General features: G+C 43.2%; 1 protein-coding gene and 1 long non-coding RNA gene across 3 annotated transcripts; one reads left to right on the top strand and one right to left on the bottom strand.

Moving 5' to 3' along the window:
- Positions 1 to 30973: 30973 nt before the first annotated feature.
- Positions 30974 to 36226, top strand: LOC139669672 (uncharacterized). The gene is made up of 4 exons (XR_011697306.1): positions 30974 to 31485; positions 32694 to 32853; positions 35371 to 35506; positions 35985 to 36226. It is a non-coding gene; the product is annotated as an uncharacterized lncRNA (long non-coding RNA).
- CNTN3 (contactin 3) lies at positions 33810 to 141960 on the bottom strand. 2 transcript variants are annotated; one of them, XM_071550218.1, is made up of 21 exons: positions 141852 to 141960; positions 114224 to 114356; positions 86762 to 86860; positions 72713 to 72916; positions 71461 to 71563; positions 70321 to 70505; positions 62335 to 62471; positions 61123 to 61252; positions 59869 to 60019; positions 49789 to 49916; positions 48699 to 48874; positions 45985 to 46102; positions 44703 to 44861; positions 44462 to 44611; positions 43514 to 43584; positions 42411 to 42645; positions 42140 to 42255; positions 41362 to 41548; positions 38073 to 38185; positions 36027 to 36195; positions 33810 to 35488 (listed from the first exon to the last, which is right to left on the bottom strand). In XM_071550218.1, exons 2-21 carry the CDS (start codon positions 114327 to 114329, stop codon positions 35388 to 35390), a joined length of 2838 nt encoding a protein of 945 aa, XP_071406319.1. In that variant the 5' UTR covers positions 114330 to 114356; positions 141852 to 141960; the 3' UTR covers positions 33810 to 35387. The 2 variants fall into 2 exon arrangements, with proteins under 2 accessions (XP_071406319.1, XP_071406320.1); XM_071550219.1 differs by having other exon boundaries at positions 86762 to 86857.
- Positions 141961 to 144179: the final 2219 nt, after the last annotated feature.

Genomic DNA, 144179 nt, shown 5'->3' with positions numbered 1-144179 from the left:
GTGAGGCTTGTTAATCACAAATAAAAGTACTTAGGAGTGCAGGGAGAAGACAACTGTGTAAAATCAATCATTCAGTCAACCACACTACCATGTGCTTTAGTGGCATCCATTCAGAGTCACTTAATGCAACCGTAAAATTAACAGCTCAAATAATAAGTAAGTCAGCTCGAACAAGGGAGTTTTCAGCAGGAACGTGGGAAGCTGGAATAAGCTCAGCTCACGTCACAGCCAGCCCGAGAGCAGGGATGCCTCTAAGCCTTGAGCTGCTGGGAACTGGCAGCTGGACTGGTTCTACTGGTCTGCACAGAGCCATACAGATCAGGGATGGGAATTTTGTGGGCTTGGAAGGGGGAGCAGCTGTGGGAAGGGAGGGAGCTTTAAGGAAGGGCACAAGGGAAGGGCTGGAGGTCACTGAGAACACCAAGAGCAAAGCCAAGAGGTGCAGAGCCATGTCCTTGCAGTGCATTGCATGGTGTGGTCCCAGTCCTGTGTGGCAGTGGGATGCTGGGCAAGAGTGGGACAAACAATAGACACGTAGGATCTGCCCCTTCCTCAGGCTTGGCTGTGCTGTGTTTCATGAAGACAGTTTAAAACAGCTCAAAAAAGCCTCAGTTTCAAGTGAAGAACAGAAAGTATTTTGGCTACTCTTCTTGGCACGTGTTCCTGCAAGGGGAGATGAAAAGCTGAGAGGTTTGGCAGGAGGAGGAAGCAGTGATCTAAAGCAAGAGCTAAGAAAAAGAGGAGAGGGAAGAAGGGATGGCATTGGGCAGAAAGTCAGTGGACTTGATCAAAGTGTGGATATAGGTGGAAGCAAAGAGAAGAGAGGTGGGGCTCACCTTTGGTGACTTCCCTTTGGACAGGGGAGCCTGTGGAATGTGCCATAGGGTTGTGCTGCCAATTCCCATAATGTGAATTTGAGCCATGTGGTACCTTCCCTACTGCCCATCTTCCCTGTCCCCTGTGATGGGGTGAGGAACTGGCTATTATTTTTAAGCATGTTTCTAACTCTCCTCGTAGGCTAAAACCTGAACAAGGTAATCTAAAGCCAGGAGGCAAAAGTAAAGATGTTGAAAAGCTTTTAGCTAAACCCCTCATAATTTGGGGGTTTCATTCTTTTTTTGAAAATACTTCTCTCAGGTTCTGGTCTTTCTGCAGCCATCCTGTTATACCCATGCAGCATCCACTGGACTGTAATTAGTCATGTTCAGCTTTCATACTCCCCCTCAGCCATTCTTTTGGCAAGTGGAATTTTAAATATAAAGCAAGAGTTAATCAGCAGCCAGACTGAAGCGTAACAGAAAGACACTGAAACTGCTTGATATTCCTTAGAACTCTGGTGGCTGCTTTATGTGTGTTTTAAACCACGCTGTGCTTGATGACCTTGTAATGATGAAGTCTGAAGGGAAACAGAGACTGAATCATCACTTCTGAGACTGATGGTTTCGGCTCCGGCTGACGCTCTGTGCGCAGTCACGGAAAAATAGCTCTTGTTCAAAGGTCACCACGTGGATTTGGCACCAGGCCCAGATACCTAAAAGCATCTGCAAAGCTGCTGTGGTGGCTGCTGATGAGCAGGGTGCAGGAGGAGGTGGAGAGCCAGAGCCAGATGTGCTCATCATCAGCTGCTTTGCCCCCAGTGCCTGTGTTTGAGAGCCCTGCCATCCACCCCTGCTGCTCTCAGGATGTCCCAGGAGTGACATTACCACAGAAACAGTGGCAGTAGCTGATCAGAGTCGAGATGGCTGCAGAAATGAAATCGGAGATGGTGGAGGAGGGGGTGTTGCGTTAGTTGAGGGACTGAGTCCCACATCCTCTCAGAGATTCAGGCACTGGTTGTGCAGGTAGATCTCGGCTCCTCTTTGGGAGTGAAGCATCTCCCCTGGCTCCTCTGCCTGCCCTTTTCTCAAGAGCTCATGATATTCAGCACTGCTCCTGTGACAGGGCAGTGAGACTCTCAGGGACCACGTGGGGCTCAGCCTCCTAAACCAGCCCTTGGTTCTGGCTTTATGTTCCCGAGTGTCACATTCCCTTTGCCCAGGGACATGGCTCCTTTCTCCTGGGCTGCACTGGCAGCCTCCATCTTTCCTGGCATCTGACATGCTCCTGGCAGCTTCCAGCTCTCTCCCTTGAGCTGCCAAAATTGCCTGATGGCACGATGCTGTCTCCAGGCTCTCTGCCATGCAGATGAGTTGCCAGCCTCCCAGGTGTGTGCCTCAAGGCTCTGCTGTCCCTCCCAGTGCCAACTCATCCATCCCAACCCCCTGAAGGCTCCTAAAACCCTGGGCATGGATGGCTTTGGGAATGCTGAGCCCTCAGTGGCTGAGCCTGGACCCCACACAAGCAGTGGGCAGGGCAGTGAATTGCTGGTGTGGTGAGGCAGACCTGGCAGCATCCCAAGGAGAAAGTGAGGGCAGGGAATTGGGGGCAGAGTCCTCCCAGCTGCCAGCAACGTGCCTGCAGGGAGACCAGCTGCTCAAATGGGCAGCCAGTGCCTCCAGGGAAGGAGTCCAAGCCCCAACCAGCCACTGGGAAAGGCAAAGATGCATCACCTTGAAGGCTTGTCCTTGGAGATTCCAGCTTCTCTCCAGCCTTGAAATTAAACAGCCTCTTTTTTCTGGGTTTTCAAAAGAGAGCTGGAATATTTTGGATACTTGATTATATAATTAGCTTTTAGCTACTCTGAATACCGTGGCTTAATTATTCTGGATTCCACTGTTAAATAATTAGAGCTGTCTTGTTTACCAGCAAATTTTCTGTTTGTTGCTCCAGGGTGATTTGTTTTATATGAAATTAAGTACCCAGGGCAAGTAGCATTAAAGTGTCCCAAATGCCAGCAAAGACTTGAGTTTGTTTGTTTTGCCTCTGGGCAGATTTCAGATGTTCCTAGAATGGACAGTAACTATCTATCTCATGGTTTAAGATCCTTCTCTTTCCCAAAACAAAAGCTTTCTATTTCTTTTTTTTTTTTTTTAGATTTTTTTTAAAATGTTTTCTCTTTAATTCTGTGTTACCTGAATTGCACTTGGAGTTACTTCCAAGCTGAATATTGACATAAAAGCTTTGGCTTTGCTCCTGCACTACCTGGATAATGGGATGAGACTCTCTTCTCCCTTGGGACCTGTGCTTGTCAGCTCTTCTACCAGTTCATTGAATTGACAATTTATTTGTGTTTTGGGGTCACTGTTGCAGCCACAGCTGCTCTGAAACACTTCAATAAAATTTGTAGGGAAAAGAGGAAGATAAATGAAGGTTCAGGAGCCAAACTGTAAGAATCAAAATCATTTTTAAGAAGGTTGTGAGTGGAGAGGAGAATCTGTTGAGCCAGCTGTTGACCAGGTCTTTTTCCCTCAGCAGTTTCTCAGGCTCTTCCCCCAGCCTGTAGCACTGCGTGGGATTGTTTTGACCCAAGTGCAGCACCCAGTTCTGAATCCATCCATTTAGGAGGAGTGTTTTTGTGGAGCTCTGTGTGCTCCTCTTCAGGCTGGTGACACAAACCTCTCCCTTCCCTTCCTTGCTGTACTGAGACTCCTTTGGCCCTTTCCCATTCTCCTGCAGATCCCAGCAGTCTTTACAAGGAATATGTTTTGAAGAGCCCAGTTCCTTGTCACACAGCCAGCTCTAACTCTAGCATTCTGTTGACAAAACCTGTACAAATACATTTTATCAAGAATGTCTTTTATCTTAGATGAAGAGGAAAACAAAGCCAGAGAAGGAGTTGTCTGCAGAAAGGCCCTTGTCTCTCATTTATAAATGTCTGTGCAGAAAACAGGAGGAGAATAAACTGGCCACCCTTTGCTGCTGAGGTCAGGAGCTGGGCTTTTGTACCAGCTGCAATAAATGAATCCAAGGCATAATATTGACATAGTGGAATAGGAACAAAACCATTGCAGTGCCATGTAAGACCTCCTTTCCCTTGCAGTGGTCAGCAACAGCTGCTTGGAGGAGACCAGGAAAATCCATAGGGGATTTATTTCTTTCTCCTCCTACATGGAAATTTATGTGTCACCTATTCATTTGGTTTTTTTTAAATCCTCTGGAATATCTATTTGGAAGCCTGGAAAGGGGAAGAAGTGCGTGTCCTCCTCTGGTAAGACTTGGCAGGGAGTTTGGGGTTTTATAAGCAATGTGCTTACTCAGTTATTTTTAGCACATTATTACCAGGCTGCTTTGGATTATTTAACGTGTGGTATCGACTCCTTCCCCCCCAAGCTGTGCAGCCACTCTGGTCTCCCCCTGTGCAGGCTGGGCTTTGCTGGGAGGAGCTGCCTGCTCCAGGCTGCTGCCAAATGGCAAGAGCATCACCCATCTCTCCTCTGCCTTTTGCCAAGCCTGATATTAGGCACCAATGATGACTTTTGCTTTGTCTCCTGAAAGAAGTTTCCTCCTCTCTATTTGCTGGATCCCACTGATAGTTATTAGAGCTTCCAAGCAAAGTCCTGTAGAGTCTCTGTGGCTCTGCTGAGCTGCATTGAGTGATTGCCTGTGTCCTCTACCCATGACAAATACAGGCTCCCACCCCAGTTAAATACACTCATGCCAACACATTTTTCTTCATTTGCATTGGGCTAAAGCATTGGTACAGTCAGCTGAGTGAAATGAAGGTGCTTGTTAATGCAGGGAACTTAATCACAGGGCTGGGCACTGCCTGGGTAATTTTCCATGGCAGGTAGTTGTTGCATTTATGGTTTTCAGACAACTGATACTGTTTAGCTGGAAGATAAACCTTTCACAACCACACAATGATTTAGGAGCCATGCACAAAATGTATGGGAATTGGGTATCTAAACTCATTTAAAGGTCTTGCTGCATAGTCTTATTTCTAAAATGTGGCAGTGAGCCAGTTTTCATAGATATTTAAATACTGATAGAAGCACTCAGAATAAAAGCCCTACTAGGTGACCATCTACATCCTTCAACTTCTAAACTCTTTTATACATCTAGCATTTAAAAGCTTAATTTCAAGTCCCATTTGTTTGAAATAATTTAGTGAGTCCACATTACTTTTAACAACTGGAGATCTTACTTCATACAGGTATTTTTGCAAAAAGGTTAAGTACCATAATCATCAGGGAAAGACCTTAAATTGGAACTTACTCAAATGGATTTCTTGAAAACAGTTCATCTTTCTGTAGCAAGAAATTTTAAAGGTACAGCTGCATAAAATGTTAGATAAATAAGGAATGTTTTTACCACTTGTGTGGCAAAATGAACACACTGTTTGCTTTCTTCATAGGATTATAGCATGGTTTGGGGTTGGAAGGAACCTTAAAGATCTAAATCCAGTTCCAACTTCATGCCATGGGCAGGGAGACCTTTCACCAGGCCATGGTACTGAGGGTCCCATCCAAGCAAGAGGATGGAGGCCTTTACCTCTTTTCCTGGAGGTAAAGAGGTTGGGCAGGGAAGCACAGGCTTAGGTGCTCTCTTAGGACTCTCCGGTGCCAGTGGATCCATCACTGGGAAGTTGTCATGGACAGAATTGGGAAGAGGGTGTTGCACCCCATGGGATGTTCATGGTGGTGCCCTGGCACTGCCCAGAGTGACCGAAATTCCCAGGGCTGGACCTGCTCCTGCACAAATTTTTCTTTGTGTTTGCTGCTAATTGGGGTATTTGTCTCTGAAAAAAGCTGAAGTTGAAAAAACCAGCTGTTTTGGGCTGAGCAGTTTTACACACGTTTCCTGATCCGTGGGGCTGGTGAAGAGCTGGCTCTCTTTGACTGCAGGCTATAAACTGCTGCTCAGTCGTGCCTGTGAATTGCAATAGATTGTTACTAACACTAACAAGAGAAAAATGTGACTTTTTTATTGTTATTTATTTTTTAATCAACTCTGTGTAAGCCTGTGCATACATCTGTCATCAGAGACCCTCTTCCTTTTGCACTTAATGGCATTTCTGCTGCCAGCCTGAAAATTGACTGTACAGGGCTGGCATTTTTCCAGCATCTGTTTTTCTTCTTGTCAGCTTTTCTCTTCTTTCTTTCTTTTTATTTTCCCCTTCTTTCTTTGGTGACAGTATTTCTCTGTTCAGCTTCATTCCGTGCTAGACTCTTCCACAGCCCAAACCCCATGTTGGGACTTGGCTGCGTGTGCTGAGCAGAGATAGCAAAGCCTGAAAGTGGCTTTAAATACTCAGACACATGGGAGATGTCAGCCAGCAGAGGAAATATTTAACTGCACAGTAATCTGCAGTTCAGTGGACTTGTAGGAATGATTTTGACTGCAAGTTAGGCCTGGAAGGTATAAAAGTGTGCTGGAAGGAGAGGTTTGTCAGAGGAAATATGTGTGAAATGGCTATGCTGGAGAAGGAAGTTGCAGGGCATGGATTTTGGGCTTTGTTTTGTTATGCATTCATTCATCAGGGTCTGGAATTTTTATTTTTCCCCTCCTAACATCAATAGAAGTGTTTGTTATTGGCCTGTCAGCCCATGCACCAGCTCTGTGCTGCTCCTCATGCCTGTACCAGAAAGCTGACACAGTTGCACATTCTGTGGTTCTCCATCCTTCCTGCTGTGTCATTAATATGGCAAGACTGGGATTTGGACAAGATCTGGACAGAGGATTTGTCACCTCTGTAGCTCCTGGATTTGGGAGGCTTTAGAGTCCACAGGGCTGGAGTGTCCTGGCACAGGGCATGGGCTTTGCAGCTTCCCTACTATGGAGGAACAGAAATCCAACATTGTTGCCATGCAGAGACCACTGATGGTGGGGAAAGCTGCTGGAAATGGTAACAAGGCATCCAGGGGCATGGAAAACAGGAGCACCCTTCAGGTTTTAAAGATGAGAGGTCCGAATATCTCTTGTACCCAAGTTTTTTCCCTGCTCCAGGCAGGGCAGGGAGCAGGCTCTGACAGCCTGAGCTCAGAAGGCACCGTGAGTTTTCAGCATGTTAATTCACTCAGGCTTAAAACAGAAGTCTGGCTTGGACATTTGCCTCAGACCTTTCTGCCTTTGCTTTATTTCACAGGGCAGCCTGTCTGAGGCTGGTTTAGGCTCAGCATGAGCAGCTGCAACTCTGCTGCCTTGACAGAGTTTGTGTTTTCCTGTGCTCAGCCCTGACCCATCTCCCAGCCCCGTGCCGTGGCAAAGGAGGAGCCACACTGTTCCAATGATACTGAGCTGGTTTCTAGGAAAGGCACTGTGGAAAGTACTAGCAGCTTTAGTGCATGGAATTAAATGTATATCGTCCTAAATGATGATGGGTTGGAGAGCTTTCCTTTGGCACATTATGGAATTTATGGGGTGTAAAACACTTTAGGAATCGGCAGCGCAGAGATCAGAAAATGCTGTTGTACATTTGGAAATGCAAAGCAATGGATGAGTGTTATGCTGGGTGAGGTGTTGTGCTGTCAGTCCCTTCCCCAGCTGCAGGGAAAGCAGAGTTATTGTGGCAAATAGTGATAGTCTTGAAATCATGGAATGGGTTGGGTTGGCAGGGATTTTAAAGATTACCTTGTTCCACTCCCCTGCCATGGGCAGGGACACCTCCCACCAGCCCAGGTTGCTCCAAGCCCTGTCCAGCCTGGCCTTGGACACTTCCAGGGCTGGAGCAGCCACAGATTCTCTGTTCAACCTGAGCCAGTGCCTGCCCACCCTCACTGGGAATAATTTCTTCCTAATATCCCATCTAACCCTGCCCTCTTTCAGTGCTCTGCCAGCTCCCAAGTGGAGCAGCTTGGTCAGTGCCTGTGAATTATCCAGTGAATGATGCAGCTTTTAATTGGGTTCAAATGCTTAATAGCCTATATGTAAATACCATGTAAACAGACACAAACTCCAACAATCAGAGATAGCAGCAGCATCTCTGATTAGATCCCATTTACAGCAGAACAGCTCATTGCCTGAGCACTGGGCTGGCACGTTCTCACCCAGCTTGGGGGATTTGCACATCCCATCGGTTATGGTGTTGTTGAGGGTTATACTTTTGGTCAGGGTTAGGGTATTGATATGGGTTAGGATATTGATATGGGTTATTTGCAGCCATGATGGTTGATGGCAGCTGTGCCCACTCCCAGTTCTTCCTTCCCCATCAGGTCCTGTCTCTTACAAGACATTAGTGTCCCTCCATTGGGCACACATGAACTTATTCTGAATAAAAATGCTAGAAAAGGGAATTTTGTAGCCCTGGGAGAGACTGGTTGTCTCCTCTGTGCTGCTGCTGCTGCTTTGGAGGACAGGGAGGAAGGTGCCCTTACAGGTGAGTTGAGGGCTCCTGGATCTGGGAGTACTGGAGGGACTGAGGCTTGGACAGCAATGTGTGTCAGGGCCACCAGGTCCAGTTCTAACTCCCACTCACCTCTTTCCTTTTCAGATTCCTTCTTGGCCTTGTAATATAGGGGAGAAAATCAGTTAATCAGTTATAAAACTGATGGATGTGATTCGAGTTTGGCCTTTGGTGCTGAGGTCTCTGCTGTGGGTGCTGTGGACGGTGGGAATTTCTCCATCTTGTTTTGGTTCAGTGGATAAAGCTGTGATTCCCCCTAGTACTGCACTGGGTGCCTTTTTTTTAAACAACATGAGCTCTTCATTTCCAAAACTGGCAACAAAATATTTGAAGCCTGGCAATTTAAGGAAAAATAGGAGTGTTTAACCCAGGCAATGAGAACTGGCAGCAGTATATTGAAATATTGGACTGGTGTTTTCTTGCAGATAAGGCTGTAGATAAGAACAAACATAAGTTGATTTTCCATAGTGTCTGTGGCAGCAAAAGCTCTTTCCTCTAGAAGACTTTCTAGCACTCTCAGAAACTTGGAGAGAAAAGAAGGCTTGTGAAATAACTCAGCAGAGTCCTCGGTGCAGCCCAGACCCCAGCAGATGGAAATGGGTCCTGGTGGGGAGAGAAGGAAGGGTGAAACAGCAGGATGGAAATGTCTGATTTGGGACTGTCTGTGGGGTGATGAGGGGAACATTTCAGCATTAATAGAGAATTCAAAGACAGTTGCTGGTGGAAAGAAACTTAAAATAGCCCAAACAGGTAAAATTAGCAACAGTAGAGGAAGCAGCAGAGATTTTAAAAGGAGGCACTTGGGAAGAAGGGACAATAAAACTCAGTAAACAAAATGCAAAGCTGTTTGGAAGGTGGATAAGCTCTTGAGAGGTGTTTCCACTGTGGAAAGGCTCATTCTGCATCTGTTTATGCATTTAAAATGGCCCAGGGCAAGATTCAGAGGAGGATTTAAGCCTTGCAGCTTAGTTGAGTGCAGCAGAATTGAAGCCTTTGTAGAAAGCACATCCTCACCTTGAGCCTGCAGCTGCTGCAGTCAGGGTGTGAGTTCTCCTTAGATTTATTACAGATAATTGTAACTAAATGAGTGAACAGAGCTCATGTTTTCCTTGGCTCTGCTGTAGAACACCTTCAGTCTTCCACTCTCAGTGGAAGAGAGTCTGGAAATGTGGAAATACTCCATTTATTGTTGAGTTTTACCTCGCCTTCAACACAGCACCTGTTGGTGACAGTGGCCCTGCAGGAGCTGCTCCTGAGGGAAATTTCAGCTCAGGGTTTTCTTTTCTCACAATGCTCCATTACTGTGAGGATTTACCTGGGAGAAGAAGCTGAAGAAAAGCTTTTTTCAACTTTTGGCAGACAGTAGGTTCCCATATGCAGATTTTTCAATGAGAATAAATTATTCTAGTAAAAATTCTATAAGAAATTAAGTTCTTGTTAAATGTGGATGAATTATTATCTTTTTTTATCCCTGTTTAGGCTGTGTAGGCTACCACCCAAATGTGCAAATTAAAGTGATTTTTATATATATATATTTTCATGGTGTGTTTAGTTGCTGTTCCCTTTTCTAGGGTGAAAACTTTCACCTGTTCTCCACGCCCCTGTCTGTGTTTCTATTTGATTTCCCAGGCCCAGCTGCCCAAGCCATACCCCAGAGCTTGCAACTCTCAGTCATGCGGAACAGAGTCTGATTCCTGAGCTATCCCATCCATTCCACTGAGGCAGTTTATGGAGGAATTGTTGTAAGAAAACTCTATATTTCCCCTGTCCATCCAATTACATTTGTGAAAAAAACCCTGTTTTTTTGGTTTTTTTTAATCCATTGCTTGAAAGCAGCTTTGCCACTCTGGATGGGTCCAGTGAACTTCCCAGCAATTCTGCTGTTGTAAATGTTGTATTACCCACAGTGGGAAATCCATGGTTGGTGTACAATTTAATTACTTGTTATTATGATGTTAAGAATTAGTTAAGTTGCTTGAGAATAATGTACTTAAATTGTGTTACAGGCATGGTTTTGGCACTGATTCTGAGGTCTTTATTTATGTAGCTGAGCAGTTTTCTTGAGTGTAATCAATGGTTTGCCCGAGCAGAGACCTGAGTGCTGCAGAATCAACCCCCATATTTTTGTGGCAAGCTTTGAAGCTGGGACATTACTGCATGGCAGCTGTCAGTTTGATATTAATAGTATAATCTATTGAGAGCTTTGATATAAACACTGTAATTGATGTGTTTATGACAGAGAATTGTAGCACTCAGCGCCGGAGGGTTCAGCACTGTGTGTCTGAGCAGCAGCTCTCCAACATTCCCATTTATTTCTCCCACACTCGTGTTTACCTTGTTTACCCACATCCTGCAACCTGAGAGCTGTACCCTCACACTCAGGCCACTGTGCCTACAACATGAAATGCAGATAATATGACTAAAAGCAAATTCCTGGGTGGAGGGAGGGCTGTGCTGTTGCTATTGTTTCTCTTCTAAATCAAGTGGTTTCCACCCTGATTTTTCTGATGCTGTATCAAAGGATAGTTCAATATGCCTTTGAATAAGTACATTATTCTCAAGCAGCTTAACTAATTCTAACCATCATAATAGCAAGAGTAGGTGTCTGATCTCTTGACAGGGACCCTGGGGTGACTTAGTGGGGCAGAGCTGTGGGGCTGCAGTGTCTCAGTGAATTATTGCTGTTTTGGGGGAGTAAGGGGCAGGAAGGTCAGATCTGTGTGGGACACGAGATGGATCTCCTTTTAAGTGCTGTGGAGAGCAGATGCTTGGGAAAAGCAGGGCCAGGAGTGAGAATGTTGCATTTGCTGTGGTTGCAGCTCAGGTCTGACCTGGGTGTAGGTTCAGGCTCTCATGCCATGCTTGTTAAACACAGAATGGTCTGTAGGGCACCTCTCCAGAGCCTCCAGGGGTGAGGACAAGCCAGCCTGGTGGGCAGAGGGTGCAGAATGACCATGAGGGTATTTAGGGAGCTGCTTCTGACCACCCCTTAGAGCAGTTGCCATTCTGGGGTTGACACAGGGGTGCCATAGCCAGGAGCAGCAACCAGTGGCTTTCCTGGCAGAGCCCAGGAAGGTGGCCAAGCTGGAATGCTGCTTCACTTCAGCTGAATTCTTCAGACCACGTGGCAGTTCAAGAGTAATTAGCATCCCTGCCAGGGCTTGGCAAGGGCCAGCACCAGGGAGGTGACAGGTCTGCTCGCTGTCCATGTGCCTCTGAGTGGTCACTGGGCTTGTGAGGAGGGACCATGGCTTGCTGCCACCATGCCCAGCTCAGCACAGCCCAGGTATGGGCACCTCCTGCCACACTCAGTCCCAGCATCAGTGCATGGGCAGGCAGCAGGGATGTCCCTCTCCCTCACCAGGAGTGAGAGAGCGGCCAAGAGGAGCAGGGAACTGTGTGGAAGTTTGACAGGATGTGACTTCCCCAAAGCACTGGGCACTGTAGCTGCACTCAGAGCTCCTGCCTGTGTGTGCAGTGCCTGGCACTGCCCCCAGAGAAGTGTTTCCACACAGGCTCACCCTGGTACCATCTGGTGGAAAGGGTATTAACTCCTCTTGCATGTCCTCAAGCCAAATTTGCACATGAAAAATAGTGGTCCAGTTGCACTTAGGCTACTGCTGCAGGTGAGACTGTGCCTTTCTGAAAACAAAGCCACAAATGGCCCCAAATTTTGGCTGTGCTGTTCGTAGCCCCTCAGTGCTGGGCCTGGGGAGCACTCCTGGCTCTGGGAGTGCTGCTGCAGCAGTCCAGCCTTGCACAGCCCCACTGGCCCCAGATGGGAGGTTTGTGTTGAAAGCAGCATCAGTCAAATTGCTGCTTTCTGCAATATCGTGATCTATTTGGAAATAACTCACCAACAGGCAAGTATATGTTCCTACCCTAGAAGGGAGCAAAAGGAGGAACAAAAAATTGCCTTTGTGCTGGATTTAATATTTACATCTCAGACTTTGCCAGACAGGTTTGTTATTTATAGCAGGAATATTCATCAGTTGCCATGGACATACTAAGCTCACCTCGTACAACAGTGAACCACAACCTGCACTGGAGTAATTTTAAAATGCTTTCATGCTGAGTGAAATAGTTTGTATTAAATTCTAGAGTTGAATGCTGGGTTTCTCCAGTGCCATTTCTGGGATTTGAGATATAAAATTGGAAATACTTTATTGGAAATTTAATGGGAAGAGCAGTGCTGTATACAGGAACCCTAAAGGAGTTACTGTCACCAGGCAGTGCTCAGAAACTCCATTTATGGTGCTTAAAAAGCATAATATATAATGACAATATCTAGAATTCCATTAATAAGGATATTTTTTTTTAAAAACTAAATGTAAAATTATATTTTGTAATTTAACTCTTAATAGAAGTACATTTAAGGTCAGATACTGCCTTATTGCTGTTGCATCTTTATTTGGAGTGCTTGGTCAGTATGTCTGACCTGGGACAGGAACCCCACATGCAAAGTAAATCCTCCTGTTCTTCCTTTGGGGAAGCAATCCTCATTTTCTGAAATGCCAGACCTCCAAAATACAGCTGGAGATGGAAATTTTTCTTTGTTGAGCTAATCTAGGGGAAAAAAAAGGCCCAGCAATAATCCAAGACTGGATAGTCACAGCCTGTGAAAAGGGTTAAATCTGGACAGGGAGATCTCAGTAGATATTTACTGGTTTTCCACTGAACCTGCCCTTCCCCAGCCCAAAGAACAAATCCAGCAGTAAAAGAACAGCTGAAAATTGTCAGGCTTTAATACCCATAGATAAGGTCATTCCTTGGGGGAGACCTGCTCAAATGCATAATAATATAACCAGGAACTGTAAAAGACACTGTGATGTATTAAAAGATAAAATAAAGCAGACTGAAGTTCAAACAGGGAAAAATCTAAGCTTTATGTGGTGAAAGGTAAAATATTCTCACAGATAAGTGGAGGCTCTTGAGTGAGGAAGTGTTTGAAAGGCCTGGGAGGCTGGAGAAATCTTTGGGGATGAGCGTTTGAAGGTTTCCATGGCACAGATAATGGAAGGGGTGGGTTGGGAGAGGAGCCCATGGGGGGCTGAACTCACCGGCTGCAGGTCAGGGGCTCTGAGAGGGCAGGAGGGACTGAAGCATCACTTTGGCCAAGTGGAGAAGCAGCAAGTACCTGGGAAGGCCCCCAAGAATAACCCTAAAAACGTCCTACTGGATTCTCATCGTGCTGTGGCACAAACAAGGCTGTCTTTGAGACTCTTGGATTTTTTTTCCAATGTAGTTTGCAATTTTTTGTGATAAAATTGAGCAAGTGTGTACTGGGTTGTGGGTAAAAGTATGAGTTTTGAAGGGATTCCTCTAGTGAGCCTTGTTGGATTAATGTGGGTACTCTGTTGGTGCTTTTTGTCTTTAGCTTTTGGGGTTTTTTAATACAGCATCATACTGCAAATCCCCTCAGTGGGACTTGGTGTGAGCCCGTTCTGAAAGCTACAGCTGAGAGCAGCACATGTTTGATGAGGTGTCAATACATCCATCCCCACTGGGAAATGAGCCTGGAGCTCACTGGTTTGAGCTGGCAGGCCTGAGTTAAACCCCCGTGTGTGTCTGAGGGGAGCTCAGTGCTGGATTTTCATGCCATCTCAGGGGGTTCATCTTAGTGCTCACATGGGTTGGGCAAGGCTGTGCTCTTGGATGTGTTGAACAGCCTTTTTAATCTCCTTTCTGTGCAGGGGCCAAGCAGCCCCAAGCCACGCTGGGACAGGCTCAGCATCACTGACTGGGCTGGGAGTGATTGTTTTGGGGGGAGGTGGTTTGGGGATGCTGGAGGAGAGTGCCAGGAGCTTGGAGTCAGCAGTTTAGTGGGTAATCTGATTCCTGAGAGAACTGAGGGCTGCCAGGATCCCTCAGCACCTGGATTGGAGCAGGTTATGCTTTGCAGGTAGAATTCAAGGGTCAGTGTTGCCAGTGCAACACCTACACTTAGTGTAATCCTATGAAATTTTAATAGTTCTATGGTTCAAGACACAAAAGTGATTATGAGCTGGACTTGGTGAAAATAACCTTCTTGAAAATGATACTGCAAATGGAATTTCAGAGTCAGGAGTGTTACAGCCTCCTAATAAAACTTTTGGTCCTGGCTGAGTGGTGGCCTGGCCTTTGGGGGCTGCAGGTTGTTCACAATCCTCTCCAAGCTCTTCCCTCCTGCCAAAACAGCCCAGGACCCTCCTTCCCTGACAGGATTCTCTTCTCTTCCTCTTTACCTGAATGGAAGCCTGACAGTTCTCAAACAGACTTAGATATACTGCAGATATTTTTTAGTTTTAGCTTGTATTGTTGTGTTCAATTTGCAATTGTATTTACTTGCCAGCAATAAAGAAGGTGTAGGAATGAAAAACATACATTTTACTGCTGTATTCTCTTCCCTTCCAGACAGTGTGATGTGGGAGGGATTACTTTTCCTGAGATAAAACCGCAACACATGAAATCCCACACTGAGCTCTTCAGTGGGTTTTTCTTACAGGGAAAACAAATACAAAGAAAAATAGGAACAAAAATCATGTTGCTCTTGTTCTTTTTTGTTTTTGGTTTGTTTTTTTTTTTTTGCATACCAACTTTTGTCAAGCAAATGGGATGTACAAAGGGAAAGCAGAGGGAGAACTGTTAAAAAAACCTTACTTATATTCCCATAAAATTCAGTATGTCTTAGTCCTTCCAATACTATTCCTCCTCCCTGAAGTGCAGGGCAATGTGACTAAACTGACTATCTGGATTATTTACAAGGATCAAAGCTAAAGCACCAGTGAAACAAGGAGAAAACACAGTGCAAACAATCCCTCCTTGGCTGTGCTCGCTGCATCTCCTGCTGCCCTCCAGGGTCTCCTCACGTAGCAGAGAACTCCAGCAGGACCAGTTTCCCTCCCTGCATTCTGTCTGTAGCTGTTCTTCCCAAATTTGAGAACATTTTCTCTAGACAAGGCTCACTTTTGACTCCAGTTTTGGAGTTCCCCCTAATTTCAGCTCCCCTGCAATATTTAGCATTGCTTTCTGAAGTCAGAGAAACCACAGTTACTTTAGATTTAACAAAAATGGGTCCTGTATAAGCTCTGACACTAAAGAAATAGATTTATTGAAACCTCTTTGGAAGTAGGGAAGTCATCAATGAGGTTTGTGTGTATTCAGTGTGTCCATTTTGTATTCAGCCCCAGCTATTGCACAAAAGTTGGGGAATTACCATTTGCAGATAAATCTTGTGTTTGAATTGTATTTCTTGGTTGCTAATTTTACTAATTAAAATATCTATCACCCATGCACGGCCCCAGACAGATTTAGAATAGGAAGATGACTGTCTGTAATTAAATGAGAAGTTGTACATGAGCAGCAGATTCTTTCCTGGATGGCTGTGCTGAAATTCATCCCTGTGTTGGATGTTAAATGTGTGCTGAGTGGATTGGGACAATAATCTACATCCTTATGGAAGGGCTCACTAATGCTCTCACTGAGGGTGTTGTTCTGCATTGGAGGAAATTGTCAACAAGACATGGGGTAAAGGGTTAAAATTAAAAGAGTGTTGATCCAGACTCAGAGTAAGGAAGAATTTGTTTAAATGAGGATTGTGAGGCACTGGAACAGGTTTCCCAGAGAGGTGGTAAATGCACCATCCCTGGGAACACTGAACATCAGGCTGGACAGGACACTGAGCAGCTGATCTGGCTGAAGATGTCCCTGCTCATGGCAGGATACTTGGACTATATGACCTTTAAAGTTCCCTTCCCACCCAAACCACTCTAAGATTCCATGATTGTAATTCATACTTTGGAGCTGCAGACAGTGAGACCATAAAATGCACGAAGTGCTGCTTGTCTGCAGCACTGGGGTTTGAGTGCAAGGTTTCTTGTGGAACTTCTCCTCAGGTTCCTGCTGGCTGCTCTCCTTGGGGGGCAGGGAGAGGGGGAGCAGTGGGAATTCCCACACAGGACCCCCACCTTCACATCCCTGCTGGCATTGGGTGCCAGGGAATCTCCCGTGTTTTCTGCTCTGCCTCTGTGTTTCAGTGGGAAACAGCATTCCCTGGGCACTAATGTGTACCATCAGTCTTTCAAAGATGTTTGATTTCTGTTTGATTCTTAATTATTATAATAGTTAAGGCACTTAACATGCTTTAGTGATTTACCTCATTTAATTGGATGTAGTGATTAGAATATCTTTTATATTGCCCTCACTGTGGTTTTAATTTAAGATTATAATCTCATGGTTCTTTTCAGCTCCTCTGGCTTTTATTTAGATGCTGCTTTTCTTTTCTGATTTCATTTTGTGTATTCATTTTTCCTGCTGATTCAGTAAACATGCTGCTAGGATGATTTCTCAGGAAACCTGAGTGTGGTTATAAATTCTTTCATTTAGTGCAGACACTAATGAATTAAAAAAAATATATGAAGATGATGCATGAGACTGTACTCAGCCTCTGGAGCTGTCTGTTGCTTTTTGCATTAGTTTATTAGAATTAAAAGAAAAAAGGAAAATAAAAAGCAGTTATTCTCTTAATGGGATATATAAAATAAGGAGGTGGAAAGTGATATTGTCACATCCCCTTTTTGTGTGTCTTGGCCTGTTTTAGCAGATGGAAGATGTACAGATTAAGATTTTAGTATTATGACCCAGTGTGTGATATTTTGGTGTTGGTCCCCAGTGTAGGAATTGCTCTGGTGAAGGGAGTTTTAGTCTGAGGCTGCAGGTTCAGAGAACCTGAGAACACCAGCACAGGTACTGGGGAGGAGGATGGAAACGAGACAGTGCTGGGAACTGGGCTGAAAAACAGAATTCTGTGTGATTTGAGGAAAGAACAAGCACTTTGCTGTGGGGACGGTGGTAGATTCTCCAAATTAGTTTGAAAGGTAGTATAGCATGTTCTTTTTTCCTCTTAGTGGTGCACAGACTCACACAGATAATCCACCTGGTTTGTCACTGTAGAAATAGATAGTGCCTGTGTTTTTCTCTCTTCTCTAGTGGCAAATCCCAAGAGCCCATGACTATAGTGCTCCTTTCAAAGGGCATGCACATGAACTTGGAGGACCTCCAGATTCAGCAGGAGAGAAGTGTCTGCTTTGTAGGAAATTCCCATTTGCTATTAGGCTGGGAAAGCTGAGAGATCCATTTTCCAGGTGCTCAGTGCTTGGAGGTTTGGCCAGTTGAAATCCATGGAAGTAGGAAAGTGCTTTATCTGCTTTCTCTTCTCCTCGCCAGCACAGAGACAGTTCTTGAGGCAGGAGGAACAGGGTTTGCTTGGATTCTAAGGAAGAAGTAACCTTACAAAAACCCCAACCCTTATCATTAAAATGTACCAGGCATCCTGTTCAAACAGAATAAGGGATAAGGTGCCCTGTGCAGGGCTCTGAGAAGGGAAGGAGGTTCCTTGCCTGCCACATCCCTCTGGCACCAGCAGTGCCCAGGGCTGGAAACCAGCTCAAAACACAGGGTTTCTTTTTCTCCCCAAGCCAACTAATTAGGTGAAAGCCATTGATACATGCAGGGCTTCAGAGAGAGTCTTTGATGAATTAGTTATTTAGCCTGTCTCATCAGCCTTGTGTGCCACTGCATTGTATCACCTTCCCAGACTGTGGGAATGCACCTTCCGAGCCACATCCTGGCCTTTCATCCCTGAGAGCTGAACTTTATTCTGGGAAGGTTTCCAGGGAAATCAGGTAGGTTTTGTGCAGATCAAGGTGCTGCTGAACACGACTACAGGTGCCAGAGCCTGGCTCTGGGTGCCCTTGGCATCTGCTCCTACCTTTGCCAGAGCTTTCCCAGTGAGGAAAACAGGCTGTCTGCTCTGATGGGAAATGTTGAAACAGCTCCAGTGTTTGGAGCTGCCAAGCACCGGGTCTATAATATATGTCCTAAAGCAGTCAAAGTGTTGTTATGAGTGCAAAAATATTAACAAATCGTTGGTTATTTAAAAGGAATCATTTAGGGCTCATCTGGCTAATGAGGAAGAAAAAACTGAGCTGAGCACTTCTCAGTTGTAGGGAGATGTATGAGATCAGCTGTTGTAGGGAGCTATCAGTGAACACACCTCGTTAGCTCCCTTGTGTAAAACTCCTTATCTGCCTCTTATTAGTCTTTCATTAATTAAAGCTACAGAATTCAGTATTTTTTTGTTGGTTGTTCTCTCAGCATGAAACTCGGCTAATTCTTCCACTATTGGAAACAAAGCTGCAAGATTGAAGTTTATTCTTCTAGTGTTCTTTCAGTTATTTATTTCACATTGCTGCCATGCATGGATGAATTTATATGATGCTCTGATGACCTTTAGAAATTCCTCTGATTAAATGCTGTTCTACTTCATTATGACATTTCTGTGCTTGTACTACCCGATTTGATGTGTACAGCTTAATAACACCACCAGACATGAATGCTAATAACTTTACAATTCATTGCATTGCTATTTTTTAATGTAGATGAATTTTAAAACAAGTTTCTCTTGCTGCAGGCTTACATGAATCATATAAATTAGAAGGTAACAAAAGAACATATTAGCATTTGTTAGCCTGGATGCACAAATTTTGTAGTAACCATTTTAATATGTACTACAACTTTTCCAGCCTCAAGTTTAATATGTACTACAACTTTTCACCCTCGATTTTTCAACCAACATCATAATTGAATTGGTTTCCTTCTTGCCTAAGGATAATGATTTTACACTGATGGAATCATTATTAGATTCTAAGGATTATACTGATGATGCCTGTTTTACATAGAGCTAAAAAAATTAAAATTATTCAACTGTAAAATAGTTTTTTATACAAAGGCTATGTAAGTTGGAGATAAATGAACTAATTATTGTGTTTAGAGTTGCTGTTAATATCCAACATCCATAACTGGAGCAAACCTCTTGCTGGAGCTCCGTGCAGGGGGTGCAGGGAGCTTTTGAACCCCCCACCCTGCTGCGTGTCCTTGAAGTCTGGCAGGTGGGAAGTTGCTGTGGTGGAGCTGATGCTGTGCAGGCATGTGTTCCTGGAGGCAGGAGGTGGATTCCTGCAGGTCTTCACAGGAGCTGCTCAGAGAGCTCCTCATCCACAGACACAACAGCAGCAGTGGGACGAGAAGCAGAGGGAAGGTGGAAGATGGGAAAAGAGAAGGCATTGCCTAAGGAACAAGCATCTTTACTGGTAGGGATCTGGTTGTCAGTTCAGTCTGGGTTTGGAAGACTTGTCCATGTTCCAAAACACCTTCGTAGGGGGTAAAACTATGTTTGAACTGGTCCAGAGTGGGAGAGAACCAGCTCATCTGCATCCACCACTTCTGCCTGCACAGCCGAGCGCTGCTCCTTGGGTGGAGGGAGGGAAGAATAGCCCAGGTTAAGCATAAATGATGAATTTCTGCTATCCTGAAAGCCATCAACATTTCATGGGTAATTACACTTCAGGCTGCAGAAATAGCTGTTGAATTAATTGATTTTGCAGTTACATCCTGATGTGCTGAGTGGGTGTTGGTCTGTGTGGACATGTCAAAATAACATCTTCAAAAGTCTCAGGGGCAAAAGACATTTACCTCTGTCTGTTGAGTAATCAGCAATTAGAATACAATATAAATATCTGCAACCTTTTATCTGAAAACACAGGAAGAAAAACTTTGTTATTGCCTTTGGATATATTAGACTTTTTTGCAATTTTTACTTGTCAAGTATAGAAGTATCAGATTGCCAAGTACAGCCTCTCTTACTCTGACTTTTTAAAGCTGGAGGTTAACCTCAATTAAAATAAAAACCTGAAATCGTGTTTCTTTAAGCATCCATTTAAAATCATTTTAAATCAAAGGTGAGAGACCAGTCAGCATAACTGCAATGGACTGCTCTTGTGCATGATTTTAAAAAGCCTTTGTGTTTTGTTACTGTGGCTGGATGACACTCCTGAGGTCAGGGAACGTCATTGCTTCCCCACACTTAAGCTTCAGTCAGTTTTATTCACTACAGAAACAAGAGTAAGGAGCTGCACCAGCTGCAAACTTGCACTTACTCGACTAATTGTGTACAGAGTGATCAATACATGAAATCAAATTCCATGTCCGTGGTGCTTTAAGACGTTATCAAACTCCTGGGCTTCTCAGCTGCTTTAATATGGCTCGAGGTACAGCACAGAGCTCCTCTTGTATGTGGTTCAATAGATTCTTTAATCTGAGATGTAAACTTGTCTTTAAAAGTAAAGAACAAGCTGACCTGAAGGTAATAGAGCTGCATTGAATTCATCTCAAACACATGTTAAGCTTTCTTGACACCATTACCCTTTTCCTTAGGAAACTTCAGAGTGGTCTTGATTAATAATAAAAATAAGGAAAAACCACCTGTAAAAGCCAACCAAGAGAACTCAGTGGCTCATCTACTTTCAACCTTTTACTCTTTGTCCTGGGTATTCTCAGCAAAAGAAACAAAATCCCATCAAGCTCTTTTCAGCATTGCACAGGGATTTAGACTATTTCCTATTTTCTTTGTAAACAGCAAACCAAAATAATTAAGGTGGTTCTCACAATGTTAAATCAAGATGAGAGCAGGAGACAAGATCTCTGACTCCAACCCAGGCTCTGCTACTCATTTATTGAACAACCTGAGCTAAATTATTTAACCTATTTGCTGCTGCTTCCCTGTCTTTAAGGTGAAGGCACATTAACTTTTACCTACTCATGGCATTTGTTACTGTGATTGTTGCTTGTATTTGTGGGGTGCTCTTGGAACACAACACTCTAATGTGACAGTGAAGTGTCACTCTGGCATCCACTCTGGGGTTTTCTTTCTCCCCAGAGCTTGAATTCTTCTAAAACTTGGCCAAGTTTCTGTAGATCTCTAGAGGAGAAGTAGAATTTGTTGTTGCAGTAAAGCTTCATTATAGACTTGGTGTTTGATTTCATCAGGGATCAGTTTGGGAATCATCTGTCATTGCTGTGCTGGAGAAGGTGGAGAGTGGAGCTGCAGAGAAGCCTTAAGTTGAGTTTGGGGGATCAGAAATGAGGAGGGAGTTGCTGAAGACTTGCCATGTGCTGTAATTAAAAGGCTGCTGTTGGAGGCCAAGCAGGCATAAAATGTTCCTTCCTCTGGTAAGTTCATCTTAACTTTCAACATTTGATGGAGAATTGAATTGGGAGGTGGAAAAGGGAATGTCTTATCTCAGGGTTACTGTGGTGACTCCTAATGCTCTTTTGTGGGTGTCCAGCCTGTGCAGGTGTGGGGGGAAAGGAGCTGGGTCCTTGATCTGTTGTCCAAATACACCAGACTATTGTAAGGCCTCTCCAGGGAATGTCCTGCCAGCAGGACAGGGCAGACTGTGCCCCAGTTTTTTGACCTGAACAACCCAATGTGCTGCACCACCAAAGAAATCTTAGACCACAGGCTTGGAGACATCCTTGTCCTTGGCACAGGGAGATTTATCAGGTATGTCCAGTGGACAGAGCTGTTGCTGAAAACACATGTCAGCATGGTCAGACCAGGCTCCTGAGGTGTCTCTGTGTTGCTGGGAATGTAGTTTGGATGTGGATCAGCAGAGCAGGAGCTGGCTGGGATCCTGGGAGCAGCAGGGCACTTGCAGAGTCCATCTGAGAAGCTGAGAGCAATGGCAATGCTTTAGCAATTTCTCTATCCTGCAGCTGTGTGCTCGGGCAGAGAGAGGGCCAGCACCAGCCAAAACTAATTTAAAACTCTGTGGAGCTGACACCAATTGCTCTCCCAGGAGTGACTGCAAGATAGATGACTCCTGTAGCTCTCTCCCCACCAGCTCAGACCATGCCTTGAATAACCCGGGTGCATTCTGGTGCACTTGTGGTCTCTCTCTTTCCAAAGAACAGGAGTGGGGTTCAGCATTTACACAGAGACAGCCAGAAGAAAAGATTTATTCTCCTGTTGTTTTCTTTCTAAACATTCCCTTTGGTGCAAGTGTTAATATTGACAAGTGTGTTTTATAATCTGGGAGTGCACACTGGGCTGAGATGGTGCACTGGTATTTAATGCACAATGCACATGGTTTAGATGGCAAGCATTAATCATACTCCTATTGCCTTTGTTATGGTAATGGGAGAAACGAGCTCTTGGTTTGGGGATTTTTTTTAATTTAAAAAAAAAGGAAAATGGGTTAGATTTTTTTTAAGATGCATTATATTTCAGCAGCTAATGAAGAGGAAATAATGATGACTCTGCACTGTGATATGTATTAGAGCACTAATTAGACTATAGCAGAACTGCTTACAGATGTCTTTTAAACACCTGCTTGGTAATTTTCAGCCCCATTTTCCTCCCTTTCCCAGCGCAGGCATGATGGGAAGACAAAGTTAAGTCTGAAATACAAAAGAGAGAACACATCACCCTCTGATTTTGTGTTGTGTTCATCCACATGTTTAAGAAAAGGACAATGTGGATGGTCATTGCAGTGCCCTTTTTGTGGACTGGGATTTGTATTGGCCATGGCAGGTATGGGGAAAGGAGTCAGATATGTTGTTTTCCAACTTCCTTGGAACCATACAAAGGTTTTGGGACAGGAATTTCCAGTTCATGCTGTGGTCCTGCATGTAAATTACTCCAGAATGTTATGTACTGCCTCTCCAACATTTGCTTATCATTGACTTAGTTTGGAGTGTGTGTTTTTGAGACCATTAAAAGCTGTAAATCTAGAAATAATATTGGCCTTCATTTTTAAAGCTGTTTTGAAGTTGTGTTCTCTTACTGTCATAAGAAACCACAAGTATTTCTACTCTATATCTTATTTGCTCTTATATTTCTGCCAGCTATATAAATAATTGGATTCTAAACATCAATTACAAAAGTGCCCAAAATCACACATCAGGCAGACAGTAGAGTTCCTAACTCAGCCCTGTCTTTTAACTTCCACTGCAGCCAAACTGGTCATAGGTTGCACAAAATTGACATGTATTTTATAAAATGCAAATATTGGCTACATATTCTCTGGGCTCTGAACATGGTTGTGTTGCCCACACTACTGTCAGCTGCCAATGACTCCTCAGTATTCCCCAATACCAAGTCTCTGTGGTGATGGAACTTCTTTTTTCTCACAACTTTTTCCAGAGGAAACTTTTCCTGACTGCACTGTTCATGTGTCAGAGGATGTGGAGCTGTTTGTGCCTGAGAGCCCAAATGAGGATGCTAAAGGTGAGAAACTCTGATTCAAAGCTGGTTTAATTTTTCTTATTTTGATGATGAAAATGTTCAATGAATGCAGGACTAAATGTTTAAACGCAGTATGACCACATTTCTTATGAAATAACACATCTAAAAGTAATAGGCAATATTTAAATTTATAGGTATGTCAGAACTTTTTTTCTATTTTGAAATTTTTGGTCTTACCTGTAGTTTCATAAAACCCCCTTTCAGGAGTTCACTGAGAGCTACAACTGTTTTCATCCCATATGTAAGATCAGCTCTGCCTTACACACAGATGTGCTGCTGCTTTCTGTAACTTCTGCTCTGTACCCTAAATGTAGCAGTGAAGTCTGGAGGACTTACTGCAACCCTCAAAGAAAGGACAGAATTGAAAAGGAGAAGAGTTTTGGGGAGCCCCAGCTGGTAATGTTTGAGTCCCACAATTATCACCTGCCCAAGGACCAGGTAAGAGGTGAGTGCAAAGTAGCATCAGATGCCGTAAGCGGGTGTGGATTTGTTGAAGGGAGAGAGGGAAAGGGAGAATCTCCTCAGCATGGTCTGATCCAGCCTGTGGTCCTGTACCACATGGTAGATGTGTAACCTGGAGTGAGACACAAGGGATCTCTCAAGGTTCTTTGGGGCTGGAGGCAGAGCAAAACCCCGAGACTTCACAGTGTCCAGTGTTGTCCCAAACAGATGCCCAGGGACTGCAGTAGTGGGAGATGTTGCCTTTGAGCAGGAGGTTTGTAGGAAGACAGTAACAGAAAATTTACTCCAGCATAAGAAAGGGGTTTATCTAGATAAAGCAAGTGTTTAAAAACCCAAACCAAAGCCCTAAGCAATTTTGTCACGTTCGTCACCAGGAATAAGTGTGTTCTCAGCACTGTCAGTGCTTGGGAGGCAGCAGAGCAAAGCAGAAGTGCATTGGTGCAAGGGAGCTGGGAGGCCAGAACCCGAGCCTGCCAAAGCCCCAGGTGGATGTTCTGCCCTGCTCAGCAAGTCTGGTGGCTCGGTGACGCCAGCTGGATGTCCCCACTGCCCCTGTGTGACGCTGGTGACACCCTTGAGAGCTGCTGCTGTCAGAGCGCAGCTCACCCGGCGCTGAAGTGCTGAACAAGTACCTGGAGGATTTGTGAGTAAGGTATGCTCATCTTTCAGATATGCTTCTGAAGTATGGTGCTTTCCTTCAGTTCTGTGAGAAATCACTTCAGGAGCACAAGGGGAAGGTGAGGCAGGGGAAGGTGAGACATCCTGAAACAGGTCTGTTTAAATCCCACCATGTTCAGTTGTGCTGGGAAGTCTGGAGGTTTTTTTTCTCTGCTCTCAGTGTGTGTATCTCTGTTTTGGGGTATGTGAGACAAATCTGTCCCCTTCTCTTTCTCCCTTGTGGCTTCAGAAACTGTGCTGCACCTTCAGAAGGGGTGGGTCCATGTGCCACCTTGCCAGTGTGAGATAAATGACCAGTCCAGAAGGACTGAAATAACCCTCTGGAGGGTATCCTCTGCTTTCTGGGGTTATCAGACTCCCCAGAGGTCCTTCCTAGCAGCTCCCCTGTGCATTTGAGGTCAGTTCAAGGATCTTGGCTTCTGTTGCTGTTTAATTGCTCACCTCTATCAGCAGCATACTAAGACATGAGCCATATCCATCTAATCATAAAGCCAAACAAACCAGCAGTTGTTGGAGTCCTTTATCTCTTGGCAGGCAACAGCAAACCTTCACCTCTTATCCACTCTGCACACATACAATTTTTGTGCAGCCTTCATCAGCACCAGGAATTCAACAGCTGAGACCAACATTTATCTCAGTAAATCCAGCATGTAGGTCTGCCCCTCTCCTGAATATTCAGATATGCAGCCACATCAGTGCTGCTCATTTGACGGCAATGACAAGGGTCATCATTTTTATTCTTTATCTCCCACTTCACCTGCTCCTGAATGCTGAAAGAAGGAGGAACAGCATCCTGGGGAGCTCGCTGGTGTGGATGACAACCTTGCAATGCTCAACTGTTCATCAGGGTGTCATGGGAGGATGAGGAGGAGCAAGAGGCACCGCTGAGCATCTGTGCCCACAGCCCTGGGCAGTGCCAGGGAGGTGGTCCTGCGGTGCGGGTGTGAGGAGATGATGGGTGTTAGTCCTGTCAGGCCCTCCAGCCACATGGCACAAAGCCAAAGGGCAGAGAACTGCCTTGTCAGGTAGGAAACCTTCAGCCTGGTCACAAATAAGCTCGATTTTTGTAGATGAGAAAGGTTAAAATTGAGATTGAATATCTCAAACTTCCCTCAGGGCTGTGTTTTCTGAAAAGACAGTTTTGTTCAGCTGCTTTTCACTTACATGCCTAAAAAATTCAGCTGTCATAGCCCTGACAAGCACTAAAAAGCTCTTGTTAAGGTCATGGGTTATCAGAGAAGTGTGTCTCAACCAGCATCCCAGTGATCTGAGGCCACTGGCACTGGGAATGGGGGCTGATGTCAGGGCAGTGTTTGCTGCAGACAGGACTGTGACCCCATGTCCTGGCATGGTGGAACTGCTGCTTTTCCCACTGCTCCTCCCGAGGAGAGCCATGTAAGGCTGCTCCAGGCTGTGCAAAACCCCCCCTCTAAACATCCCTGACCTTTAAATTCAGGCTGCAGCCAACAGATCTGCTGCTAACCAAAAATCTGAGGTTGCTTTCATGTGTCTGAGCGTTCAGGGAATAGATGGAGCTTAACATGCAAATGCTGGGCTTCCTGCAGCACACGGCTGCTTTTCAAGCTCTCTCATTTCATGCTGTTACCTCCATCCCTGCTGTGTCTGTGAAAAGAGCCTCTCTGAGGAAAAGTTTCCCACAGACAGAAATCTGACTGATGTGGCAGAAAGAAAAAAAAAACCACAACCAACCACTTACAGTTTAATTTCTGAAATGTGTGGTGTCCATCTGCAACCTGGCAATCAGCATCTCCTCTGCTGCTGGAGAGGAGAAACTAACCCCTCACTGCCTTAGGTTTTTGGGGATATGCTTTCTATATTTGTCCTGTTCTGTTGAAGTGAGCAGGTCCTGCAGCTGGGAGTCAGGAGTTCAGAGGAGTATTTTCCCTCTGTGAGCAGTGATGCTGCAGTGCCCTTTGGTGTGTTTATCTGTGCATCCATTTTTCTCTGTGTTTGAGTTGCTGTGCTCACAAAACTTCAGTTCTGCACAGATAGAGAAATGGGTGTGTCCTGTCCCAGGTAACAGGTGATAGAACAAAGGGGCAAGGGCCTCAAGTTGTGCCAGGGAGGTTTAGGTTGGCTATTAGGAAAAATTTCTCCCCTGAAAGGGTTGTTGAGCCTTGTAACTGGCTGCCTAGGGCAGAGGTGGGGTCACCATCCCTGGGGGGCATTTAAAAGATGTGTAGATGTGGCACTTGGAAACATGGTTTGATGGTGGCCTTGGCAGTGCTGGGGGAGCAGTTGGACTCAATGATCTTGGAGATCTTTTCCAACTTAAATGATTCCATGACTCTCTGTCCAAACACTTCTTTTATGACTAATGAAAACTGCCTGTAAAGCCCATACACAGCAGCTCTTGGGCAGCGCCCTGCCCTGGAGGGTATAGGTGGGACCCTCCAACAAATACTGTTTATTTGGCATTTCAGTATCTTCCTTGAACCACCTGGGCATCAGCATCATCTTCAGCCTTTAAAGCAATTCAGGATGCATTATTGTTGGCTGAAATACAGTAAATGTGTGGCATTTTCCTAATACCTTACATTTTTATTCTCTTCTGATTTGAAGTATTTCCCATTCTATGTCACTACCATATAATTCAACATTTTAAGCATATTGTCCCTGACAGTGCCTGCTTATATTTTGTAGCTTGTCTGGTTATTTTGGCAACAAGAGACACCATGAATTATGTAAGCAGTCTCTCTCCTTAGGAGCTGGTCCCAGCCCTGTGCTGCCCCAATAGGAGCTGTGGGACAGGAGCTGCTTTGGCCTCAGCTGGGCTGTGACCAAAGAACAGGGCACGTGGCACGTTGGAAATGAATTGAAACTACAGAAAATTGGGTAAAAAAAATGAGATTCATGACTGGGTTTGAGCAGTTCAGCCTTGAAGCTCTGGCTGTGACCATGCCATGGGCTGTGTGTAATGGAGCCCACTTAGTGCATCATCTGGGTCTGGAAATCGTGGGACCTTCATCTTTACAATCTGGGCTTTCATCCCAAACATGCAGCTGGGTGTCCAGGCAGATGTAAGGGAGGATTCTAATCCATGAGGCTTCATGAAAATCAAGAGATATTAAAACCTGCTGGGGAGGGACATGACCCTGTCCCACACTTTCTAGCACAAACTCTGAGTAGGGAAGTGGCCACAAGCAGCAGCATCTCAGTTCTTTCTTGAACTCAAGAGCCCTGTGATTTCCTTGAAGGAAAGGGAGGCAGTGGGAGGCAAAGCCTCACTCCTCATCTCCTTACCTGGACTTTCACAGACTACATCATGATGTTCAAGTTCAGATTTCAGCATTCTGACCCCTCAGTCACCTTTTTCATATAGAAACAATCATTATGGACCAGGATCCTGAGGACTGGCAGCAGATAGTCAGGCCAGATGGCCTCTGCCTCTGATAGCTCCAAACCATCACATAACCCTCATGTTTTCAAGAAAGCCTTTACCAGATGGGTCTAATTTAAAGCATGGCCTTTCTTACTTTTTCCTCAAGGACAGCTAATGAAGTGCAGAATGGATTCCTCTGCTCCTCCCAGGGCAGGCACAAGTGGGTGTTTGATATGGAAACATTTATGGTTTGGTTCCAGCACATCAGTGAGGAGAGATGATGAACTCATTAGAATAAATGTTGACAAGTGTATTGATCCTGTTTTTCTGAGTTTACTGGAGCTGCCCCAAAAGAGGCCAATTCTTCAGCAGTATCTCATGACAAAATGTCTCTCATTTTTTATTGCTCTGCAGTGACCAACCCCAATTCAACTTGTATTATATCTCATCAGCCCTATCTTTAGTCTGCTGCCAAAATTTGTGGTTGCAGCTGAGGAGTTCAAAGAGGAGCTGAGAAGAGGAGATTGAAGCAAAGCTCTTGTCTTGCTTTCCAAGAGCTGCCTGCTCCAATCCAGTTGTTTCCAGCTATAGTTTCCCAGCCACTGGTCTGTGGTTGGGAACTTCATTCACTTTTCCTCTTGTGCATCAAAAAGGCTCTGAGAGATTCTTCTCCTCCAGGCAGGAAACCCTGAAAACTCTGGATCTGTTCCATTAGCTGCATTGCAAACTGATTTCCAGCCTTGTCTCTCCTCTCTTATATGAGCTGTACAATCCCTCCTCTCCTCCCCAGTTGACCTAAAAATGGCCTAATTTTTTTATATCTTTGTTCCAAGCCTGTTTACATGGTAGAAATGAGGAGTTCTGGCTTATCTTGTTATTATGTAAATATTTTTGTGCTTCTAGAACAAAGTTTTTCTTTCCCTTTGATCCAGCTTGCTTGTAGTCAGTTTAACCCCCAGAAAGAGTCAAGAGATTCATGGAGATTGCCAATTCCTGAGGAAAACTGGAGAGAGAAAAGAAAACTCAAAATTACAGCTCATTTAGTAATGGATGCAAACAAAAGGAAGAGCTTGTCCTTCAGTGTCTTTTTTAAGCAAATTTTTGCTTAAAATATCTGGGACTAATGTAAAAATAGCATTTGCAGAGTGTTAGAAGATGAAAGTGGTGCTTTTCCAGCAGCCTGGGAGGTTGCTGTGCCCCAAACTTGTGCTGTGGGCAGGATCTCCAAATTGCTGGAATTATTTTTATCCTTCCATACTTTTGTGGCTGAAGTTTTAGTTGATTGCTTTGGACTGTGCTGGCAGCAGGGGTGAAGAGTCTTCCAAAAGGAAAATTTTAGGGTAACTTCAAACTACTACAGGAGGAGGTTAATTCTGGTTTCACTGATTCTCTATAGAGTTATTTATTATTGGGGTTATTTCACTGAGTTCTTATGTAGAGTTCTATTTCCTAATTACAAAGTCAAGACCAAAGCACCAGTACTAATGGGAGGAAAAGCAGCAAGCAGTCTGTAGTTAAAAATGTTTAATCACACTTTAAAGTGATTGTACAGCAGATACAATAGTAGAGACTTTGGCAGTATTTTGGGTGGAAAGAATGACAGCAGGTCTGGCTGAACTCACAGTTCTGCACCACAGACCAGGACTATCAGCTTGGTTTCCTATCTGGAGAAAATATATGTATGTGGGATTTATACAGGCCTTGTGTTATGTGTTCACCTGGATGGTTACCAGGTCAGCTGTTGGTACCTCTTGAAAAAAGAGGGGATGTATTTCAAAAACTGACCAGCTGAGGATGTTTGCACAGTCATGGATGAGAAGGCAAGAGGAACCACTGCACTCAGAGTGGCTGCCTGGAGCCTTCTGGAACCACAGCCAGCAGTAAAACCTGGCAGAGCTTTGTTCTGCTCTGTCCTCTCCATGCTCAGAAGGGCTGATTGATCAGTCCAAGCCTGCTGAAATTGGGGTGAGGGTTTCCTTGGCCTTGGATCAGGCCCTCAGCACTGGATACACTGGTGCTTGAAAATAGGTAATTAATGGTGCTTTATTTTCCACGTTTCCAAGGCAACACAAACACCCAAGACACTGTTTTCTAGTCCATGAGAAGAAGCTTTAGGCTGCTGCAGAAGTTCCCCTCTGTCTCATCTCAAGCTGCTGTAAAGGTACCAGAGCCATATTTTCTGTCATTATACTCTATTTACATCCTATATCCAAAAAGTAATGATGATCAGATGCTGCAGCTGAAATGATCTGTTCTCACAGCAGAACTCATTCAATCAGTGGAGCTCTGCTGTTCAAATAGATAATTGGTGTTGTGACAAGTGTGACTGTAAATGCCTCAGTTTGGTGGCAATGTTAGGAAGTGTGACAAAAATTAAATGATTTGCCTGCCTTAAGCATGGCCCTCCTTGGATTGCTAATGAGGGAAATTCTTGTTAAACACATGTCCTTTTCTGATGGAATCCTTTACAGCCCTTAGCTGGGAAAATGATTAATTATTTGTATCATCAGGGGCACGAAAGACTGGACTTTCCCTTGTTTTCTCTGCCTCATTTCTTTCTGTCTTCAGCAGATGTAACAGGTCATTGGATTGGACCAAGGGTTGGACTTGATGTTCTTGGAGGTCTTTTCCAGCCCAATGGATTCTCTGATTGTGTCCCAGCGTAGAACAGACTGATCCATTAAGGTGGAATCCCCAGGGAGAACAATCCCAAGGGACACTTTTCCTGCCTTCTTTAGAAGGAATGGCCACAGGGAATGCATTTAGGTGCTCCAGTCTCAGGGGAACGTTTCAGCACCTTTCCTGGAGGTGACAGAAAGTTCAGCCTGTTCTTCTCCAAGGTCATTCCCTGTGTGCTGCTGGGAGATTCCAACCCTGCCCCCTCAGCTGCTGATGTAGAGGGAAAGCAACTCTGTGTCCCTCCTCATTCTCCATCCCAAGGAGTGTGGGATTCAGGAGGCTGAGGGCAGCAAGGAGCTGGACACTCCAAAGTTTCCCTTTCCTGATGGACAGTTTTGGATGTCTCCCTGTCCCAGGAGCTGCTCTGATTTTAAATTCTCATGGGCTGAATTAATGAGCATTTTGAAGTTGCACCTTTCACATGGCTTCTCATGGGATGCTTTTGCTCTGTCCTGTTTCAGCATTTGCCAGTGCCCTGATATTCTCCCACCCACAGGGAATTAATTGCTGAGCAGGAATGAAGAGCACAGCACAGAGAGCAGCCATGGCCCAGACCTCACAGCACTAATTATGCCGAAAATAATTTGGGTACACTGGGAGGAAAGTGTCTCAGTAATGCTGGATGGGGTTACTGGCACGTCTCCTGTATTTGTACATTTGAAAAGGGAAAAAGCAAAAACTTTCGAAGATACTTCTTGACCTCAAAAAAATCAGCAACGAGCTGAAGAAAAGAAATTTAATTCCAAGTGAGTCTATCAAGTTTTCTTGACCCTTAAGGATGGAAAAAGCAAAGGAAGGATGCACATGAGGGTCCTGAGAAATTCTAATACTAAAACACTCTCAAGCACAAACTGTGAAGTCTCAAAACAGAGCTCAAACCCAAAGCAAACAGAGAGCATGGTATGAATTACAACAAGGGCCAGTGCAGACACTGCAACGCGGCATTTCAGGTCATGAAGAGGATCCATGAAAGGAAAGGTGAGTGCCTGTTTACTGAAGTATCAAAAACTTTGGGGAGGGGAACTTTGTCATGCTCCTCATGAGAGACAGGACAGTCAGAAAATGCCAAGGAAGTGCCCACACCCTCAGCAGACTTTGGGAAACCCTTCCAAGCCACAGGTGAGACATTACCAGCCCCTCCGAGAGACAGAGCTTGCTGAGGCTGCTGGAGCAGCTGTTCAGCTGGAACAAGAGGAATTCTACCCTCTTTTCCAGGCTTTGCCTCCTGTTTGCCAGCGAGCCCCAAGCTGTGACCATGCTGGGGAGGCAGCTGTGAACTGTGGAGACTTCTCAGACAATCTCTTTCCCAAGAGGGCAAACTGATCTCCACCCAGGGCTGCAGCAGGAGGTGCACCCTGTCCCCCTGTTCCCCAGCATGTGGCAGCTCACACTGTGCAGGCACCACGTTTAAAGTGCCCCTTTTTATCCAGCAGCCTCGATAAAACCAGAGCAACGTGCACTCAGACAGAGCTCTGCTAAACATCTCTCTTTTTATTGCTTTTCAGGAGTTCAAAGCATTAGCATAAAACAATCCAGGCGGTTTGTTTTCCCTAAGAGAGCGAGGGCCTGTTTACAAACTCGTTTTATTTTCACAATATTCCATTGTTATTTATTTCAGACAGAGAGCTGTCAGATTAATGCACTCCCTCCTGCAGGACAACTTGCTTTATTGCCTGTTATTAAGACATAACATATATAACCTGACAGGCACTGCCCACGTCTGCCTTCCACCACTGAAAGGCAAATTAAGTTGAAAATGGAGATCTCCAATATTTCTTTGGGCTGAAGTGATATTAGTTTTTTAACTCATTTTGTATTCATAGAGGATCTTGCATATTTGTAACATATCTAACAGTAAACTGTCCAAAGAAAAAGGTTTTTTTAAACAAAAATTTCTTATTCCAGCTACCTCTGAGAAATTCAGGCTTTAGAATAGAGCTCTGGTTTTGGATAGGGAATTGAAAAGAATGCAATTTAGTGCTTTACTAAAAACTGTGACTGAAACCTACTGTTCTTTCTTACTAGATTTCAAATAATAGTTGTGACAAAGTGCTGGGTATTTTTGTGGAAGTCAAAGTTGAATGGCAGAACTGTCTTCCCCAGCATCCACAGTTCCTGTTGTATAAGCATTGCTATCACATTTTTCATTATTATTGATTAGTTTTCTTTCTCTTTTTTCACCTCAGGACTGAACTGCTAATTTTGGATAGTCACAGGAGCTGCTCTGGTAATGCCTGCAAGAGGAGGGCTTATCCCTTCCTGCCTCTTCACCTTGTCCTCCTGCACTTTCCCAGTGACAACTTATTTTTTTCCAGCTCACTGGAGAATCAAGTCAGTTTTATTAATGTAAGTAACCATTAACTGAATAACCTGATGTATGAAACAGATGAGTAAAGGAAGACTAATCTGGGTTTGGGGGAAGCAGAGCAAGGCAGGTGTGTTCACCTGCAACCATCTAAAAGGGAAAATCCATTTATCGATACCCTTCTAAGGTGTTGGCATCACTATTAACCCTTATGGCAGCAGCTGGATCAGCTCCATATTATGCAGGTGGAATCCAAGCTTTGAAAGCTTAAAATAAGTAGTTGTGCTGTGTCAGGGAGAAGGTTTTTAGTGTTGGAAAGTCTGGGCTTTACGGGAAGCTGCAGCTGTGTAAGGAATGGGAAACTGCAGTGGAAACCAGGATGTGCAACTTAATGCTAAATAGTGATACAGTGAATAAATAAATTACTATAAAGAACTGAGTCTTCTCCAGTGTAATTACACTGGGATTTTTTGCCATTTCAGAGGAGAGGAAACAGCCTAATTGGATAGATGGGAAATGCAACCAGGGAAGGGAAGGTGGCTCTTTTTCCATCGTGCTGCAAACTTGTGGGCAGAGGGTGGAGCTCAGCAGCTCAAGCACAACCATTTTTAGATGCATCAACACCCCACCTGTGCAAATATATAATAGGAACAAGCAAGAATACTTTGAAATATTCCATTATCCCTCAATGTAATAAATATTTTATTAGAGCAATAGAAAAAAATGCATACAGATAACCATAGGATACACACACAACTGGAAGTTTAAGGATAATTTTCGAACTTTTCAATATGAAACAAGGTACCTGGTACATATCTCATGGAGATATATAACTAGAAATTAAGTAATACAATGTAATTGCATGAAAATGGCAGTACAGGAACGTGGACTAGAATTGTGTGACACAATAGAAAGAGTCACCCTTTGTTGCATGAAACATAACTATATATTTACTAGAACACCTGTATTTCCATCTCCCACCCACCCGCCCCCTTTGCAAGTGTCTGAAAACAACACTGGTTTGCCACATGGAAAAGCAACTAGCCATTTATAGCTCTATATGTACAGTATATACAGCTCTTACTCAACAGTTAGCACATTGTCTTGTCTGGATCTAATCAGGTAATTTGCTAGCTGAATGCATATCAAGGTGGTTTTTTTTCCTACAGTGCTACCATAATTTCATTAATCCTGTTTCTCCCTTTGTAGTTGTTATAATAATCCCGTGAAATTAAAAAGAACAGTCTTTAGAAGGATAAGATTTATGTCATGTGAACATGTGCTGTTAAAGGTGTTTAGTCAGCTCTCTAAAAGGGGTATAAAATGTTGACTTGACTAAATTCACAGCTACAGAATTCAAATGGACCAGGTTTAATGTATCTTTAATATACTGCTATGAAAGAAAGCACAGATTTCTCTGTAATAGCAAGCCTGAAGTGTTGCTGTATAATTGTTTATTCCATCCTATGGTATTGCCATAAACTCACCAGAATCACATGACAGTGGTGGGGTGCACCTGAGTGCAGGTGAAAGAGTTTTGAATTGGTTAAAAACAGAAGGAAGGAGAGTTCTGACTGTACCACTGAATTAAGGACGTTTCCAGTGCAGTGTGGCAGGTACAATTTGGGGCTGCATATCTGGAAGCACCACATCTCAAGGTAGGGAGGTGGTGGTTGTCCTTCTTCATAAGGCCATGGTGCAACTGCATTTCACCAGTGCTTCCAGCTGGGCACTTCTGTTGGTGAAGCACTGGCAGGAGTTCAGGGAGGGCAGTGAAAAGGAGCCTGAGGGTGGGAGAAGTTGGTTATGAATGGAGAACGTGGCTGAGGAATAATAATAAGGTGGGGATATGAGGAAATGAACTTTGAATGTTGTTGGTGGAGAGGAAGGGCAGGTGTTTGGAAAGGTGCATAAATGTCTGATAAAGCAGAGAGGCCTCTCTGAAACACAGCTGGGGGCTCATTTCTGAGGAGCCTCTTGGACAGCCCAGCGTTGACTGTGCACAACTAATGCCCACACTGGGACTTTCTTTCCCTCCCAGCTGTGATTTCTTGCCAGATTTCCAATAATTGACACAAAGGGCAGGAGGAAAACTGCTCCAAACCTCCTGGGGGATGACACTGGCTTAAGAACAGCCACTTAGTTGAGGTGTTACCATCTGATAGACAATACCCATGTCTCATGAGTTCATCTTTTCTCTGTAGAATGGTATTGCAGTGATGCAGAGCATACCCAGAACAGCTCAGTGTTGCTGCAAAAATGGAGTTTCTCACTGAGCTAAGCTCTTTCTCTGAGCACAGTGCCATTGCTCTCCCTCTCTCTTACACTGTATCTAAAGTATGTAATATGTAAACTCCTTTGGTTCAAGTATTAAGGCATTTTAAATTCCTTTTTAAAGGATTTGCTAAACTTTACATGGTATTTTTACTTCAACTTAGAGTGAAATATAAAGAATTTAAAAACACGTCAGGATAGAAGAAAAACATGCATTAACCACTGCAGTATCTTTTAAAAAAAGCACTTCAGTAACCAATTCTTTCTTTTTTTTTTCCTCCCAGCAAATGCAAATGTATCATCACAACACTGAATTAAGGGTCAGGGAAAATACTGTTGCTAAGAAGCTGGATACACTGAAGATATTCAAGACTGATGGACCAGAACCTCTTGCATCCATACCTGTGACAAATGAAAAAGGTGAGGATTAAATGAAAGTATGTGCTGTGCCAAATTGTTCCCCTTCCTAGATGCTAAGCAAAAATTATTCTGATTTTTAAAAATTATTTCTTAAAAGCAGTAGAAAGATACAAAAATACTGTAAATATTTTAAAACCACAGAAATGCCCTGCAAAATGCTGAACTATACAAATGATTTCAGTGCTTTGGTTTAGTTGACAAAGTGCTGTTTGGTCAAGGGTTGGACTTGATCTTGGAGGTCTTTTCCAACCTCAGTGATTCTGTGTTTCTATGTCTTTACTTTCAAGGTAGTAATTAAAAAAAAGAGAGAAAGTAAAAACTTTAAACATTTTATATACTAATTTACATGGTAATTTACCAGTTCAATAGAATGGAGTTTGTCATGCATGGGGGCGTGAAGGCTGTTAATTGCTTTTCTTTTTATGACCTTATTACCACACAATAATAATCCTTTTTTCTTTTTTTCCCATTTCTGCAGAGACAAGTTGAGGCAAAGAAAAGGGATTCAGGTTCAACCTACTGGCCAGCCTGGGGATGAGGATCTGCTCGCTGCTGGTGCCGTCCCCGCCCTCGGTGGTCGCTCTCACCTCGATGACATAATCGTCGTCCAGCTGCAGCCACAGCTCGGCCCGAGGCTGCGCCGCGCTCAGCACCTGCACCGAGCCCTGGCTGCTGCTCCGGAACAGCACCTGCAACACACACAGCACAGCCCGTGAAACACAGAACATCTGCCCTGCACGCTGCTCTGGCTGCTGCTCCAGAACAGCACCTGCAACACACACAGCACAGCCCGTGAAACACAGAACATCTGCCCTGCACGCTGCCCTGGCTGCTGCTCCGGAACAGCACCTGCAACACACAGCACAGCCCGTGAAACACAGAACATCTGCCCTGCACGCTGCTCTGGCTGCTGCTCCGGAACAGCACCTGCAACACACACAGCACAGCCCCTGAAACACAGAACATCTGCCCTGCACGCTGCCCTGGCTGCTGCTCTGGAACAGCACCTGCAACACACACAGCACAGCCCCTGCAACACAGAACATCTGCCCTGCACGCTGCTCCGGAACAGCACCTGCAACACACACAGCACAGCCCCTGCAACACAGAACATCTGCCCTGCACGCTGCTCCGGAACAGCACCTGCAATACACACAGCACAGCCCCTGAAACACAGAACATCTGCCCTGCACGCTGCCCTGGCTGCTGCTCCGCAACAGCACCTGCAACACACACAGCACAGCCCCTGAAACACAGAACATCTGCCCTGCACGCTGCCCTGGAACAGCACCTGCAACACACACAGCACAGCCCCTGAAACACAGAACATCTGCCCTGCACGCTGCCCTGGAACAGCACCTGCAACACACACAGCACAGCCCCTGAAACACAGAACATCTGCCCTGCACGCTGCCCTGGAACAGCACCTGCAACACACACAGCACAGCCCGTGAAACACAGAACATCTGCCCTGCAACACAGAACATCTGCCCTGCACGCTGCCCTGGCTGCTGCTCTGGAATAGCATCTGCAACACAGAACACCACAGCTGCCTCTGGAACTGCCCAGCCACCTGGCTCTGAGTTCCTCACAAACAAGGTTTCAGTCCCTAAAAGGGATGGGGGGAGAGGATTTTTGGTTAAGGTGCTCGGGCAGAATGTTATTTAAAGGAAGAAGGTAACATCAATCAAGCCTTTTTATTACAGATTTAATTAAAAATGGCACAATGTAGAATGATAATGAATATGATATATTATTTTAGTTATAATTATTAATATAATGGAATACTACTATACTATAATTAGTATACTCTAGTAATATAATGTGATATAACATAATATAGTATAACATAATAACACGATGTGATATAGTAACATAGTAAATATTATATATGACATAATATGATATAATATGGGTGGTGGGACACTGGAACAAGCTGTAAACATGAATTTCTTGCCAGTGCAACTCAGCTCTTCAGCCTAAATCTTTTATGCAGGAATATTTCATGTGGGATCCAGCTCCACAGAGCTTATCAAGAGCACCCTCAGCTATTCTTTTACACACACATATGACATATTTAAATGCTTGTCCATTTGTGTGCTGACCAGATTTGGAGCAGATGTAACAGTGTAATTTCTATCAGGAAAGTGAGTGTGTCCCACAGCAGGTAAGAAGGAAAAGGTTCTAAAAATAGCAGTTTGATACATGTGGTACTAATGAATGTACCTGGCCAGGAGGGGAAAACCATGTCCACCAAGCTTGGTTTCTTTTGAAGTGCTCTATATTTAGGTGTTACACATTTATAGTAAGTGTTACAGATGTGATAAGTGTTCTGCATGTCCCAAGATCCAAGTGTTACACTTGTGGCAAGTGGGATCCCAGGAGAAGGCATTAGTGTACATTAGTGGTAATTAATAATGGTAAAAATGACTGTGGTTATGAGATATTGTTAGAATATGATTTAAAATCTCTAAGAAGGATGTGACATACATTGTCCATCCTCTGAACATGCAAATAGACAAGAGAAAGCCACCTCTGGACTGCTTTGAGCTCGGTTGTCACTGACCTTGTACCCAGTCACCTCGGACTCATTCTCCATGGCTGTCACCTCCTCCCAGCTGAGGATAACTCTGGAGTCAGTGACATTCCACACAACGTTCCCTGGAGGTTGACTGGGGGCTTCAAATACAGAATAAAAGCATGACTTTAATTTAATTGGCATTAGTGATTTATTCAACAGTAGGAAACAGTAGTTCAGGTAATTGACTGTCATTACATTTCAGATGCAAAAGGAACTCAAATGTAGGTTCCTTGTTTGTGCACGTTATGGTTCAGAGGCTAAATTGGAAAAACAGAAGGAAGGGAAAAATGGAATGGCACATAAATGCTATTTCTGAAGTTGAATTATCTGTTGATGGTCCTTCATTACACAGAGCCAGAGAGAAGCATGTGTCTTAGGACATGGGTGATCAATTAGAACAAACTAATGAAAACAGTGATGGTAACAGAAAATCTCCAGTTTTAGTACAGTGCCAAGAACAAGAAAATTCTTCACAAGAGACTGTCAGACAAATTTAGTCTTGGTGACTATTCAAATCTTCACACTACATTGATTAATGTCTGTAATGTAGAAATATTTCACAGGGTTTTTTTTTTTATTTTGTTCTTTTACCTCGAGATTGTGAGCTGCAGCCTGTGCCATTCCTGTGTCTGAGCTGAACCACAGTGGGCTTTGGCCAAGGGAATCTCCTGGGATTTTTCTGTTCATTAGCAACCTGAGACTGCTGTTTCCAAAGGAGCTGCATCCTTTGGGCTGTGCCCTTCTATGTATTCTGGAACTGCCAAGTCTCAGGGCAGGCAAAGGAGTACAAATCTCTTACAATACCTCAGGTTGGTTTCCCAGAAAATGGGCCATATGCAGTGACACAATCAATGATTAAAATCTTTGCTAAATGTGTTAAGGAAAACAATTTACTGTTGCTGTCACCTAGTGGAGGCAACCGCTGCTTAGGTGGACTGGGCTATGCTTTGATGCTGGAGGTTCAAGTATTGAGCACTGAGAGTGGTTTTGAACACTTGTATCCAGTGCTTATGGGGTTCTCCCCCTCCTTTTTTCTCCTCAGTTCAATTCCTTCACACAGGTACCTCCCTCCCTTCTTTCCATGAGCAGTCGGATCAACCCCCACCTGGTTACACTTCAAAAATAGACACAAAAATGTAAGAGTGAAATTTAAATTATTCTAAAGCGAAACGACCACTCACAGGGATTTTTTGCAGTATTTGCCTTGTTCTATGTACTGAGTAAGATTTAACCTGATGTACTAATAATAACCACTTTTTGGAAATGCAAGAGGAGATTGTTTCACTCCTGAGAACGAAGTGTTACAGCACATATGAGTAGTTGTCACACTGAGATATTAAAGCTGAATTTCAGAAGTAATGAGTCACTCTTGAAATCCACAACAAAACATTAAGATGACAAGTGAAAAAATGAAGAGTAATTATATATAAAAACTGTAAGCCTCTAGCTATCACTTGGCTTATGGAAGGGATTCACAAGGCTCCAATTTGCTTCAGACACCAAAATCTCCAGTAATCTTCAGTGCTCAGAACTGCAGAGCTTCATTTGTAGCAGGTCAGATGGTGTCATGTTAAGTACATGTCCAGGGCTAAGGATGCAAATAGCTGCGTGGATTGCTGAGACTGGGCACAGACAGGAGGATTTCCCTGAGTTTGAACTGATGGACAGAACATTTGCTTGTATTTTAAGACTTTCTAAATACGAAATAATTGTGACATCTTGTCTAATCAACTTAGGCAAGTCTTCCCCAGTCACTTGCCATTTTATATAGCATATTTTATAAAAAGCCTCCACGTGTTATTTTGGGCTTGCAAGCATGAATATTTCAAATATAAAAGTAAAAATACTTTATTTGTCAGAGACTCAATTTTCAATCTTGAAATATACTGTCAATTGAACTGAAGAACTTGTATTTCTTGATATGGTTGGAGTTACTGAGAGGTACTTGTAGGGCCTGTGGGGGAATGTAAATCCTTCATGGTGAAAAACACATCAATCACAAATATTCAAGTTAAAGTAGAAATTGGGATTGATTAAAAATCACACCTTTGAATGAAAAATCAGTTTCTACTGCAGCAGTGGAGAGAATTATTTGTCTTAGTCAATTCAACTAATAGTTAGCAAAATGCTTCAGACTGACATTATACTGGAGTGCAATGGTTTTGCTCTCTATTCACCAGCAAGATGGTCATAAAGCAATTAATTTTTCTTTTTAATTACTGCAAATAGCAGTGACTTGACCAAGGGCCTGATCCAGATCCTGCTGAAACCAGTGGGATCAGGTGGTTGTCCAGTTCTCACTCATCCCAAAGGCAGGTGGTCACCTAAAAAAGAACTCAAAATCCCTGAGCTGACTAAGGGCTCCAGCCACAAATATGATTAATTAGAGAAAAAAACCAACTTATCACATGTCCTGTCCAGGCTCCAGGCAACGAGTTACTTCAGATCAGCCAATTCATGGTAAATGTGCATATAATCTACTTAAACTCTGACAAATCTGAGTTGGTTTAGTCCTCAGTGACAGCCTGACACTCGTTTTTGCATATAACAATTTCTGATAAATTAGCTTATTTTATATTATTAATGATGCAACTGCTTTTGGTAGAAGAATGTTAATGACTATTCCAGAGAATGTGACCTTTCAGATACATTTAATTGTATGTTCTTGTGCCTCTGACAGAAATACTTCGAGAGTGATGACCCTGATTCCGAGTTGTATTACCATGGAGGAGCACACTAAAAATATTTCCACTTGTAGAAAAATTAGTGCAGCCTTTGCCAATCTGTTCTCCAGCTTAATTTCTCCTTTGTAATAGCAAAGTGGCCTCTTGTGCAATTTGTTCAAGGGGAAACAGTGGACATGAAGGATTGTTTTGCATGAACTGTATGAGGATCATTGCATTTCAAAAGCCATGCCCTAGAGAGCTTATAAATATGTTATAGAACACTGAAAAATTCAACAAGTCTCTTTTTTTCCCCTTCTGAATAACAGAGATTTTTCTTTTAAATTTCTTCCAGTCATTAGGAGCATAATAAAGGTTCTGTGCAGGAATTATGTCTCTTGCTTGGGCTCCACTGGCGTAGTTGGGTTTTACTCATCCCGCTGGAGTCACAGAGGGGGAAGCTCCGAGCCTGATTTAATTGTGTGACTCAGCCCTGCTCTGGACTAGGAAAATTCAGGTCACTCATACTATGATTCCCAGCAATGCCACTCTTTTCCTTTCCCCCCCCAAGTGCATTATGTCTCTCCCCACTAGAAACTGCAGCTACTCACGTGGCTTTTTGGTGGTGGCATTGACGGTGGCGCTGAAGGGCCCGGCCCCGGCGCTGTTGAACGCCCGGACAGCTGCGTAATAAGCCAAGCTGCTCCTCAAACCCGAGATTCTTAGTGATGTTTCATTCCCTGCAGCTTTTACTCTGCTTGAAGATTCTTCTTTTTGACCATTATGCCAGTACCTAACCTAGTAGATATAAAACCAAAACCATTTAAATCTTGCATGACTGTTCACCCACAGCAAGGCACTTGACTCTTTTAAGTGCCTTTTTTTTTTCTCCCCTCAGCTGAAAAAGGTAGAAATGCATTAAAGTTTCAGAAATGTGTTTACTGGGCAAAAATAAAATATTCTTATCCATCTGCTTCTCACGCTTGCTGCTCTTTTTAGTGTGACTGTAGGAAAAAGGAAATTGAAATATTAGATCTTGCTTGAATTAAAGAATGACAAGAGGAAAACCATTACTTCATTAAAAAGAAAATCAGTTAAACTCAGAAAAATGTACCTTGTAAAAAAGTTTCTTTGAAAGCAAATGTAATTCTGAAAAAAATATGTCAGTCAGACACAGGACTATCTATCACACAAAGAGAAAAACACAATTTCATGCTGTGAGCTTTTTTGCAATAATAGTTAGAAGAAATTACCCTTTTTATGGGGCAAGAAGGGTAAAGTCTGGCACAATCTTCTGTGAATGTGTGTGGTTGTCCTGCAGCCTGCACAACCCTTCTGGGCCATGGCCCTTTACAAAAGAATTAAATATTTTTGTTTAAATAGACTCACCTCATAGCCCAGTAACCTTCCATTGCTCATCTTCCAGGGAATGGGTGCCCAGGAGACCTCGATGGCCGAGGATGACAGGCTGGTGGCAGACACTCCAGAGGGGGCTGTGCTGGGCTCTGCATTGGGAAAAGCAAGGAAGGAGAGGTGACAAACAGCACTGGGGCCTGTGCAAACAACCATGTGAACAGGAGATCTCATGTCCATGAACTGCTGTTGTGTTCCCTGATGGAACAGCTCATGGGGAACACTTGGAGAAAACTCAGTCCCGTACCTTCCTCAGCTGAAAAAACCGTGGTGACTGAACTGAAGGGCCCTTCTCCTTTGTTGTTATAGACACCAACTTTGACCTCGTAGGGTGAAAAGGGCAGGATGCTCTCATTCCTGAACACGTATTTTGGGGTGTCAGCAGAGGTGACCACCGTCTGTATCCACGTTGTGGTGCCAGAGGGGCGGAAAGCAACGACGTAGCCAAAGCCTTCTCCGTTCTGCAGCTCCTCAGGGATGGGCTGTGAGAAAAGCAGCAGACAGGAGGCTGTGATGGCACACACAGCACTGGGTATGTTTTGCAGGAAGAAAGTGCCAACAGGCTTATGTGCATGATTGCAACCAGGTTCTGGCACTGCTTTTGGCATCATTCCACCAGCCAATTAACTCTGGTACAGCAGCACAAAATGTGTTCTCCTGAACCTATTTTAAGGTTTGCACTTCAAGAAGAGAACAACTTTCAGGTATAATCTCTGTTTTCCACTAAGTATTCTGCTTTAAGACACTCTTCAGTAAATAATTTTTTTTTCATCAATCCACAGTTCATAAAAAATGAATAATTGCTTAGTCAGCTACTACAGAATCCAATACTACCTTCATACAGTGGCTTAAGCTTTCCCCTGATGTGATTATGATTAGATAACCCCACAGAGTAGGCAATGTTAGTAACAGAATATTAACACTTTTTTAAGTCATTAAGAAGGGGACACACAATATAAAGCAGTATGTGAGTGTACTGGTTGGCACATGTACCCAGAGTTAGTGGCAAGGAAGAAAGAACTGCAAAATTCCACTGTAAAACCTAATTCTTTGGCTCAGCCTTGCCCCTTTCTCTTGCTCTGTCCTCCTACCCCCTTTTTAGTATTAACATTTGCTTGAGAACAGAAGCAATCCCAGCCAAACTAAGGGAATTTCCTGGGGGTTGTCACCCAGCACAGTGACAGGTGGCAGTGAGGCAGGGCAGGCAAATGGGCAGAGCTCACATCACACAGGGCACCAAGCACAGACACAGCCCAGAGAAGAGGGTGCTGCAGTCAGGGAAACTCGGCTCTGGAGGGTCTGAATGGAAACAATCACTCTCTGAAGAAAACTGCTTGCCAGAAAACTTACATCCCACGTTATGACCAGCTCAGACCTGCTGCCTCCTCCCCCACTGACCTCCGAGGGGGCAGTTTCAGGAACTGTGGAAAGGAAACACAGAGCTGTCTGCACACTGGAGACACAAGAGACCACATCACATTAACCTTATGCTCTGAGTTTAACCCAGTGGTATTCATATTCCTTATGCAATCAGGGTTAATGCTTTTGGGACAGGATGGCAGTCCTGGAAAGCTCCAGCCCAGACCCACATTCACCCTCCTGCTTCCCATCCCTGGGCCAGGCTGGAGTTTCTCTGAGCACTTGAAGAACCTCAGCAGTTCAAAGACCATACCACATCTCTTTGTTTGAGAACTTCTAGAAACTGGAGACATGCTCCATTTTTTAATAGGGTCAACTTATAGAATCACAGAATGGTTTGGGTTGGAAGGGACTTTAGAGATCATCTGCTTCCAAACCCCTGGACACCTTCCACCAGATCAGGTTGCTCACAGCTCCATCCAGCCTGGCCTTGAGCACTTCCAGGAATGTTATACAGATAAACTGAGCAATGGCCTTATTCCAAGTTAACTGGGGTTTTAATTGATGGGTTCTTCTGAGCTTTGTGCTTGCCACATGGAAGGTGTACACGGATCAAACACTAGGAATGAAAAATCCCTGTCAAAATTAAACTCTTTCCATCCATTAATACCTTCAGACTCTGCAGCATTGCCCGAACTGGCAGATTTTAGCACAGTAAATACAGTTTAAATGGATTTAGATTTTGGGCTTCTGTGATGTTCAGTAATGCAACACAAACTATCCCACATCTACATGAAAAAATATGGGCAAACCAGTTACAGGCTTCTATATCCAATGGCAATTCCAAGCTTGTTTGCAAAGAGCCAAAGACATAAACAGTCCTTTTTTTGTTAATACTCAAGATTCTTGAATTAAAAACAAATAGAAGAACCCACTAACCTGCCTCTTCAGTTCTTACTTTTTCTGAGGGTAAACTAGGCTCTCCACCTCCTATTTTGTTAGTGGCAACCACACGGAACTCATATTCAACCCAAGGATTTAAATCCACTACTGTGGCTGTGAGCGTTTTCCCATCGATCACATCTGGAACTATGAAAAAGAAAGGAAAAAAAGGAAACTAAGAACATGGTGTTCCTGGTCAAAACACCTCAGCAGAGCCTGTACCAAGCACTGTGCTTACCTGTTGTGACTCGCTGCCAGCCCACCGAGAAGGGAGTCCTTGCCTGGATGGTGTAGGTGGTCACGGGGCTGTGATTGTCTGTCCCTTCCTGCCAGGAGATCTGGGCTGTGGTGTCAGTGATTTCATCCACTCTCACGTGTTCAGGGGGCCCAGGTGAGCCTGCAATCAGAATGAAACCCAGGCATTTTGTGAAGCCAGAACCCTGGGAATCAGCACCAGCAGTATGGATTCCCCTTCCGTCAGCGCCGTGGGAGGAAGGGAACAAGTCAGCTTGGAATAGCAACACTTGTAATTATTGTTTTACATTCACTGAACTTAACTCTGGTAATTTTAACCTGAAATCCTCTCAGCTGCACAACAGATGACAAGGGGTTGTTTTTTCACCATGAACCTTTGTTCAGCACCATCCCTCTATCTTTCCAATGTCTTTTCCTTTAGTCCTAAATGTTCTCCTTTAATCTACTAATACATCTCTGTAGTCTGCCACTTTGTTACCTACAGCTGTTATACTGTCCAACACAATGGAGTAATTTTTCAGCACAACATCTGACCAGCACCCCAGGCAGTAATTCTATCAGACAGGCTTTCTGCTGCCTTCTGGAAAATCCTCAGTCTGGGCACCTGGGAAAAAGGCTGGGGTTTGTCTCATCTGCACCAGCAAAAGGGGTTGCAATGACTAACAGTACACTGACAAGGAGAGAATATCTGACATATTTTAAAATATATTCAGTAAGTGCTGATCACATAATGTGCTTTCCTAGATCAAAGCTTTCCCCTGTAATAAATGTAGCTGTAGCACCAGCAAAGAAAGCTACAGTTCTGGCTCAGCTGTGAGCATTCCAGCTCTGAATGAGAAGGAATAAGCCTCCATTATATGCTTTAAATTCCAGTGTGTCCCTCGGACAAAGCCTCCCCTGGGCTCTGGCAGCAGTTCCCATTTCCCAGGAAGGATTCTGGAGTCCCCAACACTTCAGTTTGCAGAGGCAGCAACTCAAAACTGGCTCCCAGCTGCTTCCCTCTTGTCAGTGGCTTGAAGGACTGTCCAGTGAGAAAAGATGTGAAGTCAATATTATAACCTCCAGCTCTTAGTTTCTCTGGGAAAAATTAGGCTTCATCCAAACACTGAGCTGTAATTCTCCCTAACTGCAAGGCAGAGTGACATAATTTAAGTCAGAGTCATTCATCACCCAATTCAAGTCCTGGGTTGGTTTTGTAATCTACAACATCAGTTGTTTGTGTAAACTACAATATGAAAAAAAGAAAGGGAACACAACAAATGTACCTCGGACGATGAGCTCGGCCGCCGATGCCACGCTGTCCACCTCTGTCTTCACCATGCACACGTACTTCCCACTGTGCTTCAGCTGGATGTTCCTGATCATCAAATCCCCTGAGGCACTCTGGGGAAAGGCAAAGTTCTTAGTAATGCAAATATGATAACCTTGTATTTGTAAAGGTAAAAGAAATCAACCCAAAATGTGAAGTTGCTCATAAAGTGCATTGCAGACGCTGTCCAAGACACGAAGGTGTTGCTCAGTGCTCGTTGTCTGTGAGCATTTTCCCACTAAACATGAGGTGGTGTCCCTCTTTTTGGGAGAATTAAGCTACAACTCAGTGAGAACACACCTCCTGGACCAGGAACCATCAACAACATCAGTGCCCTGTGACAAACTATTTGTTCAAAGCCTTAAGAAAGAGAAAAATGTGCTTTCTATGGCCACTATCCAATTTGACTTCTAGACAGAATGTATGGAATTTATAAGCCATGTTAGGACAGATTTTCAAGAGTTCAAGTGAGCTGAATTTGGTCCATTCTACAGGTCATTTAAAGGTTGCACATTTCAAGCTAAATTTCCCATTATACATCAAGTCTTAGGTCTGTTCTTTGTTCTTCACTGAATATTCAACCTTTAGTCTTTTTTCCCCCCCTTGCTCTCTCTCATGTTGTTGATCTCCTGAATCACAGAAAACACACATAAAACTTGAATGGTAACAGTAACTTCAAATCATCTCAGGGCCCCTTGTATAATATTTGTTTTCTACATCACTGAACAGAGAATTTGATACTAAACCACTGGCAGACAGTGTCTCTTAAAAAAAAATCCCCTTTTTGTGTCAGCTGAATTACTACTTTAACCTATTTCACATTGTATTTTCCAGTAGAAAAACCTCTTAGTCAGATTTTAATTTCTAAAAGTTTTGCAGTTTTTTAAAATTTTTTTGGAGAAGCAGCATTTTATTTGAGGACAGAACCCTATTCAGTGTGTATTTTCAGCTACTCTGGGCACATGACTGATTCTTGTGCACACAGGAGTTTGGGAAAAAGGGAAAGATACAATTTTGAAGCTTATTTTAGTCTTAGAAAAAAAAATAAATTAACCTTTCCAAACATTTGGTTATTTTTCTTTGTTTCAGCATTACAATGTCTCAATTCTTTATCCAACACAAGCTGAAAGCAATTGCCTGATTCCCTTCCATGTGTGTGCCTGGTCTTCTGTGAAAGCACAGATGGAAGTTGTTTGCAGGACAATTCAGTGCTGATTGCTCACAATAAATTAAAAGTTGAGTCAAAAGCAATCTAAAATCCATCTACTTGATTGGAAGTGGATATTCAGGGAATGCCCAACATCAGCAATGAACACAAGCAACCCACGCTCTGCTCAAACTTATTTTAGCAAACTCAGTTGAAGGCATTTCAACAAAGGGGGCTGTCACATTGAATACTCTGGCTTGAAGTAAAACCCACCAAAATATTAACACAGCATTTTAAATATTTATGGATATTTTGGGAAACAATCCCAAAGTACTGGGGAGGACACAGAAACCTGCAGGAGCAGAAAGGTCCCTCCACTTCCACTGGGGGATCTGCATTCCCCCCCAACCAGAATAAACCTTCTGCAGTGTGGCAAAGCCCAGGTGACATTGAGATCACCTTCCTTTCTCCATGCTACATGGAATATTACAAGTAAAGAGTATTCCAAGCAGTAGGAAGAGCTGCTGGAATTCCCTTTGCCTCTCGTGGCTGCAGAACAGCCATTGCTGGGCTCTGTAATCAGGTGACATCCAGTTTAGGGACAAGTCTGCTCAAAATTTGGGTATCTGCTTGGTCTGTCATGCTCTTTGCACAGATCACCTGTCTAACAAAAAACAAAAAAGAGCAGCCAGCCAGCCTCCCATCCATAGTTTTCTAACCATCTGGAAGAGCAGGTGGTGATCCTGTAACATCCCACTAACTACAACGTTGGAGACCTCAGGAATGTGTGACAGGGACCTCCCAGACATCATGACATGGAAATTTATGCAAGAAAAAGTTATTTTCCAACCAAGAAAGCTGAAGTGATTTTTTTTTTGCAATGATATTTTCCTTTAGCAAATACACACTGCAAATCTTGGAAGGCTTAGACATATTTGGACTTATTTATTTACCATGTAACTCCAGATGAAATTATTCCACTGACCTTAATGTGATATAAAGCCCATAAAATATTCTTGGGAATCTTCTGGTAATCTATGAAGTTTTCTACTAAAGAGCTTAAATCTCTCTTTAAACAAACAAAAACTTTACATCACCCCACCCCTAAAGGTCTCACAGAATCCCAGACTATTCTGATTTGGGAGAGACCCACAAGGATCATCGAGTCCAACTCAAGTCAATGGCCCACACAGGGGATTGAGCCCATGACCTTGGCATTATTAAAACCAAGTTTTAACCAACTGAGCTAAAAACCACTATGTCCTTTATGCCAAATTTCCAAGTATTATGTTCTAGGATTCAGAATTCTGATTTAGGCAATACTCTGGGTTTTTCTTTGGCACTGACAGAACAGGTTTTGTTAAAAACCCTTTTTTTAACGCATTATTTTCTCAGAGACATTAAAAAAAAGTTGATCAAGGCTTTGATTTGGAATTATGCCCTATTTTTATATGTTGACACACTAAGTCAGTGTGTGTGGGATACACCTGTAAGGCAAATGAAAAGAGGAGTTCTCAGCTCACCCCTCCAACCTTCTCAAAGTGAGAGGCATCTCTCTTGAAGTCGGTGAGGGTTCCGTTGAAGTACCAGGTGAAGGTGATGTCCAGGATGGGATCGTGCTGCACCTGGCAAGGCAGCACCACACTCTCTCCCACGGTCACATCCATGTTGGAAGGAGCCAGGGTGATCCTCGTGGGCTCTGTGGAGAGCAGCAAGGTGGGTTACTGGGTTCCTGCACTGCTGAGCTTGGCTTGCTCCCCACATTCCACCGTGTTCCTCCCATCTGGGAAGCCTTTGTACACAATTCTATACTTGTATGTAAAGGGACATGAATCATTTGGGAGCACAGACTGGAAATGTGAAGCTGTTAATTCATTGAACAAAACAATTCTGTTTGGACCTATGAGATATATAGGAGATGAATACAGAGGGATATGAGATAATTCCGAGTTTGGACAATCAGATATTCAAATCTTTGAAAAAGAATGTTATGAGAAAATACATTTTAAGATAAACTTCATAGACTACTGGTCCTTTTAATCCAATGTCTCAGCCAGCAATGGGCACTCTGAGGAAGGGGCAAGACCCCTTTGAACAACAATTCTGTGTACAATTTGCTTTTGACTTTCTATTTTACTGCCTTAGGAATCCCACAATGCTCTCCTGAAGTTGCAGTTTCTACCATGTCTTCTTCCATAAGCAAACAGCACATAGACTTCCTTTGGGCTAAAGAGATTTCTGACAGAAATATAAAATTACTGCAAATATTTTTGTATTAACATGTTTTTTTTCATACAAAATTAAAAAAGCCCACAAACTTCAAAGCATAATTGCACTATTTAGTATTTAGGTAAGTGAGAGATGGGAGGGAAGTTTTCTGAACTTCCTCACATCTGAGAAATATCTTTGTCAAAGTCAGAAAATCCCTCAGTCTCTTTCCACTAATAAAAGGGCTATAAAAATATCTTTTTATCTCTATATGTTGTTAAATATAAAGCTTCTCATACTTTTTACATTCCACCACACTTTTTCAATAAGCAAACTCAGACTCCTGCAGTGTTTGCAATTCCATGTCCATCCCCTCCCACAGACCCTCTGTCCCAGCTCACCTACCAGTAACTATTAAGTTTGTTGAGCCACTGGCTGTTCCAAACTGGTTTTTTGCCAGGCATGTGTAGCTTCCAGCATCCACTTTGGTCACATTGGCTACTCTTAGTCCTCCATCCTTTAATAACGTGATCCTAAAAAATGATGAAGAGACTGTAGGAGTTGCAGCATTGGTTTGTACACAAAACACTTTTAACACTCTACTGTTAGCTCAGATATATTAAATTGCAGCAGAAGATAATGAACTCTATTCCAGTTGAAACCAGGGCAATTACCAACCTGGTGCTTGAAAATGTTGTGGCCATTCACTGCCAATATACAACAAATTTGAACCCATCCATGCAGAATCAATGTTTTGGGGCTGTATGTAGGTGTATGTGGGTGTGTAAAAGAGAGAAATCCCACATTATCTCCATCTTTTTCAGCTGCACTAATTGAAACTGGAGTGATTTTCAGCTGTTTTGTTTTTTTACCTTATGCAGTCTTGCACAGCAACACTGAAATAACTGTCTGTCACTACTGTGGTGATGCAATAGGATTTTTCTTTGACTTCTTTTGTGGAAGGGCTTGCAGGAAAGAGAATTCCCTTCAGCCCACACCTCCTCCTTCAGGGAGAGCCGTGCCCAGGGCACAGACCAATGGCACAAGCAGAGAGGTGCTTGTAACAGATGTGGACAAAAGCAAACCCACAGGAACGTACAGACAGAAGAGCAGAGATGTCATCCCAGACAGCAGCACTGAAGGGATGCACAGCTAAGGATGATTTGCCTCCCTCTTTTCCTATTTCTAGTCCTTCCATGTGTCATATCCTCAGGTTCTACCAAACCTTCCCTAAGATAACCTGGAGCAGCTCTGTAACTAACTGTATATAAAATGTCCAGAATAATTAACACAAAGTTCCTGATACAGCCAAGTCAAGAGCTTTGGAGCTTCTCTCTCAGATCCCACAACCCACCAGAGGCACCAGACAAACCACAGTGAGACCATTCTGTTGGCTCCCTAAGCACCTCAGCAAGGTGTCTGGAAATGCCCCAAACACCCACATGGAGCCACAGAGGGTGAATAGAACAGCAAACAACACTCCAGGCAAACCTCTGACTGTATTAGCTGGAGTCCTGCACAGTTGTCAGAGCAAGTATGAGCTGAGGAGGCAGCAAATGTCAGAGCTCAGCTTTGCAACCTTCCCTCTCTCAGGAGAGTCGTGAGGGTTTTGCCTGCTCACTTGCACATGCTTCATTATTAACCTGCTTCTTCCTTCAGTACAAAATTAATTAATTACACACGCCTGCTGCTCTTTTTATTTTTAACACACTTGAGGTAAAACAGCATCAATGAATCTCCATCACCTCCCCCAGCTGAGTTCAGTTCTCTGTAGTTAAATACAGGAAGATGAGGAATTCTGTTTTGTGAAGTGGAAACTGGGATCACTGTCCTTCCTCCCAAAAGCTTGTCCCTAGCACAGGATGAGCTCTGCACAACCACCTGAAAGGAGGTTGTAGTGAGGTGGGTGTCAGTCTCTTCTTCAAGGCAACAAGTGACAGGACGAGAGGAAATGACCTCAAGTTGCACCTGGGCAGGTTTAGATTGGATAGTAGGGAAAATTCATTCATGGAAAGGGTTGTCCACCCTGGTACAGGCTGCCCAGGAAAGTGGTGAAATCATCCCTGCCATGTGGATGTGGCACTTGAGGACATGTTTTAGTGGTGACCAAGTTGGTGGTTTGAGAGTTGAACTTGATGATCTCAGAGGTCTTTTTCCACCGTAACAACCCTCTGGTCTATAAGCAGGATGCTCACTAGAACAAACCCCTTCCTGGCTCTGCTGGCATTCCCACCACCAGCTTGGGGGGAGCAGGTCTCCCTGTGCAGCTCCACAGGTGGGACAGCAGCTGAGGAGGGGCAAGGAAAGCTGCAAACCACAGCCCTGGCTCCAGGCAAGGCTGTGCAGGCTTTCAGCACTGAGGGCAGGCACAGCAGACACACCTGGGGAACAAACACACCCCCTCAGACTTCACTGTGCTGGCAAAATAGAAGGTGGCCCCCACAAGGTGTAGTTGCAGTCAGCTGCACTGTCACTCATTCTTTATAGTGATTTATATATAAGTTTTAATTATATAATTTATTTAATTTAAGTTGGATATCAGAAAAAAATTCTTTCCAGAGAGAGTGCTCAGGCATTGGAATGGGCTGCCCAGAGAAGGGGTGGATTCACCATCCCTGGAGATTTTTAAACGCAGATTGGCTGTGGCACTGAGTGCCATGATCTGTAAATGGACTGGAGTTGGACCAAGGGTTGGACTCGATGATCTTGGAGGTCTTTTCCAACCCAATTGATTCTGTGATTCTATTCTATGATTCTGTTCTATGATTCTATTCTATGATTCTATTCCATGATTCTAAGTAATACACAGCTACAATGGGATTTATTAAAAGAGTGATTCAGCTGACTCTGTCTGTCAGAGAATAATTCAGTGGGTAGATAAGGGCGGCAGAACACAACTCTGGGGTCTGATGGGTCCAGTGATCTTATCCTTCCTCCTCCCCTTGTCTGAGCCCCAAAACATTCCCCACTGGCAGAGCAGGGTGGTGAGAGCCCACCAGGGCCCTGTGGTGCCCCAATCCTCTACCAGCGAGTCCACCTAATCCTCAAAGCCACATGGAGACTGTTTTAAATGCCTGAAAGCAGGAATTGGATCCCTCCACACCTGCACTGCTCTAAGCCAATTTCAGAAATTCTAATGTAGAACTAAGCACAACTTTTAATCGTTTTTTTCTTAATTATTTCAACTTGCATTTTATATTTCCCTAAGAAAAGGTGCTGCAACACCCAGCACTGTAGCTGAGCTACTTCCTTTGGGCAAAGGTGGTGCAATAATGGAATTAGCTGATGCAAATTACAAGAGATATAACAAGTCCTCCTGTCAGAATGACAGACAAAAAGCATCTTATTGGGGTGAGAAAGGGAGTTCTAAATAGTTTAATCTGCTTACATTGGGAAGGAACCAACTTGGAATCCCCAAAGCATCCTGAGGTGCCTCAGCCAGTGTGGGGGTGGCATCTGAATCTCATTCCTGAGGAGGATGAGCTCCCTCCACTGACCTCCCCAGGGCTTATTAACTTGTTTTGGAAAATTCCTAAGTCATATTTGGCTGCACTTTATGTTAGATGGAACATTTAAAATTAATTACATCACACCATATGGTTTATAGGTGTTTAAAATGTGTTAAAGACATGAGTAATACATTTTATAGGTAATTAGAATGACATCAAAAAAGGTGTTAAAATATATCAATTATGGTTACAAGCAAGGTACTGAGTTGCTGCACTTTTCTAGCTAAGGCTTGTGTTGCTTCATCTACTTTGAAGCAGCTTCCAGCAGAAAAAAATACAATTAAAGAAAACCCAAGTGTTGACAAAGCCTGAGATCAAAGAAAGGAAAAAGTAGGATCAGGGAATAAACCTGAGAACGTCTATTGTTTAATTAAAACAAATCACTTCCAGAGTGCTCTGTGCTATTTGCAAGTCTGGCTTGCCTAATATAATTAAGAAATAGGCTTATTAAACCCCAGATATAATTAAGAATCAAGTTTTTTTTTCCCAGACAAAAAGAAGGGCAAACAATACACCAAAAAATCATTTTGAGAAAAATATTATAGTCCAAATAAAATCTTTACTAGTAAATTAGAAAAGAGGAACTTTTTCAATTCCACAGCAGGAAATGCAGAGCCTGTGGAAACCCCAGCCCCTAAAATAGCTGAAACATTACCGAGACCAAAGCTTTTAGTTTACTGGAAATTTTTAGATATTAACACACTAAAACAACTCTGCAATGGCCAGGAAGAGATGTGGATCTCTGACACAAGCCCAGAACACATCCTTTGGCAATTCCCTTTATCTGCAAGTGTTTTTCCAATACATTTTGCTGAAGGCCAGCAGTTTTCAAAGTGAATTCCATTTGCAACAACCTGTACACTTTTGATGCCCTGGCAAATGGCACAAACCTTCAGCCCTGGAGAACAGAGAGAACGGTGCAGGAAATGCTTTGGCACATTCCAGGTGCACACCTGCAGATGGATTTAGGACCTGTTTGGTTATCAGATGAAAATATCATTGACAAAATCATCAACTCTCGCTTACTCTTGAGCAAAGTTGTGAGAAATTGATCTTTGCAAAGGTTCTTTTTTTTCTTTTTTTCCAGCAGTCAAAGGAGGGCATAAAAACCCACCAACTAAACAAACAAACTCATACCCAGTCTATGACTGAGCTCAAGAGGACAAGAATTAAGCAACTGCAGGACTTTGGGGTTCCTAGTTGAGAGGCCCATGTTGGTTATATATATACATATATATATGGATGTATATATCATAGAATCATAAAATCATAGAATGGATTGGGTTAGAAAAGAGCTCCGAGATCATCGAGTCCAACCCTTGGTCCAACTCCAGTCCCTTTACCAGATCATGGCACTCAGTGCCACGGCCAAGCTCAGGTTAAAAATCTCTAGGGATGGGGAATCCACCCCCTCTCTGGGCAGCCCATTCCAATCCTTGAGCACTCTCTCTGTAAAGAATTTTTTTCTGCTCTCCAACTTCAATTTCCCCTGGCAGAGCTTGAGCCCATCGTGCCCCCTTGTCCTATTGCTGAGTGCCTGGGAGAAGAGACCAACCCCCACCTGGCCAGAACTTCCCTTCAGGGAGTTCCAGACAGTGCTGAGGTCACCTCTGAGCCTCCTCTTCTCCAGGCTAAACACCCCCAGCTTCCTCAGCCTCTCCCCACAGCACTTGTGCTCCAGTCCCTTCTCCAGCCTCGTTGCTCTTCTCTGGCCCCGCTCCAGCCCCTCAATGTCCTTTCTGAACTGAGGGGCCCAGAACTGAACACAACACTCAAGGTGTGGCCTCCCCAAGGCAGAGTCCAGGGGAAGGGTCACTGCCCTGGGCCTGCTGGCCATGCTAGTTTGGATCCAGGCCAGGATCCCATTGGCCTTCTTGGCCACCTGGGCACACTGGTGGCTCCTGTTGAGCTTCCTGTCCCTCAGTCCCCCCAGGTCCCTCTGCCTGGCTGCTCTCCAGCCACTCTGTGCCCAGCCTGGAGCGCTGCAGGGGTTGGGGTGGCCAAAGGGCAGGACCTGCACTTGGCCTTGTTGAACTCCATCCCATTGGAATCAGCCCATCTCTCCAGTCTCTCCAGATCCCTCTGCAGAGCCCTCCTGCCTTCCAGCAGGTCGACACTCCCTCCCATGTGTATATGTGTGTGTATATATATATTTCTTTTTTAATTTTTTATATTGTATATATATTTATATATACACACACACACACATATTTTTATATGTATATATGTATATATATACACACACACACATGTATATTATATATATATGTATATATATCTACATATATAGAGAGAGAGAGGCACCAAAATATGCCTCAGGATCCAAGACCACAAGGCTGCCACTGAAACTTGTCATTAGTTAAACTCTTAATGAATGCAAATTTGTTCATCTGCCCAAGACAATGTTTTATTACTAAAATAACAGACAAAATCAAAGTAAGGAATTGTTGCCTTTTTCATTTGCCAGATTATTTATAAAAAAGCCCCAACTATTTCAGGTCTTCACTGTTATGATAATAAACATGAATATATTCCTTCCCAGTTCATAACACTTCAGTACAAAGGAACAGTGGAAAAATGGGTCAAAACTGTCATTTTATATATCCATCAAATTCAAACTAAATTAAACCAGATTAATTAACAGGAAAGTCAGCAGAAAAAAATCCCTATGTAAGTACTAGTAAGTAAATGCATTACCTTCCACATCACAGCATTTAAAACTGTAACACGAAATAAAAATACTTAATTCAATTTGTAGGGAAGATAAAACCAGTAACTGGTATTTCTAAGAATCATGCAACTTTTTATCAGGAATTATTTCTTTCCTCCCTTAATTTGGCATCACTTTGTCACAATTAAAGATACTAAACTGGAGTTTTTTTCAGAGAATTGCACTGTCAAGCCTCTTAGCTGAGTTTTTGCAGCATCCTCTCATCTTCTTCTAGTCTTCGTAAGTTTAGAAACTTCTAGAAATAAAGGTGGATCTGTTTATAGGTGAAAACTCTGCTCTGCATGATCTGAAAATCCCTTCTATTAACCCACTCCAGTCAGGTATTTGAAAACAGGACCCACCATGGCCAACATGCAGCAACTGTCTGTACTATCTGGCAATTAAAACTCATACACATACATAAAACCTTAAGGAAATCTTTGAAGGGATTATGTCTGGGTCCTTCAGCACCCCTGATTTGTGCCTTTCCTTCTTCACGTTACCCTGTGCTTTCACTCCTCTCTGCATTCCACTGCTCTTTACTGTTTAACTCTCTTTATTCAAGATATTAAAAAAAAAATCACATACTTTGCAAAATGAACAGGCAACAAGATTGCATTCTTCAAAGCTGAGCGATTCCTCAGCCCAGAGCTCATGAATCCATTTTGAATTATATTTTCTTCCCTCCACAAGACATATCATATTCAGCTCATTTAATTAAAATTTACTGAGTCATTATCCAAATCTTCTACACACTGAAAACGCAGCACCATTTAAAAATAAATTAAGAATACAAGCAACAGTGCCATCAAAATGAAACTCTCTCAGGCTTTACTAAAGTAATGTGGTCAGAACCTCCAGCTAAACCAAAGCTCTCTGATGACAGAACACATTGAAGTAATTGTGCTTTATTATTATTATTCAAATAGGAGTTTTCTTAAACATATCAATTCTATCCACGCTGCTGCATCTCATGTGATGTGTTCACCTTTAGAGCTGACATTAAGGACTAGTTCCATGCCCATGCCAAGCCATGTTTGGCCTCCAAGCCTCCCAGAAAGCCTTCCCAGGTCAGGCACAGCCCAAACCAGCACAGTCTGACCATGGTATCCCATCACAGAGCTGGAGGGATGTGCTGGCACATCCTCTGAAGAGGACACAGCCCAACATTTGTGTGTTCACACAAGAAATAAAACATTTCACTGCCCCATTCTCTAACAGAGCAACTGAGCAACTTCATACACCCCCAGCAAACTTACCCAAAGCAACAAGAATATGACTTAACTACTCAAGGGCAAAGAAATTTGGGAAACAATTCATGTGGGATGTACTCCAAGAGCTGTATCCTCGCAGGAAGTGACTTAGGGAGATGAAATAACTTGCTGCACTCTCTGCAGACCCCACTTGCTCTTCACAAGCAAATGGTAACAGTTGACATTATAGCTGACAATATTGACCGACAGGGGATGGGAGTCAATCTCTGTCTCACACTTGACCTCTGACAGTGTCTCCTAAGGAAGACTCTGTGAGCTTGAACCCCACCACAGGGCTGAGCTCCAGGTGGAATTAAGCTCCTTCTGCCTCCCATCCCTCCCAGGGTTAGTTCCTCCTGGATCTCCATGACCTCCTAGGAACTAATTCCTCCTGTTTTCTGCAATTAAGTAAAAAGAAACCCTCCCCAGCAGACTTCTCCACTGGAAACACAGTTAATGCTTGAAAAATGTACTGCTAATTGGAAACTCTTTCTTGAATTGTAAGAATTGCAGAACTGCAAGGAATTCATGAATTGCAATTATTCACAGCAGACAGTAATGAACTCCAGTGCTTTCTGCAAACAATCCCACTCCTGGTTTTCTCTGAAGGCAAGTAAACTTCATTTAGATTAATTCAGGACTACTGGCTTGTGATTGTCAAAAATATAGCAGGAGACACTCTGGGTCCTATTTTGGAGTTAACTTGCACTTTGCAGAACTAAAAGCTGCAATTTATGTTCATAAATCTAAGCAGGCAACACTGTGTATGTTCAATTCATTCTTAGGAACTGAGCATTACTCTCTTTAGCCTGGTACTGTCACCCCAAAAGGAACTGGTGGGCACTGCTTTGGAAGGGCAATCCAAAGCAACCACCAAGACCAGACCTGATGCCCAGCCAGACACAAAGCTCAAAGCAAGACACAAAGTGACTGAAACTCTCTTCTCCTGGAGATGTGTGGAGTCCTGCAAGGTCCAGCAGTGTCTGGGAGCTTTGACTATCCTGATTTGAACCTGCACAGGCTGATGATGGGCAGTTCCAACAAAAGAGACAGGCAGGATTGGGAAGGATACCACCCCACCTGCCTGCCTTTTGATGGAAATGGTATGAGGACAAAAACCAGGAAATGGAGAAAATCAGGCGCATGCTTTTTGCATGTGCTTTACAAAAGCAATCATAAACCCCACTGAGAATCATCAAAAAGCAACAGGTTTCACACAAATTTTAGAGATCACTATGGCCATGTGTTACTGACTTCTTTAGTAATATGGTATTATTTAATTAAAGGCTGACGGGAGGTTTCACATAGAAAGAAAAACCAAGTAGGTTTTGCTCTCTCTCTTGCAGGCACACAGCCAGCCAGTGAGGCTCTGGTACCATGTCCAGCTCTGGAACAACAGATGCTCCATCTCCTGCCAAATGGCCACATTTGACAACACTTAACACCAGAACACAAGAAAACTGCTGTGGCCCCTGTGAACAGAGAGCCAGGGCTGCACAGATCAAGATGGCAATGCCCAAAGCTTCTGGGTACAAGGAGAGAGCTCCAGCCTTAGGATGGAGCAAAGAAAGGTCTCCACTGCAGCCTCTGTAAGTTCTGATCTATCTGGTAGCAACTTCTGTGTTTAGAAATTGCAAAACCAAACCACAATGTGGTGTTTCATAGTAATAGGACTAGAAGAATTTTGCCTGTTTCAGAAATAGCTTCCTGATGATGGGCTAAGCTTTGTACAGCCCAACACTCAGTCTTAGAGGAGCACCAATACCTTCCTTGAATGACAACACAGTCCCATGGCAATCCTCCTTCAAAAAATGAAGTGTTCTGTTTCCTCAGTCTCTGCCTGGACTTCAGGACACTCTCTGTCCATGAATTATCCTGCTACGCACAGGGTGACACCAGAGTGTTCCAAGAGGAACTCTCACAGTCATCTTGTCCCCGCTGCCCCCAGGCAAACACTGGGATTTTCCATGGCTGTTGCTGTGACTACAGTCTCTGTTTAACTCACACACTCCAGCAACCAACTGCAGAAAGGCTGACCTGGGGCAGACTGAACTCCCAAGGAGTTATTCTGCTCCTCTGAGTGTTCACAGCCTGTACCAAGGAATGAAGTGCTGCAGCTGAAATGTCTGAAGAACCAACCTGCCTTTTATGCTGTATCAGACACAGAACTACCTTAACCACACAGATCATCCAAGGAGCTTTTTTGCTGTCTCAGTTTACTTCCTGAAACTCTCAGTCTGTGTTAAATACTGAAAAGTAAAACAGAAAGCCTGAAAAGCCAGTAATGCCCAAAGTGGGAGAGATGCTGGAGAGGAACAGTTCAGTGTTGTCTTATTATACAGTTTAATCAGTAGACATGTGCAATTTCAGTCCATGACTAATTCCATAATGTTTTAATGGTTACTGCTGGGAAGAAACATTTACATGTTGTTGGAAAGCAATAGCTGGGGCTATGGGTGAATCACAAACTCTCCACTGGGAATTACTAACCCCAAAACACAAAGTCACCATCATGTAAACAATAGTGACAGATGTTATAACTGGTAAGATCATGTTATAACTTGGCTGCTTGGAAAAAACTCATTTTCCTTTTCCTGTTTTCATCCGCTATTCTAAACCTCCCAATCATTAACTTTTCTTTCTTTTCTCACCATGGCTGTAAGACACCTCTTTGCCAACATTTTCAGTGCATTTTGTTGAAGGCTTTCAGTACTGTTTGCTGGGTTTTGCCTTTCCAGTTTTCTATCAGCACCTTCTTCTCTCTGAAGCAGCCAAACTTTCCCTTAAACTGAAAGCAGTACCTGATCCTTCACCTTCAAGAAAGCAGCACATGTGCACTCTCAGTGCTCTGATACAATGACAATTAAAAACCAACTGAACAACCTCCCCCCAAGCCAGCCAAACTTCAGAGAGACTTTACAACTGTTTGCATCTACAGATGACACTACGGGATAAAAGGAGATCACAAAGCTTCTTGTAAGATTAAAACAAATAAACCAATATAACTTGATACCTTTCATTTTCCTGTAGCTGCTCACCTCCCTTCTTCCAGGAACATTTGGCCTTAGGGGAAGCTTTGGGTTTGCATTCAAAATCAACTGTGCTGCCTATTTGGACCTGGATCAGTTTCTTCATTGGATTCTTGGAAAAATCTGGAGCAGAAGCTAAAACAGAAGGGATAGTAATAGTGAAATAAAGCCTTTAATTATATTAACAACACTACTCCTTAGCACTTACACGACACTTCTCAGATTCCAAACGTAATTAAAAACATTAATCAGTTCAAAGAGATCTTCTGTTGGATAATTAGGCATTTCTCCTCCTAATCCAGGTACAGAAGGTCTCAGTGGTGCAGGCCCATCACCTAACGAGGCGTGCACAGCAGATCACAGGGACTGCACCTGAGCTGGAGCTCAGGGACCCCAACCAGCCTCAGCACGTGCCTGACTGCACACTCTGCTCACAGGGAGCACATTGCCAAGGTCAGGAGTCTCACTGAACCTCCAGGAACTGCTCTCCAACAGAGAATGTGTGTCAGACGACACAGAACGACAGCACAGCTCGTTCTGAGTGCGCAGTTTTAATTTATGAACAGTTAAGAAAACAGATGTGGCTTCTGCCTGCACTGACAGTGGGCTTGGAAGGAAATTCACCATTTTAGGAGACCAAGGATGAAGGAGCATCTGCTGATTGACTGGAACCTTAACGACAGAAAGGAAATACCTTTGTGTCCCCAAAACACACCACTCTAACACGTGTGGTTTTGAAACCAGCCTGTGTTCAGGGCAGAAATCACACAAGCACGTGAGTGTGCAAGTCACAAGTTCTGTGTCCCCCTCAAACAAAAATCAGTTTTAGACCCAAGCACACACTTGATTGACTGAATCCCAACTTCTTGTCCCCTGGATCAAGAAGGGCTGCACACAATGGCTTTAAAATGCCCAGGAGCCCCAGAGCAGGAGGTGACAACTGACATAAGGAGCCTTCAGGTCGTGTCCAAACCCCCAGCTCGGCTCTTCCCCCAGTGAATAATTTTGCACGTTCTGCTTTAAAGCAATGAAGGATTGGCCCCAAACTCCTCTTGGAAGCAGATGAGTCAACTCCTCAGCACTGCAGATAAAGACATCAGGCTGACAGAAATGTTTATTTCAGTGATAGCATCTGAGCGAGTTAAATTTGAGCTCCTGACGAGGCGGAATACGAGGCAGGTGGAGGGGGTGGAGAGGGAAAAGCAGGTTTGTGTCTCAGTGAAAAGGGAAAATCTTACCTACAACCCTGAGCTCTGCACTCGAGGAGATGACACCATGTTTATTTTCAGCTATGCACTGGTATCTGCCAGAATCTGTCAGATTTAGATTTGATATTGTAAGTGCACCATTTTCAATTTGGATCCTTCCCTGAATATTAAGAAAAATATCTTTATTGATGATACATTTCCTGTGAAAAATTTTAACTAAGTAAGAAACATAAATAGGACAGCGTAAATACAATACATGGGGTAAATGCAACAGCATAAACATGAGGACAGTTCTAAAAGAGGTGACACGACTGCATCATGGTCTGCAACAGTGATCAAGGGAGAGGGCTTGGCAATGCAGTGCATGAAACAATTCTTACTTGCCCAGTTTCACAGAGGCTGTGCAATCTCAAATACCCTTTCATTTCCCTGGAAATATGTACAAAACCCTACCAGGCTCCTCAGGACAGCCCAGAGCATCCAAACTATACAGATGGCCCTGGCATTTTAGACTCTTTAGGGATTTCACACTTGCCATTTGCTAATGAGCTCCCTGTAACACTACGCAGAAAAAATTCCAACAGTCACTAAACACAAGACAGGGATTTAAGTGCCTTAGACAGCAAAGCCACTGAAATATCTGGATCTTCTGTTTGTTTTAGGAAGTTGTATCAATTACAATAAGAAGTGACTAATTTGAGGAGGTAGTGGCAGAACTGGTGAGAAAAGGAACCAGTGATGGTGACAGAACCAAAGACCATAATCCTTGGGGAGAAAACAGACCAAAACCCAAACTATGTTTCCAGAAGTATTTTCTAATTTTTTTTGGTGTTTTTTTTGGTTGTTGTTGGTTTTGGGGGGGGGGGGGGGGGGGTTGTTTGTTTTTGGTGTTGGGTTTTGTTTTTTTTTTTTATCTGGACATGGCTTGGCAGGCCCAATGCAATAGTATCTCTATCCATCATTTATGGTTCTTTACATGTAACTTTATTAGGGTCCCTTCTCCAGCCATTCCTTAGACTTCCTTCTATGGTTTATTGTTGCTTTTAGCTGGGATATTTTTATGTAACATAATCTTTGTGCTTCTGGTATTGCAGATTTGAAGTTTCCACCTGGATACCCTCAACAAACAAATGAAAACCAGTATCCAATATCCCTCATGACTAATTGCACAGACTTTTGGAACTTCTCATATGAGTAACTTTAATTTTACATAAGAAACATGTTTCCAAAAGAGAATGTTACCTCTATTGACAGCTGCTCTCCATTCTTCAGCCACCTGTAGGATGGTTTGGGCTTCCCACCTGCTCTGCAATCCCAGAATAAGGTGTCCTCCACAGCAACTTCAGTATCCTGTATGGTCTGGATCCAGTGAGGCTTTGCTGCAGATGGAATACACATCAACAAACACCAAACAGGGTCTTGTTCCACAGCAGCATCTAAAGGTTAATTTGTGTGGAACTTCTCGATCTCCTGCACAGACTGGTCTCTGCCATCAAAGGTTCTCTCTGGTCCTGCTTCAAGCCCCCTCATGAAACAAGTAACTTGCTATTCCTTCTATGTATTTTTTATCAGTAAACCAAAAGAAAATTGAGTGTACAGATCACTAAAGCTTGACTAGTGAAACCAATATTAAAATCACTGATGATTAAACATCACAACTTTGAAAATGAGGTAATATAAGAGGAGGACATTAATGGTGAAACTGAAATTAAGTAAGTGATGTGGCTAAATCATCAAATTAGTGCTGAAGAGAATCCTTTAAGTCCTAAAAAAATAATGTTATGTCAGCCTTAGTGCTAAACACCATTTAAATTGTTTTCTAATGCAAGGCAGCACTTCACTGGATGAATACATGGATATATGAGACTGGTTTTGAAAGCATTAGTCTTGGCACAGAATTAGGGTGATGGAAAACACCAGAAGAAAGTCTCTAAAAATCACTATTTTTTAAACAAAACTTTGATGTATTAACACCCATCTTTCACAATTACCCAAAATACAGTTATAACTGTAGAGATGTTTAAAACATCTGTTACAGCTTTCATTGGGTAGAGGTGGGAGAAAACTCACTTGGCAAATAAACATCAATGCTTGGAAGACAACAGTAGTTTATTCCTTTAGTTCTATTTCTCACAACAGCACAACATTGTTTTAGAGGCAGATTGTGAATTTTCTCTGAATTTATTCAATTTACTAGAAAGTTCATAATCTCCGTATATGCTGTTTCTCCAAGAAAAGATAAATTCTGGACATTGCATATGGAGAAAGGAGATAAAAGAGAAGGATGAAACTTGGCTGCAAATATATAGCTATGGGCAAAGAAGTTTCCAGAGTCAATTTGATTATCTTAAGTTAGTCATTTAGGAAAATCTCATAACATTGTTGTATCAAAACAACTAGGAGGAAAAAAGTCCCTGGTGATGCAGGGAAATATTATTTAATACACAAGTTTTGGAAGCACAGAAGGTCAGATTAATTCCCATTGAACTTCCCACTACAATGGAGTTACACCAGCAATTAACTCAGGCCAGGGAAATTAATGACTTGCCTGCGGCCACAAGGGAAGGGCAGCACAGCTGAGAGCTGATCCTGTGCCACTGCCACAGGCACAACCAGCCCAGGTATGGGCAAGGTGGGATTCATTTCATTGAAAAAGATTCACTGTTTTTACCATGGAAACTTCCTCTCCATCACAGATTGTGCAGGGCAGGGATAACACCTCAATATGCCCATGGACAGCACCATACCTGTATGACAGCAAGGTTTAATTCTATTTATGATAATTTATCCATTCTTAGGATTAACTTCTTACAGAAGAACTTACTAAAATGTATTCATAATTAACTACTAATAAATATTGGAATTCAACCAATATCTGCTGACTGTGAAACCCTCAGTTACTACTTTTTTTTTTGCTCATCTCCACAAGGATTGACACCTTTCACTGATTTGGGACTGATATATTTTTTACATCTTCTTTATCAAGGTCAGCTCTAATTGGCAGGATAAGCTGATCTGGTGTCACACAAATGTCCTGTTTTACTGGTACTAACACTGCAGTTCATTGTTTTTTATCACACTGTAATCTGCAGTATTTGCCCCTCACAAGCCAAGGGAATGAAAGCTCAGGTCTTCTTGTCATGTGCTTCCTGCACTTTGCAGACCTCAATACTGATGCAACTTTCAGCAGTGGATCCACACATGTGGAATATTTCCCATCTGCTGCCTATCTCCACTTGCAAGTAGATTAAACAGTCTATTTTTGAGTCAAGATCTTGGATTCAATTCCATTAGTAAAAAAAACGTTGTCTACACCATAAATTGTACTGTGTCACTCTCCATAGGAATGTTTCCCAAGTTCCCACAGAATAAGTTAAAGCAGAAATGCCCAGAACAGGTTCCTAAGGCACAATGTGAGAAATTCACGGTGCTTGTTCATTCACCAGACAGAGACTTCAGTGATTTCCTTCAGAAATGCTCTTTTTCTCTTCAAATCACTGATGGAGGAATTGAGCAGAGAGAAAAATACCCTTTTTCAACTTGCCACATCTCCAAATCTTTGAAAAAGAACAACTCAACCAGCCAGCTCAAAATTGAAGAGGCAGCTGAACAGGGGCAATTCCAGCTGGGAATACTCTTGATTTGTGGCCAAGGTAAAGAGGGGTCATGTTGCAGCAGCTGAGACATGTGCAAGGTCATGTATCAGCAATAGGACAAGGGGGCACGATGGGCTCAAGCTCTGCCAGGGGAAATTGAAGTTGGATATCAAGAAAAAATTCTTTGCAGAGAGAGAGCTCAGGCATTGGAATGGGCTGCCCAGAGAGGGGGTGGATTCACCATCCCTGGAGGTTTTTAACCTGAGCTTGGCCGTGGCACTGAGTGCCATGATCTGGTAAAGGGAGTGGAGTTGGACCAAGGGTTGGACTTGATGATCTCAAAGGTCTTTTCCAACCCAATCCATTCTATGATTCTATGATCAGTAGCTACACACACCCTCCCAAAACAGGAGGACATGCCAAGCTCAGCACTGCCCTTTTAGCTGAGCTCTGCCTGATGGTACCTCAATGACTCCACAGCTTTATTCCTCTCCAGACCTGGTCACAGGCAAAAGTTACTGCTTAGAAGACCTGGATCCACCACTGCCACATCTGTGCTCCTGAAGGAAGACTAAAGACTTGGGAACAGCCTCATCCTCATGGCTTGGTATCTAGCTTGGACTTTACTGAGAGGAGAGGAAGGTATCACTTCTCCCTCCTTAACCAAGGCATGGACAAGGAGGCAACACATCTTCCCTGAGAGGAAAAAAACCATGATGAGCTGTAAACTGAGAGGTTGGAAGTTCATTTTAATGGAGTTTGTAATTCAGGGTTTGAGGCTGTGACAGGAATCCGTATTTTGTGCCAATATTAAGAATTCTTCAGAACTTGCTGTGCAATCTTCATGAAAGATTCATGTGAAGTTCCCTCAGGATGAAGTGCTTGTAAGTAAGTGATTTTCCGAAGCAGGTGAGCCGTCAGCTCCATGGCCAGTCACTTGGAAAAGCACCAGCCTTGTATTTTTGCTTCAGCTGTTTCAGCCTAAAATATTCTTTGCAATACTCGTGGTCCCAGGGGCAAGAAGTGAACAAGTGTGTAACTTCCTAAAATTGATCCCAGGGAGAAGATTCTGCCATGGGTTTTTTTGGAGGTTACGATGACCCTTTTCTTCCAGCTACTTAGGCCAGGCACATGTTCCTGAAGAACACAAGTGCTTCACTACACTCTAGAGCATCTCTGTGGGCCATAAGGAAAGGAAGAACCATCCTTTTTAGACATTTTAGAACCCCTTTGTTATGTTCTGAGGGTTGATGTGAATGAAGACCAACAGTGATGAAGCTCCTGGAAGAAATGGCTGAAGAAGTCAACACTTTCCAAAAGCTGTGCTGGAATTTGGGAATTATTTGAGGACTGCCATGCCATCTTGGATATATTTCATTCAGAGTAGGAGAATTCAATAAACCCCTTCTTTTAGCTCTGTAAGCCACAGGAATAGTCTGAAGGAAAGGCAGAACTTCAGGCCAAGATTCTGTCTGGGCTCTCCCAGGTCTGTCATTCCTCTGCTGGGAGACAAAGGATTATGGAAGCTCTTCCAGGGCAATCCCCATCTGGGACTCACACATGAGATGCCTCCTGCTTACACACATCTTGAGACTGACACTATGGAAGCTGGGCTGGAAATCCTTGGAAACACCTCTGGATTAGCTCAGAGCTGGGCAGCAAATGAGAGTCCAAAGTCCAAACTTTGCACAGTCCCAGAAAAAGCAGCTCTGGAGCACACCGGGAAAAAAACACACCCCCAAAGTGTGACCTTCGCTGTTCCAGGTGGGACACTCAGACTGATTCCTGCAGCACCCAGGAACCTTATTTTACCTCAAAACTCCAAGTGATTTGAAGCAAGAATAACTTGTTTTTCTGATACACAACAGGGCCTAGAGAAGCATCCAGCACATCCCTGAAAATGTCCTTTTTTTGACTCCCATTCAAAAAGAGAAATGCTCTGGAGCACCAGGTAATTCCTACAGCATTGGGAAGAGCTTTAGGATGTATAAAAAATGAACTATTTGTCTGTGTAGTGAGGCAATTATATTATTATACAGCATTAACAAACTGTAGGTTGATCAAACTCAACAATTCATGGATATTATTGAGTCATTTATGGCTTTGCTGTTAATATTTGCAGTCATGCCCGAGACAGAGAGAGAGACTATCAGAAAACAGTTTTAAACTGAAAAGGCTCTTCCACATACACAAATAACGTGGTTTCAGTAAAATTTTGGTGGGAGATTATTAAAAAATAATCAACAGAATATATCAGTACTTTTTGATATAGTAAAAAAAAAAAAAGATGTAGAGTCTTTGTGTTACTGAGGGGATTCACCTTTGTTATCACAGAGCAAAAGGGGAACAGCAGCAGAGTTTTTTCTCCCTGTTAAACACTTTACCTTGGTGCTGTCAAGCATGACTTCTGTTACATCAGCAAGTGCTAATTAAGAATATATTTTCTGCAATTATACTGCAAATTAATTGCTTTACATATCTTTACCATGCTTCATGTTTAATTGCACCTTAAAACACAGAAATGTAATTGTTTCATCTCCTCTCATTTTTCTGTGCCATGAAACATCTCCAAGGATTCTTTCCTCTTCCATTTTCTCTTTATGGAAAGGGCTAATAATGATGACAAACCAACACACTAATAAAGTGAAAGCAAATTATTTATATATTCAGGTTTTATATTCAATCACAGTCTGATAATCTTGTCCTATTTTTAGCACAATGTGAAATCCCCTGAGGGGAAAACTGGCATTAAATGTTGGAACTGTAAAAAGGGACAAAAAAAGTGAACATTTCATGCTGGGCTTTTCTTGATAAAATCCTTCATGAGAAAAAAGGAAGATTAATAGTCTGTGAGTGTAGTTATGAAACAGAATACCTGTTTTAGAGTATCTATTTTAATTATCAATATCAACTATGGGTTCAGAGTTATATTTAAAATACATAATACATTTAAAAAAAAAATAGACCCATTTAATTTTTTTCAGGCAGAGAGTTACAGATGTGCACAGAATTTCTAAAGCAAACTTATTTATAAGCCTTTTATGAGAAAATTACTATGGACATGATTAAAGCTGAGCCTCAGCTCAAGTGCTTTGTGGCTTCAAGACTGTAATTCATTATTGCACAAAGAGGCAGGACAGCACAGAAATCATAAATGTGGGGGGGTTTAATAAATTAAACACTTTATGCATTGGGAAACTCGATTTTCAGAGTTCAAATTTTCACACTTTCAGCTCATAGAACGAATCAGAATGGGGGTGTTCCACTTTGTAGCAGAGCTTTTGTTTTAAGCTTTTGCTTAGGACTAACTTTATGTTTCATTTACAAAGAATCTTTAAAATCTGCAAAGGAAGGGAAACCTGTTTTTCAGGCACAGAATTTCTGTCAATATTGTTTCTCCTTCAAGATTTATTTTTCACATAATTTCACTGCAACAACTTGGAAAACATTAACCCCAATTCTTCTTATGCTCTTTTTTTGGGTGAGTCAGAAACATGCTTTGTTCTGCTGAGAGGAAAACAAATGCTGTCAACGAAATCAAAAGACATTTGTCCACTTTTAATGCTTCTACTTTTCTGTATAAAATGAGCAGACACACCTTAAACTTCTCCCAATCAAGTTTTTAACAGCAGACACAAACCAGTAACAACACCAGATTTGTGTCATTTTTGGCAATATTGGTACTTTCTGGCACATGGATACTTTTTTACTTTATGTCCTCAGTTGTTTCCCCCCAAATCCTCATCTGCTTTTAGAACAACTTCCTTAAATACTACTGATCTTTTATTGGAAGACTGAGTGGGATGTTGATGCCAGACAGATTTTTGGGCTTTGGTCTCAGGCATAGTGGCAATCCCCCAGAAAATAGATATTATCTTTATTTACAGACCATCATTAATCTACAAAAATCCTTCAAATTATCAAAAAGAGTTAAAATGATCCTGAATCCAGACTTGTTGGCATTCTATCTGTGCAACGACAAAGCAAGCAACAAAATAAGAAAGATTACTTAAATCTATTTAATTCTGCACAATGGGTTTCATGAAGCAGAACAAATGAAATGAAACAGTTGGAGTGCCATTACTGCCATTACAGGTCTCATTATTCTTTTTAAGATAAACATCCATATTAGGGATGGCTCTAATGTGGGCAGACATTCATTCTGGAATATGAACTCCACTGGAGGGTTCACATCCCGTCTGAGATTGGCAATGAAAACCTCACACTGATTTACTTGTCACAAAACTGCAACTCAGTTGCTTTTATTGATCGGCAAGATCTTTTATCTCAGCTCTGTGGCCTTTTAATGAGCAAACCAGAAGTTGGGAAGCAGGACAGATACCTCAGGAATGCCCACTGTTGTAATTGCAAGGACTAATGACTAAATCTACTCTATTTTATGTGTAATTTGCATTGATGCATTGCAGGACTGCCCTGATTTCAAACACAGGAATGCTGACCCAAACTGATGTCCAAACACAGCCTGACAGGAACTTTCAAGCAGCAAATAAGGGCACTTTGTAAACTCAAATCCACAGTGCCCAGTTTGGAATGACAGATGACACTGATGGGTGAAGCAGCCCCACATAATTCACAGGATTTCTCTAAAAGTTAATTACAACTAAAACATGGAGAGTTCAGGTTGCTCCAAGTGCCCTGTCCAACCCAACCCTGGGCATTCCAGGGATGGGCATTCCTTTGGTGTAACTATTAATCTGGAAACTGGTGAGGGGAGAAATCTCTTTTCCTTCCTCCTTATAAAATCTGTTGTGCTTTAAACTAAAATCTTCATTGCCTACAACCCCCACTGCAGCACCCTGAATTCTGGGAACCAGCAGGACCAAACAAACACCACCAGCTCCAACTTGCAGAGCAGCTCCTGCCTTTTAGACAACTAAAAAACTCTCTCTTTGCTCAAATATTCCTACACGAGGAAAACATTCCAAAGCACAGTCAGGAACACTGTTTCAACTGCCATTTACCTCGAGAAAATTATATTTGCTGAGATCTGGTTTTAACAAAAATTGTCAATTACCACTTGGTTGCAAATCACTCTCCACACCACCACCAGTGTGCTCATACTCATTGCACTCTAGAGCCTTAAATGCAAAAGAGACTGTCTTTTTTCCAGCTATTAAATCTCATATTATTTCATTTCCTATACTGGATTATATTCTCTCATTTATTTACTCATTTTAAAATAAAATTGGCTGCTTTGAAAGCTCAGGATTGAGAAATAGCCACCAATAATCTTTTCATAAAGCAAGATAAAATTTGTATTTCTTATATATGTGAGGCCTAAATGACCCCCCAAATAAATCCAACTGACTGAAAATTGAAGGTTTCACCAATGGACCAGTATGAAGTGTTTAAAAAAACTCTTTCCATCATAGAAAAAGAAGCCCAAGTACTCTCTACACTACTCTGGGCAACCCTTCTGAGCCTTAAAACATTTTTTAAAAATCCTGTGCAAGAAACTGGTGCAGAAGTTCTCATTTTCTGTGAATACTTAAGATGCCATGGATTTTTAAGCACAAAAGCCTGATGGCACTGCAGAAGCTGCAAACCCCAGAGAAGTTTGTATTTCATGGTTAAAGAAGGGTGGGAGAGAGAGAGAACAAAAGTTTCCTACCATAGTAAGTGAGGCGTCCTCTTGCAATGTTTTTTCCTCTGGAGTTTTCAGTAATACATTCGTATAGTCCTGCATCCTCCTGCTGGAAATTAGGGATTTCAATCATGCCATTGGATTTCCTCAGCTTTATTTTACTTGGAAATGGCAGACCATCAGTTCTCCTCCAGTTGATCTGAGGCACAGGGCTAAAAAGAGAGTAATGGGATTTTAAACAGCTTTGCTTCAAGCCCTTGATTGTCATAACGAGCTCCTCAAACTAAACTAAAGTCAGAGTGACTAAAGGCTTGTGTTAAACAACAAACACTTTGTAGAGTACAGATGGGCAGCCCTGGTTTGCACACACTGTGCTGTTCCACACGTTGCATTTGTGGTACCAACATTTTCATTAATATCTGTGTGAATGGTCAATAACTGTAAAAAGTTCTTTCAATCAGTACTGGCTTCCCCTGAAGATGAGTGAGATTCACCAGTGACTTCCATGGAGGAGAATCAAGGCAAGTCTTTTGAAATTCCCATCCTCCACCAGCCATTTATTCTGTGATTTTGGAACTTTCCCTCCCCTCGCTGGGGAATCAAAGCAATAGTGTGTGATCCAGTTATCAATCTGATATGAGCACCTGACAAAGCTGTCTGCAAATAAACCACAAAGTGGTAAATAAATACATTTACAGAACTATAAATGCATTCTCAGATCATTTGTGAAAGAGAAAAGGTATCAGCTGTGTGTGTGAAGTATCATTCAGATGAGGAATGAATTTTCAACTTTATCTTGGCTATAAAGGAAGAACAGTATTATGAAAGCATCAAGGACATTTAACAGGAAAATTCAGACACCATTTGCTTCTACACAGGGAGAGCAGACCTAGGTGAGAGGTCACATGCCAAGCCACACTGATCCTACTCAAGTTAATTTTAAATGAAATGTGAATTCCTCTGCTGCCAACATAGACATTTTTATTCTCAACAACCCCCAAAATGACTCCAAGATTCTTTGCCCTCTAATTTCAAGACAGTAATTGTGATGATCCAAAAAAGATACTTGGAAAACACCCCCAAAACAACTGCCAGACCTCCACATCTCCAGTGCAGGTGAACCCCAACGTGTTTCAGCGTTCAGTCTGGGGGAGGCTGAAAACTTACTTTCCTAGTGCAAAGCATTCCAGCCTCACAGTTGAGCCTTTGGCTGCAGGAAGGGTCTCAGGAAACTGGACTTCTATTTTGGGTTCATATTCTCCCATCACACCTACATGAGACAATTGAGAAAAGTTATTTTTAATACCTTTTTTCTCTCTTTAGCATTACATCACATTAAATTCAAAATCAAGTTTACTTCTCTTGCATTCCATGTATAAGGGGACCTGCCAGGGAATCAGTGTCAGACTTAGGAAGAGGAGCAGGAACAGTGTGGCCAGCAGGACCTGAGAAGTGATTCTGCCCATGGACTGGGCACCAGTGAGACCACACCTTGAGTGCTGTGTCCAGTTCTGGGATCGTCTGTTTAGGAAGGATACTGAGATGCTGGAGCATCTCCAGGGAAGGGCAGTGAGGCTGGTGAAGGGTCTGGAGTCCTGAGATGAGTGGCTGAGGAAACTGGGGGATGGGGGGAGAGGGCTCAGCCTGCCGAGGAGGAGGCTCAGGGGGGACCTTCTCGCTCTCCACATCTCCCTGACAGGAGGGTATAGCCAGGTGGGGGTCAGTCTCAGTAGTACGATAAGAGGGCACAGTCTTGAGCTGCACCAGGGCAGGTTTAGGTTGGACATCAAGGGGACATTCTTTACAGTGGGAGTGACTGGCCATTGGAATGGGCTGCCCAGGGAGGTGGTGTTTGAGAAGAGACTGGACATGGCACTCTCTACAACTCCCTGAAAGGATGTTGTAGCCAGGTGGGGATTGGTCTCTTCTCTCAGGCAACCAACAGTAGGACAAGAGGGCACGGGCTTAAGCTTAAGGGAAAGTTTAGGCTGGATATCAGGAAGAAGTTCTTTACAGAGAGAGTGGTCAGGCATTGGAATGGGCTGTCCAGAGAGGTGGTGGATTCTCCAGCCCTGGAGGTTTTTAAGGTAAGACTGGATGTGGCACTGAGTACCATGATCTGGCAATCAAAGTGGGGTTGCATTAAGAGTTGGACTTGATGATCTCAGAGGTCTCTTCCAAGCCAACTGATTCTATGATTCTATGACTCAGTGCCATGGTCTGGGTGACAAGGTGGTCTTGGGTCAAAGGCTGGGCTGGATATCTCAGAGGTCCTTTCCAACCCAGTTCACCCAGTGATTCTGTGAGCACACAACACAAGATACTTCTGTATAGAGCCACCAATATCCTGACAGCAGATGCAAGAAAAATCCCCTGAGTACTGAGCAGCTGCTCAGTGCCCGTGTGAAGGGCACCCTACCATCGGTCCGGAGCACCAGGGGCGTGGGCGCGCCCAGGGCGCGGCTGCTGCTCCCGGAGCCGCTCACGACACACGTGTAGTTGCCGACGTCCGACGGCTCCACCTTGGCGATGTAGAGGTGCCCCGTCTCCTGCGACACGAAGCGCCGGCTGTCCTCGTGCACAAACGACGGGTACTCGTTGAAGATCCAGGCAAAGGACAGTTCTGGTGGGAAGGAATAAAAGCAGAGGTGTGAGAGTGTTTGTTCTCAGGATTCATACATATGTCAGGTCCTGCCCTTTGGCCACCCCAACCCCTGCAGCGCTCCAGGCTGGGCACAGAGTGGCTGGAGAGCAGCCAGGCAGAGGGACCTGGGGGGACTGAGGGACAGGAAGCTCAACAGGAGCCACCAGTGTGCCCAGGTGGCCAAGGGGATCCTGGCCTGGATCAAAAATAGCGTGGCCAGCAGGCCCAGGGCAGTGACCCTTCCCCTGGACTCTGCCTTGGGGAGGCCACACCTTGAGTGTTGTGTTCAGTTCTGGGCCCCTCAGGTCAGGAAAGAGATTGAGGGGCTGGAGTGGGGCCAGAGAAGATCAACAAGGCTGGAGAAGGGACTGGATGTGGCACTGATTGTCCTCTTAAACACCTCCAGGGACAGAGAATCCACCATGTCTTGATCCAACCCCACTGTGATCACCAGTGGGGTTGGATCAAGGGTTGATGATCTCAGAGGTCTCTTCCAACCCAACTGAGAAGAGAAGAGCAACGAGGCTGGAGAAGGGACTGGAGCACAAGTGCTGTAGGGAGAGGCTGAGGGAGCTGGGGGTGTTCAGCCTGGAGAAGAGGAGGCTCAGAGGTGACCTCAGCACTGTCTGGAACTCCCTGAAGGGAAGTTCTGGCCAGGTGGGGGTTGGTCTCTTCTCCCAGGCACTCAGCAATAGGACAAGGGGGCACGATGGGCTCAAGCTCTGCCAGGGGAAATTGAAGTTGGAGATCAGAAAAAAATTCTTTGCAGAGAGAGTGCTCAGGCATTGGAATGGGCTGCCCAGAGAGGGGGTGCATTCCCCATCCCTGGAAGTTTTTAAAGTGAGATTGGCCGTGGCACTGAGTGCCATGATCTGGTAAAGGGACTGGAGTTGGACCAAGGGTTGGACTTGATGATCTCAGAGGTCTTTTCCAACCCAAACCATTCTATGATTTTCAGACTAGCAAACCAAAGACAAATTTGCAGGTGGAAGCTGCTAAGATAATAGAATTTGTCCAGAGCCCTTGAGCTGGTGCAGAAGCAAGAAATGAAGCTGCAGAAACTGCACAGAGTAACGTTAATAGAGCTCTTCTATCGAGTGAAAATAAGTTGCATTAAGAATGTGTAGATCTAGCAATTCTTAGGAAATATGTATTACTTAATAATTAGCTATAGCTGTGTGATGTTGGATAGTTTGCATGGTATGTCTAAGTTTTAAAATTGTGTGTAACTGTGTGACAAAGTAGTTCTGAATATAGTCCCTCCTGAATCTTGAATATTCTTGTGCAAAGAAGAGTTTAAATATTGTTAATGTAAATACAGTTGCTCCCTTTCCCCTTTCCCCTTCTCTGCACAACTACTGTAACCTCTGATGAAGAGGACAGAGAAATAAAATACCAAAAAGAGTAAAACCTTATAAAATTAGATGCAGACAAGTGATTTATTTAATGACAGGGATAGAAGCACCTGAAAAGCCCCTAAAAGGCTCAATCAAGAACTGTGTCTGTGGAGATCAAGCATCATGGCAGTTTGTCACTTTTTTTCCCCTTAAAAAAATCAGTTTATTATTCTATTTTCTAATATTGTATTACATACAACTTCATTGTATAAAGAGCAGGACCAGAGAGCCAACAATAAAGAAAAATGAACTTTCAAAAATACCAGAAACTAAAAAGAAAACCTGTTTTTCTTTTCATCAAATCTCTGACCCCCAGCAGAATAAAAATGTGAAATTTCACACAAAGGTAGCTTGGCCTTTTTTTTAAATATTTTTTTTTAAGATCTAATATATGCAAGGAAATAGGAGCATGTAGTAAAAATGAGGGAAAACTTTGCTAAAATGGAAAGATTATTCATTCAGTAGCTACCTAACAACTCAGCTCAGTACTTAGCAGATAGAAACAGGACAGGAGTATCCACGTGACAGGAATGTCAGAAACAGCCTGAATTCCCAGTAGGGCTCATCACACAGCAAAACCATCTTTTCCTACAAAAATCCATAAACACTCCATTAAAAAAATCTCTGCATGAGATGCCAAAGTAGGTACCATTCATTACAGTCCCTTGAATGGAAAACAGAAACCCTGCACAGTTCAAAAAACAAACTAAGAGATCAGGCAAAAACTCCCCTCTATTTGTTTTTCTCCTCAACTCCACTCTGAGCTCTGTGTGCCCAACTTTAATTGGCAAAGGCCCCTTCCTGAGTGAGGCCACGTGTTTGTCTCGTTCCTCATCTCCAACACCAAAGGAAATGAATTTTTAATGCTGTTCTAGGCAAGGGATAATTTTTCACCCCCGTGCCACTCAGCTGCAAGTTTATCCAAAGATTACAGCCCCTGGAAGTGCTAATTAGCAACGATTAGAGCTGGACTGACCTGTCTTCAGTGTGAAGTATCTGCAGCGTTTGTGCTGCCCCTGCAGAATGAAGATCATCCCTTTCTGCACAGGTTTAATTGGAAGGTGCAGAGATTTGGATGCGCTGATGAAACGGAGAGGTGGCATTTTGTGAACCCTCCCAACGTGCACCCAGCATGCAAAAAAGCCAACAGGACAACTTAACACAAGGTATGGTTGTGCAGATGAAAAAACACTGGATAAATGAAATTATTAAAATATTTATGGACTGCCTAATGCAGAAAAAGGGCATCAAATGGAATGGCTGATCATAATTGCATTTCATTTTCTTCTATCAATATTTAAACTTCTTCCATTATGACAATTTTGCAGGAGTGGTGTGTACCAACAATTAACAGCCTCGGGACTTTTCTCAGGAGTTAAACTTGTCTCATATATAGAAATATTTATTGTTGAAAACAGACACAGAAGCACAGAATCGTTGAGGCTGGCAAACCTTTAAGATCATCATCCTCATGGAGTTGCAGCATCTCCTCAGGTGAAACGGTGGCTTTCACTAAAACCCCTTCCTACACAACTCCAGAGGTGTAAGGAATTTATGGAAAGGGAGGCCAACAAGGATTTACCAAGACACAATAGAAGAGTTTGTGCAGTGGGAAGCAAAACCTTAATGTAAGATCAAGCTGGACTTTGGAGATGTGCCACCAGGTCTTGTGCAAAAGCCAAAAATATTCATAAAGTCAAGAAGAAATATTCTGTATGACTGTTGTCCCTCCCCTCTGTACAACACAAACCCCAAGAAGTCAACGGTTTGCTAATGGATTGAGAGGGTTTTTTGAGTAAGCACTGGCAGGAGAGAGGTGGGAGAGGTGGGTCTTGTTCTGTTCCATCAGCCACTTCCAATAGAAAAAAAATGAAATTAAAACTGATTTTAAAAAAATGAAAAAAAGAGAGAGTACCCCTGAGGAGTTTGAAAAGGGTAACCTCTTATAGAGCAAGGGCTGTGTGGTCTTTCTAAATGGAAAAGACTAGAAAATAAAGTGTAACTCTGCTTATACAGAAGAATTGGATGGAGAGAATGATCACAAGGCTGAGGGAGAGGCTGTACAGCAAATTATGTACCAAAATAGGCACTGTAAGGAAAAAAAATACATTTTCAGCTCTGCATCAACCCCAGACATGCACAACACACAGCAGTGGGTGATGTCAGGCTTTATTGGTTCTGGTATTTATTGAGCTGCTTGTGTTTCCTTGCTCAAAATATTATTTCATGCTTTTTTTTAAAAAAAGAGAAAATAAAAAGAAAAAAGATGTTGTTCTAAACAGTCAAAGGGGATGGACAGCTCTGGATCTGCAGCAGGAAAATAAGCAGCTTCATTTCATTCCTATTAGATTGGGTTAAGTCAAGAGTAAACCCATTGAAATCAGTCATTATGATTATGAAAAGCCACACAAAGTGTATTCCAGTTTAATTGGATCCTTCACCAGCCTATGAGTAAACACTCCTGGAAACCTCATTTCCCATTCAACGTGTATTTCCATGGACTATCCTAAAAAGGGAGCAGGGTGTTCCTTTCCCTGTGTCCCACAGCCAATACCTCATTTTATATTTATTGTACTTTACAAAATTGTATCCTTGTTTTAAAAAAAAAATTAAAAAAAATCGTATTAACCAACTTGTTGTGTGATTTATTATGTTTACACCATTTGCCTGTTGCTGATCTGAGGGCACCTCAAGGGACACAAACTCACTCCCTTCTTGTCAATTCTAAGTTTTCAGTTGATTTTCTGTTATAAATGGAACTAATATGTCTCTCCTGGGCTTCCTCTGAGATCAGAGCCTTTGCTTTCCAATGCATTTTTTTCCTTATTTGGGGACCATGCATGGATAAGGTATTGGAAATTACAGTTATTACTCAAATTTTTATTTGTTTACTGCCTCTTTGGTTGGCGCCTTCCCTTTATTTTGCATTATTTGATTATTATTTACTCTGCAGTCTCCAAGCCAAAACACACTCAGCATGTTCACACTTTTGTGCACCCAAGTGCCCAATTAAAAAAATGCTTATAAAATTACCTGCCATTTTTAAACTTGAGTTTTTCCACAAAATTCAACAATTAAATCAGCAGGACCTTTGAGATCTACCACAGTCGTTTCTATGAGTCTTAAAAAGACCCAAATTACTGTTGCTAAAGGAAATAAGGGGGCAAACCCTACACATTTATTAGTTCTTAACCAGGTTCAATCAAAGTCAGGCCTGAAGTTCAAGCACATCCTTTTGAAAATATTGCTTTTCATTATAGTATTTTCATTATATATTCCCCTCTAAGAGAGGCTGCAACCATTTATGGAACCAGGGTGATTTTATTTCTTGTAAACAGAATTTAAGACACAACAGCAGTTGTGGAAATCTAAAACTATAACTGAAGTCAGAGAAGTTTTCTGGGCAAGCTAAAAAAAAAAAAAAAGGCAAATAGACCTGTGAGACAAAGGAGAAGGAAAATTCATAGTGTATTTTATTCACTAAATGCCCCAATCCTGAGTGTCTCTTGCTCCTTCTCTTCTAGACCATCACTCCTCTACACCTGCTTAATATGCATCCACCAGCCCCATAATTCATGGCCAAATGAGATTTCTAAAATAGCCAAAAATAAATGATGTGAACAATATTCTTCTGAAACAGATTTAAAAGGTTTAAAACTGACTGGAGTTCAATTAGTCACGTGGATGTTTCCAGAAATAAACCTGCTAAGAAATGGAAATCCTTGATTTTTGAGTGCATCACAAGATGATTGAACAATACTTAGAGGATTTAAAAAAAAAACAACAAAAAACCAAAATAAAACAACAACCAAACAAAAAAACCCAAAACAAAACAAAAAACCCAACCAAACAAAAAAAAAACACCCAAAAAAACCCCAAACCAAACCAACAACAACAACAAAAAGAACACCAAAAGAGATGATGTTTCATGTCAATCATTGATACCCAAATCTCCATCATTTCATGCAGTTCTCCAGTTCTGATTTGACAATATTCTCTACCAGAGGTACAAGGGGAAGCTGAAATCTCCTGGGATTTTCTGTCCCCACCTGGTGCTCTGCCCAACCCCCAGGATGGGCTGTGGCTGCTGGAAAACTGTTTGGAAGAAAGTAATGAGCCAGAATTTAGCAATGACAGAAACTGCAATTAAAGACACGGAAGCAGCTATTTTGAATTATCTACCTCACAGTTAAAAGTAATGGAAAAGTAACACTGATTTGGAGAGGATAATGACAGATTCCCTAATTAAGAAAAAAACCAATTAGTTCATGATTTGGCCCAGCTTCAGCTCAGAGTGTGATGAAGTGAGAAAATGGAGAAAAGCCTCTTGTTTTGTGGAGGAGCTTCACTCGGGAGGGAGGAAGTTCTCAGGGCACAGACTGAGAATTTGGGTGGGTTTGGGGCCACTCACACACAGAAGTGTCAACTTGTCACCACTGCTGTGTCTCTGTGTCTGCACAGGAACCTCTAGGAAAGTGAGAACAAATTATTTAGAAGTAGGAAAATAATCTGCATGAGGTAAAAGTGCATTAAACTCCCTTCAAACTCCTTAACTCCTTTTCCTCTCTTTCTTGGGCCAACTGTAGCTCCTTTACTCCACTTAGTTCACCATCCTGGGTAGTTCATCCTCCCCTGGGCAAGCACTGCAAGGCTGCCCTTGGTAATAGTTCATCTTTGCCTTAAAATAAATTTAAATCTCTTCTTTTTTTGGCAAACTTTAAAGGTTACTTTCAAAAAAAAAAAAAAATCTTGTGCACTGTAGGCGTAAGATGAGATGTTTATGTGCTCCAATATGGGATCCCCCAACATGGGTAAACTGGATTTAAAATGCCTTTTGGTGCCACTGTCAGAAGTGATACTGTTTTGGCAATGAAGAAACACTTTAGAGTTTTATTTGAAATAAATTGAACATCTTTTTCAGGGTTTTGGGGTATGTTCTTGAGCACATTAATGCTCAGAAACTAAAACCTGTCCCAAGTGTGTTCAGCTGGGAAAAACAAACCCTCAGAGTGTGGATTTCCAAGGACAGCCCTGGACTGTTTGCATTCAGATAATTCTATCACTAATAATAAAAAAGTCTTTAACTGCAGCCACACTCTGGAGTACAAACTATCTATAAACTGGAGGTTGGTATTTTCCTTTTTATTCCTGCTTTCTTTGTGAAAATAATGAGTTACAAAACCTCTACAACACTACTTGAATTGTGGCCACCAAGAGTAAGTTGAGACAATGAGCACTTGCTTAAAAATAGTTGCAACATATTCCCAACTTCTACATTTCCCCCCAAGCCCTTTGGAATAACTCTTTTTTTTTTGGCTGAAGAATTTTTTGTTTGTATATGAAATAAATTGCACAATGGGAATCTCAGTCTGGCTCCAAGACTTGAAGAACCTATCCTGAGAAATTAATTTCGTTCCAGACTATAATGGAAACACTCTGATTTGAAACTAATGTACAACATTAATTGTTTTGGCACAAAAGGTGAATTATTTTATAGCTAAAATATAAAAGATCAATTTTCAGCCTGCTGTGCAGGTAATCAGGCATGTACCTCCTGTGTGGGAACAGCCCCACACAACGAGAGCAGCGTGACACTCATGCAGCATCTTGCAATTCCAATCTACACGTTTAATGAGAATATTGAAATGTTTCAGCTGAAGGTGTGAGGTTCCTACTTCAGGCTAAAACCTCATTTTCATTTTTAAATGGAGGGTGGTGAGAGTCCACTTGGAAATGAGCTGGGGCGATGTAAAAACAGATGCAGTTCTTTAAACCCAGGAAATTGTGGGTTTCTCTCCTGTCCCCCAACCTACAGCTCGAGCACAGGAGTGGCCAAGCAATAACTGCACACTCTGATCTGTCCCCTTTGACACAGGGATGGAAACCACCCCATTGAAGGCAACTCATTCTCTATATTTTCTAATTTCATAACAGCTTTTCTAAGTCTCTCTCAGCAGCGTCAGAGGCAAAGCTCATCACTGTAATTAAAACATACACAGTTCTGAGCTCATCTTTGGGAAACAGATGTTTGAGACTGGCAGTGTTATTTCTTTATTAATACCACCCCCCTCCCCCCGATAAGTACAATTCCACAGAGCCCATCCCTGGCACAGCTCCTGGCAGCACAGCCCTGCCTGTTCTCTGCCACAAGCGACCTGACCATCAGCCAGGGCTGGGGCTCCAACCCAACATGACCTTTTAATAAAAACCAGCTCCTTTCACTGACAGGTTAAACCATCCTTGGTGCTCTCAGGGAAGTCCAGATGCTAATGAGAAAGTCTAAGAAAAGGTTTTGCTGCATTTGGGTTCCAGTGCTGAATAAATCCCCCGTTCCCTTCCCCTGGGCTGTGCTGGAAGGGAAGGATTAGCTCCTCTTTACCACATTTCTGCACTAATTGTTTCAGACTCGCTGTGTCATTCACAGGGTCCTGGCTCTGATCAGACTGTTCCCACTCTGCAAGTACATGGAAAAGTAAGAAACTGCTTTAGGAAGCAATATTTAAATACATACCCATCAGCCATATCCATTTCAAGTGACAAATTGTTCTTTTAATCACCTCCCTAGAACTTTACATTTAATTGCTGAGAGCATTTCCAACCACTCTGTTGTGCTTTTTCAATAGTTGAAAGTATTTTAAATTGTTTCCTGCCTATAGTAATTTTGAGGATAAAAAGAAGATACTTTATTGCTCAACTAAAATAAATCTGATTTCTTCTAAATGTTAAATATTAGGGACATAAACTAAGAGTAACTAATGGAAATACCCAAGAGTAAATTTTCAAAGGAATGTACTACTGTTTATAGGTGGAAGCAGTAATTAGTGACAAATTTAATTTGGAACTCTTGCACTTTTTTAGAAGGTACTTGGTAAACCCTTGTGAAAAACAAATATTCCTTTCAGGTCTGTTGTTGAGAGAGCAGAAATGAGCTGGGACTGTGCTGGCACTGCAGCCTTCTCTCTCCTGCCTCCTTCTCATCAACTGCTTCAAAGAGAAACTCAGGTAATATTAGTAAAGATAATAAAGAGCTGGAGGAGAAATACCCAACAGTCACAAATTAGGAACAAAAGCAAACTTGGTAGAGAGCCAAACCCATTTATTTTCTCCAGATTTCTTTCTTTTCCCCAAGGCATAACTGAGACACCTGGGACCAGGTAAGGGAAAAGGTTCAACCTGAACTTTTCCTTGCTATTTAGTTCTTCCTAGTTTACCTCTCCCCTTTTGCTTTCCATTCCCCTGTTCTTCCAACAAATACCCCACCAACAACAGGCAGTTCCCCATTAAAAAATGGGATTCCATCTTTCTGCCTCATTCAGTTTATTCAGGTTCAGGCAGCAGGGCCAATGAGAGGAGTATCACCATTAAAGTGTCTTTCAAGGTCTCACTCCATAGTTTTCCAAGGTCTTCTGGAGTGCCCACACACATTTTACTGGTGAAACTTATGCAGAATTATTCCCACAAGAGCCTGCTCTACTTCTGGCTCCCTCTCATCATACCACTATATACACACTCATCTCTTTTCCAGGATTTATGTTCCACTGACCCCTTGGCTCTGAATCTTTCATGATCGAGATACATCTCTTAAACTAAGATAAAACAGAGAGAATACCAAATACCTAAGAAATAAAACATAAACACAAATATATTCATGACCTCAGTGTCATTAATCTGCATAATGGAACAAGGAGTTAAAGAGTTCTGTAAGAATTTGGAGTAAGAAATTGGGATCTTTTGCTGAAAGCTTCTTAGGCCAGTTATACACCTCCACATCAGCTTAAAAATGTACTCTAAAGTAACTGAAGATGTTGTCCAAGTATATAAATAGGATATACTTTAGTCTGGATTACTTCAGCCTGGAACACAGGTTTATCAAAAGGAAAAGTGCTTCAGGAAGACTGCATTTGACAAAGTGCATAACAGAGTGTCTCTGTAGCACTGGTCTGCTACTGGTGGTGAAAATGATGCTCTGACAGAGAGAAATCATTGTAAAATCCAGCTGTGAACATGTATTATTTCCTCTTCTATGGACAAATATAAGTGTCTCTCAGGTACCATTTGATTTCAAACTGTCAGGTGAAATTTGTGCAGATGATGATGATGACACCAGCAGGACGATTGCAAAATATATTTTTAAATAAAAATGCCATTTCTCCTTGGCAGATTGAAAACAGCACAAGAACACTATGGAACCATTTCTAAGGCCATTGCTTTTATAATTTTCAGTGTACCAGTCTCCTTAGAATGCAGTTTGGTGCAAAACCTTTGCCAAGTGGGATTTATTGCTCATGCCCAGGTGAGTGTCAGCCACCACCTACAACAAAGGCAAGAAGGTGAAAACCCAGGATGATTTTCACCTCCTGGAAGGGGCTTTACTTTAGATATTGGGGAGGAATTCTTGGCTGGGAAGGTGGGCAGGCCCTGGCACAGGTGCCCAGAGAAGCTGTGGCTGCCCCAACCCTGGGAGTGTCCAAGGCCAGGTTGGACAGGGCTTGGAGCACCCTGGGCTGGTGGGAGGTGTCCCTGTCCATGGCAGGGGGTGGCACTGGATCATCTTTAAAGTCCCTTCCAACCCAAACCATTCCCTGATATGGTGCTGTGAAAACACACTGATGAGCACTAGGAAAAAAAACCATATTCTGGAGTTCCAACCATTTAGCATTGCTTTGATTTAAAGGGTATGAAATATTTCCGAAGCCAAATAAGTAAAACTAATTCAATTTATAGTTCTCTGAAAAATAGCACGTTGCTATTCAAGAGTTGCAGAAAAGAAGTAATCAAAGCATCAAAATATTTCTGGCACCTGAGATGCTTTCCATGCCCTGTTATTCATGAAGCACAGTCTTGATGGAGCTTGCAGGTCTCCAAATGGCAATACAAGAGACATGAGCAAAAATCTGCAAGTCTAAATAGTCATTTGCAACAGACATGACATTATTCATTGAATGATTTGTCACAGCAAACACTGAGCAAAAAATTGGGATCTATTTTGCCATGATCTAATATTATTTCATAGCAGCATGTCACAACTTCAGAATAATATGCTGGAAGCTGAATTGATCCCTGTCCTTCAAACAGTCTCGTTTATTAATGAAGTCTACATTTATCAGGGGATGATATAAACAGGGAGGACATTCTTGCTGCCTCACATCTTTAGAATTATCCCTGCCATATTGCATGAAATAGGAACACACATCAGGAATTTAAGACAAATAGAACTGCCTTGCAATTTCCAAGCAATACCTGCACAGCTCCACAACATTCCTGTCACTTCCTTAAGTTTTCCTGGGTTATGGTCCCATTCCACAGGGGAACAAGGTAACAGGGAGTGTGGTATATCCACCAACACAAAACTGATGGCTGGTTTGTCCAGATCTCATTGCTTCCTACTGTCTCTCACAAATCCAAACTCACTGTCAGGTGAGTAAACCTGACTGTACTAAACAAATATAAATAACAATACCTAGCAAACAGAAATAACAGCTGAAGACAAGCCACACAATAATCCCAATAAAAGTGCAGTAGTAGCAGTGGGTAAAACCCTAAAGAAACCTGCAGATTTGCTTTACTGAGGGCTTTGCCACTCGTTACAAACCGATTTTGGAACAAAATCAATAGCAGAGAAAAATAATTTTTAGATCTCCATATGTCTAGCCTTTTCCATTCTTGGCAGAATGGGGAAAAATTAGCATTGCATGAATGTTTTTTAAGCAGCTGCACATTAACTGTGTCCAATGCTGAGTTTGGGATGTGGTGAAGTTTTGTTGTACTGACAGTCCTTTAAAACCATTAAAACCATAAGAGCAGCACAGTAAAAATCGAAATAGCTGTAGAGAGTTAAGTACAATTTAAAGGTTATAACAACTGAAAAGTAGCAGGAGATCTGCATAAATCAATTTTAGATGTCACTCTCTCTTTTGAGTATGTGGGAGAGATGATTTACTGGTTTGTGGCAAAATCCAGGGGGTTTTAGCAGCTTCTCTGCAACAGGACTAAACTATCCAGAGGAATAGCCATGCAGAATGATGACAGATGACCATCTTAATTATCCAAAAACTACTGTTCAATTATGATACAGTTTACCCTAACATAAAACCAGGCTGAATTAGTAAAATAATTTAGGGGGACACTTCACAGACAACGCCAATCATCTACTGAATCTCCCATTGAGTAAATCCCAAACCAGACTGCTAAGAAGAGGAATGCCAGAAAGGGAAAATTCTCAAAGGAAAATACTGCAGTGGTTTGTGACAGAACTTTCTGACAGAAATATAAAACTGATCTGTGCACCCTCAGCTGGAAATACTGAGCATCATCTTCCTCCCTGGAAAACAACAGCCCTCAAAGAAACCCAGTGAAAATATAAGCTCAGCACAGGAGTTGCTGTGGAGGGAGTGAAATAGTTTCCTTTGTGATTTCAATGGTGGATGTCCATGCCCTGCTGGAACTGCACACTTCATAAGGACAAAATTATTGTTACTGCAAGAATAATTTGCTCCCCATTGAAAGGTGACATTCGTATGACTTATGTAAATATCTGGGCCTAAGATAAGCAAAGGGAAAAATATGCCAAATTGTAGAAGGGAAGCAATTTTCTTTTTCCATACTATGAACTGGCATTTCTTTGGGAAGGAACATTGGCTTCTATTGTAACTGGAATGCTGTGTGTGAAGGAATAATCACTCTTTAATCAAGTCTCTTCTTGAAGACTTGTTACAGAGAATGCAGAAAATAAGTGCAATTAAGCTGGTGAGATGTGAGAAACTGCATGACAAGACAAAAGAACAGTATTTGGGGGGGCTAAAGGGGCAGAGAAAACAAGCTGTTTGAGAAGGGGTTTAGAATTAGTATTGTCTGAAATTATTTTATAGCTCAGTGCAACACATACAGTATCAAAGATAAAAAAAAAGTCAGATCACTGACCTGGAAAGGGTTGAAGGGCCCTCAGGCCAGGTCAGCTGCTCCTGAACCATCCCTGCTACTCCCAACAAACCACTGCTGCTTCATGGGTGGGTATTTTATCTAAGACTTGCTGACCTGTATCCCCCGTGTCAGATCTGGGGGCACTGCATGTTTGATGTCACTGTGCTACAGGTTTATGTTAGTGAAGAAGGAGAACGATTTTTCCCACCTCTCTTTAATCATTAATCCTCCAACACTTGCACAAATCCAAGGATTTTAAGTCATTCTGGTACCAATTCCCAACTCCATTTGGTAATTCTGGGAGTGCTCAGCTCACTCTTTGCTGTAGGAACAACACAATTAGTGTGGGGGGTGTCAATCACATCCCATCTGCTGCCTGCAGAAGGAATTCTCACCTCTTCCACATGTTCATCCAAACCACTGTTCTCAGCAACAGGAGCATGTTTTGTATCACCTCCTGCTCAACACCTCAAACTTAAACGTTGCCAGAGAGAGGCAGAGCTGCTGTCAGCTTGGGCACCACCTCTGGGAATATACCCACACACAGGACACCAGTGTGGGAACAGCTGGGATCATTCAGGCTTTGGACTGCATCTAGAAGCACAAATTCAATCATTCTAATTCTTACAGATAGCTGGGACAATGACCCATTTTCTCAGCTGCTGAAAAGACAAAGCTGTTGCAAGGCTATAAAGATGATTTAAGGGTATGTATCAGTTTAGGGAGAAAAAAAATTCTGCAAGCTCAGACAGTTGTAAAATTGCCACTTTATGGCTGTGTCTGCTTGGACTCTGCCAAATTTATGAGGCCACAATACCTATATTATTGAATACAACATCTAGCTTATATTACCTTGTCTTTGCAATCAAATCTGATGTTTAACATCCCAGCCTTTCAATAATGACACTCCGTATCAATTAAAAATAATAAAACCAGTTCCTTTCAAATATTACTTGAGGCTCAATAGCAATTAGTCAAAGACTGAAGATGCAGAACGAGCAAGAAAATGTACTTGCAACTTTTGGTCCACCAAGAATCCATCTCTGCAGTTTTCTCAGCCCCTCAATCCAGCAGTGGCTTCAATTACAGCAGCATCTTTGTATCACACTCCAATCCAAGAAAACAGGCAGTCACCAGCATAATTAAAGACAACAATCTACTCCTTGCCATTGTCCAGTCACAGGGAAAAGTAGAGGCATTGAGGCTTGGCAATTGTGAAATTGGGCAGAATTTAACTCCAGAAAACACTCAATTCATTACTGGGAATACCATAAAAATCAGACACATTAAGTGCACAGAAATTACTGGGAACTAGAAAAGACTTCAAGATAGAAGTAAATCCTCTTAAGTACTTCCCTCGTGCTCTTTTGTTTTTGGTTTCTTTCTCTCTGTGTTGGCTTTAGAAACCAGATTTTGTTCTTGTTCTCTCTGAGGGGTCCCTCTCATGTGAATTCCCAGGATACTGCCCTTGCCCATCATCAGCAGGTGCAGCCTGGAGGGTCCTTACCTGCTGCCCGGGGCGCGTGTCCGCAGAGCAGCACAACCCCCTGTCCCTCGCGCACCGACACCGCGCTGCGCATCTTCGGCCGCCAGCCCTCCGGCTCTGCTGCGAAAGAGGGGAGGTGATGTTAGGAAAGACCAAACAGACAGGAGATTCAAGTCCTCAGATCCTCCCCTTGCACCTCTTATCATGGAACTAAACCCCGCACGTTCAGTGGATCGATCGGCTGCAGAAGTGGGTAAGGGAGGGAGACAGAATTAGGAGTGAACTAATTGGCAATAACATAATTTAAGAGCTCCCAAGGCTGATTTTGTCAGGGTTATGCCACCCTGATTTTGATAACCAAAAGGGAGCCATAAGCATAACTTAAAAATAAGTCCTTAAGACACTGTTCCTTCTGCTCTGATGAAAACAGCATCAAGATCCTACTGAGCTTCTCTAACCAGCCATAAAATAGCAGTAATGCAGCTGTTCACAAAACAGGCAGGCATCTTTCCAAAGGAAAAAGGACAATCTCCCTACAAGAGAATCCCTTGGAATACTGCAAAGCTCTGGAGACAGCAAGAGCCTTGCACCTCAGTGTGTTGACCCAGTGGCCTCAGGTCTTTGTGATCATTTTAAGCTGTGTAAGCATCAGAGAATACTCTGAGCTGGAAGGGACCCATGAGGGTCATGGAGGCCAACTCCTGTCCCTGCCCAGGGCAGCTCCAGGAATCCCACCACATGCCTGACAGCATTGTCCAAATGCTTCTGGAGTGAGGAAAATGCTACAGAGTTTATATAAATGCAAATATTGTATAATACATTTATATTTGCTTTCCCTCTAACTGGTGATTCAAGATCCAACAAAGTATGGCCTCATTATACCCTTGAAATAAGCCATATATAACATGCAATACAAACCAAGATTGAGTTTCTACATTAACAAAGGCTTTTCCATGAATAAACCACAGATTTCTCCATAATAAAAGCAAATAGAAGACAATTTAAACCCCCATGTTTGTTTATAACCTTGTACAGGACACTAACACAGTCTTTAAATAAGGCTGTCTTTATAACCAAGCATAACAGGAGTAGTGAGTTGACAAACAGTAGCCATTTCCCCAAAATACAGTATTTTTGAATACTGAAAAGCAACAGCTGTTACAGTCAGAACACTGAACAAGAGCAATTAGAATTTCAGTGTTTCATTTAAACAAATACATTTAACGCCACAGTAAGATATTGTTGTGTTATCCTTTGTTACTGCACACAAAGTTCACAGGAATGTGTGTTAAAAGGGCTCTTTTCAGCTTTCCAAGTGGATTTCCACAGAGGTGCACCTTGGCATAGAGTTGGATCCTTCTGCTGGACAGAATGTGGAAGTCACACAGAGCTACAGCCAAAGTAAATGAATTTCAGGCCTTTTAAGCATCTTTCTCTTCCCCCCAAAACATTATTGATCCATCAGCTGCCCCAACATAATTGCCCTGAGTCATGGAAAGAAGAACCAAGAGGTGACAGCACCCCTGAGGACACACACTGTTCTAGGAGAGGATGAAAACATCTGTGCTATTTGGATTTTAAATTGCACCAAAGTAATTATTATTTATGAAATTAATTCAGACCACATTCTGCTCTCTTACATCACAACCACAAGTCATAAATCTTATGTAATACATAAGATTTCCATCATTAAAGTGAAATGATTGTGCAGTGCTTTCTCAGCACTTGTGTTTTATGGCAAATACAGACCTGCAGAACCTCAACAGAGGATGGATTGGGCTGGGAGCACCTTGGGAAGGGACGTGCCAAGGGACTGGGAAGGCACATCCTCATTATCCCAACAGGTTCCCACCTCTTTGATCTGTTCCAATGTTCTCCAGCAGAAGTTACTAATCACTGACTGTAAGTGCAAACTGCTATTGTGGGAGGAATAGTTTTTGGGGAGACAAGAAGCAATACAAAATTCACCTGAAAATGAAGAATATGAGGCATAGTACAATAAAAGAATAACTTTCCACAAATTAGCAGGGAGCTTTCCATCCTACCACCCAGTGGCACCAGACTAATCACAGAGCTGCAAAAATATCATCAATTAATTTATATACTTCTATATTCTCTTTACACGTTGTCTGGCACTGCTTTGAACAGAATAAAAAATCAACATGCAAATAGTAGCAGAATTCTTTATTAGCATTACACAATGAAAGCCCAAATCTCTGCCCTTGGAAAGTCCTGAGTGCTTTTAAAGGAGATGTTAGTCTGATTTTCAGGTGTTTCTGTAGCATATTCAGAGTATTGAAGGTCAAAGCCAGGCATGTTTGAAGAGTATCAAGAGTGATTGTTTATCCTTGGGCTTTTTTGTTAGGCTTTTGTTAGTGTTTTAATAAAGGCAGGGTCCCAAGCACCAGGGAGCAGAGCTGCATCTTCTAACAAAACTGGCCATTCCATGAACTCATGGAAAGGGACTTTCGGTTCTCAGAAAACTGGCAGAGTAAATAAAGTACCTTACAAGGTGGGCTAATAATGGCAAAGCTTGTTTATTTTCACAGACTGACTTGTATCTCTGAAAGCAGAGGCTCTGCTCCTGCTGAAAGGTCTCAACAGGTAACTGGAAACAAAGAACCAAGACAGGGACAGGACCAAAGATGGTTTTGAGAAGTGATAAGTCAAACAGGTCTGACTTTTCAGTACCCCATGACATGACAATATCCCATTGTTTAGTTTCAGACAAAAAGGCAGTAAAATATGAAGTATTTCTGTTTTATCTGCTGAACTATGGATGGTCTTATTCATCATCAGAATTTTAAACCTTACCTACTTTCTCTAACTGGTCACCAAAAGAAAGTGTTTACTCATTAGTTTCTCTTGCCTAAATCTTTTCCCTTCTTACTTGTACTTTTTATGCCTCACTTGTAATCTCTTTTCATCTGAAATGTAGCCATTCATGGACAAAATGAACTTTATTTCTTAGCTCTACCAGGCATAAGCTCTAATCATAGCACTGGAAGTATTTTGGTAAAAATGTTACAAAAAACCTGACTACAGGGAAAAAAAAATCCAACTTCACATCCAATCTAGAACTGGGTAATTTACAAATTAAATGCTTTTATTGCCTGTTTATAGTTTGCCATATAGAACAAAGTTTAAAATTAGCAGCTGAGATTTTCTGACTCCTGAAACAGCATTTTCCTCTCCCTTCCCCTGCTAATACATATGTTTGCCTCATTCCTTTAGTACCAAGTACATAAAGTTATATCAACTGAAATACAGATGCCATTGCAATAAAATGGAGCAAGAAAATGTAATTCAGCTTTATTGAAAAGCCTTTGATTCTGCCCCAGAATGAGAGCAAGGAACATACAAACAGCAAGGATCTGAGGATTGCATATTCCACTGGGTTCTCTCCTTCAGTTTAATAAGCCAAGTTTGAAGTCTCCAGCTCTGAGACTTAAAGTTGCTGAGAAAGACTCCAAAATATGGAGCTTCAAATGTGAGGATCAAACCTGAAGCAACTCCTTGATGCACTTGGAAGAGCAGCATCTAAAAGCTCATGGGATGCCCATGGCAATTAAAAGACATGGACTCGTGAATTCATGAGGGGAAGAGAAAACAAGACCTGAAGTATGTGTGGAAGGTAAAACAGACTAAACCCAGACTGACATATTTATAACAGAATAAAAATGAAGTTCATCAGCAGAGCAGTCGCCTGTTGACCACATTCACTGCAAGCACCTCCTGAGATGCTTCTGCTTTCTGTAATCTTGTGTAACCAAGGCAGGCAAGATCAGATCAAATATTACAACTATGCTTTGAAAAGACGCAGAACATCATGCTATGAAAAATTCAGAGAATTTTTGATGTCAGAGCTGCTCCAGACACACAACTCCTGGCAATGCTGAGCTGTGTCACATTTTGCCAAGAAACCTGTGTGATGTTTCACCCCCAGACATGGATCTGCACACAGAACTTCTGAACATCAGCAGGCACTGCTAGAAATTATACCAGCTTCTATTTATTTTTTTAAGGGATCACAGGATACATTCACTGTGAGAGGAGCAGGATTCAGTATTCAAAATACTTTTATTTTTTCAGGTTTCCAATTCCAAGTCCAGCAACACCCGAGCATTGTATTACACTTGTACCAATGGATGTTTGCTGTCAACACAAGTTTATTAGCAATTCTACCATGTTTTGATAACTGCAGAACAAGGATTCAAGCTCTACAAACATAATTGTCCCTTAAGAGCCACAAAAATATTTATTCTATTGCTTCATTAGACTCATTGTTATTCAAAGCAGAACTTGTTAAATATACTCTATGTATAATTCTGTATTGGTAGGATGCTCAAGTGCCTAAATGAGTCAGACAACCAATTCTAAACTGTTTTCTTGAGTAGGTAATTCTGAAGTGGGGACTCTGTTTGATGTCAGCCCATAATGAAGTACTAATTCATAGCCCTGGTGAAACTCACATTATTAAAAAGAACAGAAATTCCACTCTCTCAGCTCTTAAGGACAAATAACAGCCCCAGTGTGTTGTAATAGCTGTGCTGCTAATGACAACTTCTGGAGAACACAGAGGAGCACAAATTTCTTTTAAAAACCCCACAATCGACAACAAAAAACTCCAACAAACTTCACCACCAAACTCATCTACATCTGAACGAGCAAACCTTTTCCCCCACCACTCCATACCCCAAAATTAGCAACTCTGTGACCATGAGTTTTATACTTCTTGAGACACATACCAGAAACTCAATGCACACCGGGGCATGATTAAGTTTCTTAAAAACACTTGTATGAGCCCAGCAGGATTATCTGGAATTACCTGTGCCTGTTAACCCCAACCCTGCAGCAATTCAGTACTTGAGAACAGCACAATGAGCTGCACGTGGAGCCAGTGAGACCTTCTGCTGCCTTTCCAGGATCCACAGCAAGCCTGGGAGAATCATATTATGGTTGGAGGAAGGGATGAGACCAAAAATTATCTCTGCCATCATTTATTGTTGGATGCAGAGAGAGAATAAAAATATTCACAGTGCAGAAGTGAACATCACTCAAGGCACGCAACGAGTGGGGGTGATTTGTCACTCAAGAAGAGATTCAGAGATACCAGGGAACCATCTCCAGGGCTTCATTTTGTCAGGCTGATGTTACAGGGAAATCATATAATTCCACAACAACCTGTGCAAACCCCCTCACTGCTGTGACACGGTGCTGAACTCTCCTTTTATGGTACCACATTTTTCTGTGAGAAGGCAACAGAGCAGCAGGTTAGACACACACTGCAGGGTGGTTTTAAACCCCCATTCCTACAGAGGAGCAGCTGTGGCCCTGTGAGAGCCCTTCTGCAGCCCAGCAGCTGTGGCATCACCTCTCCACGCTGAGATCCTGCCCTGCTGCCCCACAATCCCTGGAGACTCCAGGATAGGACAAGCAGAACAACCTCCCACCCTCAAGGCACTTCTTATTCACAACCCAAAGTGCTACTTAGGCAACTTTTGAGTTTTCACTCTGAAATATTTCTCCTGTCTCTGTTCACATTACATCAGTCTCATCAGCAGAGCCCATCTGAGTGTTCTTGCATCCATAAAAGCATAAAATAAAATGCAGCAAATCTCTGTGTAGACACAAAACAACCCTTGAGGGTGTTTCCATCACATGAAAAGTTGACCATCCAACAGCTGAGTCATGCTGGGATTAACAGCCTGCTGGAGACACGTGCAGGAACAGCTCTCACCACCCTTACAAATCTCTTAAACCCTTCACCTCCCCTTGAATCACTTGGAGTGCAGCAAAAAATTATACATGGAAAAAATTAAATGCTCTCACATCAATTAAAGGAAAATAATTTAAAACCTGTGCAACGAAGTCTGTGTTGTATAAAACAGAAATAGAAAAGAAGCTAAAAATAAACTGGCACAGATGTATCAGGCTGTGGTGAACAGGAGATGCCAGCATGGAAAGAGGCAGAAGAGTCTGCAGTAATGAGGGGAAAGATGGATGGGGAGAGGAGAGATGAAGCACTTTGTGGGCTTTGTGGAACTGAAGGAGGAGACCAGAGGCAGCAGAGAAAGAAAAAAATAATAGTAGTGAAGGAACATTAATAGCATAACTGTTGAGTCAACATCTGATGAGCAGGGAGTATTTCTTTTTAAAACACATTCTGCTCTGGCAAAAATGCACAGAGAGAACTGGGAAAAACACCCCAGTGTTACTGGGGAAATGTATGTTTTGAAAGAAAAATGTTCTCCAATAGGTATTTCCAAAAATATGCCTTTCATAAATTCCTATTATCTGGGAATTACCACCGAACTCAAGGCAAACACAGCACTGAACAAAGCAATTCGAGCAATTTGAGAAATATCTCAGGAGGGAAGGATGTTTGCTCAAGGAAATTATCCTACAGTCGAGTTCTCAGATGCAACGTGGATTTTTTTTTCCCCAAACAAACCCTAAGAGTACCCTGACAGTCTACTAAACACCAACCCTCCTGACCACAAAGCAGGTTTAGTGTTGAAGAACACCAGGCTATTCACATTTTAATAGTCAGACAGATGGCTAAAGCCCTGCCAGATCTAGGTCTAATTATCTGGAGGTTTGTTTATTTATTAAATATGCAGCAGTGTTTCCAAAAAGCCTTTCCTGATAAATAAATCAATGAAAACCATCCTAGAACAGCTCATTTTTAAAGCACTGGGAACATGCTGATGACAACGGGGTTTTTTTTTCCTGCCACTTGATCTTTCCAAGGACAGCCACCTTACTTAAAGAAACAGAGGGATTTCCCACAAATAGTACAAAATACAGCTGGTTTGTCACCAGAAAGTGTTGTCAGGATTCAGGTAACCCAAAATCTGTCATTGTGCTCATCTGCCCAGGTATGAGCAGCTGGCAGGAAGCCTCCCTGCTCTGACTGGGGCCACGTGGACAAGCAGATGTAAGGCTAACAAATACCAGACAGGGCAGATGAGTGAGTGTCCTGGTGACAGATGTCCTGTCCCAGCTGCTGCCTCTCACCCAACACACACCCATTGTTAGTCTGCATAAAGAGCCAACATTCACAGCCTTCACAGAATCACAGAATGGATTGGGTTGGAAAAGACCTCCGAGATCATCAAGTCCAACCCTTGATCCAACTCCAGTCCCTTTACCAGATCATGGCACTCAGTGCCACGGCCAAGCTCAGTTTAAAACCCTCCAGGGATGGGGAATCCACCCCCTCTCTGGGCAGCCCATTCCAAGGCCTGAGCACTCTCTCTGCAAAGAATTTCTTTCTGCTCTCCAACTTCAATTTCCCCTGGCAGAGCTTGAGCCCATCGTGCCCCCTTGTCCTATTGCTGAGTGCCTGGGAGAAGAGACCAACCCCCACCTGGCCAGAACTTCCCTTCAGGCAGTTCCAGACAGTGCTGAGGTCACCTCTGAGCCTCCTCTTCTCCAGGCTGAACACCCCCAGCTCCACAGGGATGGAGCAAAGTGATTTTGTTGCATGTGCAATGAAACAAGTCATCAGCCCATCCATGAGCTCCACAGAGGAGAGAAATTTGGCAAGAGTAAGACATCCAACCCCAACCCTTGACTTACCATCCCCTGCCAAAATCACCTGTGCCATTTTCCTTCCCAGCATCAGGTGGGTTTTATCTCCAGCTCCTGTTCAGTACTTTTAACCAGACACATTAAAACATTAACGGCTTTTAATTTTTGTATTTATTTTAATATTTCTCCTGCTTATTATTTCTCAACCCAAGTAAGATGAGTTTGCCAGGTATGTTAAACCTTAACTTTTTCATAAGAGAAACGTGAGGAAGCCTAAAGAAGGTGAATATTTCTACATAAGAGAATTCAATAACCCACTTGAAACACTCTGTAGAGGGGAGAGAGTGCAAGGACAGATTAATACTGTAACAAAAATAGTACTTGGAGAGGAATTCAGAGCAAATTAAAACTTTTAATTCTATTATTGAAGTGAAGATGAAAAACACAGAGACAGAAATCAAAGCAATCCATTTTCATGTTAGCACATTTGCTTGGTTTGTGGAGAGGAAGAACAGTTATTTCACTGCATTAACCACTCACATGACCATTTCAAGGAAGAGGAAAGAGAATTTGCACATGTGACAAATAAAATATCTCAGGCTTAGCACCCTGAATACAGCATTTGGTTCTGACATTAATTGCTTCTGTGATGTTCAAATCTACCACTTCTGAACTGGGGATATAATTCACTCTCCTCTTCCTTGGGTGCTTCACTCCAACCACAGCAATATCTGAGCACAAAGATGTCCCCACAGCATAAAACAGATTCTGGAAAATTGCTGCAAACATTTATGACTATAAATCTCTAAGGTTACTAGCTGGGATTAGACTACATTAACAGGCTCAGAAGGACAGGAGAGATAAGAGAAATGATCTATTTCTATCCAGGCACCATACAGCAACACTCAAGTTGTAGTTTAATGGATGTTCAGGAGCACATCAAAGCAAACCAGAACAGATTCTGTTCATTTTCCTCACAGTATCAAGCAGTGGCTAAAGCAGATGGTCTGTAGTTACTTTCCTCACAGACTTCAGGGAACAGGAATGCAGTGAAATGCATTTCTTAGCCTGATGTCATTTGCAGCTGACAAGCAAAAAGGGTATTTCTGTTGCAGATAAGGCAGAAGAAATGAAAGCAAACCCAAAGCACTGGATGCTGGCAGGGGAGATGTTTAAAACAATAAGGATTTGCCAGGTTCACATAAAATGGGAAAATGAAAAATAGAACTTTATCTCTAGGAGACATGGGACAGTTCAGGTGGCAGAATCATTCCTTGAATGCTGAAGATGAAAGCCAAATGATGAAGGTCCCCCATGAAGCCACATCTCTGACCTGTGCACAAGCAGTTGTTGTTAATTATTTAATAAAAAGCTAAAACCCACTGCATAACCTAATTCAGTATTTCTGTGCAAACATATTGCTCTGTAGTCCCTCATAGAATTAAGAGAACATCCTGAAGTTGCAAACTCAATTACTTGGAGTTAGAAAATGCCAGAATAAAGGTTGGCAAAGATCACAAATATTGGCTGAGAATAAAACAAAAACTCAACCAGGAAGATTTCACCAATGATGACAATTTGCACCAGAGTTTCCTGCTATTAAAGCAGCCAATTTTTTATCTTCTCTGCAAATCTCTTAAGTGCTGCTGGTGTCACTTCTCAGGCAGGACAAACCCAAAGGCTGGAACTGTAACCGAGTCACATTTCTTTAAAAAGAAGAGTTTATGCAGCAGTAGGGGAAGATGTTGGAACATTCTTTAGCACCGTGGTGTTTGATCATTAATGCCCATTTTTGTACTATGCAGAGTTCAATACAAATGCCAGAGATTAATGTAGTTCTGTGTTAACTCCCCACATCTGTGACTAACAGTCTTGTGCCAGTCAGTGCTTCCCCTTTTAGCCATCCTAGTGATTAACATGTGCTAGCAGATCTCTTAGTTTTGAGAACAAAGACTGTGTGTTGGACCAAAGATGGTAAGAGAAGCACATCCTGATCTGACCACATACTTGAGATATTAATTAGAAGACCTGGTACCATAAAAGGAAAATTTGGAGAATATGAAGCTCCCCAGACAAGCAACCAGAGACCCTCAAAAGACCCTACTCATATGTAAATAAGGCCACAGAAATATTCTGCATGCATGCATATACTCAGGAAGTGCAATGAGTATGTGCTGAATATGCAGTGGTTTCATGACTGTGCCTGGTTTGTTGGATGTTGGGCAGGAGGAGCAATCCCCATGTACCCACTGCTGCCATGAAGTCATGTCAGCTTTCTAACCTGTAAACTGCCTGAAGAGTTTATTTCCTGGTTTTCTGTGACAGAATGAGACAATAAGAATTCCAGGTAAGTACTGAAACCTGGGTAAGGACTAACACAGGAGTTACCCAGTGAAACTGTGTTGTGATACCCAGGAGACCAAAGTAGATGATCCTACAGTTCCTTCTGGTCTTCCACCTTGGAAAGACATGAATAACTGCGGCACAGCTTGTTTGCTCCAGTCTGAAGTTCCTTAAGCACTGCTACCCTACAGAAGAACTGCTCTGCTCCTGCCAGCAGCACAAACACTGGATTTGAGCTGAGTCAGCACAGGGCTGGACTGGTATCAAGAAAAGGTCCTTCCCCCAGAGGGTGGTGGGCACTGACCAGACTCCCCAGGGCAGTGGGCACAGCCCTAAGGTTGCCAGAGCTCCAGGAGTGTTTGGAGAACACTCAGGGACAGGGTGGGATTGTTGGGCTCTCTTGGCAGGACCAGGAGCTGGACTCGATGATGCTGATGGGTCCCTTCCAACTCAGCAAATTTTGATTTTAATCAGCCTGACCACTATAACAGACAAAGTCTACCCGTTGCAATCAAGGCAAAACTCCATTTGCTCTGTCACACATCTCCTTCTGCCCCTCATGTTCCCTACAAAAGCAGAACAACCTTTCCAGAACACGTGGTAGAGCTTCAGTCAGGTCACAGAACCTCTCCTTCAATATTAATTATTGCTCTGCCCCAGATGTAAGAGAGGGACATTTAAAAACCAATCAGTATAATCCCCATGCAGATAACAAGCCCCATGGTTTGGTTTATAAAGACAGGACCAATAATCATTACCCAATTAAACAAGGGGGTAAATAGGAGACAAAATTGCATTTGGTCTGGCTCGGGCTGGCCTGGAATCTGATACTGCAGTGTCTGAAGGAGGAACAGGAGAGCCTTGCAAGCATGACTTGGAATAAATTAAATTCATTAGACAAAGCAATGATTTGTGATAAGAACTCAGTAACTTGATCTACTCGATCACCTTACCCAGTGACAAATCGATGCCAGGGGGGTGCATGGCAGGGAGGACCACGCTGGGCCCGAGCTCTGCCCTGCTCTGGGATCAGTGGCCATGCAGAGCTGCCCCTTTCCAGCCTCTACACAGACATTGGGCTGTGAGAAATCCATTCTACCCTTGCCATGGAGTCAGTAAATAGTGGAGACTGAAGGGATGCTCAGGTCCCACAATTTTAGGCAAAACTCAGAATCTCCAGATGATTTGTTTCAGTAAAGAAGGATTTACTATGAGGTAAAAAGATTTCTTGAAGAAGCAAGAGAGTAACTCCACTGAATCTCCATCAGGAAAAAGAAAAACACAGGATGGGTGAGATGGAACTGGCTTAAGGAGAGGCTGTAGTTACTTTTAAGCAAACAAAAATTATGCACAAAGATGAAAGGGTCAATAAGAGTAGCAAGTATTAAGAGCTGAGGTTGTGAAATACCAAGGAGAAAAATGCTACATTTTGTTAGCCAAAAAAGCAGAAAAATTCTTCTGAAAAGAAATCTGAATGAAAACCAGAGAGATGTATCAAGAAATCAGAGGTTCAAAGCCAGCTGAATGCAAAGGAGTGTGAACACTCGATAAGGACATGCAAACCACTACTGTTAATATCAGATTTTTAATAATCAAAAGCATCATATCATACACTTATACTTGATACTCAGGGAACACTCCTGGCAGATCACACAAGAGTTCAGTGAGCTGAGGAGAAGCTGTGGCAGTGCAGAAACAGTCTCTACTCCAAGAAACCCAATAAATCACTGACTCATTTGATTGTTTAACTTAATTACCAGGTCAAATAGAGGTACATACAGTAGGAACAGCCAATGCAATTCCAAATCATTAGATGTTACAGTGACAGTGAGTTCAGAGAAAAGCTGCACTCAGTGACATGACAGAGCTGCCCCACGCTGGGGTTGCACTCAATGTCCCCACAGTTTCAGACCATCATGTCCAAGCTCTCATTCTCAGCATCACCTCTGTGAGACCACAAGGCTGTAACTGCACTGTCTGCAAAGTACTAACACTGCAAACATGAAAAGGAAGTTGGGGAGGTGTGTGTGTGTGTTTTTTGAAATGGTACCACTCAGAAATGACAAATGTCTATAGACAAAACACTGGCTAAACTTCAGCCTTCAGTTATTCCCATACACCATTAATATTGAAACCTGGCTTAGCTCAGTTTGGGTAAAGAGGTTTTGACTTGCTTATTCCACGTTCAGTCATTTTAGAAAAAGCTTGTATAACCTTTTTGTAAAAGACTACATAAATCAAAGTGCTAAGGAAACAAATTAAGATATTTGAAACTCAGCTGGTGAGTTCATATTTCCAGTTTGCTCCATCCCCCATATTTAGTCCAAACAAGACTATGCAGGAGCTCTTCTTGCAGCAAGAAAAGAAAATGCAGGGATCATTTGAGCACATTAACCTTCCTGGAAGAGAAGGGAACAAGACAAGATCTTTAGAGAATTGCATTCTGTCTGCCTCTGCAGTAATGGCATTACACTTGAATGAAAGCAAAATTATGTGTAAGACTGTTAGTTTACTGGAGGGTCAAAGAGATGACAGCTGTGGCAGGCAGTGGCAAACCTTTAATATGCCATGATGTACCAATGTGCACATCCTTCAGTGGGTGAATAAATGTGGCTGAACAAGGGATTACACCTGAGCAAGCAACTGCAGAGATTAATAAATTCAGCATCAGACCATTCAACAACAGAAGCTGCAGGAGTGGAAAAAAACAGCCCCTGAGACACACCTATCTGCTCCTCCACTTATAAAACACAAATACAATCCCAGTGCTGCTGAAGGGAGTTTAATAGATTGAGACATGTACATAAGGAGAAAACCCCCAGAACACAGTGGGACCTCAAATCTTTTTGTTGGTATCTAAGAAGGATCATTACGTGACAGATGCACCATGTGCAGATTGATCTCCAGCCTAAGCCAAATGGCTCCTTGCAGGGTGATGTAATCCTCCAATTTATATGTTAACTGTAATTTAATAAAAAGTCCTGGGCTCAAAAAATACAGTTTCATAAAAAAAAAGAGCAAAGATGTCTCACTGCACAGGGCCAAGAGAGGCAATAACAGGCAAATAAAATCAGGTACTGCATCTCTTCTCATCAGCAGTGAGAATTTCCTTGGTTATTAAATGAGACTCCCCCCAACCCAGAGCCTGTGCTCCCTGTAACTACTCACTGCCAGACTGTATGAGAAACACAACTTAAATGCATAATCAATACAAAAACAACGAGAGAAGCAACACAGTGTAAGAGGAGCAGTTCTGCAAGTTCCATTGCTCGGGTGCTAAGGCACCCACTTTGCTTCCCAATAAACATCAGGAAGCAAAATACGCAGGTTGGCAGCAAATCCAAGCCTGGAAAAAGTACATTTAAAGTAAGATGATACACAGTGAGGACATTTAAACTGCTCTTCTAAATCCCCCCTAAATCTGACAATTTTTTGTGTTGCAGCCATGGTTTACTGCCATCAAAATTTACTGTGTGTTTATACATTCACTTAATGTTAGTAGAACTCTGTACATCACAAAGATGCCTTAAGGTTCTGCAGATTTGTAGCATGTAGATTTTTAACACAGCTGTATAGTTACTAACACTTCAAAACAGCAGTTTACAGTTACTGAAACCCCTTTCTCACGCTCTGTGTCGAGTTCTTGAAATTTTGTTTAATGTTCTTTTCAAGGAAAAGCTCCAAAGAAGGCATGGGATGCTGAGGGTGATGATGGTGAAGAAGGAGGGATCTTGAGACCTCTGACTGAATTCTGGGGGGCTGTGCCAAGGGGCAGAGCTGAGGGAGGTTCTGGGGGCAGGCAATTTTCAGGCTGGGTGTATCCATGAGGAATGATCATTAATTAGTGTTATAGACTTGTAGGAGCCCTACGCTGTGTCGTGTGCTCAAGTATCTAGTGCCCCTTAAAGTGCTTTAAACAAGGATCTGCTTATTTTATCTATGCTAATATTGTCTAGAAAGTTCTTCCATTTTAGGAATCAACAAGACAACTGTGCTTGTTAGAGAAGGACAGGAATGATTTGGATTAGGAAAGACCTTCGAGGTCGAGTCCAACCATTCCCCCTGCCCTGCCAAGTCCCACTAAACCACATCCCTAAATGTCACATCTTTCAAGTGACCTCCAAAGGACAGGACACCTGCTGTGCATTATTTGAAGAACAACATTTTCAGAATCAGAATCACAGACTATTCTGAGCTGGAAGGGACCCACAAGGATCATCGAGTCCAACTCTTAAGTCAATGGCCCATACAGGGGATTGAACCCATGACCTTGGCATTATTTAACCAACTGAGCCAATCTCAAGGTCTATAATAAAAGTGCTGCCTAAGACCATGCCAGGGCACCACCCCACAACTCAATACAGACTGTTAGAAAAACACAGTTTTATTATCAAGGCAGATGCCCTAAACATGCCAGGCCACCTATCCAAGCTTTATTTATTTAAAGTCCTATTATAAGCCTTATAGCAACACCGATTTTTCTCCATCAGAACTTGGTGCTGTAAAACACATTCCAAACTGATATTTTAAGTATTTATGTCAGTTTGAGGAGGCTCCAAATCCAATAGTTTTATTAGCCATGAAGGTCAGAGTACAACACGGATAACACAGACGTGTTTGTGTCGACTGGAACGTTTTTCATGTTTGATTTTTGTAAGCAGCAGAGCTATAGTTGAAAGATCAAAGCATTAAAATCCGACTGAACATTCCAATCAACATCAATGGCCTTTAGATCAGGCCCTTAATGGGGTATTAATGTAATGTAAATGTTTTTAAGTATTATCCATATATTATCAGCAGCATGCTAAATGGGCTAACAAGACCCCATTAGGGTAACCCTGACAAACAAAATAAGGGCTGAAATACTTCCCTTAGCAATGACTTGCTTTGATTTTTCAGTGAATATAAGCTCTTTTCCCAAGTAATTCATATTCCAGAGGTTTAAGAACAGTCCTGAAGCACAAAAATCCTAAAGACTGTCACCACTCTTTCTTAAAAAAAAAAAAAAAGAAAGAAAAATGAAACCAAAAGCACACACTTAAAAATAAAATCTGAAAGAATTAAACCAAAAATATTCTTTGTTTCAAGCAGGAGTGTGGGATTTGGGGCTGCACAGGAAATGCTGAAGTTTTTAGTTTCCCAAGTCACATAAGCCATAATGATACACGACATTAAGTCTGTACTTTTGGCTGGGGTATAGGTTGGCCTACAACTTTTTAAAGTAGTTATGCTCACACAAAACTTACTAAAACAGCATTACAGTTTTAGTCTCCCTGAAAAAACTACACAGAAAAGTGATGTAATAAATAGCTTTGGGGGGGAAAAAATATTTCTGTCTCTCTCTCGCTCCAAAATATTCATTCCCTTATTTCCTATGCCAGAAAGTCTCTGCTCTCTCCTTGCCACACTCCCCTCCTTCATGAGCTATTCATGCACAAACTTTGAAAAGACAGTAAGAGACAAGCAGATTTACATCAAAAAAAATAAGGAGAGATAAGGTTGCTATGGGAATAAGAAGACAAAAACTGTTACTTAATCCAACATAAAAAGGATGAGAACTGGAGAGAACTCAAATGGAATTGAAACTGTCACCCCAACCGATGGGGTTATGATCTGAAACAACTGCTTTTTTCTCCCTCATTTCCTCTATGCTTTTATGTAATTTCATTTTCTCATCAGAATCTCTTCATAGAATACAATATTTCATGTGAGGATTCAAAAAACTTTAAAAAATGAATTAGAGGCAATACTTTCCAATACGTTGCTCTCTGCTGTCACTCACTTGTGAACTCCTGGAATAGCTGAAATATGTCCCCTCTGCAGCAATGCTGTGGATGCAGAGCTGAAATTTTAGAGGAACCTTTAGATTTTATATAGAACATATACATAAAAATAGATTCAACCATGTAATTTCCTTTCTTTAAACTGCAGTCTACGGCCTACAATAAAGTTTTACATAGGCCAGTAAGCAAATTCAGGTGTAGGTGTTTTCTACAGCTGCAATCAAAGGTAATTCTTATAAATTCTGAAGGCAGAAAGAGCTGTCACACACCCCCTCTCCCCAAAAAGTCAAGGCCCCATTAATGGCAGTAGTTTATCTCCAAAAACATTGTCTCTTATCAGTGCTTGCTGGAATCACTTCCCAGCCAGCACAAAACATCACACAGAGGAATGACTCTGTCCCCTTTGAAAGCTGTTGCTACAGGATAAATGTTTCTTCTCAGTTTGAGAAGTGTAGGGAGAATGTCTTTCCTTCCATTACACACCCCCAGAGCTGCCCTGACTCATTAAATAACAGCCCATACCACCTCCCTACACAGGCAGCCTTAAAATGAGAGATGTGATGAAACCTTCAAACACCCAACTCATCAACTCTCTGCCCATGGATGAGTTCTGGCAACACAAAGACCAGAAAGGAATCTGGAATGAAGGGACTAAAAACATTTCTTGAACAGCACAGCTTTAGAAGACCAGCTCTTATTTGTACCTGAGCTCTTCCAAACTACACGAAGACCTCCTAAAAATGACCCAGGAGCAGATTTAAAGCTCAATGAAGATGCCACTGGCAAGATTTACATCGAGGTATATTCACATCAGTGTGAATCAAGTCCTGTGCCTGTACTTGGGCTGTTCATGTCACAATTTGCCTGTTATCTTCAACAGCAAAATTTCCCATTCAGGTGTTTACTGACAGCAATACTTTTATCTCCTACCTCTCATGTACAGGAAAATCCTCAACTGAATCTAACATTGAACTATTTGGGGATTTTCCATATTGCTTTCAGAGCTATAAATAGCTATATGAGGAATCAGGATAAAATATACACTAATTACCCTTGACTATGCAAATTAAGCTATTTTTAATTCAGGTTTAAACCATTTTGAAGTTCTCATTGCACAACAACCACCAAAGGCAAATGATTGCTACGTTTTCCTTTGCAATCCTTTGCTTCTTGCTGCACAAACAGCACCCCAAGTTGCACCAAACTATTTTGCAGAGTAGATGCCTGGTGAGCAAGGTGTGACTCAGCTCCCTGGGGACAAGGTGGCATTTCAAGCCTCTCCAATCCATAAAGGTGGGGTGGAAGCACAGGAGCAAAATTTTCTGCCTATTTAAACTAGGATTCCTAAATAAAAATGATGCTAATCCATCAATTCCTCACAGGTGGTACTTCTTAACAAAATGACACTTTGGAGATGGGAGGTGGTGGATTCCCCATCCCTGGAGGTTTTAAAATGAGATTGGCCGTGGCACTGAGTGCCATGATCTGGTAAAGGGACTGGAGTTGGCCCAAGGGTTGGACTTGATGATCTCAGAGGTCTTTCCCAACCCAATCAATTCTGTGATTCTATGGAACCCCACAGTGTGTCTGGGACAATGTGGTAGGTCTCATTTTTATGACTCTTTTCATACAGATCCCTGGGACCCCACAAACCCCTGCAATTGTCATTACACCTTTTCCTGGCAATTTGGATGGAAAGTTCCTCACCTGCACAAGGTCTCAGCCATCACTATTTGAACTCAGGTCTCCTCAACCCCCTGTGCCCTTTGCACCAGGATATTCCACATTTCATGTCCCTGCCCATGGCAGGGGGTGGAACAAGATGATCTTCAAGGTCTCTTCCAACCCCAACCATTGTGTGATTCTCCTTTTAGACCACAGGGAAACCATCCAGTTGGTTTCTTCCTTAATTCCCAATGCATAAAACCACTCCACACCTCCCCTTCTTCACTAAAGCTTTTTATTCCCTTCTGTTGGAATAAAATGCTACAAATACCTGTAGTGTCTGGTTCAAATAAAGTGGTTTCTACATTCCAATGTGTCTCCCCTCAGTTCTCAGCTCCTGAACATCTGACCCCCAACTCTGGAATAGCAAAGGATAGCCAAGCACAGACACATTTACCTACATGTCATCTTCTTTCTATTCCAAGACAGCAAACAACACTTGTCTAGAAAAAGCTCTGCTTTCCTGCCCAAAGGCACAGGTTTGAAATGCCTTTGACTCTGCTGAAAGACTCCTAAAAAAGTCAACACGAAAGTTGTAACTGCTTGTTCCAGCCAAGAAGGAAGAAAACATCATGCTACATTAGACAGCTCTATTTTAATATTCTGTTTATAGTTATGGAAATCTGGTTCGTTTTAGCATCAATAAGTTCTGATTGTGCTAATCAGACAAGAATATAAATGAGCTTTTATTCACTTAGGTTTTCAAACACGTTTAGTAAATATGGTTGAGGTTAAGCTTGTACTTTATAATGTTGTGTTATTTTTTACTGAAAAAACAGTGTGTAAGCTGTGTTCTAATCCCTGAGAAATACTGATCCCTGAAATCTCCTCACTGATATGTACATCCTGTATTGCAAAAGCTAAAAGATGCTATTATCCTACTTGTTATTACACTAGAAGCTGAAAGGTCAATTCTGGCACAAAGGAAGCTTTTGTCCAAGGGACCAATAGCCACATATTGAAAATCCTCGAAAATTAAAAACCTGAAGCATTCATTTTGAGTTATGATCATTAAGAACAACAAAAATCAGAACAGTTTCTACTGAAAAGCTTTTTAAAATACAAACACAAGTATTTATTTTCAGTTCTGCTGTTTTCCTGAACATCTGCCAAATTACTCAGCTTTAGATTTCAACCCAGTGTACCATCCCTGATTCTCAACTGCCATTCACAACCCTTTAATCTGATTTTTTCTTCCCTCTGCAGTGTCCTGAGCTTCACAAGGAAGGGGCCAATGCACACTATGGTCTGCACAGCAAACTTCTCCCCAGGTCCTTTTCTCTTGTGTCCCCTGCCCAGTGGGTTTCCCTTCCCCCTTGGACAGGGGAGGGTTCCCTCTTGCCTGCCTTGGTATAAGGAGGATGATTCAGGTGTGAGACAGTGATGGCCCAAAGCAGTGACAGCCTCTGGGTCTCTTTTGTAGATAAGAAATAGAAATTTAAAGGCAGCACCCAAAATCCCAGGAACTGTCTCACTGGGTGAGACTCCTCATCCATCTTGGCCATCAGTGAGAGCCTTCCCAAGGCAGTTCAATCACTGAAGGAGGCTGGACAAAGCAAAGGGTAATTCTGTTTTGTTTGCAAAGAAACAATGGGATTTCTGTTCAGGTAGTAAATGAAAAATTCATCTTCATTTCACCACACACACCAGCAGAGGACAGGAAAATAGCCCAGCTCCAAGCTCTGACCTCTCCAGCAGGGAGAGCCTGGGAAGTGCAGGGAATAACTTTGAGAGCTGCTGTTGGGGGACAGGGAAGAAGAGAAAAACTGGTGCTTTAAAAAAGAAAGAAAAGAATCCCAGCCTGCAGAGCCTCTCTTGTCACAAGGAAGATGTTCCACATGCTAAAGGAAATGAGGGAGAGCTGGGAATCTCCAATGGTTACCTCCTCCAAGGTGCCTGGGACAAGAGGCTGAAGTCACACAGCAAATAAGTAGCCATGAACAAAGTACCAGGCAATGATCCATCTACTGAGACAATCAGCAAACACAAGTTCTAAGGCACTGGAGTTACCACAATTATTATTGAATAAATGTTCAGCTTGTGGATCTGAGCAAATATTCTGGTGGAGGTTACTATTCAATGTGCCCAAACTCCATAACCTTTTACATGAAATATACTGGAATTACTTGCTCCACTGTATTGCACTTTAAACTGCAGTAGGCAGAAGAACCATGAGAGTACAAATGTACAGCCTTCATGCTCAGAGAAATTTCCAGTAACAAAATTTTATTGCAGGATAAAGCACTTGAAAAATCCTTCTTGGTAATTTATGTAAAAATCAGAATTGCCACTAGCCAAAATTTCTCCATTCAAATGTCATAAAGTCTGCAGTAAGTTTAATTAATGAAGAAAAAGATGGCATTTGTCTTGATGAAATGAAGCATTAATTGTCTGAAGGTGAGGATTCAGCTTTAAGGTTAGACAGTATCTGCAGCAAGAAGTAGCTGCTTTCCAAAAAAAGGCTTTCTTCAGCTTGGTAGATAAAGCAGAAACTGAGGAGACTCTTCACAGGTATTTAAGGTCTCTCTTGAAAAACAATTTTAATATCACAGCATTTCCAGTACTTGTGGAGTTCATTATTGTAGCTGATAAAAGCACATCCACCATGGCAATACAGACTGGAAAGCCACTGAGGAAAGGCCATGACATCAATGAGAAGCTTTCTCCTGGCTTTGGACAGGCCCAGGTTTACACACAGCTCAAAAGAAAACACAGAAAGTCTCCTGAAGGAAACTGTTTTCCCCTTCACCCAATTCCAAGTGCACAGATTAACACTGCTCTCCACTGCTGCTCAAAGAATCACAGAATCAGCTGGGTTGGAAGAGACCTCTGAGATCATCAAGCCCAACCCTTGGTCCAACCCCACTGTGATCACCAGATCGTGGCACTGAGTGTCCAGTCTCACCTTAAAAACCTCCAGGGATGGAGAATCCACCACCCCTCTGGGCAGCCCATTCCAATGCCAGATTACTCTCTCTGCAAAGAAGTTCTTTCTGATATCCAAACTAAATCTCCCCTGGCAGAGCTTGAGGCTGTGCCCTCTTGTCCTACTGATTGCCTGGGAGAAGAGACAAATCCCCACCTGATTGCACCTGAGATCAGCTCAGTTGGTTAAAACTTGGTTGTAATGATGCCAAGGTCATGTCTTCAATCCCCTGTGCAGGCCATTGACTTAAGAGTTGGACTCGTTGATCCTTGGGGGTCCCCCCTTCCAACTCAGAATAGTCTGTGATTGCCAAGCAAAGAGAACAAGTCCCCAAAAGCCTTTCTCTAACTGGTGTGCCCCCCGACAGGTTGAACCCAGAACAGCTGCCAGGGCTAAGGCACAAGTGAACAAGACAACACCAGGAGTGCTAAAAACTGCAGAGGAAGGCAGAGCACAGACTGACAGTGGTGTGGGACAAGAGGGGACACTCACTCACAACCCAGAGGGACCTGCTGCAGCACAAAGTCCCTGCTCCCAGGGCTTGGAGCCCACCCTGTGTGTCCTGTGCTCCCCACAGAGCAGTCAGGCTTGACAGTATGTCAGGCTTAAGTGCAAACAGAATTCTACAACAGGTGCCTTTTCAGATTTACTGCACCGATTTTCTTTTCTACAGATCTTGAAGCACCAAACAACCCACAAAAAAGCAGAACTCTGATATTGGTTCCTCATTTAGGAACTCGCTCCAGAAGCAAACCAGATTTTCTATCACTGTAACGGGTCTTGGTAGCAACACACAAGCAATCTCAGCTAAACAATTCTGACAGTCACTATTGGCAAAGATGCATTGGAACATTATGACTGTACATGTCTAATGCACAAAAAGGATATTATTAAAATGCAAAACCATTATGCATTAAGATACAGACTGGCTCTGTCTGAAGCCTGTAACTCTTAATGAAAACTGAATTCTAACAAGAGTAGCAAGGGATGATAGTTCCTGGGTTTTTTTCCTTCTACAAATGGATTCTCATCCACAAAAAAAACTCCTCACCAAAGACTTAATGAAAATTATTGCAGGTTTGCAAGAGCTTTATCTGTTTTACACACAGGAAGGTATTGTTGGCATTCTGTCAATGCCCAAGAATCTCCACTGGGAATTACACACTGATGGCAGCAAATACACTCCTACAATTCATTAAGAATTGCAGTGACAGGACAAGGGGAAACGGCTTCACATGGACAGAGGGGAGGTTTAAATGGGATATTAGAAAGGAATCCTTCCCTGTGAGGGTGGGCAGACCCTGGCACAGGTGCCCAGAGAAGCTGTGGCTGCCCCAGCCCTGGAAGTGTCCAAGGCCAGGCTGGACAGGGCTTGGAGCACCCTGGGCTGGTGGGAGGTGTCCCTGCCCTTGGCAAGGGGTGGAACGGGATAATCTTTAATGTCCTTTCCAACCCAAACCATCCTGTGAGTCTGTGACAGAGCCAAGCCCACCTCCAGTTTCACTGGACACCAGAATGAACAGGAATATGGTTCTTACCAGCCCCTGGTATCTGAGATGCAGGGAAAGTGCAATGAGAGTAAAAAGCAGATCCAGATCACACTGTGATTTCCTTTTTACTCCAAATCCACATGGTACACAAGACAAAAGGCCAAAGCAAGGACCTGACCATGACCCTTTGCATGGTCCCTTCATCCCTCCCAAAGTGGTACTGCAAGACCAGAGATCCAAGACTTCCCCCTGGAGAGAGTATTTCTGCTTTCCTTGTGGCATGATTTAATCACAACAGCAGATCAGTAGGAACACAGGAGGTTTGTTTTCATGCTCTTTTGGAAAATAAAGAAAGAATCATGCTTTCCAATTTCATAAGTCTCCTAAACTTAATACAAATAAAGAGGAGAAGTGTGAATCTTACACATGACATTGCTGAGCCTGAGGGTTTAACAGTTTATTTCTGTATCAGAGTGAGGAAACAAAATGAAAATGAAAACAATAAAAACACCTGAAATGACATAAAGAAATACATTTAATACAATCCAATTTTAAACTCAAATGGACTGCTGAATAAGGAATTAACAAGAAAAACTCCTTGTTTACAAATTTTAGGGTAAAGTGACAGACTAAGAACCAGACTTCAATGTCCAAATAGTTTCTACGTGTTATAAAATGTTTTGGCTGGGTTTTTGTTTAGGTTTTTTTTTTTTTTGTTTATTTGTGGTTTGTTGTTTTGAGGTTTTTTTTGCCAAGGCTTGCAATGTCTGGAGGAAAAAGTTTAATGATAATTGGGTTTGGTTTCCTCTATTTAAATAAGTGCAGTAAAGATGCTCCCTTTGTGGTGACACTGAATTAGAAGCTTAGAAGAGGAAAGTTAATCCAAGTGGCGTCGACAGGTCTCGCCCTGGACACCCTGTTTGAAATGTGCCCTTTCATCTCCTGAAGGAGAAGAATTTTATGCATTTACACACACAGCTCTCCTTGTTTCATTTCTTTGAACTTTCTCTTTCTTCACAGTTTTCTTTCCCCTTCAACCATCCTTCAAAAGTTGTTTTTTTTTCCTCTAAATTCTCAGGAGAAACTTTAAAAACATATTTTTCCAGGGAGAACAGAGCAGTCACTTTTAGGACTAGGAAATTATGAGAAAGCAGAATAAAGCTCTGCCTGTGGCCCACCAGTGGGCAAGGCTGGGTGGAGGCAATTCCCCAAGAATTTTCTCCTTGTCTCCAGTTGAGCAGGAAAGTAAAGCCAAAATTAGCAATAGCAACAAAAGGAATCAGAAGAAGTTGCAAGAAGTCACACCTGGAATTAATTCATTACTTCACCCCAGCTCACAGCTTAATTTTGCACTTTTAACTGCCCATGTTGTTTTGCATGTTTTATTTGTTTTTATCTTTGAAGTTGCTCTTCAGAGTAATTTAAACACAATTCTGCTAAAGGAAGTGTTTTTAAATTCTTTTCCTAACAGGGCAGACATTTTCAAACTCCACATATATATTTATATTTAATGCTAAGCAATCACCTTTTTGCTCCCCAAGGTAAATGGCCAGGAAGACCACAGGATCATTAGTCCTACAGATATAATCACACATCAATAAACAAAAGCCCCAGGGCCATTGTTTTTCTTCATCAGGTGCTCTCACATCCCCCCCCTCCTTTGATGAGCTATGAAGATGCACATCAGATAAACGAAAAGCAATTCAATAGAGGACACTGCAATAAGGGAACTGGTTTGAAATACATTATCTGCAGAGACAGAGAGTGTCAAGGTTTATAAGGCAAGATCAGCATCATCTTCATTTCTGCAGCTATGATGTTATTTTATAACACTGAACTGCAGACAGGTCTTAAAAGAACTGTCTCTTTGCTTATAAGCAGAGAGTAAGAGAAATTGTTTTCTATAGGGAATCACAATACCTGCTGATCTATCTTAATAACAGGTTAAAATAATATTCTCCAAACTGTTTAACAACTTGATTTTACATCTACAGGCTGCTCTTAACTAAAAATCTGCCTTGCAATCAATTCAAGCACAGGATTCCCAAGTGGATTTCGGAAACCTGCTGTTCCAAAGGTGCACCAGAAATATTCATGTGCAAGAAACAAACAGGTAATGTCAACACTGAACATGTGCCCAGTCCCAGAATATCAGGAGATTTCTCTGTCAGGACTGAGACCTTCCACAGAGCTTGGAGTGAGATGGGAGAGGCAGCTGGAAATGCTCAGTCCCCAAACTGCCTCTGGCTCCAGCTCATCTCTGCAAGTGCTGACTGCAACTCCAAGCAACATTCTCCATTCAACAATGTTCTATCAGGGCTCCCAAACCACTGTGGGTGCTCAGGGCCTCCAAACAGTCCTGCTCCAACAAGCCATCTGGCTTTTGGAAATAGGAAAAATAGCTTTTTCCTTGACTTCTTGCTGGTCCCACCAATCTATCAACTCCCCATGGCTACTAAAGTGACACTTGGCAGGTACCCAACTGCAGAGAGATGACCTGAAATAGATGCAAAGAAGGGCTGGGAGGATGAACACAGGGAGAGGAGTCTTACAGAAGACCAGAATCATTTCCACTTCGTAATATTAGCAATGTTTTCCTTGTTACTTCATTGGAAATGAAGTATTCTACTAGTAATTAGCTGAATAACAAGCATTTCTCTATTAGCAAACTCAGTGACAGTCAATGCCAGCTTTGCTCCTGAAAATACTGAGCTCAGACATGTGAGCTGGTCAACTTGCAGCTAAATCATCCCTTTCATGCTGCCTCTTTTTTTTACAGTTATATTTGCATGGAACTGCACATTTCTGACTGGGTGTTTTTTCAGGAAAACATTTGGTACACTTGGAGTTCATGCAGTTTAACATAAGAAAACTTCCCATCATCCTGGATCCTTAAGGCTTCTTTACAGGCAGCAAAAACAAAACTTGCTTTCATCTAAGCTGCTTTTAAATATAACCCACAAGAACTCAGATGACAGGAAATAAAAATATAGGCAAGATGAAAGGATTAAAAAAAAAAGAAGTCCATCAAGAGATGAGCAAAAAATATTTCCTCCTTGAAGAAGGAGTTGATGTCCCCACGAACCACTGCCAAGGTCTCAGTGATGGGAGCAAAACTTTGTGGGTGTCACCCCAACAGTTCTGCAGATGTTGCTGCTCTCACTCCAAATGCTGGTTTGCAACTCTCCAAAGGGTGATGTTCACAGGTTTGTCCCCATTTCTGCTCACAGCACATCAACAGTGCCTGGGAGACAAGGAGAACTCCCTGGTCTGGATGTTACCTCATGTACTACTTCAAAAAATATTCCATTTAAATGAAGAGCAGATTTAAATTCAATTCATCCAGCCAGACAATTTCCATGCTTTGCAGTTTAAAAAGACACAACTTGAATAAGGGTAAAGAAAGTAACATTTGAGTGTATGTTCCCTATGAATGAAATACTGGAGTTTTAGCCTTCCCCTCTCTACTACCTGTAGTTTAGATTTTTGTTGTGATTCAAAGGGTAACAAATTGTACAAATCGAAGTAAAACTCACAGCAAGATAAAATTATCAGTTTTTATCTTCCTTACCTTGTAGCAACTGAAAAACCCACAGAAAGGCATTACTTTTAACAGATTAAAACCCAAGCCTTTTTCAGCATCAATACTCATCTAACACTCACATGACCATGGATATAATGAAACCATTCCTTCTCCTGCAAATAATGTGCAGAATGCCAGTCACCAATAGAAGTGATTTATTGCATTAAAACTATTCATATCTCCCAGTTAAGCACTGCAATGTACATATAACAAAAATACTCAGCAAACCAAACCAAGACTTTAAAAAAAAATTAAGTACACAATTATTTTTTATGTTTGGATTTTATCTAAAGTTTTATAGATGAGATTCACAAGTGCAGACACACATTCAGCAACAATAAATTGTTTTATAACACCAAATTCTGCCAGTTCAGACATGGCAGAGGTTGGCTGGGCTTGTAAGCAATTCCCCAATTCCTTCTGTGCAAATCTTGCATGATCATTTCAGTGGCAGAAATGCCCATGAATTCATTCAGAAAGCAATCCATAAACTAGTCCTGAAGGAGAAAAAAAACTTTGGACTTGGGATTTTTCCCTTTCCTGCAGAGAAAGGTTTGATTTGATACAGACATTAGCACCTTTCACTTTACAGATTGGTTTAAAAATGTCATTTCCAACCCTGGAGGTTGGATGTGGCACTCAGTGCCACAATCTGGTGATCAAAGTGGGGTTGGATTAAGGGTTGGACTTGATGATCTTGGAGGTCTCTTCCAACCCAACTGATTCTATGATTCCCTTGGCTAAGCCAAAAGCAAATCCCAGTTTCTGGGTCTCCATGGGAAGCTAAATCCATATTCCTTGCTCCCAACTCTGTCTCTGTGCTCCTCAGGCAGGAATGCCACCTCCTGAGGGCATCCAGGAGGGGGTACAGGAGCAGAAGGGGTGAAGGATGGGGCTGGCACAGGACACACAGCAGGTCCCAGCAGAGACTCCCAGCCCAGCCACTGAATTCCTGCCTGGCCATCCCAGCAGAGACTCCCAGCCCAGCCACTGAATTCCTGCCTGGTCATCCCAGCAGAGACTCCCAGCCCAGCCACTGAATTCCTGCCTGGCCATCCCAGCAGAGACTCCCAGCCCAGCCACTGAATTCCTGCCTGGCCATCCCAGCAGAGACTCCCAGCCCAGCCACTGAATTCCTGCCTGGCCATCCCAGCAGAGACTCCCAGCCCAGCCACTGAATTCCTGCCTGGCCAGCCCTGCCTGAGGAGCTCTTGCAAAGAAAACACAGCAATTCACAGGAGACTGTGGGAATAAATCACCTGATTGATATACTTCAATAAAATATATGCAGCCCTCCTGCCCAAAGCAGTGCTGGCCATCCTGAAGGGATGGATGAAAGGAGGGGATTTGGGCACTGTCCTGTCCTTTGGCAGGGCTGGCAGTGCCAACAGGCACACAGATCACCAAGACTCAAGCCCTGAGGACAGAATAGGGGCCTCTCCCTCCCTCACACACACCTTGGCATTACTGGGGATGCTGATGCAGAACACACTGAGCAAAGAGATCATCAGGAACAGCCTGAGACTTCTGCTCCTTTGACCTTGAGGAGCATAAAAAAATGCCTCTGGAGAGCTCATGTGGCATGAGAAAGGAGACCTGAACAGCAGCACAAGTCCCAAACACTGAGAACTGCCTGGCACAGTAAGAAAAGCAAAGCCCTGAATTGCTGAATTGGTGCAGCAGTCACACAGTGCTGCTCCTCAGGAAGAAACCCCATCCTAAAGCAAAGAAAGTTTTGACAAAAGCTGCAGGAATCATCCCAGCTACAGCAAGGATCTGAAGTTTCCAGTTAAAGACTAACACATACTGCAGCTCTTAAATCAGCACTACCAACAACATCCTTAATGCATCTGAGTATCTTCTGCTTGCTTTGAAAGCACATCCCTATGCAGTAACTTCAGAGCAAAAAGGTTACTTTAGTTCACTTACTTTTAATATTTTGTATTATTTAAGATATCTATTGCATGCTTGGTTTCTAAACTCTACATAACATTTGCATTTCAAAGCCTCTGTGGTTCTACTCCTCGAGTGCAGCTCAAATCTGGGATCTGGAAACTTATTCCCAGTTCTACAACAGAAGTTAAAGATCGTTGTTACCTCCAAGGCAGCCAACAAATGATACCAGGAGCAGCTGTTTCCACAGCAGCAGCATCTTCAGCCTCCTCAATTCAGTCACTCTGGTTCTCTCAGGGGAACTGAACATTTAGTCTTCAGGTGGGCAAGGTTTAACCTGTTAAAAGAACAAACACAGAACTGAATCCCTGGATGATCTTCAAGAACTGGCTGCCTTGTTAATACTTTTAAATACACACAACAAAGTTGACAGATCCTTTAATGTTCCTCTTTTTGGTCCTATGGCTTAATCCCCAGCAGAAGGGTGCACAGATACATCACATCCAGGTAGGTCTACAAGGTGTTAGAATTACACAGTCCAGCAGGAGCAGAGCTGACAGGGAAGTTCATTTTGCAGTTCCTGCTTCCCACCAAGCTCCAGCACTCATTTATTTGGAAGATACAGTGGGTTTAAAGCACAGAGAGTACACGAGGTGCAATCAGAGCCACAGTTCAGCAGCTTAACACATGGTTACAGGAGCAGCTTGTGCTGCACTTGCCTTGTACACACTGTGCTGGCAACAATAGGACGTGTGCAGGATCTGATTTAATTAAATCCACATCTAACCAATCCTTTTTTTCTGATGCACTTGGGTGTGATGTGCTCACTGATGGGTTTTTTTAATTCCTTTTCAACCTTTAAGATCGAGTCCAATGCCAGGCAATGAACTCATCTGCTGCCACTTCTACCTTTGTCACTGGGCAGATGACTAACCCTGTGCCTGGCTATGACATTGTTATTTTACTTGTTGGGGTTTTTTTGCCTAAAACAGCTTTAAAGTCATTCTTCTTTAGTTGTAATGCCAACTGTGGCCTTTATATTCTTTGCATGTCACTTCCCCAGCACCCTCTCCCTCCAGAGGAAGGTGAGATGGGGAGTACATAGAGCAGACCAAATGATTCCTTCTGGAATTAGTCTACACAACAGTGCACAGAAATACTGAGGTCAACAGAACAACTATTAACTTTGAACAACCAAGTCTCAGATGTCTGAACTTGATGTTTTCATGTGAATCGTATCTTACATTAGACTTAAGTTTTCAATATTGCTGTAAATGAAGTGTTTGAATTTCAAGCCAAGCAGCCCAGAAGGAGAGTTCATACAGAGGGTCTGCTGATACATCCCCAATCTGGGATTTCCTGGGAGACTTGAAGGTCCCCCAAAACATATCACACAGCCTTTGGCTACAAGAACAGCAGTTCTTCTCCTCATCCTCTGATCCCTGGGGCTCCCTCAGGATACATTCCCCTCCCTCAGCAAGGCACACAGTGCTGACAGTGGCATCTTCTCCACTGCACTGGTAAATCTCTGACTTTCTCATTTTTTCATGTGCCTCTAAACCAGAAGACAACCAAAACCAAGCCCTCCCATCTTTATGGAGTAACAGGTATGGATGACCCAGCCAAGCTGGCACAGAGGGAAGCTTTACTGAGGGGCACAGCAATCCCTAAGCACCTGGAAAGGGGAGGGAGAAATGCCACCCCCCCAGGCAGCTCTCTGGGTCCAAGGTTGAGGGAGCATCACTCAGTTCTCACAGATATCAGACCAAACACTATATGGAAGTAAAATGTTCTTTGCCTCCAAAAGGAGAGATGCAGGTCACACAAATTCTGTTCATTTTGCAGGTTAAAAACTTCTCAACAGTGCTCTGGCAACAACCTAATTCTTCACAGAATCACAGAATATGCAGAGCTGGCAGGACCCACCATGGAGTCCAACCCTCAGCCCTGCACGGGACATCCCCAAAGTCACACCAGGTGCCTGAGAGGGTTGTCCAAACTTTTCTTTAAGCCAAAGAAACCCCCAGTGACATCACATGCAGACACAAAGACAGGTGGAAATCTGTCCTGTGGCAGATGTGCAGTTTAAGACTAATTTTCTCATTTTCTGTTTGGCTTTTATTTTGTTGGGGTTTTTTTCCTTAGCAAACCAAACCTACAAAAAGCCACAAAAGGAAACCAAAACAACCAAAAAATAAACCAAAAACTTCTTGTTGAAACTAGAAACTTGGGAGTTGGCCACTCCCTGCTCTGTGTTTCCAAGGACCACCTGCAAAGCCTGCACAGGAATCCATGGAATCCATGGACACACCTCCCAGAATGTGGCTCTGTTATATCTCAGTAACTTTTAATACCTAAAAGCCAAAAGCAGGACCATCCAAACACCACCCTGGCACAGGAGCATCCCAGGACACCCCTAATTTGGGCTGCAGAGCTAAATCCTACAGGGCATCACCATCCCAATCCATGGAACTGAGACTTGCCCTGAGCAGTGAGGACAAGCCAGAAGGGCAGGAAGGGAAAACAGGAGGAGGTGAAGCAGGAATACTAAAGTAGGTCATTCTTATGTGCCAGCTTTCTTGCAAGGAAAGGGGAAAAAATATGGAGAAGCTAAATTAATTTCATTTTGTTCTTTAAGTGCTCTGGGCAAAGCAGAACATGATAGATCCATTTCAGGCCAGAAAAAAATGCTTTAGTAGAAGCTAAAAAAAAATAAAATTGGAAGGCTTTGTGGGTTTAAAATCATAAAAATACATCCCAACCTCTGGCTGCATTGTATTTTAATAAATTTTAATATCTAAGAGAGAGAATGGTAGTCACCAGCTAACCTTGTAAGATTTAAATGACTTTAAACACTTCATTTTCACTCTGCTCTGTAAGATTTTTCTAATCTAAGATCTATTCCTGAATACCAATGTTTCATTTTAAAAGCCTGACACTTGGTAGTGTTCAAATTCACAGCTTTAAGCCAGATAAACGTATCTTTATGCTCAGTAACACTCTGGTTCTTCCAAAAGATGCAAATCCACGTGCACACCCAGTGAACAGCAAAATATAAACTCAGTGAAGTTTCTCCCCAGTTCCCTGATGAGCAACAGCCCTTCCAGAGAGAAGAGGAGTTAAAATTTGGTTTTAATAATGCCAAGGTCGTGGGTTCAATCCCCTGTGTGGGCCACTGACTTAAGAGTTGGACTCGATGATCCTTGTGGGTCCCTTCCAACTCAGAATAGTCTGTGAATCTCTATGAAAGGAGGTTTTCCCCCCAACCTCAGCACCAAGGCCAAGTTGGTGCCATCAGGTTGTTTGTAGAGCCTTGGTCAATTTTTGGCTCAGGAGAAAAGTTCCTGCTTGGAAATTGCTCCCAAAAAATCAAGTATTGAACATCATTGCAGCTCAGCTCCATTGTTACCTTTCTTTCTTATTGTATTAATCCCCATGACAGGTAAGGAGGTAAAAATCCATTCTATAGAAAGGTTGCAGCAAGTTATTTTTCAAAATATACAAATTCCAGTAATCCAGCACGTGGAAATAACCTGCATCAAGGAAATTCACTGCCCAGTGCAGAGATTCACAATCTGGTGACAACATTTCACCACCTTCAAAGCTTCTACATAACCCAAGTTGTTTTTTGGGTCATCCACACTCAACAGTAAAAAGATCAAAAAAAAAAAAAGGTCCCAGCCCTTTGCCTCTTGATTTTGCTCCCCAAATGTCACATCTTGCAAATTAAGAGTAATGTAATATTAATAGCCAAGAATAATTTTGCTTCCCCCTTTACAGAAGCAAAGGAGCAGATCCACAGCATCCCTTTGGTGCTTTTGGAAACACCTGGACTTAAATTGGCTCCACAGAAATTCAGCATTTTGTATGGAAAGGGCAGAAAGAATAAAGACAAGCAGCACCTGCTGTGGTTGGAAAAGAAAGGAAAGAAACAAAGGGACTAATACAGACTATGAAAAAGGAAATATAAAAATATTTCTTGAAATTAGAAAGCTTCCCAGTGTTAGACAGTGCTCTGGTTTCAGAAGGCAAAGGTATTTCAAAGCAGTAAAAAAGCAAACCTGTGAAGTGGTGCAAACACACCAGGAAAAACTAACAATTCCATGTCTTTAACTGTCAGAGATAAGCAAATTCTCATGAGTTCCTCCAAGAAGTCTGTTGAGGAAAACAACCAAATACCAAGAAACCCCCCCCCCCCCCCAAACAATTCACCAAATTAATTAAGATGGGAGCACACACATATAAGAAAATTGAACCTGATTTTTTCTTCCTTCAAAATTAGCTCTCCAAAACCCATGCACTTCCAGAACAAATAATACAGCAAGTGATGTACAAGAATGCCTGAAAGAAACAGAAAGTTTGGGAAAGGTTCAGGAGAGAGTAATTTTATTCAGTGACCTTAATTTTTACTACTCAGAGTCAAGTGTAAAAAGCAGTAACTCCCCAAAGGTGGAATTTTTATTTCTAGATATAAAATTGGAACTTGTCAGATCGGGCTGACAAGTTCATATTAAACTTGGGAGTTGGAATTTGTAGAGTCACTGAGACTAAATTAATCAGGAATTCCTGGAACTCGGGAGAGCTCCAGAGACCTGGAACCTGTTTGTCTGTATCGATCCCAAAGCTCAGCATGGAGATGTGCTGACACCAGAGGTCACTGTACCTTTGCTAAGGCAGGGAATTATTAGAAGCTGAGAATCACAAAATCATGAGATGGTTTGAGTTTAAGAGCCCTTAAAACCCACCCAGTGCCACTCCCTGCCATGGGCAGGGACACCTCCCACCAGCCCAGGGTACTCCAAGCCCTGTCCAACCTGGCCTGGGACACTTCCAGGGATGGAGCAGCCACAGCGTCTCTGGGCACCTGTGTCAGGGTCCCCTTTGGATAAATTATGAGATTAACACTCTAGAGAATGGTAAAGTCACCTCCAAAGAGTAGCATAAAATGTGCTGATCAGTGTGGAACACCCCCAGCAACTTCAAATAGCCCTTTTAATTAATTAATTAATTAATTAGGATTTTTCCTTTTGAGGAAGGGATACCCATTTCGAATTTCCCTCAAAATGAAATCAGCAGCTGTGAAAAATTACCCAAGGAAATGGTTTTAATGAGGAACATCTCTCTGGTAGACTGTTAATCTTCCAGATCAGTGAAGGCTCTGTCTCTCAGTCCCTCCTCTAAGCCTGACAGGAATGAGTGTCATGATGAAAATTTTCCAGCTTTGCATGGCAACCACACACTTGCCTGTCCGTGTTCAATAAACAAAAAGAATTAGAAAAATGTTACAATCGCAGGTTTTTGAAAAATCCAAAAGAACAAGAACAAAACCATTTGCACAGCATTTCTCAAGCCAGTTTTACCCTAATGCCAGGTAATCTCCAGGCTTTGCTTTGAGCCCAGTTCACTTCAATCTGTCTCTGTTGAGATGAATCCAACTCAGAAGTGCTAAAGGAATATTCAAGGGAAGGGTAGACCAGTCCAATGCCAGAGCTGACTACAAACTATTCTTAAAATCAGGCTTATATCTCTTATTACTTCCATTGGCATAGATATGGTGCCAGCTCAAGACAGAAACTCAGAAGAGATTTTTGTCACTTGAAGGCAATAGTTGACTCTGATTTCATCCAACTGGCAAATCTGGAGAGTAAGATATCAGAGTCATCTAACATTAGAGATTGGGAAGGCTTGGAAAAAACAAAACACAGAGGAAATATTCAATATCACAGAGCCAGCAGCATTCTTCTGAAAAAAATACAAATGCACCTGAAAGACTGTAAATAAAAAAGAATTGACCAGTTAAAAGCTAAAGCAGCATGACTAAGAGCAGAGTTAAAACCCCACTAGGCAACACTGAGGCTTGTTCCTCAGAAAAGTTTCACACGGTGCTCCAAGGAAAACTGTGGCTGCTCCAACTCCTTTGGGGTCTCATTAGGTCTTGGTTCCATGTCTGCACAGCAGCTCCACTCATTAGGAAGCTGCTTCCCAGGTAGCCACTGTGAGGTGCCTGTGGCTCTTCCTCAGCCTCCCTGTCCCTGCAGGGGCATCCACAGCAGGCAAAGCATCCTGAGCCACCTGGGCTGCAAAGCACAGAAAGGAGGAACAAAGTTCCACAGAACCTTCTGCAAGCAGCCAGCAGGATTAAAGGTCTCTCCAGTGTGTCATTAGCACAGACCTAGTTAAAAGCACCGTTTTATACAAAATTAATTTACAACAGCTTAATACAGATGAACCAGCAACTGTTATGTGGAGAGTTTTATTACAGCTTGTCTCACTGTATTTATGGATGCTTTCAGCCATGGTCCCTGCTCCAGAGCCCATCTGCCCTCTGCACCTGATCCAAACCTCCCTGGAACACAGACCACTAGGTGGTCCTGCTCTGCAGAGCATCTTCCCCAGCCCAAACCTCCCTGGAACACAGACCATGAAGTGGTTCTGCTCTGCAGAGCATCTTCCCCAGCCCAAACCTCCCTGGAACCTCCAAACCTCTCTGGAACACAGACCATGAGGTGGTTCTGCTCTGCAGAGCACCTTCCCCAGCCCAAACCTCCCTGGAACCTCCAAACCTCCCTGGGACACAGACCACTAGGTGGTTCTGCTCTGCAGAGCATCTTCCCCAGCCCAAACCTCCCTGGAACCTCCAAACCTCCCTGGGACACAGACCATGAAGTGGTTCTGCTCTGCAGAGCAGCTTCCCCAGCCCAAACCTCCCCTGGAACCTCCAAACCTCCCCTGGAACCTCCAAACCTCCCCTGGAACCTCCAAACCTCCCCTGGAACCTCCAAACCTCCCCTGGAACCTCCAAACCTCCCCTGGAACCTCCAAACCTCCCCTGGAACAGAGACCACTAGATGGTTCTGCTCTGCAGAGCATCTTCCCCAGCCCAAACCTCCCTGGAACCTCCAAACCTCCCTGGAACACAGACCATGAAGTGGTTCTGCTCTGCAGAGCACCTTCCCCAGCCCAAACCCCCCTGGAACCTCCAAACCTCTCTGGAACACAGACCATGAAGTGGTTCTGCTCTGCAGAGCATCTCCCCAGCCCTGTGCTTGGTTCACACCCTCCTCTTCCCAGCAAGGACCATTTGAGGTGACTGCATGCCCTCTCTCCCCACATCCTCATCCCCCCACACTGAGTGGCACACACCATCTCTGCTTTCCACCTCTCATTCATCCCACCACAACCCCCTGAACAACCAGCAGGGCTCTGGGAGCTCAGTGCCTGCAGTTCTTCCATTTCAGAGCTGATAGCACTAAAAAAGCTTTAGCTCAGCTGAGCCTTTACCACAGGGAGTTACTGCATGTCAACAAAAGCAGTGAAGTTGCAAAAAGAAAATCATTATGGAATGACATTTATCTTGAAGTCCTCAGGAATCCTGCTCTATTTTAAGACCTTCCCCTTCCACAACTCTGTGCACCAAGTGCTCAAGAGCCTCTTTCCATCTTGCCAGAGGTCTTTCCTTTGCATCACCTGCAGGGACAGCTCACCTCAATCAATTTTGGGAGGCCCACAGGAACACTTAACTAAAGAACCAGCTTTGCATTCTTCCCTAAGTTTACAGGGAAATGTTTATCAGACTCTCTTTAAACTCCTGCAATTTGATCACTTACGTGATACAATTTGCAATTAGCAAGTCTTTGAAGCAACAGCAACCCCAGACCCAAATATATACTGAAGACAGTGACTCAATTCTCATGATATGTTCAGTTACTGTCATCAAAAACTACATCACACCTATTTGTGGTGTGGGTACAGTGAAGGTGTTACATTCATAGGGGAGGTTAATTTTTCAAATTCAAAACACAGATATTAAATTAAATGTAAATTATACTGCCCTTTTCTTCAGTACTTAATATAGAACACATTGATAAACCCACAGTCCACACACTGATAAATATAAAAGTTGATGAGACAAAGCAGAGTTCCACAGAAGTTCATCCTGGAGGACTTAAAACTTATCTTGATACTGTTTGTTTTTTCTGTCCAGCCAGTCATGACTTGTGATTAACCAGTTTATCAGAAACCAACAAAACCCAATGCTTTGAAGGGTTCTAATTACAGAAGCTGCCTGTATTAAAAAACAAACCAGACCTCTAATCATGGAGTAAATTGAATTAAGAAAACTATTAGACAAAGCACCTGCTCTGCCAATATTAACAGCTCAGGCATCAGCCCAGACAGTTGGTTTCAATTGGCAGGATGGTCCCACAGGGATGCAAGCCCAGATTCCATGATTCCATCCCTCTGCCCTGGGCAGGCTCTGGTGCCCTGAGGAGCAGCTTTGCTGCAGTGCCCATCTGCAGACAAACTCTGTGTGCCCCAGTTACCACCAAATTCACTTCAGTCCCCAAGGAAAATCTTTACTCAGTGCCAAAACTGTATTTCCCAAACATATATGAGGAAAGGATGTTAAAAAGCAAGTACTTTCAAGCTGCAATGTCTTGGGAAGAATTCTTTACCTGTGGTAACCCAGGATCTTGCCTACTTAACACAAAGAGAAGTTTTGAGATTCCCTGCAAGTGTTAATAAAATTTAAAAATATATATTTATATTCACCAGTCACCTCCAAAAGGTAATTGCTGCTACTTTAAATACCTCCATTTTATTACCTTGTACAAATAAATTTCTCTGTATTTCAGTGGATTATCAAATGCCTTCCCAACCCATGTTACTTGTCAGTGCAACAACCTCCTGCCTTTAAACCCCCATAATGTTTCAATTGCAATGCACCCTTGTTGACACAACCCCTGCTCTGCCCATTAATTCTTCCTTTCTTGGAATAACTGTATTTCCAACCAATAACCAACTTCAAAACTCTTTATGTTTTTTTTTTTCCAGAAGAGTGACCTGCCACAAATAAAGTATTTCCTCTGTTATTTTCAAGCCCCTGTTCTTATAATTTGTATGCCTGAGGCTTTCCCCCTGTAACCTACCAATTTCAGACACCCTTTTGATAACACATATGGGTCATCACCTTTAACCAGGCATTCCAAGACAGGTACTTCCAGAGGTCAGGCATTCTTTGAACCCAGGTGACAGCATGTCACAAATCACTTCTAAATAATCTGAAGCTCTAGAATTATGATAAATAAATCAGAGCTACTGGGGAAAAAAAAATCAAATATGAAGCTGGATGAACTATGCCTTGTGTAGCTGCACTGGGGGAAAGGGTGAGACCTGATTTGTATTTCCACACCAGGAATGACTGAAATGTCTCCATTTGTGTCACAGGCTCTCCAGGGCTGCCAGAGGACTCTGCCCATTGGCACAGGGAGCCTTGGGCAGGCAGGAGATGCTGCTGAGGAGTCAACACTTAGTCTCTGAAAAGAGGCATGACTATTAGAATCAGTATGGTTTGGGTTGGAAGGGATATTAAAGCCCATTTCAGTTCAACCCCTGCCATGGCAGGAACATCTCCCACCAGCCCAGGTTGCTCCAAGCCCTGTCCAACCTGGCCTGGGACACTTCCAGGGCTGGGGCAGCCACAGCTTCTCTGGGCACCTGTGCCAGGGCCTGCCCACCCTCACAGGGAGGGATTTCTTCCTAATACCTAAAATAATTTCTGCTCTGTCAGATTGAAGTCATTCCCCTTGTCCTGTCACTCCAGGCCCTTGTAAATAGTCTCTCTCCATCTTCCATGTTGGCTCCCTCAGGCACTAGAAGGTTACAATGAGGTCACCCCAAAGCTTCCCTTCTCCAGGCTGCACTATCCCAACTCTCAGCCTTCCCTCCCAGCAGAGCTGCTCCATCCTCTGACCATCCTGGTGCCTCCTCTGGACTCTCCAGCAGCTCCATGTCCTTGCTGTGCTGGTCCCAGGGCTGGAGCAGCTCTGCAAGTGGGGTCTCACCTGAGGGGGCAGAGGGGCAGAATCCCCCCCTGCCCTGCTGCCCACACTGGGGGATCAGCACAGGAACCTTTATTAGCCATATAATGAGGAATGCCTTTCTGTTAACATATGGAGAGTGGTCTCTGGTGAGGTACCAACAACTCAGTACTTCTTTCAAAGCACCTTTGGTTCCTTCTCCTACAAATCACAACTTCAAAAGTTCCTTTTATCCTGCATGGTTGCCCCAGTAAAACTCATCCCTTTCCACTGCATACATAATCTCCCTTTGATATTCCTTGGCCAGAACAGAGCTGATCCCTGCATCCCACAGGGTCCCAGTGGGAATGAACATCCACCTACTGCAGGTGCCCAGGGAGCTCCAGGAATGCTGGTCTGAGCTGCCCCAGCTCCAAGGGTCACCTACAGCAATTTGTCCCGAGTTCCCTCTCCATCAAAAATTCAGAGCCTGTTGAATTTCCAATACTCCTCCTGCCCACAGTAACACCACACACTCCAATTTTGGTATTTTTAACAGAATGTGCCATTCTCACTCATCTCTCTCCCATACACAAGAGCAATGTCTACTTAAAAGCATCATACAGGACAAGCAAGACACATCCTGCCCTTGAGATGGGCTTCAAATCCCATCAGGAGGAATTCAGGCAGTTCCATTTACCTGAATTGAGGCATCCAGGGAGCAAAGTGCCACAGAGTAATGACACACCACCTTCAAGCACTTAAGAAAACAACAACAACAAAAAATCCAACAGAAACTTGAAGCCTTTGCTAAGCTCCCTCCCAACACAAAGACTTAAAAAAAATTAAAATGAAGCAACAAAGCAAAAAATCACCCATAGACATCCCAATAAATAAAACAGCAACACAGTCAATCCACTTAAAAAGTGTTGACAATATATTACTCTGCAGCTCAAAAGCAGATAAAGCTCAACATGGAAATACTCCCAACACCCAAATGCAGCAGAATTTACACCAGGAGGGGCTTGTGTTTAACCAACTTTACTTTGTAAAGAAGTAGTTACTTTGATTGAGAGCACTCATTATAACAAATATTTCTGCTCTTAGTCCCAAAAATACTCATCAAAATCCATACTCCAGCTTTTCTGGTCTCTCTCACTGCAGGAGAAACTCAGGAACTCAATCAGACCAGACAGAAACAACATTTCCAACCCACTAAACTTCTCTTATACTGACAATTTAAACTGCAACATATGAGAAAAATCATTCTGTGTTGAATACTTTTACAGCTGACAAATTAAACAGTCAGTACACTTTGGGCTTGAAAAACCTCACAGAGTTTGCAGGTAAAACAGTAAAATGTGTTGCCAGTTGTGTGCATGCACACACACACATACACATGTATTTACAGCCAGATTTACAGATAAAATACATGCAGCAATCTAATAATGCAAACTAGACAGACAACTGCAGAAAAATCCCTTGCTTTTCACCCTCTCTTTCCTCCTTCCAAGTCTCATTAATGCTCAAGTGTCCTGCCCTTTGGCCACAACAACCCCCTCCAGGCTGGGCACAGAGTGGCTGGAGAGCAGCCAGGCAGAGGGACCTGGGGGGACTGAGGGACAGGAAGCTCAACAGGAGCCACCAGTGTGCCCAGGTGGCCAAGAAGGCCAAGGGGATCCTGGCCTGGATCCAAACTAGCGTGGCCAGCAGGCCCAGGGCAGTGACCCTTCCCCTGGACTCTGCCTTGGGGAGGCCACACCTTGAGTGTTGTGTTCAGTTCTGGGCCCCTCAGTTCAGAAAGGATATTGAGGTGCTGGAGCGAGTCCAGAGAAGAGCAACAAGGCTGGAGAAGGGACTGGATGTGGCACTGAGTGTCCTCTTAAACACCTCCAGGGACAGAGAATCCACCATGTCTTGATCCAACCCCACTGTGATCACCAGCCCAGGGCACTCTGTGCCCTGGGCTGGTGATCACAGTGGGGTTGGATCAAGGGTTGATGATCTCAGAGGTCTCTTCCACCCCAACTGAGAAGAGCAACGAGGCTGGAGAAGGGACTGGAGCACAAGTGTTGTGGGGAGAGGCTGAGGGAGCTGGGGGTGTTCAGCCTGGAGAAGAGGAGGCTCAGAGGTGACCTCAGCACTGTCTGGAACTCCCTGAAGGGAAGTTGTGGCCAGGTGGGGGTTGGTCTCTTCTCCCAGGCACTCAGCAATAGGACAAGGGGGCACGATGGGCTCAAGCTCTGCCAGGGGAAATTGAAGTTGGAGAGCAGAAAGAAATTCTTCGCAGAGAGAGTGCTCAGGGATTGGAATGGACTGCCCAGAGAGGGGGTGGATTCACCATCCCTGGAGGGTTTGAAACTGAGCTTGGCCGTGGCACTGAGTGCCATGATCTGGTAAAGGGACTGGAGTTGGCCCAAGGGTTGGGCTCGATGATCTTGGAGGTCTTTTCCAACCCAATCAATTCTATGATTCTAAGAAAATTTATTCCATTTTAATGGTATTTTTGTCAATCAAGAAATCCTCAATGCATCACCATGTGGTCAAAATGCCCAATCAAGACTGAAAACATGGGCTGTACATGGCACTAACCAGGCATTTTCCAGGAAAAGCAGCACAGTTACTTCTCTGTTTCCAGTGGGAATGGAAAAACAAATTCCTAACAGATGTGAGGATGAGAACCTTTAAGAGTTCCACCTCTCCCATCCAAATGCCACCTTGTGGCTTCCAGCAAAGCTCTGGACTCAACTTTGCTCTTAAATGGAAAAAGCCTCCCAGATTTCATATTTTAAAGTCTTTACTGATGCATTTTCATGCTGCCTTTTCTGGCCAGTTTACTCAGAGCAGGACAGGATGGCCTTGCCAAGGTGTGATGGCACAGCCTGCTGGGTTGGTTTGGGTTTTTTAACCACTAATTCAGCTTTGTACAGAACAGGAAAACATTATAAAGGCCAATACATCAAATCCTCAAACAAATAAATGGATTCTATGACTCTAAGGGAGATGATTATCCTCTGCATGGGTCTTCTGGCACATCTGTACACGTGGGTGGGAATTCGATGTTTTATTATTACACTATACATTTATTACTTCTTGACCAACACAAATGAAATTCTCTAGACCAAAACTGACCCAAAATTGGTGCAGACTTGCTGGTGAGACACGTTGCTGCACAGCAACATTCCTCTTCTTTCCCTGAGCCTCACACACAAAGGTCTGTTCTCCCTCCAAACAGAAACAAGCCAAGAGGAAGGGATGACCTCCAGGTTTGTCCTCTGTCTTGTGGCCAGGTGAACACCAGGGCTCCTTTGTTATCTCTTCCTCAGCTCTTAGTCATCTACAGTTGTTGCCAGAGCAGGCAAGGGTGAGGTGCCACACAAACCACTGAACTGGCAGTAAATCTTGGGTTTAAGCTCAGCACACACACTGGAGTGCAACAGTCTTTAAACACTGGAGAGACTTCGTGGAAAACAACTCAAAAGTGAGGCAGTTTGGGTGGGGAAGCCAAGGGCTCCTCTGGAGAGTCTTCTCTGAGGTCACAGCATCCTCCCAACTGCCTCCAGGGATGGGGAAGGGAAGGTGATGCTGGGCCAGGCACAGAGCTCTGTGTCAAGGGAATCCCTGGGAATAACTCACATCCCACCAGCTCCTGTGGCTGAAGGGACAAGCACAGCACTGGGGGGATGCACCACTGGAGTCCCTCACCTGCAAGAATTCCAGAATCCCCAAGGCTGGAAAAGCCCAGCCAGCCCATGGAGCCCACCCTGTGCCCAATGTCCATCTTGCCAAAGCCTTGCCAGCCCATGGAGCCCACCCTGTGCCCGATGCCCACCTTGGAAAAGCCCTCCCAGCCCATGGAGCCCACCCTGTGCCCGATGCCCATCTCGCCAAAGCCCTCCCAGCCCATGGAGCCCACTCTGTGCCCGATGCCCACCTTGGAAAAGCCCTCTCAGTCCTTGGAGACCACCCTATGCTCGGTGCCCACCTTGGAAAAGCCCTCTCAGCCCTTGGAGACCACCCTATGCTCGGTGCCCACCTTGGAAAAGCCCTCTCAGCCCTTGGAGACCACCCTATGCTCGGTGCCCACCTTGGAAAAGCCCTCTCAGCCCTTGGAGACCACCCTATGCTCGGTGCCCACCTTGTCCCCCAGCCCAGAGCTCTGAGTGCCACGGCCAGTCCTGCCTTGGACACCTCCAGGGGTGGGGACTCCAAAACTCTCTGGGCAGCCCCTTCCAGTGCCTGAACACCCTTTCCATGGAGAAATTCCCTCTGATGTCCAAAGCTGAAGGACCAGCCCCACTGCCTCATGTGTCCAGCACGAAGTTTGTTTACAGCCTGCCATGCAACAGGTAAGGAGATGTTTTGTCTCTGTTTCATCACCAAAGAACAATTAATTCCCAAGAACTAAGATACCAAGAGGGCAAAATGGCATAAACTCTTCAAATATATAATAAACAAGGGGGATAAAGGTAAAAATGTGAATTTTACACTTTATATACAGTTGTCCCAGCATTTTCTTCTTCTTTTGAAATATCTGTATCCCGGGAATGGAGGAGCCAGATAGAAGAATTCACCAATTTCAGCAGCAAGGAACTGAGCTTCAGGAGATACGGCCACAGGTACCCTTAATCTCTCCTGTCTGTGATTATCTCACTCCAAGTCACATGCAGGAAAATAATCCCCTGCAGCACAGGGCACTGATGTGAAAGGAAAGAGAGGCTCAGAGTCACAGCTCAATGGTTATAGCTGAACCCATTTCAGCACGTTTTTTTTCCTCCTTCTACTTCTTACTTGAGACCAAGGCAGCTTAATCTGCATCGATGTCTAGGAAGTTTCACTCAAAAAGTTCTCCAGCCCAAGAAAGTTTCCTCTCTCATGAACAGAAATAAAATGCTCAAATATTTTCATGCAAAGTTTTTTCTTTTTTTTCTTAAAGAAACTGGGAGACACTGCCTGAAAACTCAAATACTGCATATTTCAGTCAAATTTCAAAGGAATAGCACAGATAGTAACCCAAAAGTGAGATTGTAACAGGAAAAACACACCCAAGCCAAAGACAGAACACCCCCCTTTGGAGACCCTGCTAAAGCCATTCCAGGTGTTCAGCTGATGAGTGTGGCTGATTTGCTTGCACATGTCAGCACAGTAACAGAATCAAACCATCTTAAGGGTGCTATTAAGACCACAGAATATGGTCTTTATTTAATTATTACTTTTATTTTATTGCCACCCCTTCCCACTCCTCACTTTCTGTTTTGTCCTCCCCATTCCTGCTCCCTTTCACTGATCCAACATTAATTCCAGCATTACTTTAGGTACCATTTGCTTTGCTGGGAGAAGACAATTCCCAGACCCATGTGATGGGGAGGGGAACAAGGAGAAAACATGATGAACAATGAAATGACAGCAGTTAATCTCATTTTTTCCATAATTTAGATACATAATTATTATTTGGGCATCTTCATTCCTCGTGTCTCCATAATTTGGAGAAAGCAGAAAACAAGAGGTTCCATTTCCACTGAGTTCTCTTTCACTGACACTAAAAGGGGACCACTGGGGTCCATCCCAGGATTAATGGGTGCAAACACAGTTGATCCACCAAAAGCAGCCAAGACAGAGCCAGACTTGTTTGCCAAACAACTGTGGGATGTCCCTTTTATCCTCCCCTGTAATGAGACCTCACTTCCAGGGAGAAAAAAAAACCCACCCAGTGTTTAAATTACTTAGCAAGATCTCTTTAAATATCAGCACAAGGTTAGATGAGATAAAGACTATATTGGCTTTGCTGGGTAAGTTTGACAGCTTTGGTTTAAAAAAAGAAAAGAAATGGAAAAAAAACCCAAACAAAACTGGAAGGAGTGGAGAGTTCCACTGAGATAACACTCAGTGGTGATGAAGCTAAGAACATGTAAAACACTAAAAAAATCAATTTTTTTACTCAGGAACTAAATTCAAATCAGGAAATCTCTTTCTGGCAGAGGTTTGAAAAACATGGAAGGAAGAGAAGACAGGAAGAGAGGTTAATTGGTTTGTAAGTATTAAGAGTACCAAAATACAAAATGTCCTGGCAGGAAAACAAATTGCAGAAGGGTGACACAGAGCCCATGGAGGAGGGTGGAGAAACCAACAGAAATTTAAGTTTTGATGCTCAGGAAGTTTTTTTATTCCAATAATAATAATAATATTGTTCTGGAGTAATTCATGGCACCAAAATGAGTTTGAAGAACAGCTCCAGAAAACCCACACTTTGAGCCTTTCTAAGCAAAAAACTCCCTTTCCCAAGTATCACTTTACCTGTTCTTCAGAGAGTAACAATTCTTTCCCACCATGTCTAACAGGAAAGAAGCAACAAGCCCCAGGCCCCAGATGCTGCTGTTTTTCTTTTGGATCTCCAAGGTTCACTTCATGTCTTAATGCACTTGGCTTTGCTCTCACCATTAATCGTGTCCTGCAGACCAAGAGAAAGTGCTTTTCCAGAAATGACCTCAAACTAAATTCATAATTCTTTAAAAACCAATAAAGCTGCTGAACCAGAAAGCTCAGCCCTCCTGCTCTGGGGCCCAGGCACACTTTAGTCCCTTTAGCAACATCCACTACCAACCTTGATTTAAAGCACAGAGTGGGAGCTGCTTATGCAGTTTAACAACATCCCTGTTTTGAAGGAAGGAAGGAAGGAAGGAAGGGGCCAGAAGACACCAGAAGTCCTTTACTTTGCATTACAGACCTGCCACATAACTTTAATCCACCACTAAGTTTGTAGAAGACACCAGAAGTCCTTTACTTTGCATTACAGACCTGCCACATAACTTTAATCCACCACTAAGTTTGTAGAAGACACCAGAAGTCCTTTACTTTGCATTACAGACCTTTGTATTTTCCTGTGCTAAAACCAAAGCAGCAAAGGCTGCTGGACAGTCCTAAGACTTCTTCCTAAGCCTCTCAGACCTAGGGCAGCATCCCCTAGAACCTTCCTGATGTTCCCACAGAAACCAAGACTTTCTGCACTATGTTTTTCTGGAGTTACTCTTAGCAAGAGAAAAGATGCTCCCTGAGGAATGGGTGTATGTGTGTCAACACACATTTGGGGGATTCTTCCTCTGCCTCACAGGGAGAAGTTGTTCTGAGTGGAATGTGAAATTTGAGTAGTCACACCTGTGACACATGGCATGGAAGGAGCTGCAGCTGCTAAAATATTTGGGACACCTCCACATCCTTCAGGGAAGGTGAAAATGCTGAAAAAGGAGCCCTAAAAGAACATACTATGCCTGGTTTAAAGTGGTACCATTACAGCAAAAGCAAAGTATGAACTCATCTACAAAAAAACCTTGGACAAGAGTACTTGAAGCTGTGCCTACAATACATGTTTTTAAGTCATAAAAAGCAATTTTAATTCTACAAAGGCTTTTGGGGCCTTTTTTTTTGATTAACCAGACCATTAAATTCCTCTGACCACAATGGATCCAGGACACAGGATTTTTCAAAGCCTAATATTAAAGGGGGCTTTCAAGGCTTCTTTCACTTTCCTGTAATATTAATTGGATATACAGATATTTGACATCATGGAGAGGAAAAGTATCATAATAGAGCTTTGTCAATTAATGACAAAGCCTTGCTGGGGTTTTGTTTCTAGAAGTACCAGCATCTTCTGGTTAGCAAAGTCTAAGGTTTGTAAAACCCATCCCAATGAAACAGAGGGCTGTATTTTTCACAAGTCCTCCACACAATGCAGAGCAAACTCATGGAATTTATCAGAATAACACATCCCTCAGGAGGATTTGCAAAGGAACAAGATAAATAAATAACAAGCATGCCCAGAATTACAGTTGCCTGCACATATAAAGTAGAGAGGGGACAAAGGGGAAAGGCCTGAAGCTGGAGAAGGGCAGGGTTAGATTAGATATTGGGAAGAAAACCTTCCCTGTGAGGGTGGGCAGGCCCTGGCACAGGTGCCCAAAGAAGCTGTGGCTGCCCCAGCCCTGGGAGTGTCCCAGGCCAGGTTGGACAGGGCTTGGAGCCACCTGGGCTGGTGGGAGGTGTCCCTGCCCATGGCAGGGGGTGGAACAGGATGGTCTTTAATGCCCCTTCCAACCCACACCATTCCATGACTTTGCATTTCTGTGAGTTCATGACAAGTTAAACTTAACAAAGGTAAAGCATCAATGAGTTTTTCATCTCTGCAACATTAACATTCCTTTTGTGCAAATAAAACACCCACATCAGCTCCCTGCTGCAAGCCTTGCTTGCATCTCCACTTCCTTTCACATGTGCCATTTCACCACTTCAAATCCCTCTGCACTATTATTTCCCAGGAAGCAGAGGAATAAATCAATCCAAGAACGGTGTGTCCATTACCACCTTTAATTAGGCTCATTGGACAAGCTGCTGAGTCTTCTGGAAAGGCAAAAGGTGGATCCTTACAAGTGTAGAATTAGAAGAAATTCCCATTAGAATTGCAGGCAGTTCACTGTTTGCTCGTTCCCCAGACTGGGGCACAGAAATTTTTCTGAAAACAGGGAGGAAATGCAGATTCTTCTGTCCTTGCTGCAGGGAGCCCAGGGCTGGGAGAAGATCTCCTTTGTTACAATATTGTAAATGGGCAGAAGGATAGAGAAGACTACTTTTGTTCTGCTTATTTTCCTAAGTTACCTGCAGAGAATAAAATATGACTTTCCCTTTCCAGATGATGCTGTATGCACCAAATAAAAAGTCCAAGCCTGGTTCTCCTAAAAAAATACCACTTCAGACTATTATCTGCTGGAAAGAGAGAATCCTTGGACACTAAAAGGGAGCATGTCTATGCCATTAGGGGTTTCTGTTTGAGACTTCCATGTCATTCTTTTCATGCTGGGAACACCCCCGTGACAGCAGCCAAGGTTCACAAAAAGGGAGAAGGAACCTGGTGAGAAATTAAGGGGATTTAAGGCCACAGATCAGAACTCGTGCCTACTCTGCATTAAGCAAACCAGACTCCATCTAGGAACAAGAGGAGACTGGAGAAAACTTCAGGTTGAACCTCAAACCTTATCACTGTTTTCTATCAGTTTCACACATGTCACTTTTGTGTTTTTATTTTATATTCACAGCTGTGCAAAGGCAGCTTTTTGTTCTTCCAGGATAACACCCAGGCATGAGCAGGTAACTAGGCAGGTTATCAAAATCTGTAACATCAGGATATTCAGATGCTGGGGAAGAGAAGATTGTTTGTTAAAACAGCTCAACAGCAAGGAGGACGAGGTGGTGGAGCTTTGCAACTTCCTTAAGCTGCTTATCTTTAGATAAGGAGCTTATGCAACTTTCTTAACTCTGGAGAACATTCAGCAAGTGATATCAAAACTGTTCAAGTTACACTTGGAGCAGATACTTCATGAGTACTCTCATTCTGTTCTCTTACCAATGAAAGAGGAAAAAAACAATCGAATTTCCCCCAAAAAAAACCCACCTGCCCACTCAAGTCAGGGAGAGTTTAACAGAGAAGGTGAGTCCCACACTTGTTTCACTTGCATGACATGGTAAACTCAGCTTCTGGGCAAGATATTATTTCACATTTCTAAGTGGAGTCTGACTAGGAAGGAGCTGCTTTGTGGTCATCTAGAAGTACTTGCAAAAAGGAGTATAAATACTGTTATTCTGTCCCCAGACAGACATATGAGAAGGGGTTTGGATTTTTTATCTGAAAATGAGCCAATCAAAACACCACGGATCTAGTCAAGAGTATTCGTGGGACAGGATAGGGAGAAGTTCAAAACCTGAGTCTTACAGAAGTCTTGATTAAGTTCCATCAAAGCAGGAAGTGAATGAATAATGAACAGGGAAGTTGACCCTATAGTCCTCCTGGAAGCTGTTGAAGAAAACATGAAAAAAGTTGAGGAAAGTCTGTGATCCCTTCCTAGACCTTAATGCCTTAAGGAGAGGAAGTAAATGCCACCATCAACTCCAGGGAACACTCCAGTGGTGTCACACACCAGGTCAGGGCACTATGGGGGATGCTCAGGGGCTGGGACCACTCACCTCTCCCACCAGGGGCTCCTGTGGGCTCTGGTTTTGAAGAGCATGGGGTGTTCCTTCACGAAGGTTCAACTTATTCCAGCTGCTTTGCAGAAGGAAAGATCTGCAGAGCAGCTTTTAAAGTCTCCAAGTGCATTTGATGAAATACTAGAACTTTCCAGCACCTGGATTTGAGTGTGTGAACCAGTTGCATGGCAGAAAAGAACCTGCTACATTAAGTGCCAAGCAAAACCCACAATCTTCTGTAATTCTTGGAGAAGAGGGGAGGAAACTCTACTTATTCTTCATTTAACAGTCAGAGAAGAACAGCACTGGTAGATATAACACCTCTGCTGTTTACATTTTAAGCTTATCAAGGAAAAAAAAGGTGCTCAAGGAGACTGAACTACAGCTTTTAAAGCATTACAAACACAGCTCTTTTCCACAGCCATAGCAATTTTTATTTTCTTTAGCAATACAATAGTGAAAATAGTCAATGTGAGATTCAAAATCCAATAGTTACAAAAATTACAGCGAGAAATTGAAAAACTGCAAGATCTATAAACAGATTAAGGCAAACATCTAAAAGGAAAACTACCAGATATATGCAACCACTTCAGCAATTGTATTTGATTCTAGGAATTGTCTGCCAGTTCTCTGTAAGGCTTTTTGGCTTTTTCCACTGTAATTTCAACGGGATTTTTAGAACAGGAAAGCTGTGAGACAAGCCAGGAGAGGAACAGTGCTGTGTGAGGAGGCAGAGCCTCAAAAATGGGGCAGAAGAGGAAAATAAGGCTGGTTTACACTATTTTAGCTACTTCTGGGACAAAAGCTGACTCTTGCTTAATCAAGAGGAGAAAACAGACAAACAAGTAAATACCCAAGAATGGGAGAAGAGTCACACATGAGCAGCTGCTGCCCTTTGTGTTGTCAAGAAGAAGAAGAACCCATTTAAGTGCCCTTCCAGTGCAGGTGGGCAGGGATGGCAGCAGAGCTCGTGGGGCTGTGCCCACAGCCCTGGGCTCAGCACAGCTCCAGCCAAACTGGCCCCCAGTCCCACGGCAATGGAAATAAAAAAAGAGTTCTCAGCAGGAATTTAAGCAGCCACCTCCTACCAGTTGTAGCAGGGAGATGTTTGGTCAAGTAAACATAAACACCTCTTCATTCTTTTGGGATCTTTAGTCTAAAACAAGAAAACATTTTCTCTGGTTTAAAAAATTCAGTGTGCTAACAGACACTGACACACACACAAACCCAGTGAGTGCCTCCAACAGCTCTGCAGCATCAATGCATCTCTATCCAGGGGTACACATTGCTAAAAACACACATTTTAATGCTCAAACTGATATGGAAGTGCACAGATAAAGGACTATAAACCACAGGATCTGGGGTTCTTCTGCTGGTGTTATTAACAGCAGGGAAATGCACAGATGTGACAAGGTGTGTGCTAACAGCTCTTCTTCACCAGGGTTTTTTACAGCACTTGTTTTTAAGAAGTACAACCTTTCACTGTTATTATTTAAATTTCCAGCAGCCTGTTCCTACAGCATAAGACAGTTCAGAAGTAAAGAGGTACTGGTGGTCAAGCAGTGACCCAGCAGAAATGCTGTCAGCCTACCCTCTGCTTTATAAATTACCCTAATAACACACACATGCATATACAGCCCTTTCCTTTTATTGTCATTTACAACCTACATCAACACACTTGGCTGGGATGTTAAATAACCCAGGATGCTGCAGAGCTTTCCTCCCACTCAGCTCTGCCCACACAACAACCTGCACTACACTTGCAGCAGCAACCACTCAAAAAGTTTTCATTTAAATAAAGAAAAAAGCCATCAGGGAAAATGCTGATCCTTTAGTCAGGAGCTTCTGATATAAAAGCTGCACATGAATGTTCTACCAACACAGCCCCACCAGGGGTTATACCTGCTCCAGCACCTCAGAACCATCAAGATCATCCTCATGCTTGTTCTTTCCCCAGTGAAGGCAATAAATTGGGCAGGAGTAAAGAAAGACCCTTTTTTCATGGTTTTAGAAACTGTCCTCCACCAGCAGGACAGATGGATAGGCAGGACAGACACAGCCAGGTGACTGCAATAAACCTTGAGAAGCCAGGATGAAACCAAAACATTTCACTGTATTCAGGAAAATAAATGATGGTTTCTGCATGAACTATTGGAAGTTTCACCAGTTTCTCCATATAAAATATCTCCACAGTAATATGTCATTAAAACAGTATTTTTCACCTCACAGGTTTTATTGGGAATGCCAAGAGACCCCAATTAAAACCCATGGAGTGTCTGCAATGCCAGAGATGCCTGATTTGTGCAAATGAACTCTGAAAATCAGCATGCTTGCAAGCTAAACAGAATTTATCATTTACTGACCTGCCCTGGATTGGATTAGACAGGATTGCTCCTTATGTAGTCAAGTCCTGCAGCACTCTGGAAATTCCTGTCCTGACCTCAGCACAAGCACAAGGGAAGCTGCCCATGCTTTACAGCAAGTCACACCGTGGAAAACCAGTTAATTTTCCCCATCATTTTGCTCCAAAGAGAGGTTTACAGCTACAAACAGCTGTAATTTATTATATCTTAAATTTCATAAAAGCCCTAAACATGTTGAGCAATAAAACTCCTCAGAATTGTCAAGGCCTATTGAACTGAAATGCACTTCCCACATCAGGACCATGGCACTGTGATTGCAGCACTGCCAGGAACACAGGAGGGTGTTTTTTATAAAATGAGCCAGTACACAAAAAACCAGGAATAGAGAGGAGAGCATGTTTAGAATAGTTAATTCCAGGATAGCTCATTACACTTGGATTAAAGTGTTGATGGAAAAGTAAACTGAATTTAACCATAAACTTTCAGTGAAGCTCAACTTACTGTTTGGAAACTGCAGTAAAATTCAAGATTTATCACTTCTCCATTATAACTGAATATACAATGTGTCTATCCTCAATTATACATCTCAAAAACCAAAGGAAGAGCACACAGGAATAGATCTATAATAATAATAATAGGTGGGAAAAAACCTGCCCATACCTGGAGCCTCTGGTGTTTTCCCCTCTCCAGCTGAACAGGTCTGGACTCCACAGCTTCTCTGGCACTGCACTACACAAGTGACTTACTATAATAAAAAAAAGCTTTCTTTAGTTCTCCTCAGTTAAACCCAGTGTGGAGGGGCTAATTTGTACCAGCTGAATGTGTTTAACCACTCTGGACTTTCCCTGCCAATAAGCTGCAATCAGAAAGCAGAGACAGCTGTGCCCACCACACACACCCCCCTGGTTCAGGGGCAGCACAGGAGCTTTGCCCCATGCACAGCTGGTGCAATTACACCATATCAGAGACCACAGAGGTCCCCAGGATGACAGGCAGGTTGGTGCCACTGTCCTGTAAGCCAGATTTCCCTTGCACAAAGATTCCTTTAAGCTCCTTCATGCTCACACCAATTCACTCCTTGCCATCCCAGTCTGTGTTTCCCCCTCACACTGCAGGTATGAACATACTGTTTGTATTTTCTAGCACCTATAAAGGACTGACAAGAACCTCCCACACAAGTCTGGTCATTCCTGCTGTTCTCTCCTTACTGCCTGACCACTCACTCAAAAGCATTTTACAGCCCACATTGCTGGGTCTCATCTTCTGGGGTCCCACCACCCTGGAATGGTAAATCCTTCATGATTCACAGTCAAACACAGATAAAGTTTCTCCTGTGTGCAATCTGGATTAACAAAACACTAAAATATGTATCATCCAGTTTCAAATACTGCCTGTGCCCATTAACAAGGTTTCCCAAGGAGAGCACAAGCAAGTTGTAGGTGTGGTTGTTCAGAGCTGAGCACAACTTCAGGAGCTCCCACTGCTGCCTCCCTCAGCTGGAAATGCAGCAGCTTGGCCAGTTAATTGTTCTTTAGGTTGATCAACAGACATATTTCTCAAGAGAAAAATAGTTGTAAGCCATAGTTTGGGAAAAAATCCCACATCAACTATGCAAAATGAAAGTATTACTGATTTTAAGGAATATTATTATACTTTATTACATTTAATAAGTGAAACTTTAAGAGTATAAAACTAACTGCTCTTTCAAAGTAAAGCCAATGCTATAGACATACTGAGCTGCATTTTGATCTTTTCTCAGACCGAATTTCAACATGCAGACAGTAGATTTATAGAAAAAAAACCCAACAAACAGCTACCTGCACTATCCCAGCAGCTGCCTACCACCTTCCCTCTTCATTCAACCAAACACAAGACTGAGAACTCCTGACACTTCCCTTCACTCTGTATTAGGTCCTTCCTTTTTATAGAGAGCACACTAAAAAGTAATGTATAGTAAATGTAGTTGACTGCAGCCAAAGCTTTCCCCCCTTCTCTCCTTTGTTACCCAAACAGTGCTCTCCTGGACACACTTTTGTTTGAAAGACCATCAGCTTTGATCTGCTTTTCATCTGTCTCAATGGACAGGAGAACAGTGTGGCCCTCTGAGCACCAAACAGGCAGCCCCTGCACACAGCAAAGTACTTCTCACTCCATGCAAACCTCCAGCCCTTACCTGAGCCTTTTGTGGTTAAGGCACATTACAAGGTATCTCTGATGATTCTTTCATTTTTTTTCCTCGAATTCTTTCTGCTACATCACATGCTGTCAAATGTGGATACTCAAATCCACCCTGAGAAGTTCAGGCTATGCCTCTGAATAGCTTCACTACACCAAAGGTGGAGATGTGAGCACAAGAGAGGGTTGCAGCTCTAGAAATCTCATTTTTCTGCATTTCAGTTGTTTTTTTCATAGGATAATCACTGACTGATCTTTCCCTGGTTTGGCTGAGAGAAGCTGCTTCTGAGGGAGACTTCAGCTGGAGAGCTGCAAAACACCAAAGAACAGAAAGACCTGGGAAAAGAATGGCTGTCACTGCAGATATGTTTTCTTAAGGGCAGCAGCAACAGAGCAACCACTTCAGAGCACGGGCACCAAGGCAACTCCATTTCCAGAGTCTTTCAGTGAGAGATTCAGTTCTGAAGAACCAAACCAGTTAAGTTCCTAAACTTCTTCAAACAAAAGTTGTTTCCAAAATATCTTGCCATTTAATGTATCTTGACATCACCCATGCACAACATGAGCTCAAGCAGGGCTTTCATCACACAGGTCCCGTGAATAAATCATTTGTTATCACCTTTACCTTCAGCATGTTCCACTTTAATGACTGCATGCATCCCAGGGGACTATAATCCAGTGTCCACTGGTTTCCAGATATGAACTAGAAGGTTATGTATTTACCATGGGAACAAGACAGATCTCACTGCCAAGCTGAGCACCAAAAACGGTGAAAAGTAATACATACAAAAAGTAACTTTACAGATAAACAAACTTCCCCTTTTCCTTGATTTTCTTGTAAATCAAGATCGTTTTGTAATTATTTCTCTTTTTTATACTCAGAGGGGATACTCACCTCCAGCCAGAGTCATTCCTCATCACTAATCACTTCCCTCTCCCTGCAGCCTTGCTGACAGCCCCACACCATTGGAAATGCATGAAAAATCTTATTTGCAGACTGCAGTTAATCTGTGTCTTCTGGTATCAAAGTAAACCCTGATAATCACTTATATACATAGAAAACCATTGGCTTATGTCACTTGCACGAATCAGCCTCTTCCAGGAAGAACAGTAAAAAGATTTCCTCTATTTGCAGTATCACAATAACATTAAGATGCTCTTGGGGTATTGCAATGGGAAAATTCCCACAAGAAACACCACGAGAACATAAACATAAACAACATCAAAGACAGTGAGTCTTGCTCAGAAAAAAACAAACAAGCAAAACCACCGCCCCTGCAGAGCGCTTGGAAGTGTTTGTGGGTGGAAACTCCAACAGGAGCATTAGAGAGAAGTGACAGGAAAATACGGCATCGCTCCGTGGCTACCCTGACGATCTTCAGGAATTTAAAGAACAAGTTGTTTGGGTGGGTCTGTAACTCGCACATCCACGAGCCCAGGGATGTGCTGAGGGTGCAGCCAGCTGGATACACACATGGATTTCTGCACAAGACCCTGACTCAGGTCACCAGCATCAGGGCTGGAAGAGAGCCAGGGCTACAGAGTCACCTGCAGGGCCACCATTCCCACCATTCCACAGTGGATCCGAACCCTGCAGGTTCTCTCAAAAAATCTCGTGGTTTTACTACCTTAACATAAAATATACCAAGTATCAGATTAATTAGGCAACCCCTTACCTGATGTTCTATTCACTGAGCAACCAACCAACTCTGGAAAAACCCTGTCATAAATGCCAGTGCCAACTCCCAATGCCCTGTTCCAACAACACCGACCCGAGTGGCACCTCCCACTGCTTCCCATTCCCAAGGAACACCAGCGCTTCCAGCCCCAAGCCTGCAGTTCATTCCCTGCAGTGCAAGGCAATGCCAAGAGTAACAGAGGGAAGCAAAGCCACTACCAAGGCTGAAGGAGCCCTGATGACCCAGGGAAGTGCCAGCGTGGCAGGGCAGAGCTCACGGCACGGGGCATGGATGTGCCTGAACTTCAGCCCCGCCATCAACTCAGCAGCATTTTAGCAAGAATTCTTCACCTTCACCAAACCATTTCCCCTCATGCTTTCACAAGTTTATTTGCCAGATTAGTATGGAAAGTCTTTTGCATAATAAATAACTTTCTGGAACAATTCCACGTGGAGTAGCAATACCCTTCTAATGCTTACAAGTTACTTCAGCATTTCCATTCCCGATTCCAACAATTTGTTCATAACTTTCCATACACATTAAAAAATACATCACTGAACAAACCCGGCATGCGGATTAGGCTGTATTTTAAGTTTCTCTTGCAGAATACCACAGCCAATACTTTGCAGAGTTTGCGTGCCCTCCCTAAGGACTTGAATGTTATTTTTACACTGATAACAAAAATACTGACATTATTTCCCCTTGTGTAAAACAAGCACTTTGGGGACAGATAAAAATCACTATGGCAGTGATTCCGATCGTGTCAGTGCCAGCAGGAAGACAATCACGACTAACCCGCCGGTACCCAAGGCTGGATCACTTCATATCAGAAACGGACTGATCTCTCTCCGACACATCCAACAAAATGGTGCTCGGATTTCGGTTAATCACAGCCAAGCACCACGTTTAATTGGCAGCAAGGTCACAGAGCGATGCTGTGAACATCGGCAGTAAGATATGAGTCATAAAAATCACAAAAGTTCCAAAAGAGAAAGCAAACCACTAGTGGAAGAGGGAACAGAGCCGGCAGACCCTGCAGAGATGCTGCTGCGGAGAGCAGAGGGAAGCGGAGCCCGCAGCTGTGCCAGCCCCGAGATGGCACAGGAACTTCGCGTCCAGCTCCACCTTCCCCCGTGTCCGAGGGGAAGCACCGGTTTTGCCAAAATTCAGTCGAAACCGATGGGTCCCGAGTGACGTGCGGAGAGAGCAAAGGTATTATTCATGAGGAAAAATAAAAAGCTTTTCAAAAAGCCTTCTCTGGAGCGGTGTGGGAGTTGTTTTGAACCAACACGGCAGATCCCCCCCAGTATCAGAGCTGGGGGGGCGAGAGGCTCTGCACACCCTTTCTTGTGAGATAATTACCGCTTAATTAAAAGCGACGCCAGAGCTTTAGAACTTGAGCAACTCCAGGCTCACAACAATTTTCGGGGTAAAACACACGAAAGAGCAACAGACCATGCCAGAATGCATCCTGCCCGCTCCAGCGGAGCCCTCGGCGCTTCCCACCCTCGGGGACTGCGCGGACCCCCGGGCGGCTCCCGAGGCGAGGACAGGGGACAAGGGACACGGGACAGCAGCTCCCGCTCAGTGCGGACCGAGTAAGACCGCCGGCACAGGAGCCCCCCGAGAGCCGCCCCCCGCCGCGATCCCACGCGGAGCCGCCTCCGTGTCCGCGGCAGCGCTCGGAGCATCCCCGGCCCCGCTCCCGCGGCTCCTCCGCTCCGTCCCTCCCGAGGGATGGGGGCTCGGCTCTCCCACCAACCGCGACTCTCCCGGGCACCCGCACGCCAACTTTGCCGCCCACCTGCAGCCGAGGCGCTCCCGGACGTGCCCGCAGCCCTTCCCCGCTCCGCCGTAATCCTGCGGCTCCCACGGCTCTTCTGGAGCGTCGCTCGCTCCTCTCCAGCCGACGGGGCGGGCCCGACCCGATCTCCCGCCCACCTCCCCGGGACTGGCACGGCACAGCCCAGCCCAGCCCAGCCCGGCCCAGCCCCGCAGGTCCCCCGGGAGCCGCCGGCGCCGAGGATGCTCTGGCTGCGGGTGGCGCGTCTCCCCAGAGCCTTCCCCGGAATCCACCTGGGGAGGGTAAATGTGCTCCTGCAGCGAGCTGGGAATGACGGGGAAAGTTGACGCGTTACCGGCTTAAATAAAAACTCCATCTAATTTCTGGGCTGGAAGCCCAGGCAAAGAATCAGGTTCGCGTAGGTCGCTGTGCAGGAGCCGGATGGGGGTTTTATGGAGTCTGGCTCCAGCTCATGTCGGTATTAGAGCTGTGCTGCTGTAATTAAGGCTCAGCAGAATTCCTTTAAGCCCCCCCTCTTTTTTTATGAGCAGGTTATATAACAAATTGTACTAAGTTTCCCGAAACCTCTCCTATCTTTCAGCCTCCCAAAGCACAGTGAAGTGCACTTTATAATAAAGTGTGCATTAGCCTGCAGAGCCTCTGTGGAAGCCAAGTTACACCTGGGATGGCTTTGGATTCACAGTCGCTGTGATGTGTCAATGCAAGAAAATCATGGACCCATGGAATGTTTGGGTTGGGAGGGATTTTAAACCCCATCTCATTCCACCCCCTGCCATGGGCAGGGACACCTCCCACCAGCCTGGGTTGCTCCAAGCCCTGTCCAACCTGGCCTTGGACACTTCCAGGGATGGGGCAGCCACAGCTTCTCCGGGCACCTGTGCCAGGGCCTGCCCACCCTCACAGGGAAGGATTTCTTATTAATATCTAATCCAAACCTAATCTCTTTGAGTTTCAAGTCATTCCCCTTTGTCCTGTCCCTTTATTCATCTCTCTCCATCTTCCCTGTCAGCTCCCTTCAGGCACTGGAGGGTTACAATGATATCACCCCAAAGCTTCTCTTCTTCAGAATGAACAATCCCAATTCTCTCAGCCTTTCCATGTAGGAGAGGTGCTCCATCCCTCTAGTCAACTTGGTGGCCTCCTCTGGACTCAATACAACAGGTCAATGTCCTTCCTGTGCTGGGGACCTCACCAGAAGGGGGAAAGGATGTGGTGACTGCCATCTGGTACACAGAGGGATCTTGGACAGGGGGGTGATGCATTCACTGCTCTCCAGGCATTGGGAGGAAAGATGTGAGGAAAAGTTTTCTTCTTCAACGAATAAGATTTAAGTCACTGCCACCTCTGTTTCCATTTCTGTCTGGTTTTGTCATGAATTATTGAAATGTGCTGGCTGGGAAATGGTGACATCTCCTCTGGAAACTAGGAGAAACTCGACACAGCATCTGTTGACCCCAACTTAGAGCAGGAGCCCTGACCTGAAGAGATGTCCTTACTTTTCTGTGCCTGTGCAAGTCTATAATTAAAGGAATGTCCAGCACTGAAATGTAGCCACTTCTGTAATGAAATGTGGCACCGATCTGAGGAAGGGATGTCAAAAAATAAATTATCTCTGAAAAACAGGATGCATTTTTAATTGGCAGAGCAGGATCCCACTGGACTCATAGAGATGATGGAATTACGGTGATTTAACGAGTTCCTGTACAGGAGCTGAGCACTGAGATTTGTACCAATATGGTCCAGCTCAGCTTTGGCACAGAGCAGGAATGTGCACTCAGCTTGTTGGTGTAGCTCAGCTGATGTATTACAGTCTGGTAGCTCCATCATCTCTAAAACTCAGATCACAGAATCCCAGACTATTCAGAGTTGGAAGGGACCCACAAGGATCATCGAGTCCAACTCTTAAGTCAATGGCCCACACAGGGGATTGAACCCATGACCTTGGCATTATACAACCAAGTTTTAACCAACTGAGCTAATCTCAGGGTCCACTTTGGGCTTTTGCTTAGAAGGTAATATTAACTATTGGCTGTTACTGCTCAAGGTCTCATGAGAGGACCGGGGTCAAGCCTTAGTTTCACAGCAAACTGGCTCAGGTAGGAGTGTGGTGGCTGTGGACACCTCTGTGGGGCAGTGACAGCTCAGGCCCAGGAGCAAAACCCGAGTGCAGATTTGGCTTCCTCAGAGTGGTGCCGTTCAGTATTCCCGACACCCGACACACTTGGGCTTATGAGAGCTGACAAGGTCATGGACCTGTGGCACAGCTGTCCACGTGGAAATATCAGCTCGAGCTGTGCAAGGCCAGTGTGAGAGCGATAGTCTGTATTT

Source organism: Pithys albifrons, chromosome 3 (assembly GCF_047495875.1).
Source record: "Pithys albifrons albifrons isolate INPA30051 chromosome 3, PitAlb_v1, whole genome shotgun sequence".
Taxonomy (NCBI): domain Eukaryota; kingdom Metazoa; phylum Chordata; class Aves; order Passeriformes; family Thamnophilidae; genus Pithys; species Pithys albifrons.
This window is presented reverse-complemented; position numbering and strand designations above follow the sequence as displayed.

What these genes read in the sequence shown, in the direction of transcription:
- CNTN3 (XM_071550218.1), bottom strand. Translation starts at nt 114,329, where the DNA reads ATGTTCAGTTCCCCTGAGAGAACCAGAGTGACTGAATTGAGGAGGCTG. An exon ending in CCTGGTGCTCCGGACCGATG is followed by an intron (nt 71,564 to 72,712) that starts GTAGGGTGCCCT and finishes TGTCTCATGTAG; the next exon opens with GTGTGATGGGAGAATATGAA. An exon ending in CCGAGGTGACTGGGTACAAG is followed by an intron (nt 36,196 to 38,072) that starts GTCAGTGACAAC and finishes TGTGTGTTGCAG; the next exon opens with GTGCTGTTCCGGAGCAGCAG.